Source organism: Cervus canadensis, chromosome 4 (assembly GCF_019320065.1).
Source record: "Cervus canadensis isolate Bull #8, Minnesota chromosome 4, ASM1932006v1, whole genome shotgun sequence".
NCBI lineage: Eukaryota > Metazoa > Chordata > Mammalia > Artiodactyla > Cervidae > Cervus > Cervus canadensis.
This window is the reverse complement of record NC_057389.1, coordinates 43,689,056-43,833,234: the sequence shown is the minus strand read 5'-3', so window position 1 is coordinate 43,833,234 and position 144,179 is coordinate 43,689,056. Positions and strand designations below refer to the sequence as shown.

Sequence of the window (144,179 nt, the reverse complement as noted above, 5' to 3'; positions counted from 1 at the left end):
CCTGCTGGAAAGCAGTGGGTGGGTGCAGAGACACTGATCAAGTTATCTTCATCTTTCAACAAGGCTGGGGGATGACAGTTTTTCCCATCACCCTCTTGGTTCCCAAACCATATTAGACATCTTCCTGGCTGTCTGTAATTTCTCCCCCGCACCAGATTTCTGAGTTGCTTTAGAGACAAAATGAAGCAGGCCTAGCATACTTTCACATTCTAGGATGATTATGGCCAGAAATCTATTAGATTTCTTGTGGCAAAAAAATCTTTCAGGGTCAGAGGTAGAACGCAATACAGGATAGTGTATTGGTTATCCAAATGGGTCCACCCTCCCAATATTTCCTGGTCTTTGGAGGTGTTCCAAAGGAGATGAAAGGAAAATCAAAATGGTAGAATTGACCATTATCCCTACTTTAATCAGAGTCACTCCACCCTTATCTGTATGTATGTCCACACATGTATATATGTATGTATATGCATGTGTGTATATGTATCCCTCATATGATTGATTTTAAAAAAAGACTCTTGCAATAAAAATAAAGTTTATAAATCATTTACAGAAACAATGAAGTACACTGTATATGTGTATGTATATGCATGTGTGTATATGTATCCCTCATATGACTGATTTTAAAAAAAGACTTTTGCAATAAAAATAAAGTTTATAAATCGTTTACGGAAACAATGAAGTACCGGACTAGGAATCAAAAGTGTAATTTCCTAAGCGGCCTCCAGCAAGTAACTTCAACTCTCTAAACCCTTTTACCCTGATCAGCTAAATAAAAGGGGTAACCTTTCTGATGTCCAAAGTTCCCTCTGGCTCTGGAAGTTTATGATGCTTTGATGGAGAAGGGAACAGTCAGAGGGAAGGAGTCAAACTGTCATGAATGTAGAGAACTCTCCCCAGAAATCAGAGCAGTCATCAACACCTTCAGAAAAAGTGAATTACCTTTTCCTATAGTATATCAAATGTAATACTTGGCAAAATGCCTCTCCAAGCCATGTCTGAGCCGCCAGACAATTTCTGAGACACCTGCTGGGCTAGAGGAAATAATAATCCAAGCCTTGTATTAAATGAAATAGCTTTTCTTCCCTAAAGACTCTTCTCTTCACTTCCATGCCCCTCCCCACACTGTTGTGCCCAGCACTAGTCCACTTGTGGAGCAAGAGAATTCCACATCACCACGGAACATTCAGAGGGATTATGGGCTGAGATTCGAGACTGATTGGCAGCCAACTCTCTAGAAAGGGACAGCCTATCAGCAGACCATGAATGGAGCCAATGTATCTTCAGCTCATTTGGCCACTTTCTGGAACTTTCCCTCCTTGAACTCTTCAAGCACCAGGCATTAATCTGACAACCGTGTGATTCTATGGTAGAAGCCCAATTTACAGAGATGGGTAAATCACGGTCCCCATTCCAAGGAGCCCCAGGCCTACAGATACCCACGTACAGTGCTGAGAATGCTGATAGGCAAGGGCAAGGATGTTTTGGCATCCCTCTCCACCCAGTGTCTAACAAAATACCTGATACTCAATAAATAGTAGGTACTCAACAAAGGTTTGTAGAATGAATAAATGAACCTAACAGAATGCAGAAGGGGGAGTAATTAATTTTGACTGGTTGTAGATGGAAGAGCAAGCACCTGGAACTATATGACTTATTCATTGAAAGGCTCTGATAAGGTATAAAATGCCTGATGAGATTTGTTGCCGTTCTAAGTAGCTATTCACCTTTTCAGAATACAGGCAGGATATTTAAGCCAAAGGAATAAATCTCTAATGGCAAAGGTACAAACACAGCTGAGTGGGGTTTCTGAGGGTTGATTTGTTTAGTTTTTAGGGTAGAAAAGAGAACGCTGAAATGTTTAACTCAAAATCTAATATTTACCCCATGGATCACCCCTTTTTTTGCATTGCCCTCAACTCTGCCTTCCAGGAATATGTACCTATGGTTTAAAATAAATGGTTTAAAATTTGATGCCAAACACATTCATTTATTGAGATGTGCCAAAACACCAGAACATCAAAAATATGATTAATCAATTCCAATTTACTCAAACCTTCCTCTCCAAGTATAATTAAGGGTATTGGATAAAATACTGGATTGCAGATAAAATACTGGCTATCCAGTTAAATAATAATTTCAAACAATGAATATTCTTTTGTTCAAGTATATCCTAAATACTGCATATAACATACATAACCTCACAGAAGAGCTAAGTCCATCAATCCCAAGTAATCAATCCTAAGTAATCAAACACAATGGAGAGCTGTGTCCTTAATGAAAGTTACCATTAATCCCCATGCTCATGTGTTAATTTTTCCACACTTTCCCATATATTCCCATATCCTTGGAATTTCATTAGTCCTACAAACATTTCCCTCTCTGGGATAGTCTTGTGAAATCCTTGACCAAAATGGAGTGAATCCAAATAGACAGTCGTAAGGAGAAAGGTTTAGTAGAGTTTGACTGATAAAGACAGCCTGTTACAAGCAGCCCACAGCCTGGCTCATGATAGTAACTATGGACCCCTTCGTGGTGACTGTAAACACTTCAAGGTCCCCTTAACTACTCCACAGGCCACAGGTCCCCACAAACTGTGCTTCTCCAGCATGGACCTGCCCCCAAGTCACAATTGCTTGGAACGTCAGAAAATTTGGAAATAAGACTGAGAGATTCTGTTACAGTCTAGGCTAGGCACTTGAATAGAGGAGATGCAAATTCAGGAACTGTCCCATGGCTACTATCTTGCATTCCTATGGTCCAAGAAGAAGAGCAAACTGGTCTTTAGGTTTAATACAAAATAATAGACAAAAGCAGACATTCAGAAAGGAAGAAAAACCCCAAAAACCTTTCATTCCCCTTCCTAAAGTCCAGCTACATCTCTGTGATTTCCACAGAAACAACCCACAGCCTTACAATACATTCCACCCTTGTATGTGATCTAGTTCAAGTCAGTTTCTATCAATATTATGGACAGAGTTCTAGCTAATAACTGCAATTAATTCCTTTTTTTTTTAACCTGTCTCTTTTCACAAGGGATTTCAGGCACCCATGAATAAAGAATGGATGATCAGATGGATAGAGGGTAGACAGACTGATATCCTCCTAAAAGGGCAGTCTCCAATGGGCAAAGCAGCTAAAGCACCCATTCTCCTTCCCCAAACCATCTCTTCATTTCAAAACACATCACTTGAGCACCTACTTGGTTTTGAGGTCTGTTTTAAGTGCAGGGACACGGCAGTCAGTAGACTACCAAAGATCTGCCCTCTTAGAATTGTTTGTATACACACATACTCACACCCATGCATGCACAGACACATACATACACGTGTGTGCACATACACAGACATGCACAAAGTGGCAGTAATTCAGACCCAGATGATGATGGAAAAAGAAAGTCAAGTTCTAATCCAAACTATGACTCAAAGGAAGAAACTGAAGAAGTTGACCCACTGAATGTATGGAATGAGGAAATACAGATGAAATTATTTTCATGGCCTTTATCCAGGAGAATGGAGGTGCCATTTAAAAAAAAACAAAAACTAGAAATCAGAAAATGTTGAGACTAATCTCCTGTTAAGCTCCATGTACAGCACAACTGTTTCTATTGTTATCTTCAAATTATCAGCCGTCCTCCATCTTTCAACAAAGTCATGTTTTCCCTAAATTTCAGAAAGGTAATTCAAAAACTAATTCAGATAACCCAGATCTAATCAGAAAATCAGAAAAAAAAAAGAAAATATTCATAGGGATGAAAACTGATAGAATCAACTATTTAAAGAGGAAAATAAATGGAGTTCATAGGAAATGATAACTATCTCACTGTAAGCATACCAAGGGCTTCCCTGGTGGCACAGTAGAGAATCCACCTGCAATGCAGGAAACTCAGGTTCATTCCCTGGGTCAGGAAGATCCCCTAGAAGAGGAAATGGTAACCCACTCTAGTATTCTTGCTTGGGAAATCCCATGGACAGAGGAGCCTGATGGGCCCCAGTTAATGGGGTTGCAAGAGTCAGACATGACTTAGAGACTAAACCACTACCAACCATAAGCATACCAAAAGAAAATTGGACCACATACAGACAAGGAAGTATAAAATAGCTAACTAGTGGCATATAGTTGCAACTACAATAGATATGCTTACAGTAGAAGAAAAGAAGCCTCTTCAACAGTAGATTAATTTGGAGATTGATCAAATAAACTAGGTATCTATCTGTACAATGAAATCCTACCCAAAGAGTTAATATGATAATGTAAGTCTTCATATAACTACTGGAGCGGAAGAGATGTCTACAATCTGCTACATGAAACAAAGCAGTTACAAAATAGCTTGGAAATTGTTGTCCCACTTTTCTCACTTTTGATATAGGTTCCTATTTGTATGTATATTTATGATCAGGAGAAAAAAAACCTGTAAGGGTATTCACAATTCACAAAAATAACACATATTTGGTTGGTTGGATAATGATTGCTACTTGTTTTCTCTTTTTAAAATGTATCTTCTGATTTTTTTTCAAAGAGAAATCTTATCAGAAAAATAGATATTAAACATCATTACTATATAAAGAACTCTTTCAGTAATAAGAAAATACTATAATTCCAATAGAAATAATTGGACAAGGGTATCAGAGAGCAATTCATAAAAGAAGCTTAAATAGCATGCAAACATATGGAAAAATATTCAGCTCTACAAGTAATCAAAGAGGTGAAAATTAAAATATTTATACCTTTCAATTTAGCAAAGGTGTTTTTTTTGTCTTGTTTAGAATATACAGTGCAGGCAAGAGGTATTTAAGCAAACATGATCAAATACTGTTAATGGACATGTAAAGTGATACCATCCTTTTAGAAAGCAATTTTGCAATATTTTTCAAAAATCATTAATTCTTTACTTTATCCATTAACTTTGATGTAATATTTCTATTTTGAGTAGTACTTTAAGACAAATCTAAGCATAAATACATATATATATATTTGTAAAATGTTTGCCATTCATTCATCCACATGCAAAATGCTTACCAAATCATGTTTATTATAAGTAGAAATTTTAAAACTAAATATCTAGCAACTAGGCTGTGCCTTGGTGTATTTTAGAATGTCATGAGACGTTGTTGTTCAGTCCCTAAGCCATGTCTGACTCCTTGAGACCCCATGGACTGCAGCACGCCAGGCTTCCCTGTCCTTCACTGTCTCCCAGAGTTTGCTCAAGCTCAAGTCCGTTGAGTCAATGATGCCATCCAACCATGTCATCCTCTGTCTTCCCCTTCTCATCTATTGTATTTATGAAGAGTTCAGGATAATGCAAAGCACTTAGATTTTTAAAACATGTTTAAAAAGTTGAATATATACATCTTACTTATAGAAGTTATATATGCATAAAAACTAAATAAAATAAGAAAAACTATAACAAATTAAAAATATCAGTGAGTAGTAGATTACTCACAGAACTGTAGGTAACTATAGGTACTTTTTTACTCTAATATTTAACTGCATTTTCTAAATGTTATACCATGAAGATAAACTATTTTTATAATTAAATTTTCTCCCTAACTTTCTTCTCTAGGTTTGGTAGGTTTTCTACCCAGCACTTAAAAATTCAGTTTACCAAATATCATTGTCATGTCATTAGCTTGTCAAAAAGCCTCCTCTAGTTCCTCACTGCCTATGATACCAAGTTCAAAGACCACATTGGCATGACTTCCAAAGACTCAGTAAGCTGTCCCCAACCACCTGACCTGCTTCATGTCTTACTCATCTCATCATGGCACCCACACAGTCATTCCTATTCATTCCTGGCCTCAAAACTTGGTCCAGGCTCTCTCTCCACTTAAATGGTCTATCACCTCTACCTCTCTGAGAACTATCACTCCTTGTAAGGTTTAGATAAGGTCCCACTCCTTTGGGGAGCTGGCCATGATTACTCTGGCTGTTCTGATCTAGACCTTCTCTAATTCAGTCTATACTGCTTACAACTCACTTTGGCCCTTACCTTATACTGCCCTCTCTAGTTAATTGAGATGGAATCTTTCAGGTGGGCTGAGTATTGGCAGGAAGAGACTCCACATAACGATGCTCACTGAAAATTTCTGGGTATTTGCTAAAACAAATCAAAAATGCAAGTGCAAGTGTTAGTCACTCAGTCGTGTCTGACTCTTTGTGATCCTATGGACTGTAGCCCTCCAGTCTCCGTTCATGGACTCCTCCAGGCAAGAATACTGGAGTAGGTAGCCATTCCCTTCTCCAAGGGATCTTCCCAACCCAGGGATCAAACCCAGGTCTCCTGCACTGCAGCTGATTCTTTACCATCTGAGTCACAAGCATAAACTTAAACCAAAGCAAAGTGGTCATGCAGAGCAAACACCAAAGCAGCACCTCTCAGATGTGTCCCAAATAGGACCCTTAGCTACCTATAATTTCCTCCATCAAAGCTAGGATCTTCCCTGACCTGAAAAACTTAATTTTAGATGTATTCAAGTCTCTTTGAACTACAGCCCCACATCACCATTCAGAAAGAATTTACTCAAATAATCTGTGCATATAATGATTCCAAATGTGAGAAAATGTCTCTAGATACTAGATTCTCCTGGTCCTTAAAATAATCTCAGTATCAGTGAGACCCTATTTTCCTCCAGGAGGGAGAAAAATGTCTTCCATGCCCAGAAATCCTAGTTCTTTCAAGCACCCCAGGTAGCCACTTCCCTTTGCTTGGTTATTGGATAATTTATAAGCATGAGGCTTCATCTCCTGTGACACTGTAAGGGTAAAAGAATGAGAACCAGTGCTCACTGATCACTCATTGTAATCATCAGGACCACCAGCATAGTAAGCATCACTAATTTTGAGCCCCTTACGTGAGCCAAGAATGTGGCATATAGTATCCTCTCCTCCTGACAATGCTGTGAGGTAGATATATCACTTAAGCTTTTCAAGACACAGACACAGGGTTTTAAGGTCACTATCTCACCCAAGTTTGCAAATCTCAAAAGCAGTATGTCTGGTCAGAGCCTTCAGAGCCTGTGATCTTTCCAGTACTCCATGGACCTCTCTGTAAATCCCTCACATCCATTCCGGTGTGTGAAAGACTATTTCAGTAAGAAATCCTCCCTTCTGTCTGACTGAATTCCTTCAAGCTGCTGCTTCAGATCCTCCTTTCCTCTTCTGTTCTTGGAGCAACTGGTCACCAGATTTTAACACTCTCCTGCTAAAACTGTTAAATCACCCCTTGACCATCTTTTAGGCTGAATCATTCTGAAAGTTTCCTAGACCTGATTTGGAGGGGCCATTAATCATTTCCATTCTTTTGACCCAAACACTCTTTTGATTCTCTGCAGCCATCTGACATACTCTCTCCAGTTTTAAAGGTTCTTAAAATTGTCCAGGTGTTTTTAGGGGGAGGTGGGCCGTGGCATTTGGGGCTAGAGAATCTTCCATTTATCCAAATAGAATACCTTGTTCCTGAGAGAAGAGAGATTATAAGAAAGCTCAGAGGGCTGGGGCTAGGGAAATAGCATAGAAAAGGAAAATAGATGAGCTCAAATGAAGATGAATCAGAAACATGGGATTAAATTTCCCTGAGGCCTTCAATCTTACCAGGAAATGTGCTGGATAAAGTAGATTTGGATTTGATTTATCAAATGCAAAATGATTTCTTCCTTAAAAAAAAAAATTAGGTAAGATGCTGAGTACCCTTCCAGGTTACTCACTGTTGGAATTAAGCACCAAAAGCAAGCCCTGCTCCCCGAGCAGGAGTCGGGTCAAGGCCGGACGCCTGCCTGTGTCTCCCTGGAGCCAGCAGCTTCCAGCAACCTGCCTCCCGTGTGTGTCAGCAGAGGAAGCAGCAGGCATGGAGAAATAAGAACACCATGCTGGAACACAAATGGACCTAGAGAGGGTCATACTGAGTGTAGGAAGTCAGACAGAGAAGGAGAAATACTGTATGACATCCCTTATATGTGGAATCTAAAAAGAAGAGATGCAAATGGACTGAAGTACAAAACAGGAACAGACTCACAGACTTTGAGAACGAGCTTATGGTTGCTGGGGGAAAGGATGGAGAGAAGGAATGGTTAGGGAGTTGGGATAGACAAGTACACACTGCTGTATTTAAAATGGATAATCAACAAGGACCTACTGTATAGCACATGAAACTCTGTTCAATGTTATGTAGCAGCCTGGATGGAAGGGGAGTTGGTGGAAAATGGATATGTGTATATGTTTGGCTGAGTTCTTTCACTGTTCACTGGAAACTATCACAACATTGATTGTTAATCGGCTCTATCCCAATACAAAATTAAAAGTTTGTTTTTTTTAAGAAAGAAAGAAAGAAAAGAACACCATGCTGGGAATCAGAAGACCTGGGTTCTAACCCCAGCTCTTTGTAACAAGTGGATAATCCTGGCAAGTCCCTTCAACCTCCCTGAGCCTCAGTTTCCCAAATTTAAATCCAAGGGCTTCAGACTAATGAATCTCAAGCATCCTTTCCAGATCTCATACTTTATAATTCTCCATTGGGTATCAACAGAACTCAAAATGGGGTCCACCAAACACTGAACCTAAGAGATGCTCAGTGAAAAGATAGCTAAGTGGTCCCCTAGGTTTGGGAAACGCTGTCTATGTGAATTTCCCCTTAGAGATTCACAGCGGATATTAGCACATTAAAGTTACTGTGAAAACCTAATGTAAAATAAAAACCAAAATATGCCTAACTCAGCCCAACAGTTCCCTAACCTTACACCACAGAAATCCTTGAGGTGTTACCTCTGGCCTGACAGGATATATTTTGGGAAACACTGCTAAGTAAAATTCTGTACCTCCTCCCTCCTGACCTCCAGGGTTTGAGCTTCATGTGTGTTTGTCCTGCCCAGTCGGGGACAGGGGGAGCTGGAGGCCCCAAGCACTGGTGTCCTGAACGGAACATGGTGAGCAGCACACCGCCCCAGGATTGCCATGTGCTTGCAAACAGAACCAGGGCTGAGTGTCAGGACAGTAAACTGGCTGGGTTGGGTGCTCCCGATGCCCTAGAGGTAAGCTGCAGGTGCTTCTTGCTGTCGTTTGGTCACTAAGTTGTGTCCGACTCTTTGCGACCCCATGAACTACAGGTGCTTACCTGTCTCTGAACATCACCTCACAGGACGGTCCTTTTCCTCGGGGCCTGGGGTGTTTCTGGGCAGACGAGCAGGGTGGCCATCAGAAGAATGACATCTATTTTGGAAAAGCTCAGCTTCACTGAGAAAACCCACCAGGTGGCGCTAGTGATAAAGAACCCGCCTGCCAACGCAGGAGACACAGGTTCGATCCCGGGGTGGGGAAGATCCCCTGGAGGCGGGCATGGCCACCCGCTCCAGTGTTCTTGCCTGGAGAACCCCATGGACAGCGGAGCCTGGCGGGCTACAGTCCAGGGGGTCGCAAAGAGTCAGACACGACTGAGCGACTGAGCACACACACAGCTTCACCTAGGTGGTGCGTTAGTCTGCCAGGCTGACAGAACAAAATGTTACCGACTGGGGGCTGAAACAACAGAAGCTTATTTTCTCACATTTCCGGCAGCTGGCAGTCGGAGATCAGGGTGCCGTCAGGGCTGGTTTCTGATGAGACTTCATTTCCAGGGTCCCCGTGTCCTCACTTGGCCTCTTCTCTGTGCCCACAAATCCCTAGTGTCCCTTTCTCTTCTTTTAAGAATGTCATTAGGGGGTTCCCTGGTGGTCCGGTAGTTAAGAATCTTTTTTGCAATGCAGGGGATATTGATTTGTTCCCTGGTGAGGGAAGATCCCACAGGCTGTGGAGCAGCCCATGCACCACAACTAATGAGCCTGAGCTCTGGAGCCTGTGAACCACAACTATGAAAGCCTTCACGCCCAGAGCCCCGTACTCCACAACAGGAGAAGCCACCCAACGAGAAGCCCTAGCACAGCAACTAGAGAGCAGCCCCCGCTTGTCCCAGCTAGAGAAAGCCTGCTCAGCCACAAAGACCTAGCACAGCCAAAGCTAAATAAATAATAACTTTTTTAAAAAGAACGCCATTAAGCCCCCATGTTAAAAGACGCTTGCTCCTTGGAAGAAAAGCTATGACCAACCTAGACAGCATATTAAAAAGCAGAGACACCACTTTGCCAACAAAGGCCCGTCTAATCAAAGCTATGGTTTTTCCAGTGGTCATGTACGGATGTGAGAGCTGGACCATAAAGAAGGCTGAGTGCCGAAGAATTGATGCTTTTGAACTGTGGTGTTGGAGGAGACTCTTGAGAGTCTTTTGGACTGCAAGGAGATCAAGCCAGTCAATCCTAAAGGAAATCAGTCCTGAATATTCATTGGTAGGACTGATGCTAAAGCTGAAGCTCCAAAACTTTGGCCACCTGATGTGAAAAACTGACTCAATTGGAAAAGACCCTGATACTGGGAAAGATTGAAGGCAGGAGGAGAAGGGGATGATAGAGGATAAGATGGTTGGATGGCATCACCGACTAGATGGACATGAGTTTGAGAGCAAGCTCCAGGAGTTGGTGATGGACAGGGAAGCCTGGCATGCTACAGTCCATGGGGTCACAAAGAGTCGGACACGACTGAGCGACTGAACTGAACTGAAAGCCCCCACCCTAATGACCCATTTCAACCTTAATTACTTCCTTAAAGGACCCATCTCCAAATAGAGTCACTGATGGGGGAGTGGTACGAAGTAGGGATTCAATTTAGGAATTTAAGAGTGGGACACAATTCAACCCATAACAGGGGGATTCCTCTGAATTGTCACAGAGAGGGAGAGAGAAAGGTGAGCTTGGAAGTTTGAGAAACAGGAAGACTCAGAAAAGGAAGGAACAGGAAATGTCTTCCAGGGCTGAGTGGATCAAGTGGTCTGCAGGTATCTCCGGCCCCTCGCAGGCAGGGAAGCACCTGGAAATCAAAGGGGATGCCTTGTGACACAGTCTGGTTTAGCCGCCCTCTTTGACTTGGTGGAGGGAATATTAGTTTCCTGACATAAAAAATTATCACAAACTTGACAACGAAAACAACAGGAATTCTTCCACAGTTCTGGAGGCCAGAACTCCAAAATGAAGGGTCACCTGATTTTGTTGACAAAAAAAGGATGTTTACAGGGCCACCCTTCCTCCAGAGGCTCTGGGGAGAATCTGTTCTTTGCCTCGTCCAGGCTCTGGAGACTTCAAGTGTTCCATGGCTTGAGGCTACATCGCTCCAATCTCAGCCTTCATCATCACACCACCTCCTCCTCCTCAGAGTGTCTCTCAAAACGTCCCCTGCCTCTCTCTTGTAAGGATGTATGTGACTGCATTGAGGGTCCACCGGATAGTCCAGGAAAAATGCCCCCTCTCCAGATCTGTAACTGAATCACAGTGTCTGCAAAATGAGGTCCATTCACAAGTTCCAGAGCTTTGACACAGATATCTGTTGAAAGGTCATTTTCAGCCCACTACAGGAGGGTCAAGACCTTGGGAAGCTTGTGACCCACCCCCCACCACCATAGCTCCCAGAACTAGGCCTGGTACATAGTTTGGTGGGCTCTTGAGATTTGCTGAGTGAACAGTTTGTTGGAAGCAATGTGATGAGAAGTAAAGCCATGGGCTAGGCTCACCCTTGAAAGGACTTATCGGTGGACTGTAATTTTTTTAAATTTTTAACTAGATAAACCTATATACAAACACAAAAGTTGGAAGTGGGGTCATGCACGAAAGGGACCCCACCTAGAACTTCCAGGCTTTTCAATTGCTATGTGAGGAGATGAAAGAAAATGCCATTAACTTTCATAATCATTTCATAAAAGAAAGAACATTTTAACACCAAAAGGAAGGTCATTGCCTCAGAATAAAAGACAGTCCTTGAAATTAAATAAACCCAGCCTCATTAAAAATTCACACACAGTCCTTTTTTTTTTTTTTTCCTTTCTCAGTTTGCCACAGACAAATGAAAATTCCATCATAGATCCATTCCAGTTTGCAGATGGGTGTCTGGAAGCAACCACAGAGGAAAAACGTTAGAAGAGAAAAAGCTGAAACCGAGCAGGCCCCTGTGGGGCTCCTGGACACAAAAGCCTTTCCTTGTCCCTCATTTCTTGCTTGTAGGAAACAGGCTTCATTCAGCCTCCATGACCTTCCCTGAGTTCCGAAGGAAGGACAGGTTCAAACAGTTGCTAATCACAGAAGGAAGAGGATGCAGAGACAAGGCAGGAGCAGTGAAGAAACCCCAGCTTGGGGCAGGGTCCCGGTTCCTCCTCAAGGGACACACATTAGCAATATCTGAGCTGTTCTGCAGACACTGAAGCCCCCACCAGGTGGAAGAAGTTAACTGTATGCTGTCCACAAGCACAGAGACCACAGGCCTGTTGGAACCAGAAGGTTGATGATGCTGACTCCCAGTTACCTCACCGCCAACCAATCAGAAGAATGTCCATGAGCTGATCACGCCCTCCTCTCTGAACCGTTGCTGTAAACCTCACTACCACCCTCCAGGGGCGACGCACAGTTTTGAGGGCATTAGCCCACTGCGGCCCTTTTTCCTGGGGAAACAATCAACCTATTCTTTTGTACTTCACCCCAGACTGTCTCTGAGATTCTATTCCGTACCAGGGTCCAGAGGCCGAATTTTAGCTACAAAGCTACTCAACTCCAAGAATGAAGGGATGAGCACGTGTTGTTCAGAGTGTCTCCTCCTCCCCACAACGCCATCAGAACTCCAGGGCATCCGCCCACCTGCGCCCTTTCCTACCATGAAGCAGATGTGTACGTTCTTCAAGAGCCTCTCCCCTTGCCAGAGTCCACCCCAGAGCTGTGCCAGCAGCGTCCGCTTCCTAAGGACCTGTCTGTTCCCCATCCCTGGGCCCAGGTGAGGTGAGCTCCAGGTGCTATCATCGGGGAAGCCACTAGGGAAGGAGGTACATCCCCCCAGGTGCTATCTAACCAGGGGGATTTCACTGCTGAGCTCCACGAAGCTTTCAGAACACCTCAGAGGAAGAAGCCACTGGATCCCAAGAGTCAAGCCTGTGAAGTCCCTGGGGCGATGCCAAAGGTCGCCTCTGATCCCTGAGAAGAACTTAGGACTCTGACCGGGAATTTGCATAACCATCAGGGCTTCTCAGGTGGCACAATGGTAAATAATCCACCTGCCAAAGCAGAAGATGCAGAAGACGAGGGTTCAATCCCTGGGTCAGGAAGATCCCCTGGAGAAAGGAATGACTAACCACTCCAGTATTTTTGCCTGGAGAATTCCATGGACAGAGGAGCTGGCCAGACAGCTACAGTCCATGTGGTCGCAAAGAGTCAGATGTGACGCATGCGTGCACGCATGCTAGAGGACAAAAAAAAGACCGAGTTCCTTAGAAATGAGCCGGATGAGGGCCTGAAGGAAGGGGACAAGGTAGGTGCTGTCCAGTGAGTATAAACCTTCAGTTATGCTCAGATAGATTGCATATTTCCACAGCACATTAAAAAAAATTCAATTATGCAAGATGAATAAGTTATAGAGATTTGTACCTACAGTTAACTATACTGTATGTACACTTAAACATTTGTTGAGGTAGGCCTCGTTATCTATTCTAACCCCAATTTTTAAAATTAAAGAAAATAATTTTTTAAACTAGACTCTTAAACCCAGTAACCCTACTGCCAGGAATTATGAGAAAACACCAGAGATCCGTCTGCATTTTAGGTATAAGAATGTTCGTTCTAGTTACGTGTAACAGGAAAGCATTGGGGAAGCAGGAAATGCCAACGTGTTGGATTATCTTACAGCTAATAAAGGTTACCCTGTAAAAAAAGAATTCTTAATTACATTTAGAAAACAGTGACAGAATAATAAGTCGAGATATTCTCTGGTGGTGTTGTCACTGTGTAGAAGGATTGGCGAGAACAGGAGCTACTGTGGCTTGCTCCCCCTGCGTTCCTTCTTTGCCCACACAAGCCACGGTTCTGCTTGCTGGCCTCAGGGGAGACTGGTGATGCAAGGCAACCTCCCTTCTGGGTTTTAGTTCTAAATTCTAAAGTCACTGGGGTGATTTGCAGGGGGAAAGGGAGAACCTGTTGACAGGGAGAAAGAAGGGAGAGAGAAGTGAGAGGAGAGAGGGGAGACAAAGTTTTGCAGGAGCTCTTTGCGCCTCCTCACTTCCCGGGTCTCCCATCCTCTGTCTGCATCACAGGTTGTTGGTGGCCCCAGGAGAGAGGTGGCAGCCTGCCCCAGGGGCTTTCCCTGAGTTCCAGCTCCGCAGAGTCAGTCTTGACGAAAGTTCCCTGGGCAAACCCAGCACAGAACCTGCAGCAGGTTCACCGTCCAGGGACACCCGGCAATGGGCCCACGGCCCAGCACATGCAAAGGACCAGGGACAAGACTCATTATTTCCAGGCCAGTCCTAGGGAGGCCCAAGGTGCGGGCATGGGGAGCCCACCAATGGGGCAGGGTGGATATGCAGAAGGAGAAAATATTTGATTTAAAGATCTAATCTGCCTCTGCTTACATGCCCAGGTTTATGGAATAACATCCATACTGACTGCAGTAGTGTGAAAAACACAAGTCATAAAATAGTGTGACCTGTATCATCCCATGAGAAAGATGATGCCATTTTCTCCATTTCACAGATCAGGAAACTGAGGCACAAGGAAATCAAGCAGCTCCCTGGATAGAGGCCATGAAGCTGCCAAGTGTCAGCACCAGGTTTTGAACCCAGGTTGTCCAAGTCGAGTGCCCCTCACCCTCCACAGTCCCTACCTCCATGTCACACCCATGCAAATGAACCCCACAGAAGCATATGGACTAAAGGGGTCATAGTCTAACCTTGGTAGCAATAGTACTTCTCTATGTTATTCTCCATATTTCCTGTAATAAACATGCATTTATTTCACAGTTACAGAAAATTAATCTATATTTAAAATGAGGAGCAGGGGGAGGCCTCTGTGTTCCCCGAGGTCCCAGGAAGCACCCAGAGCTCAGAACAGCCCCAAAGGAGAACAAGTCCTCTGTCAGCACACGCTATCCCCCACTCCTGCAGGCTCAGGACCCTGCTCCTTGCCCAGCAGGATGAGTCCAGCTGCCTCTTTGGGGCCCAGGGGAGAAAGCCACAGGGACACAGAGGTCAGCTGAGCTGCCTTCTCCCCTCAAGAACCTACCTGCCAATGCAGGAGGCATAAGAGACAAGGGTTTGATCCCTGGAGGAAAGCATGGTGATCTACTGCAGCAGTCTTGCCTGGAGAATCCCATGGACAGAGGAACCTGGCAGGCTACAGTTCATGGGGTCACAAAGAGTCAAACATGACTGAAGCAACTTAGCTCGCAAAAGGGACCCCAAAAAGCAGATCCACAGCACTCTTCTTCCCTCTACCCTCCAGACCCCAGGCCCTGGATCTGCTGGCTTACTGGCTGGGTGGGAGCGCTCCTGGGGGCCCTCAGGATGCATAACATTTGGCTATGCGGGAGCTGCCTTCCCAGCCCAGCTCCAGCCCTGACATCAAATCCCAGTCAATGAGACCAGAGCTGGTGAAGGAGGCTCGGATTCCACTGAGTGGGGATGGTCTACTAAATGCCCCCTTGGGAGGGGAGGGCAGAAACTTCCCCGATGGCCAGGAACCAGGTCAGCCCCAGGGCAGAGACACCTCCGGGGCCCATTGACTGCCAGCTCCATCCAGCCTCTGACAGCTCAGTCCTCGTATGGTACCCTCAGCGGGCCCTTCTGGGCTGCCCTATCTCATCACAGCTGGGATGGCTCCCTGACTTGTTCTAACAGGTTTTCTCTCCTCCTCCTGGTGGACAGTCTGTCCTGAGCACCCATTCCAGGAGTTCCCAGAGCACAGGAGCCTTTTCCTGCCTCAGGGTCTTTGCTGGACTGCCTGCCTCGCACACTTGTCGTGGGACAGGCTGGGTCTTCAGGTCTCAGCTTGGAGTCACCACCTCCACAGCCCCCGAACACCCTAACTGGGGATCCAGGTCCTGGGCACAACATTCCCAGGCCAGACATCACCAATTCAGAGGGTGAAACTGGCCCAGGGTTGGTGGATGAATGGCTATGGCACGGGGCTCCTGGTCTAGAGGATGATGGGGAGTAGTGGGGACGGTATTAGACCAGAGTGGGTGCCGAATCCAAAGGGACAGCCAGCGTGCAGCCTCAGTTGGGTGCTGCCTTGCAGAAACATAAGCTATGCAGCTGAATTTCTAGTTCTCAAGAGGAGTCAGAGACCTGGATTTCCCTGGGAACCCCGTAGGTCGTTTCTATCAGCTTCAAGCACTGCCACACGCACCAGCAGGTTCTCCTGAGTCTCTAGGGTTGAGCTCCACCACTGCAGCCAGAGCTTCCCCCCGGGGCTCAGGCTCTTTGCCCATCTCCTTGCCGCTGTCCTTGGCTCCACACCCCATCCCCAGGATGTGCGTGGTGGCCCCCACACTGGCCTCGCTGACCCCACTGTTCAGAGGGTAAAGCTGGTGGCCCCACCTCTGAACCAGCTGAAGGAAAGAGCCTTACAGGGTTTTTCCAAGGCTGCCAACACCATACAAGTGCCTGGGAGTGTCAGTGCCAAATCACCAGGGAACACAGACAAATGCCACCCCCACCCCTCGAGTTGGTGAGCTGTTTCCTACCACATCCTGCCCTCCCACCCACAATCTGCAAACCAGCATGTGTGCCCCCGCTTCGCTAACTTCAGGCTGACGGATGGTGCTGGAACCCTCCTCTGGCTCCTGGGTACCAGCAAGCAGAAGCATCAGGAAGCCACCTCCTGGACTCAAGTGAGCAGGGGCAGGGAGCTGACCCGCTCCGGGCTCCATGCGCCTTGGGGTCCTTTTCCCTCATAGTCTGGAGCAGATCCCAGCATTTTTACCAGTTCTGGAACTCAGTTCCTAAACTCCCTAGGAAGGGACTTCCAGCTGGAATAAGGCTGTCCATCTCCCAATCTCTCCAGGTCCTTCATCCACGACTCCACAGAAAGACAGCCAAGGTTCCAGCTGCAGGGCATGCAGCAGGGGCATGGCCTAACTTTCTCTGGCTGGCCGGTCTAGTGAGGAGATGTCCCATCCCCGACACCAGCTTCCAGGATGAAATCGACGTGCAAAGATGGGCTTCATCCATTAGTTCAAAAATTTCAGCAAACCCACTTGGCAGGGACTGAGCCATGCTCAGCGCCAGGTGGGCTGTACTAGCTCATTCAATCTTCACAGTAGCTGGATGAGGTCAGCCGACACTACCATCTCCTTTCACAAATGAGGAAACTGAGGTATAAGCTTTAAGTAACTTTCCCAAAGTCACACGGCTAGTAAGTGGCAGAAGTGGTATTGAACCCCAGCCCATGGAGGCTCTCATGTTTGAACGCTGCCCAGTACTTGTCACAAAACTACTGGGGCACTTCTATACTTATCCACATAGAAACATGCTCACGATCTATTATAAAGTGAAAGAGAAAGTGGCAGAAGAATACACAGGCATCAATCCCTTTGGGAGAAATACACATATACGAACATGCAGTTGCACAGGCTAGAATGTGAAAAGTCATGTCCCAATGACAAGGCGGTGGAGGACCATGGGCCAGACAGACCTTAGCTGAATCCTTGCTATTCCAGTCTCTCCTCCCACGCCAACTGCCCACAAGTCACTTACCCTTGCAAAGCCTCAGTCTCCTCATCTGTAAATGAGAAGCATCTATCATCATTCATGTTGATAAAGACCACCTAGTACACAGCTTCATTTATATGAAATGTCCAGAGGAAGTAAAGCTATGGAAAGAGCAAATGGATTAGTGGCTGCCTGGGGCTGAAGGTTGGGAACGAGGATTAACTATAACCAGTCCTGAGGGATTTTATTGGGACACTGGAAGTATTCAACGATTGGACTGTGCTGATGGTTGTACAACTCTGTAAATTTACTTAAAGGTCTCTGCATTAAGGTGACTGATTAATTAAAATGTGTGGATTTTATGGCATATAAATCATACCTCGATAAAGTTCTTAAAAAATTATATGGAGTGGTGCACAGCAGACCCTCAGCATGTAGAGGTGGTTACTGCCATTATGATTGTTAATTGAATTGTTGACAGGCTCATGAAGTGGTATTCCGAGTGAATTAAAGTGTTTCTGCTTATCCATATTTTTTTATGTTTGTACAATAAACATGTATTTCTTGCATAATAAAAAGAGAAAGAGAAAAACAGTTACACTAAAATATCCTTGAAGAGAAGGATCCTATTATCATGGGGATGATTTTAATTTTCTTCCTTTGGCTTATTTTCTCTTTGGCAACAGTGAATATGTACTGCTTGGGTGAAACACTGTTGTTTTCATATAGAGCTTATTTTATGTCCAACCCTGGGCTAGACACTGTGACGTATGCACACAGGAAGGGGAGAGGATGTCCGCTAGGATCTTTTCATCTGGAGTGGAGGCAGGACAGGGAAAGGACGGATCTGGAAAGTTGAAGAACAAGAAGACAGTCTGTGCTAAGAAGCCAATATGTGCCTCTGGCAGGGCTAGAGGATCCCGTGGAGGAGAAACTCCTGCAGGCTGAGAGCTGAGAGGCCAGGGAAGAGGGCCTGGGAAGACAGCCACAGAAGAGTAATGTCTATTCCCTCCATAAATATTAACTGAGCACTGATCGTATTCCAGACAATGTTATGAGCTGGGAATACATGGTGACAGGTCTGACAGGGTCACTGCCCCACGGTGCCATGCGCCCGGCCACACCAGCCCGGCTCTGAACACAGCACCCACCAAACATCCTGTGCCCGGAGACGGGGAGGGCAGGGACTCCCCCACCGCCCAGGGCCTCATCCACAGCTGCGGAAGCCCAAGAGCAAGAGGAGGCCCAGAATTATGAGATGGCCTGAATTCACACGCCAGCAATGCTGCTAATTCCCGGATGTAAATCTTTTCCTTCTCCACGCATCAGTTTCCCCATCAGTTTAAATGAGAGCTTGAAGATTAAGTGCGCAGCTCCAGAGCCAGAAACCTGCAGGTCCCAGCCTGGCTCTCCCAGTGAACCAGCACCCTGACCTCCACCAGGCGGCTTAGCTTCTCGGAGCTCCAGTTTCCTCCCCTGAACAAATAGGAGACATGATAGCACCTAACTCGGAGAGGCTTTGGGGGTAGAGGGGATTAAACTAGGTAACGCATAGAAAGCACGTCAGGACACCAGGCGAATACTGGGCGAACGTAGAGTGTAACTGCAGCCGGCTTCTACCAGATGAGGGTTCGAGGAGACCTGGAATTCCTAGGGCAGCCCAGCCACGAAGATCAGATCTGAGGTAACAAACAGCACCAGATCAGCAAATGCAGATTTAATAGCCTAGTTTGGCTAGAATGTGGGAGGGAAACAGGCTGCAAAACCACCTGAGGAGAACAATAGAGGATGGTTCTTCAGTTAGCGGTTCTTCTCCCCGCCTCCCCCGGCCCTCTTACCCACGAACTCAGTCCAGCACTGCCACCTGCTGGAGCTTTGCAGGAACGACACCTTCCCAAGGGCTGTTGAGTCGCCCTGTCCGGCCGGACTCTTTGCGACCCCATGGACTGCAGCACACCAGGCCTCCCTGTCCCTCACCATCTCCCGGAGCTTGCCCAAGTTCATGTCCATTGCATCAGTGATGCCATCCAGCCATCTCATCCTCTGACGTCCTCTTCTCCTTCTGCCCTCAATCTTTCCCAGAATCAGGGACTTTTCCACTGAGTCCGCTGTTCCTCCAATTAGCCGCTCCCACCCTTACCCACATACTCAGTCCAACACTGCCACCTGCTGGATCTCTGCAGGAAAGACACCTTTCCCACTGGCTGGGGATCTTTAATTCCAGCCTGAAAAGATGGAGTCGGAGATGCGGGAGGGGTGTCATGCAGATAATTCCATTAGAAGAGATTTGAGCTCTGGAGCTGTGAGACTCAAGTTCAAAGACAGACTTTTCTAGTTACCAGCCATGAGACTTTGGGTAAACTATTTAACCTCCCTAAGACTCAATTTTCTCAACTATGCAACAGGAATGACAATGTCTCCTTGTAGGAAGATAATGCATGTAAAGTACCTGACTCAGTGAGAACTCAATAACGGGTTTCTTCCCTTTGGATTTCTCCTCCCACTACACCACACCTCTGGGGTTTCGAAAATGAGGTACAGTGCTTGTAAAAAACACAGATGCTCCAATTATTAGAGAAACGCAAACCAAAACTACAATAAGGCACCGCCTCACACCAGTCAGAATGGCCATCATTAACGAGTCTTCAAATAAATGCTGGAGAGGATGTGGATAAAAGGGATCCTTCCTACACTGTTAGTGGGAATGTAAGTTGGTGCAACCACTGTGGAAAACAGTGTGGAGGATCCTCAGAAAACTAAAAACAGAACTAACATATGATCTAGAAATCCCACTCTTGGGCACATATCCAGAGAAAACAGTAATTCGAAAAGATATATGCACCCCAATGTTCACTGCAGCACTATTTACAATAGCCAAGACATAGAAGCAATCTAAATGTCCATCAACAGATGGATAAAGAAGATGTGGTGTATATATGTGTGTGTATATATATATAAAAATATAACTCAGCCATAAAAAATGCCACTTGCAGCAACATGGTTGCAACTAGAGATTATCATACTAAGTGAGTCAGAAAGAGAAAGACAAATACCATATTACACCACTTACGCATGGAGTTTAAAATATGACGCAAACGAACCTATCTATGAAACAGAATCACAGACACAGAGAACAACAGACTGGTAGTTGCCTTGGGGGAGAGGGTTGGAGGAGGGGTGGAGGCAGAGATTGGAGTTGGCAAATGCAGGCTTTTAAAGATGGGATGGATAAGCAGCAAGTTCCTACCATATGACACGGAGAACTATGTTCAATATCTTATGATAAATTATAATGGAAAAAGAATATTTTAAAAACATACATATATGTATTTGAGGCACTTTGCTATACAGCAGTAATTAACACAACACTGTAAGTAAACTATACTTCAGTTAAAAGAAATACAGATGCTCAGGCCCCACTTAAGTTGCTCTGGATCTCCTCTCTGGGGGTGATGGCCTAAGAATCTGCATTTTAGCTAAGACTCATGCAACTCTTATACTCCAAGGTTTAGAGACACCCGCACAGTGCAGAGAACCCCAGGTAGGAGTTGTGGTTCTACCAGAAGGGCTTGTCCTTTGGTGTCTCTCCGTTTCTGTTTCCCTGCCCGTGAAATGTGGCCAAGAGTCCTGGCCAGCAATCCTCACAGTGGGGGGCAGGGAGGATGCCCTTTGGAGACTGTGGTGCCCGTATGAGCAGGAGAAGCAGGGGTGGTCAGGATAGCAGGGGCTGAGAGCTGACGGGGAGAGGAGGAGCAGGCACAGCTCCTGGACCGCTCTTTCCAGGAAGGGCCAGAAAGCCTGGGTGTGCAGGCAGATGAGCCTGACTCTCAGCCCCCACAGAGCTTGTCACCTGCAAGCTATGTAACCCATTCCGCCAGGTAAAATGTAGGAGACGGAATTCCAGCTTTGGCATGCCAGCCCCCTCCAGCAGCCACCACAGTAGACTGGTCCTTTCTGAGAAGCGGGTCAGCAGCGAGGGGAAGAATCTGAGGTGTGCCTGGGTTATGCTGCCAGGGAGAGCAGCAGCCCCTCCCCTCTCCTGCACCCTCCCAGGTCACCTTCCTCTCCCCTCTCTCCTGGCTGGACTCACAGCCTCCCTGAACCCTGGAGACAGATGGAGTCTTCACTTTGCAAATGGTAAAATCAAGGCCCACAAAAGAATGAGAGGCCCTTGCCCGGCATCTCTTAGTAAATCCTCAGCCCACTAAATCCTCCTGACAGTTACAGAGCAGGCAGGGTAAGGATGAATATTTCCATCACAAAGAGGAGAAATACAGATCAGAGATGTAGCTATGCAATTAACCCAGAAGCACACAGCAGAGCTGAATTTCAGACCAGGCTCTCTTCTTACTACCAAGTCATGCGTTTATACTCCCACTGCAGGTGAGACATTGGGCCCGATGACCTCCAGGCCTCCTCCAGGTCTCCCTTTTATGATGCCGGAACCATACTTCTTTCATATTTATCTCCCTTTACTTCCCTCAAGAAACCCACAACTTAGGCCTCCTCTCTGTCCTCTGAGCAAACCTCAAAACTGCCTGCTTGTTTCCCTCTGTTCCAAATCTCCCTCCAACCATCCAATCTCATGCTCATTTTGCATATTTTTGGAAATTCTCCAGTCCTTCAAAACCCAGTTCAAGTCACAACTGCTCCAAGAAGCCTTCTCTAGTCTCCCTGGAGAAGAATAATATCAACTTGGTGTGGAGCAGGGCAATGGGATCAGAAATGCCAGCCATTTAATCCCTGAGCCTGTGACTCAGGCCCTGTGCTCAGAAATGCATGCACTTGTATTATATACATTGTGTCCATGTACATCATACACCTATTTCCACATTCCCTCACTTACTCTCAAAAGCTCCCCATGGGGCAAGAACCAACAATGTGGCCATCCTACAGATGTGGAAACCAAGGCTTAGTGTACTGACATGATGCACTTAAAGTTATTTGAGAAGCTGTCATCCTGCAGAGGAAGGCTCAGGAGGAAACACTATTAATAAAAACCAGTGCAAAGGGGGGAATATTAGCAGGTTTCAGAGCAACATAGAAAGAATGTGGAACAAAAACCCCATGAGGACCTGCAGTCACAGCGCCCAGGGTCCAGAAGGCACAGCTGTGACAGCAGCTGGTTAAACGGCACAGGACTTAGGCAAGCCTGGTCTGTCAGCACAGTCATCTTTTAGAAAGACAGTCTCCTCATTCTTCACAGGAGTAAAAAACCAGGAGTGAGTCCTAAGCAGGTGCACACTGGCCTGGGACAGCAAGCAAGCTAGATTCCAGAATCTATGTGCTTTCTGGTGCGGGGTCCCCGCTTACCCATGGGGGATTCATTCCAAGAGCCCCAGGAGATGCCCGAAACCAAATAGCACCAAATCCTGTATAAATCAGTATGATGATTGTTCCTATGACTACATACCTATGATAAAGTTTGGGCACAGGAAGAGATTAACAACAATAACTAGCAATAAAATAGAACAATTATAACAATATACTGTAGTAAAAGTTACATGAACATGGCCTTACTCTCTCTTGAAATATCTTATTGGACAAGTTTAATGCTTTTTCCATCTTAACTGAGCACCTATCCTGCACTGTGGCAGCAAATTTTGCAATTTGAGGCACAATAGTAAAACTAGCACAAATTGCTTTTTCCTTCTTCACAATTTCACGGATAGAAGATTCATTCTTACCACAGATATTAGCAACCTCAGCAAACAATTTCATCTTTATTAAGTCAAGAAATGTCCCCTTTTCCCTTAAACAGAGCATTTTATCGTTTCACTTTGGTATATCCGAATTGCCAGCATCACTGCTCTGGGGCTTTGGGGTCATTAGTAAGTCAAATAAGGATGACTTGGACACAAGCACCATGAGACCGCAAAGTGGTCTGAAGCGAAGTTGGTTACTGAGTGACTAATGGACAAGTTAGCTGAACACAAGGGTGATTCATGTCCTGGGCAGGACAGAGCATGACAACCCGAGATTTCACCACACTACTCAGGACAGCGTGCAATTCTGGAATTTTCCATTTATCATTTTTAGACCTCAGTTGACCACAGAAAGGAAACTGCTGCAAGTAAAAGCGAGGATAATGGGGGACTGTACACAACTGACGTATAATTTTCAAAGCTACTCAGAAATACTTACTTAGAAGGCTCCTCTACTGCTGGTCTGGCTCATGGCCATTGACTTGCCGCTGTCCTGGGTACCCAGACGCCCTCCTGGAGTTCAGTCAACTCTGACACTCCCAGACCCCTGATTCTGTAGAAACCCACTTCAAGTCTTCCCCATCTTCAAAAGCTCCATGTGAAAATGACAGTGTGTCTGGAGGGGTTTGTTCCTCAGTAGATTCATGGCTCAGTGCCAGAACAAAGCCCTGGACAAATGGAAAGTACAGCATGGAGAAAGGGGCTGGAGAAGAGGTGGGCACCTTTTCACCCAGTGAAGTCTGAAGCTCCCTCTGCAGGTGTTGGGGGTCCAGTGAGAACAAGACAATCCCCAGAGTCCCAGACACAGATGCTGCCTCCCTCCCAAGTTAGCTGTCGGGGAGGAGAGCACAGGAGGGCTCCTCCTACCCGGGGACCCTGCTGGTCCCACTGGCTTGGAGTCCCTCTCAGCCACAAGCTCCATTCATCACCCCTTGTCACCTTTCTAGGTCCGACTCTGAGTGGACCTTCCCTGGCGTGGTCTTCCAGAATCCCAGCTCTCCTCCCACCCCACCCCAGAGCTGGAAGTGAGCTCTCCTTCCATCCTGCATCCCTCCCCCTCTCCTGTGTCCATCACATCCACCCGGAGCCAGGCCAAGGGCAGGCTCTGATCCCCTCAGGGACCTCTCAGGGTCTTGGAGATGCAAAAAAAAAAAAAAAAAACTTTTTCTAAAAGCATGAGTGAGTGAGTGAGGTCAGTCAAGGATAGAAGGAGCCAGCTGTTCCACGGTCCTGACCCTGTAATGGAAGCTGATTGGTGACAGGGTATCCAGGGAGGAGAATATGAGTCACTTGGGTTTATCTTGTCTACCTGAGAAGCCACCTGGCAGGCAGCACCAGCAAATGCAAGAGAAGGGCGGCCGGGTTTGAGACCACAAAGAGAGAACTGCTAGAGACTGTGGTCAGGGATGACTGGGTTCCCCAGTGGGTTCAGCAGTGCTTGTACACAACGGGTCCATGGAAGCCTAGTGTGAGAGGTGATCTGTGAGAACAGAGGCCGCGGTTAGATCTGTTTAGTGAATGCAGCACCTTCCTCTGTGCTTTTTCAGACCCACAGCACCAAGGCACTGAGCGATTGTTGTGTCAGCAGTTTAACCAAGTGCTTCCCACAATGAATTACTTTTGCTTGTCTGCTTGTTTTAGTAAAATCTATTTAACATCCCAAGGAACTAGTGTGTCCACAGGACACACTCAGAAATCAAGAGAGTGCTAGTTATTTAGGTGTCTGTCTCTCAAAGAGGCAGTCTATGATGATCTGGAAAGTGTTTCTTCCTCTGTAAAAAAAAAAAAAAGAAAGAAAGAAAGAAGAATCTGTATTTTACAGGAATTACCGCTTTAAAACAAAAGGACAACATCCCAATGGTGGACGGTTAGGTACCAGTCAGCCACGTGGGAAGCGGGAGGAATCTGCCATAAAATCTCTTTTGCCCTCTGTCCTTGACTGAAGATGCGGGCTTTTAACAAGTGACTTTTCTGGGCCCCCTGTTCCTGTTTTGTCAACAGTCACAAGGATCAAATGAGTTACTCGCTAATATATTGTGGATAGCTCTTATTGTCACAAACATACAAATTTAGTGATTTCCTTTTCCACTCACATGATAGCTTGATAGGCTTATAACGTAGCCCTTTGTGTGACATAATTTTGGAGCAATGTGAACTAAAGGGTGAAAGAGAGATAAGAGGAACAGGGAACATTTACAGAGGGAGGATTCATGTGCTGCTGGGTTGCTGCTAGGAGGACTTCCTGGAGGAGTGGAAAGGTAATTAGGGTGTGACCTGGGCAGAGAGGACGATCCCAATAAATAAATACATAAGAAAGGACAGTCCCCGGAAGGGAAGGATGTCAAGTGAACACGGGCATGGAGGTGCTGATGAGAAGAGCCTGGGCCTTGTTCACTCAGCCGTCCTTCTCAGAGAGTCTGCTCCCAGGGAGACTGCTGCTGACCGGAGGCTAGCCGGCCACTGGGAGCTGGCAGCCCTGCTCTGTCTGCTGAAGAATAGAATCATCTCCAGGTCGTGGCGGTAACGAGAACTGACAGGAGGTCCTCGGAGCAGAAGGCGGCGTTTGCTTCCCCAGTGTGCAGCATTTGCTTCCAGGCAGCTCTGTGAGCCTCCCACCGCCACCCCCTCCCTAGAAACCCCTCCAGGGCCAGGCTGGTTGGGAGTCGCATCACTGAGAGAGGCAGAAACCCGGTGGAGCTCACTCAAGTGAAAGGTGGTTGGGGAGAGATTCGGGGCATCTCGGGGAAGGCAAGCAAGGGCAGGGGGCAGCGAGACTTTGGGGAAGAATGGAAAAATACTGGGTGCCAGGGGCTCTGTCTGTCTCTCTGACTTCTCCTCTTTCATCGTCTAAGTCAATCCCCATTCCCTGTCTCTCCCTCCCTCTCCCTCTGTCTCACACACATCCCTATCCCAGTCTCTCCCTCTATGTCTCTCTGTGTTATCTCTGTGTCTCTGTCTCTTTGTGCATACGTCCGTGTGTGTGTCCCTGTCTCCCTCTGATGTCTGTTGCAATCTCCTTCACTCTCTGAGTGCCCCTCTTTCCCTCTCCCTCCCTCTCACTGCACCATCTCCCACCTCTAGCTTCTCTCTGCTGGTGCTCTTTCTCTATTTGCTCCTCAGCATACGTGGTACCCAAATCACCACCACAACCCCCAACCCTGGAGTCTGCTTGACCTCTTAGCCCAGGGCTGAATAGCATCAGTGACCCACTCTCTTTCAAGAGGAAATCTGAATGACCCAACTCAGAGAGCATCAGAAAGGCCAGGGAGAATCCCGGGATGACATCATGACGGCTTCTTTGAAGTAGGGGTCTCAGCAGGGTGTTGTCCTTCAAGGCGGCTTTTCCAGCAGGACAGAACTGCACTGCACAGCGGGAAGGGCACCCACTAGGAGTCACGGGATTGGGTCTCCTGTGAGCTCCCATGGAACAGCGGTGTGAGCTGAGGCAAGACACTGCCCTCTCTGGGTCTCAAACATCCCATCTATAAAAGGAGCAGTTGGATAAGGTTTTAAAAACACTTCTAGCCCCCAAATTCTATGATGTTCTCTTTACAAAACAGGTCTGGAGACCAGGAAAAAGAGAGAAGAACCTGAGAAGGGACAGAAGAGTGTTAAGAAGAGAAAAAACATGTCCTGTCAGAAACGACTGATGGAAGTGTGTCCAGGGCAGGCTTTGGGAATGGCAGGGCAGGGGGCGGGGGCGGGGGGTCGGGGTCGCTGGTGATGGCTGTCACTCCCAGTGTGGAGAGGTGGGCCAATGGCTCCTCTTCACCTGCCGAGGCTGCTGTAGGTGCAGATTCCAGGCCTCTCCCCACTGGTCTGATGCCCTGACTCACCCTACGTAACTGTGATACAGGAGGTCTCAGAACCACCCTTTCGAATCACTGAGTGGGACTTTTTGAAAGGTTAGAGCTGCTCTAGGAGAAACTGGGCTTCCTAGAAAAGGTAGCAATCCCCCCACCTTTGGGAGTATGCGAGCAAGGCTGCGCTGCTGCTAAGTCACTTCAGTCGTGTCCGACTCTGTACGACCCCATAGACGGCAGCCCACCAGGCTCCCCCACCCCGGGATTCTCCAGGCAAGAACACAGGAGTGGGTTGCCATTTCCTTCTCCAATGCATGAAAGTGAAAAGTGAAAGTGAATTCGCTCAGTCATGTCCGACTCTTAGTGACCCCATGGACTGCAGCCTACCAGGCTCCTCCATCCATGGGATTTTCCAGGCAAGAGTACTGGAGTGGGGTGCCATTGTCTTCTCCAAAGGCTGCTCTACATGACCTCAACTCTAGATGCTAGACCTCTAGATCTAGACCTCAACTCCAGATGCTCTAGATGACCTCAACAAGGCTGCTCTAGATGACCTTCTTGCTGCCTGTTCCCCAACACCCTGAAGTTCAAACAGAATCAAGACTGTACTGGGAACTCAAGACTCAGGTGGGAAAAAACTTTCCTTTCTTTCTGAGGCTGCTTATCTAGGTCTCACTCATCCAAGCACGAACCCATAGATCTTTAAAAAAAAAAAATTATTAATTTAGCTGCACCAGGTCTTAGTTGCAGCACGTGGGATCTTAGCTTTTCATTGCAGCATGAAGGATTTTTAGTTGCAGCCTGTGGAATCTTTAGCTGTGGCATGTGGGATCTAGTTCCCTGACCAAGGATTAAACCTGAGCCCCCCTGCATTGAGAGCATGGAGTCTTAGCCACAGGACCACAAGGGAAGTCCCAAGGCCATGGATCTTATGTACAGACAAGGGACAGGAAGAGAGTTGGCTAAACTGATCCTCCTCTGCCTCTCCCATTATAGCTCCTGAGTTTTCAAAGCCTAGAATCTGGGTCATTGGGAGTAACTCTAAAATACTCTCTTAGAGTAGGACTCGCTCATCTTTCAGAAATAAGCAGAATCTGGGTGGAAGGAGGGAGTTCAACTATAGACTCTGTCAAAAAGCCTGAGAGCCTGAAGCCAGAACATTAGAAGAATGGCTCATCTCCCATCTCTAATGAGGGTCCCATAGCCTGTGAGCTAATTGGATTCCAGTTAGCACCTGACATCCTATGTGGCTTATGGAGGGCCTAAACAGATGTGGTAACTTAAAGCTCTTTATTAAAGGGCTCACAAAGCACCTTCACACCAACTAATCTGTTTAATCTTCTCAGGAATCTGGGGTAGGGGTTGGTTGTGTGTCGGAAGGGGAAACTGAGGTTCAGAGAGGCTGAGAGTGGTGCAGACCTGAAGAAGACACAGGTCTCCACCTCCCTCTTTCTTCCGTGCCCCCTACTCCCCCAGGAAAGCCCTGGCATGGAGTGGTAGATGGACACCCCACCCAGTCAGGGCAGAAGCTGGGACCAGGAGGGGTGGATGCCATGGAAGCAAGTGGAGGGAGCAGCGAGCTTACTAAATAGATAGCCCTGTCTCAGGAGGACAAGGTGAAGTGACCAGGTGGGATGGAATCCTTGGAGAAAGGGGTAGGAGTCAGCAAGGCAGGCAGGAGGCCTGAGGGTTTGGGTGTCAAGGGACCTGACCTAACCCCCAAAGCGACCAGAAGTTTCCTAGAAGACTCAGCATTACCTGATAACCATAGTGGATGGACACACTGCAAAAGGCTGCAGTGATCCAGATTGGCCAGAAGATGGAGCCAAATGCCCTGAGAACCTAAGTTTGACCCTGTGAGTTTTTATTTCTAGCAGTACAGGTGCAGAAACTAAACCATTAACACTGTAAGAGATGTACTCAAGGCATCCTACCTGCTCACTGGCAGGACTGGAAACCAGGCCCCTCTCTCCTACCCCTGGATCTCTCTACCCTCCCTTCCTCTCTGTTTATGCCACAGGATTCTGATTCAGTTGCGTTCATTCCAAAGTGCCCTGATCTAGTTGTAGCTCATTTGTGTTAGGTTTATGGGACTGGGGAAGCCCTGAGGGAGAGACAGTGAACCTTTAAGTGGATGGGGTTTGGCTTTCATATTATGTTGTGGATAGGCAATATGGTCATACACACTCATATGTGAAGCCCACCCACTCCACCACTGTTAACTTTGGGCAAGTCTCTGACGCTCCTTAAACCTGTTTTTCTCACCTATAACTTAGAATGATGATACTACAGACCTATCGTGTTGTGATGTTAAGTAATTCAGAACCACTCTAAGCACCCTGCCTGTGGTATAGTTGGGGCAGTAAGGACCAGGAAAGTGGACACTGCAGCAAGGAGACATAGATTTTAGTCCAAATTCTGACACTAGCTTCTTGAAGTCTCTGACCTGAAACTATAAATGGCTGCTGTCAGATTCCTTCTAGAGAGCCTGGTAAAGGTGTAAGGAAGAACTCCCACCCTCAGCATCAAAGGCTACAAGGGGAGGATGGAGGAGGAAGAAGTAAGCAGAGAAAAAGGATGGGGCGGCATCACAATTTTCCTACTGTAAAACTTCTCCAAGAGCTGCCCAAGGCAGAAGGCAGCTGCATCCATTAATCTGTTTCTTCACAAGCTTCAAAGAGAAGTTGTTTAGGAAGGTAAATTTCTAGAGGAAAGGGAGAATGTTATTTGGGGAAGCTGCTGCATAGGACTCAGGCCAATGACTCTTAGAAGAAGCTTGGACTGTGCTCCTGCCCGGCTGAGGTGAGGCTGGAGAGGAATCAGGAGCAGGTTCCTTGGTCTGATACAAGGAATCACAAGGACTGAATCAGACCAGTCCTTGGTCTGGGAACAAGGACAGCATCCTGTAAATCCACATGCGCTATGAAGCCCACAGTCCTGCTTCCCCAGCCTCTCAACCCTACTCAGTAATTTGTATGTGGTTACAGCCATGTGACATTAATGGGTCCATTCACAAAGTGCTGAAGTCACTTCACAGTTGGCTAACAACTTCCTTTTTGGGTCATCTTATCCCTGAGCAGAGCTAGCCTCCCCCACCCCAGGACATCTGTCAGCCAGGAGAAGCTTAAAGCTGGACAGCACAGTCACCCCAGAGAGAGTGTCCACATGAGCTGTGGGCCTGGCAAGTCTCATTTCCTGAGTTCTGACACAGAGAGGGTACAGGGGCCTCTCCATCTTCTCAACCTTCTGCTGCTGCTTCTCACAGGACATACTCTTCAGCTTCCCCTTCTCTTTCTCAAGCTCCTTCTCTTTCATCATCTTTGCCAAACTCCAGAAGGGGTGGTAGAGAGAAAGCATGCACAGATGAGAGACTGGCTTGACAGTGTGACCTGAGCTCATCAGGGTCTGCTCCTCCCATGCCCACCTCTCCTCTGCCCCTTCCTCCACTTATGTGCACAGTTTTTGCAACTTTCTCAGAGCACTTTCATATCGAGTATTCCATCTGAGCCCTACTGCCATTTTCAGAAGTGGGTAGGAAAGGGATTATGGACCCATTTCACAGAGATGTAAACTGAGATCCAGAGAAGAAAAGTGGCATCTGCAAAAGCAAGAAAAGAAATTGATGCCATGGGGGAACTAGAATCTAGGATTTCTCCCACACAGTCCAGGGTCTTTCCCCAACCAAGTAGACCATAACGTTTGTTAAGGGAAACAGCCAGCTCCCCCATCAACCTTGACTGGTGGCCCTAGTTAAGCACCTACCCAGGAAGGACCTGGAGTCTCTGCCTGTGAGGGAAACTTTGAGGTCAGCCTTTGGGCTCCTGTGGGCTGTGGGAAGGGATGCTGGGTGCCTGGTATATGTAATGACAAGTGAGTGTCCATAGGTGATGTGTGTGCACATAGCATGCCCGAGCTCGGCCATTCACACTTCAACAATCCATGTGTGTATGTTCCCCAGTGGCCATTTCTGCTCATGGCTGGCCTGGCCTCTCACTCCAGTATTGTTCGTCTTGGGCTCCAGACTTTCTGATAAACATTTGTTGTCATAGTTTAGCCGCTCAGTCATGTCTGATTCTTTTGTGACCCCATGGACTATATCCCACCAGGCTCCTCCATCCATGGGATTCTCCCAGCAAGAATATTGGAGTGGGTTGCCATTTCCTTCTCCAGGGGATCTTCCTGACCCAGGGATTGAAACTGTGTCTCCTGCACTGGCAGGCTAATTCTTCACCACTGAGCCACCAGTGAAGACCCTGATAAACATTATTTTTTTCTAAATCCTAATCAGACCTCGGAAACCCTGGGAAGAGCCTGCTGAGCTGGCTGCTTCTCCCACCAGCCCTGCAGAAGGTCATGCCCAGAATTCAGAGAAAAAAATCCCAGGTAAGGAGTAACTCGCACTTTAGGACAAAATCTATCTTGAGTGAAATTTCTTGCTTCTCTGCACACCAACCTGAGAACAAATAGATGGACAGCAACTGGCATCTTCCTGGCACATTCCAGCTTACAGAGGGTGTTTGTGGATATTGTCTATGATGGGCAGCTGTATGAGGTCAGCACTCCTAGCCTCACTTGACAAATGAAGAAATAGAGGCCCAGGGAGGTGACAGGAATTTCCCAAGAACCCATGGAATCAGTGCTCACATACAGTTCTCTTTGCCTAAAACCTCCGATCTCTCTCAACAAAGGAAGGAGCTGGGTCAGGCGGAGAGCCAGGCTGGGGTGCAGAAAAAGGACCATTTGCTCCTCTTTGTTTTCCTGTTCTCTGCCTCCCTCAGCCAGGCCTCCAACAGCCCAGAAGCCTGGAGGACTCCCCTTTTCATATGAAGCCCCATGGGGAGGTTGCCTCCAGCCCCAAGAGCACATTCTCCAGGGACGACTGCCAGGAAAGTCTACCCCTCCATTCCTCATGACTCATCCCTGCCAGGCGCCCATGAGACCTCTCTACTTCTCAGCCTTGGTCTCGGGATTCTCTCCTGAAAACATTGACACCTCCCTTCCTTCCACCTCCACCAGACAACTTGCTAGAGCAGCAAAGACAAGGCCAGATCAGAGAGCACTGGGCTTTAAATATGGGATTTCAGACTGCAGAGGGCTGGAAATGATGGTTGTGAATGTGAAAACTGAGGTCCGAGTGGGCAGGGACTTGCTGAGAATCTGTTGGGAGCTTAGAGGCAGAGCTGGGCTGGAACCCAGGTCCAGGAATCCACCACCAGCACACCTGGCCAGGCATGCCCCGCCTCCCACCATCCTGTGATCACAGGAACTGATTTTCACAGCCTCTCGTGAGCTGCCCAAGGACTTCTCTTCCTCCCCAGGGAGTCTGTCCTCTGGTTTGGGGACACCTCCGCCTGGGTTTGGAAGGAGGCATCTACCCTGGTGAGAAGAGGAAATGAGTTTCTCAAAGCCCCAGCCAGTTCAGAGGCCTAGGGGCTCCTTTCCAATGCACCTTTGACTCACAGACTCTCATGGGTACATACTTCTCAAGTCCCCCTGCCCATAGAAGCCTGGAGGAACTGGACTTTCTCTGCATGGCCCTAGTGGAGAGAATTAGGGCCAGTAGGTGGAGTTTATACAGAGGCAGATTCCAGCTCCACATAAAACAGAACTTTGTATAATCAGAACTGTTGCCAAATGGAACAGGTTGTCTCCTGAAGTGGTGAGCTCCCCAACACTAGAGGCAACCAACCTGCTAGGGAATCATACTAATAGGATAGAGTTCCTCGAGTGTAATCCACCTGTACCAGAATGAATTATCTGGGGTTATTCTTAAAGGGGCAAAATCCTGGGACTCACTCAACACTCACTGAATCAGACTGAGTGTGGGCTAGGATCTACCCTTCTAACAAACTCCCAGGTACTTCTGATGTAGGATCCTGGCTCACAGATGAATGTTTGAGAATTCCTGCTCCAGAAGAATACCAGATGGAATCTACTCCCTTTCATCTCTGAAATTCTATGATTCTATCCTCTGAAATGCGTATCTTCCCTGCTTATTTGTGTTGTACAAGGACCATCCTAAAGACAGACTATTAAGTTACAAAGTCACAGCTCCATGATGGTAGACAGCTAGTAAGGGAAGTATGTGGGGGCAGACCGACCACAAAGGCAGTTGTTAATTCTCTGCCCCCTGACCCAGTGCTGACCTGAAGTGACAGCCTAGCATTGCAGATCCTTGGCTATCTAAGACTCCATGGTTCCACTCAATTTTATCTCAACACCACAGTATCCAAGGCCCAAATTCACTAGTCATAGCAGGAGCCAAGAGAACAGAGGAAATATCCACTTACCAATCTGGAGCTTGAGGGCAAACTGGTCTCTTTGCTGCACTGGCAGATACTTTCCTGGGCTTCTCTATTTTGCATGTTTTCTGCGCTTCCTTTTTTCAGCCCTGAGGTGAGCAAACTCATTGTTCATACCTCGTAAGGCATCACCGTCAGATCATGACATGTTTCCAGCCAAAGCCTGGGGCTCAGTTCCACCACTTTGGTCTCCCTGTCAGTGGCAAGCACACCCTCCATAAATAGGGGATGCATTTTATGCCTGCCTTCACACTGCTCTCCCCTCTGACCCAGGAAATAATCACTTACGTGTTCAAAGATGCGTATAAAATGGTAACAACTATAGCACTATCAAAATAATAGACCTAAAAGAATAACCTTAGCTAACACACATACAGTACTTAGTTGTTTCATTTCCTAAACACTTTTTCTATAATAATTTATTTAATTGGCACAATGACCCATGAGCCAAGTACTGTGATGATCCCCAGGTTAGAATTTGTACATTCCCTTCCAGAAACTGAAAAATAATTTGAAACAACCTGAGTGTCTGACAGTAAGGGATTTGCCAAATAAACTATGGAACTTCTCTAAAATAGAATATTATGAAGCTATTATAAATGAGGTTAAAAATGTATAATAAGCCACAAATATGCTCATATATTTGATAATATAAAAAGCACAGGAAATAAAACTACATATAACTGAATTTGGGGTGAATGTGCATAAGAAATAAAAGCATACTGTGGTTAGGTCCTTGGCAGGGCAGGCTTCCTGGAGGAGGCCGGCATGGAGCTGGGGTTTATTCAGAAAGCTGGTAGGGGGCTGGGGCAGGGGCTATACTCCTGAGGGGAGAAGTCCTGATGGGAGAAACATGAGCTGCTGCCACTCAATCTCAGGTGACAATGTCAGAGGACAGGCAGGACTTGAGATGCTTAACACTGCCTGAGAGTTTGGAGATCACTGTTCACTTCTGACTGTTACCAGCTGCACAGTGAACATGGCCAAGTACTCGCCCTTCTCTGGGCCTCAGTTTCCCCAACAGTACAAAGGTAGAAATAACACTTTTCCCTGACTCTCCTATGAACCAGGTTGGAAATGCAAAGTCAAGTGAGGGCTTAAGCTTGAGAATTCCTAATGAGCCATAGCTGGACTAATAGCAAAGCTGGACTCTCTCTCCTAACCACTTACTGAGGGCTTACTGTGGACCAGAAACCAGGCTAAAGGCTTGCAAGCACATACAGGGCCAGCTTCATGGGTGTGTGATCAGTTCAATCACACAAGGCCCACGCTCAGAAGGGCCTGTGCTTGGAGGTTTAATGCTCTGTGGCCATCATTGTGAAATGCTTAATAATTTTATCTTTGGACTGGACTTTTAGAAGCAATGTCAGATGGACAATGAAACATGTGCTGGGGTCTTGGAGCATCCACTAACACATGGCCCAGCTCACTTTGTCTCAGGGCTTCCCTTGTGGCTCAGTTGGTAAAGAATCCGCCTGCAATGTGGGAGACCTCGGTTTGATCCCTGGGTGGGAAGATCCCCTGGAGAAGGGAAAGGCTACTCACTCCAGTATTCTCTCCTGGAGAATTCCGTGGACTGTAGAGTCCATGGGGTCACAAAGAGTCGGACATGACTGAGCAACTTTCACTTACTTGCACTTGGGGCCCCAGGCACCTGTGAGGGTCTGGGCTAGCCTGCCAAGTATCCCTGTGCCTGAGAGAGCACAAGATTCAACAGCAAATAAAAACACCATGGCATGCTGAGAGAGGAACCATGGGAGCCTGCATGCTCAGTTGTGTCTGACTCTGTGACCCCATGGACTGTAGCCCACCAGGCTCCTTCATCCATGGAATTTTCCAGGCAGGAATAGTGGAGTAGGTTGCCATTTCCTCTTCCATGGGGATCCTCCCGACCTAGGAATCTCAGCCACATCTCCTGCATTGGCAAGTGGATTCTTTATCACTGAGCTACCCAGGAAGCCCTGAGGAACCATGGAAGAAGGTAAAAAGCTCTATTCTTGTTTTTTGAACGGGGAACCCCACGTTTCCATTTTGCACTGGAGCCCACAAATTAAATTGCCTGGGAAAATCCAAACATTCCTATAAGGAGTATGCTTGTTTTCTTCCATTTCACAGGCAAGGAAGTTGCTCTTAAGAGTTTATGGTGCCTAAGGTAACATAGCTGGAAGTATTAATAGCTTAGACAGAATTTGAACCCAAGTCAGTTGGAGTCCAGAGCCTGTGGTCTAAGCACTACAGGCAGTCAGCCCTGGTGGGGAGCCCCTCCAGAGCAGTAGCCCCTGATGCCCTCCAACCACAATCAAGGCCATCACGATTCACACCAGGGTCAGCATCTCACCTAGATAGAGAAGGCAGAGACCCCCTGGAGGCAGTGAGAAGCTTAGGAAAGCCCTCACACCTTGAAATACTCTTCATCAGCTGAGATAGTCTGACCTGATCTCTGGCTGTATGAGATTCCTCTGCTTCCTGGGGAAGCTGAGCAGAACCCAGAAAAACCCACGGGGCGTACATTTCAGCAGAGCCACCTACAACCGAGTGAACAGACACTCCTCTCGACCTCTCCAGACCTCAGATACCCCACCTTAAAATGGGTGTAGGGCTTCCCTGGTGGCGCAGTGGATAAGAATCTGCCTGCCAATAAAGGAGACATGGGTCCAGTGCCTGGTCGGGGAAGATCCCACATGCCGTGGAGCAACTGGGCCCACACGCCACAACTACTGAGCCTGTGCTTTGGAGCCCAGGGGCCACAGCGGTTGAACCCACGTGCTGCAACTACTGAAGCCTGTGCCCTACAGCCCATGCTCTGCAACAAGGTAAGCCACCGCAGTGAGAAGTCCACCCACGGCAACTAGAGAGCAACCCCCACTTGCTACAACTAGAGTAAAGCCCGGGGATCAACGAAGAACCAGCACAGCCAAGAGACAGTCTCAGAATGCAAATCATTTACTCAAGAATATCTTTTAACATTCTAGTCCTCCTGGTGCCAATTCTTCTTTAAGTGCTCTCATATACAGTATCTTAAGAGATGCACAAAGGTGTTATGAGGTGAACAGAGGCAGATCCTAGTATTCCTATATTATAGGTGAGGAAGCTGAGACTCACAAAGAAAAACGAAAGGACTAGGGCAAGAAGTCCTGTTTCTCCATTCTCTGCCCCCAGGAAGTTCTAGAGACTAATGAAGACAGAAACTACTCTGGCTTGCAAAATATCAGGAAGCTTTGGGGACCTTATAATATCCTCAGATATCTTAGAGTCATAATCATTGGAGCTAACATTTATGGAGGGATTACTGTGGCCAGGCACTGTGCCAAGCTCCTGTGTAACACCTCACCCAACTCTGCAGGGCGGATGCCAACCCGATGCTACAGGGCATGAAACAGCAGAGAAGTCCAACAACTTGCCAGGTCACACAGCCTGGGGCTGGTAAGTGAACTGAGGCTCTGTGGCTCCAGGGCTCACTCTCACTCTTAAACATCTTGCCATTCTGCCTCCTCAGGGAAAGAGATCAGGGTAAGGATTGCATGCAGAAGTGGATTTTAAGCAGCCGCTGACAGCTGATGGGCCCGCCCACTCTAGGGAGAAGTGTTCTCTCACCCTAATTTCATTTGAGTGACCCCCTTTTTAAGACATGCTAACCCTGAAGTATAGAACCAAAAACCACCCAAAGATAGTCTCTTTAAGCCCGGAGGAACTTTGAGATGCAGAAGAAAACCCCTCAGCGGTCATTTTGTTTGTTTGTGGTGGTGTGTGTTATCTGTCCTCTCCTGTTGGATCTTGGTATTTATCTTGGCCAACAGGGGTCCTATCCTGGTTTCCTTCCTATGGTGTATTAACAGCACCAGCTGCTTTTCCAGGAGGGCTTAATGTGAAATTGAATGAACCAGAATACCAATATTTTATCATCCTATTGCTTGTCTTTCAAGTAATCAAAAGAGACAGGCTATGATACACATTCAACCATCAGGACTCTTTAGAGATCCTAAGTCTACTGGAGAGAGAGGGCTTATTATTCACATTTAATTAAGGCATAACAGGAAGTCTTAAGTCAGTTACATCCCTTTGAAGGGTAAAAAACCATTTCATTACCCTCTCTGTCCCTCAGCCTGCCCAGACTTATCTTCTTCCCTGTAGGGCAAGATTGGCAGTTCTTACATTATTTCCTTACTGCCCCCTGATAGGTTCAGGTGAGACCTAGCTAATTGGCTCAGCATCCATTACAGCCATGGAGAATCCAGACCCAACAGCCCAATCTCCTCTTTTCACGGCTGAGAACCAAGCTCCCGTCAGTGCAGTGGCTATAAAGGCAGGCAGAGCTGGTGGTGAGTCTGCTTGCCACCCCCCAACCCCCACTGCACACCATATAACCTCAGGCTAATGTCTTCACCTCTGCAGGCCATCATTAACAGTTCTGGCTTTGTTAGACTGTTGTGAAAATAAATAACCTAATGTACTTAAAACCTTCAGCACACCAGCCTGACACATAGTAATCACTCAGTTAACATTATCTATTATCATTATCAAAATTAATACACTGAAAGTGTCTCCATATAAATCTTGAGAGTTAGAGACTAAACCAGCATTACAATCCCGCTATCCTGGGTAGCTTCTGTTCAAACCTTTTGTTTATAAATGACTTTTATTTAATTCATAATGCTTATTTCACCTGTTTGATGCAGAATCTGTCTTTGATAATGCTGGAAACAGAATTCCACAAATATCTTTTCGACTAAATGGGTGGATTTCAATAAACAGTTCAGTTGCTCAGTTGCGTCTGACTCTGTGACCCCATGGACTGCAGCAGGCCAGGCTTCCCTGTCCATCACCAACTCCCAGAGATTGCTCAAACTCATGTTCATCGAGTCAGTGATGCCATCCAGCCATCTCATCCTCTGTCGTCCCCTTCTCCTCCTGCCTTCAATCTTTCCCTGCATCAGGGTCTTTTCCAATGAGTCAGTTCTTCACATCAGGTGACCAAAGTATTGGAGCTTCAGTATCAGCCCTTCCAATGAATATTCAGGACTGATTTCCCTTAGGATTGACAGGTTTGATCTCCTTGCAGTCTAAGGGACTCGCAAGAGTCTTCTCCAGCACCATAGTTCGAAAGCATAGATTCTTTGGCGCTCAGCTTTCTTCATGGTCCAACCTTCACATCCATACATGACTACTGGAAAAATCACAGCATTGACTAGACAGACCTTTGTTGGTAAAGTGATGTCTCTGCTTTTTCATATGCTGTCTAGGTTTGTCATAGCTTTTCTTCCAAGAAGCACATGTCTTTTAATTTCATGGCTGCAGTCAACATCTGCAGTGACAACAATGAATTAAAATCATCCAAAAAAACTTCTCAAACACTTTCCACTTTGGAACCTGCTCCCCAAGGACCTGCTTATGAAGAGGAACCAGATGGTGCTACACTTACCACCGTTCCTGCTTCTAAGCCCCTGTGACAGGGACAGTCACCTGAGAGGCCCCTAGGCCTTTGTTAAACCCAAGAACTGAGCAGTGTTTCCTGACTCTTTGGCTCTGTTGGCCCAAAGTCCTCCTTTTAAAAAAAAAAAAAATTGAAAGAGGCAATGAGATAACTATAGATTCATATTTGATTATAAGAAACAGATTCTGTGTATGTTTTACCCAATTCCTCCCAATGGTAACATCTTACAACACTAAAATTTCACAACCAGGATACACATTGATGCAATCTATCTGTCTCATTCAGATTCCTCAGGTTTCCCATACTCAGTATGTGTGTATGTGTGTGTATGTGTGCATTCAGTCTATACAACTTACTACATGACTAGATCCCTGTGGCCACCATCACAGCCAAGTTAGTCCATCACCACAAGGATGATGTTTTTCTTTTAAAAACATACCTAGCTACCTCTTCCCCCATCCCCATTCCTAACCCCCTACAGCCATTCATCTGTTCTTCATTTCTGTAACTTTGTCATTTCTGTTACAGAAATGGAATTATATACCTTAAGCAGTTTTGAGGGGATTGGATTTTTTTCACTCAGTATAATTCCCTTGAGATTCATCCAAGATCTTACATGTAGTTTGCTTGTTCCTTTTGATTGCTGAGTAGCAACCCATGGTGTGGACACTCCACCGTTTGTTTAATTATTCACTCACTAAAGGATATCTCCAAACCAAGCTTCCAGTTTGGAGCTATTACAGATAAAGCTGTTATGAACATTCATGTACTCCTCTATCCACTTTCATCACTAATTGATACAGATGCTCTTCCTTCACTGAGATCTTTGTTCCTGCGGCTGCAAACATGACTTGTCACCACACCATCCTTTCTGTGCCAGCTCCTAGTGGCTTTGGATAATCTGCCCAGATGCTCCCCTACAGACACTTATCACTACATGTGTACCTTCAAGCCTTTCTCCTAAAAGAAATAAAATGGAATAAACATGAGTTTGGGAGCCAGACAATGTGGGCTTACACGGCAGGGGCTCTGCCATTTACCGTGGTGAAGTCTCACGAGATTCACTTAATGCTCAATCTGTTTCATAATCATAATAAAGTAGCTGATAGCTGGAAAGGTTTCTTTATCAACAGCTTTTGGTGGCAGTGTAATGTAATGGCTAAAAACAGGAACTCTGGTACCAAGCTGCCTGGGTTCGAATCCTGACTCTATCCCCTGTTGGGTATGAGATCTCAGGCAAGTTATTTAACCTCCTTGTGCCTCAGCTTTTCCATCTGTAAACAGTTCCTATCTCATGAGAATTAAATTAATACACACAAAACAAATGTTCAGAACAGTGCTTGGCACATAGCATTTACTAAACATTAGTTCCCACTGCTCTGTGGCAGACACTATTCTAAGCACTTGATGCAGATTATTTTATTTAATCCTATCAATGACTTTATTTATTAGTGCTATTATGAGATCAATTTTACAGATGACAAAGCTGCAATTTTAAGGGATTAAGTCACTTACTCATGATCACATGGTTGGAAGATTAGGTAACTGAGAATTCATTTTGAGCCTGTCTTTACGTCTCACTTCTATGCCACCCTGAAGGCCCATGACCTGGGAATGGCAGTGCCCTGCCTCTAGCAGCTATGAGGATTTACAAAGAAGTGTCTTTCATGGTGCCTGGGAGTCAACCTGCTCCATGTGTGTTAGTGTCCCCTTGTAACTACTGGTGGCTGATGAACAATACATCATTCTATACTTCTATATACAGCAGCAACAGGCCTCTTAAGACACAAACCACCAAAACAGAAACTTGAGGGTTTTGAGGATGCATCTTCAAACATTTACAATGTGACCTGCCCAACAATCACCACCAGATTTGGGATGAGTCCATCCAACTCAGCCTCAATCCATTACAACAGAGCAGCCGCCTCACTTCTTCCTCAGGTTTTACAGCTACCATGCAGAGATCACTCAGACAATGGCACCCACGGGGTTCCTACAGGACAGAAGCCACACGTTCTGCAGTCTGCTCCCTGCAGCCCTTATCCCAGTAAACATGTACAGAACCCCAGGGAGGCTCTGGTGTAATGGAGCGACAAGGCCAGCATCCAAAGACACAGGTTCAAGTCTCCACTGAGCCTTTTATCAAGCCATGTGACTTTGGGGGTCACTTCCTTCTATGAGGCCTCAATGTCCCCCGCTGTGAAATGAGCATTTTCCACCTTGTTGTTGTTCAGTAGCTCAGTCATGTCCAACTCTTTGTAACACCATGGAATGCAGCACGCCAGGCTTCCCTGTCCTTCACCATGCCTGGAGTTTGCTCAAACTCATGTCCATTGAGTCAGTGATGCCATCCAACCATTGCTTTCTCTGTCACCCCCTTCTCCTGCCCTCAGTCTTTCCCAGTATCAAGGTCTTTTCCAATGAGCCAGCTCTTCGCATCAGGTGGCTGAAGTACTGGAGATTCAGCTTCAGCATCAGTACTTCCAATGAATATTCACGACTGATTTCCTTTAGGATTGACTGGTTTCACCTCCTTGTTGTTCAAGGGACTCTCATCTTCTCCAGCACCACAGTTCAAAAGCATCTATTCTTTGGCACTCAGTCTTCTTTGTGGTCCCACTCTCACATCCATACATGACTACCGAAAAAAACATAGTTTTGACCATGTAGACCTTTGTCAGCAAAGCAATGTCTCTCCTTTTGGGCTGGTGCACTGGGAAGACCCAGAGGGATGGGATGGAGAGGGAGGCAGGAGGGGGGATCAGGATGGGGAACACATGTAAACCCATGGCTGATTCATGTCAGTGTATGGCAAAAACCATTACAATATTGTAAAGTAATTCGCCTCCAACTAATAAAAATAAATGAAAAATAAAATAAAATAAACCTAAAAATATATATATGCAGTCCAGGTTTCCATTGATTTTCTTCCAAGGAGCAAGCATCTTTTAATTTCATGGCTTCAGTCACCATCCACAGTGGTTTTGGAGCCCAAGAAAATAAAGTTTGTCACTGTTTCCATTGTTTCCCCATCTATTTGCCATGAAGTGATGTGACCAGATGACATGATCTTAATTTCCTGAATGTTGAGTTTTAAGCCAGCCACACTCTTCTTTCACCTTCATCAAGAGGCTCTTTAGTTTCTCTGCTTTCTGCCATTAGGGTGGTATCACCTGCATATCTGAGGTTATCGGTATTTCTCCCAGCAATCTTGATTCCAGCTTGTGCTTCATCCAGCCCATCATTTCACATGATGGACTCTGCATATAAATTAAATAAACAAGGGCAATATACAGCCTTGATGTACTCCTTCCCCAATTTTGAAGTAGTCTGTTGTTCCATGTCTGCTTCTAATTGTTGCTTCTTGACCTGCATAGATTTCTCAAAAGGCAGGTAAGGTGGTATTGTTTTTCCAGGTAAGGTGGAAAATTCTGGTAAGAATTTCCCAGTTTGTTGTGATCCACAGTGAAAGGTTTTAGCATAATCAATGAAGCAGATGTTTTTCTGGAATTCCCGTGCTTTGTCTATGATCCAACGAACATTGGCAATTTGATCTCTCATTCCTCTGCCTTTTCTAAATCCAGCTTGTACATCTGGAAGTTCTCAGTTCCGTACTACTGAAGCCTAGCTTGAAGGATTTTGAGCATAACCTTGCTACCACATGAAATGAGTGCAATTGTTTGGTAGTTTGAACATTCTTTGGGATTGGAATGAAAACTGATCTTTTCCAGTCCTGTGGCCACTGCTGTTTTCCAAATTTGCTGGCATATTGAGTGCAGCACTTTCACAGCATCATCTTTTAGGTTTGAAATAGCTCAGCTGGAATTCTACCACCTCCACTAGCTTTGTCCGTAGTGATGCTTCCTAAGACCCACTTGACTTCACACTCCAGGATGTCTGGCTCTAGGTGAGTGATCACACCATCATGGTTATCTGGATTATTAAGACCTTTTTTGTACAGTTCTTCTGTGTATTCTTGCCACCTCTCCTTAATATCTTCTGCTTCTGTTAAGTCCATACCATTTCTACTGGATAGGATTTGGCGCTCTTACCGCTATGGCCCAGGTTCAATTCCTGGTCAGGGAAGCCTTTCTTCTTGAGTTCCAAAGAATAGCAAGGAGAGATGAGAAAGTCTTCTTAAGTGAACAATGCAAAGAAATAGAGGAAAACAACAGAATGGGAAAGACTAAAGATCTCTCCAAGAAAATTAGATACCAAGGGAACATTTAATGCAAAGATGGGCACAATTAAGGACAGAAATGGTATGAACCTAACAGAAGCAGAAGTTTCCACCTTATACGTTTGATATTCTGGCTCCATATTCTCTAGTAGCAGGAAAGCACTAAGTATCCTTTTCTTTTTCCTTCCCTTGCTCCTTTTTCTTCATTCTTTCTTACAGTCAGACAATATTTCCTACCATGTGCCAGACCCAATACCAAGAGCTAGGAACGCAATGGTGAGCAAAACACACACAGAAAAACAGGTACTTAAGTGTTTGTTGATTTACTGAATGCTCTAAATGCCTTTATTGTTGTTTAGTCACTCAGTAATGGTCAACCTTTTTGCAACTTCATGGACTGTTGCCCACCAGGCTCCTCTATCCATGGGATTTCCCAGGCAAGAATACTAGAGTGGGCTGCTATTTCCTTCACCAAGGGATCTTCCCGACCCAGGGATCGAACCCGCATCTCCTGCATTGGCAGGTGATTCTTTACCACTGATTCTTACCACCTGGGAAGCCACTCTAAACGCCTAAAAATACTCAATTCTTACTTTGAAATTTTGCTTCAACATACATGCGAACCATGCAGTTTTCATTATGCTCAGTAATGCACCTGGAAGCAACAGAGGAAGAGCAGGCTGTATTAAAGAGAAGTTCTTCAGTTATGACATAAACAGCCACAATTATGATATAAACAACTCAGGCTTAAACAAGTTTGGCTGAAATTGGCTGAATTGTCTGGCAGAAACTGTGACAGATTACTCCAACTTTAAAAATGTGCTCTAAAAAATTAAGGATACCGGTACATGTACAGAAGATTTGGGAAAATGACTTCCCTTTAGAACTACCTTAAGAGCATAGCGCTGGCCAGTGTGTACACTGGATATAAATGTGGGACTGACATTAGTTTATGAACATTTCTATTTCCTTTAGATCAAATTAATGAAGTCTCTTTCAATCACAGCCTTTAAAAAATTCAATAGTAGGAAGAGGAACATTTACTCTAGTAATAACATTTAATCTATCAAGGTGCTAAGTGAATTGGGAAGAGGTGGGTGGCACATACTAAGACAGAGCAGTAAATCTTTGATAGCAGAAAATTTAAAGGAAGTAGCACCAAAAAGGGAGAAGGCAATGGCACCCCACTCCAGTACTCTTGCCTGGAAAATCCCATGGACGGAGGAGCCTGGTAGGCTGCAATCCATGGGGTCGCTAAGAGTCGGACAGGACTGAGCAGCTTCACTTTCATTTTTCACTTTCATGCACTAGAGAAGGAAATGGCAACCCACTCCAGTGTCCTTGCCTGGAGAGTCCCAGAGACGGGGAGCCTGGTGGGCTGCCATCTATGGGGTCGCATACAGTCGGACACGACTGAAGCAACTTAGCAGCAGCGGCACCAAAAAGAGTAGGTATCATCAAGAAACTATATCATGTACTCAATCCAAATGGGATAATCAAGCATGTGTCATCCAAAGCCATCAACATAATTCAACAGGTTCCAATATGCCCCCTCAACCTACCCACTTCACCCATCAATGAATGTTTATGTTCTTATTTCCTCAACTCTACTACATCAAGGAACTTTCATTCATTATACTCTAGGTGAAGGGTAGCCAACTGTTATGAAGAATCAACTGGCCCTTTCATCACTTCATTGGTGGTCTCCATAATCCACTGGAACACATGTGGGTGGGCGGGTGAAGCTGATGAGAGGGATGAGAGAAAAAGAAGAGGCAGTAAGTCACACTGGCCTTTTGTAAGGTCCAATCTCAAATAGGTGAAATTGGGGGCTGCAATCTGGACAGATGCATAAACAGCCACTGTTCTATCCCCCACTCTATACCCCTTTCTTAAAGAAAAGCCTTAGATATGTTTCCAGATCGAAGAGTAAAAGCTGAAAACTGCCCTTATATGAGAGTCCAAACAGGTAGTAGTCAGCGTGACCAGTTTCCAAACCTTGCTCAAAAGAATACCATGTTCAGTTCAGACAGAGCAACTGAGCTTGAGGCACACATTAGGGCTGGGAACACCAGCTTTATTTACCATAACACAACTGCTTTTCTGAAATTATAGAATTGCTCACTTTGGAAACACTGAAATGTGTCTGTAAAAAAGAATACTCAAAAACTTTTCTCATCATATTAGAACATAGCATAAGCAGAGTTAACATTTTAGTGATGTTGGTGAGCCTTTTTTTTTTTTTGTTGGCGAGCCTTTTGATTCCAAATCTGCCTTGCTTAACAAACTGCCCCCTACCCCAAATAAGGTGACACATAGAAATAGTCTTGACACCAACCTATGTTATAGCTTCACTTTGCTATTTCTTTGGTCTGGGAAAATACTGGGGCTTACATTTGGAAAACTAAATAAAAGGATAAACTGACAGAATTATAACATTTTATTTAAAGGTTTAAAAGATATGGGGCAGAACTCATAAAAGTTACCTGAATCATTAAAAACCACCTAGTTGGAGAACTTTTTTTTTTAAAGAGTGGATACCAAAATAGCTGTTAGGACCTATAAATCTTTTAAATTGCTGAAGAAAGCAAAAGAAGGCTTAGAATCTAAAGGATAAAAGTTATATTTATAAACATGCTAAAGAATACATTAAAAGAAACAAAAAAGAATGAAGAAAAATATACTGTGTAATCCTATCATACATGAACATCATTTTCATGGGATTCTACAATCCACTTCAACAATATTCAAGTAACAAAATCTCCATCGCTGAAAGAGCTTCAACCCTCCTTTGGAGCTGGCTATTACAGAATTCATCCTGCATATAGGGTATGCATGAAAAACATCCTACAAACTCAGAATATCTACAAACATGAAACTGTTTCTCCAAATTGCATTTCTTTGTCTTGAATCCGGTAGAGTGGGAGTCAACAACAACTTGAAGCTTACCATCGTGGGATATGAGAGCAACTTGAAGTCAAAGGACACTTGGCTATAGTTAATTAATGTGGCTATAGGTAGGTATATTCTATAAGCTTCTCCTCAATGGCACATATCTACTGAGAATTAAAGAGTAGAGGTAATTTTCTAACCAATTCCAAAAATCCATGTAATAAAGGGCAATCACTATGGAGTTTATACATACTCAGTTTTCTTAAAAGCCACAGATTTTATTATAGAAAGGAGAAAGAAAATGGCATTAACAGATCAAGCACATGAATTCCAAAATACTGAATTCCTTTTCCTCTTTTTTTTTTTTTAATTTCTTTTCCTCTTGCTTAACAACCAATTATATCCATGGATTATAAAACGACATCCATGACAAAAATTTTAGTGTTTCACATATTGTCAAAGAAAGATCAATATCTTTGCCTGAGTATCCCATTAACTTTCACCTAGAGCTATTATTTTTGAACTGTCTATAAAAGTTTCTTTTCAAATAATTTATTAATTATAACAACTGGGAAGAGCAGTGTGAGGACCTGAATACTTCAGTCAAGCAGTGAAGACAACAAACTTCCTTCATATCTGCTCTCCTGCCAGGATTTTTATATACTAAAATAACCTTTCTCCCTCACTTCTGCAGGGCTATCCAGAAGTGAGTGGCATTTCTCAACCATCACAAGTCTCAGGTATAATCTTCTCTGTTCCTCAATGTTCGGACAAAGGCCTCTGGACATGAAGCTCATGCCTCTGGTAATTCAGTCTTGTTCTCAATAAATGAGATCTCCAATACAGGTAAAAGTAGCTGAAAGGCATCCTGAATGTAGGAAGCACTGTTTGATGCCTATAGGGATAAGAAATGAAAAATAAGAAAATGAAAATACTGCAATCTCTTAAAAGAGAAAATATAAGACAACAAAAATCAAACTAATTTTTATAATCTAACTGAATCTGTAGCCTGGCAAATAAGAATACAGACTTAATCATTTCACTGAAGTTAAAAGGAAAAGAATGACCCAGATCTTAAGATGATATGATAGCACAAAAAAAGAATGTCACCATTTTTGTCCAACTGGTCCATCAAAAATAATAGCCATTCTTTGGCATCTTGCTCAATTTCAGCATTCAAAGCTTATTGATTCCTTGAATGAGTGGGTAGATCCTGTCACAAGCATTTTAGTCAATTACTCAAAGAGGATTCAGAAGGCTATGAATTCTAAATCAACGGAATTTATAGTCCGTTGTGACTGCTCCTCTTCCATGGACTCAGCACAGTTGTGAACATGAGACAGGTGTTCACAAGTATAAACAAAGAATACTACTTTTAAAGATGATAAAGTATAGATATATTTCTGTCTAGTACAAGAGACATATTAATGAAAAGCTAAGATTCATTATGCCCAGAGTTTACCAGACTTCATTAATATCTGACAAGTTCTGACTTTTCAGAAGAACAGAGTTAATTACAATAAAAAAAAAAAGTATAATTTCAAGGACAAGAGTGTTCAAATCTATAAGCAAGAACAACCAACTCAAAAATAGCAAAGGGTACCCATATCAAGTGAGTTTACCTTTTTTTGATTTATCAATAGCATAAGTTTAAATGGTTATTAAAACTTCAGTGTGATATTTGATGCCAAATTTTCCAGCCAAAAGAGACCTCACAGCACATCTAGTTAAATCTCTTATTCTGTATATAAACATAACAAGATTGCCAAGAAGGTAAATGCCTAGTCCATGATCATAATGCAAATCAGGGGAGATCCAGAACAGGACTGGCTCCAGGTTTGCAAGCTTCTTTCATCTATACTACTCTGTCATCTATTAAATCATAAATGTATTTAATTGTTTACGTGATCAGAATGATTTCCTTGACTATTAAAGGAAAATGATTCAGTTAAGGAATGAAAGGCATTCCCTCATTGGTAATATTAAAAGAATCTAAAACTAAAGAAGTAACAGTCTGGTGGCAAAAATATTTAATTCATATTTAAAACCTAACTGATAATCAAATATATTTTTCCCCTTAGCCTTAGATAATATGTTTTAAATAGGTAATCAAACATCTGGATTTTTGCACAATTAATTTACAAGATAGAGTTCTTAAAACACAGAATCCAGAAAGCATCCCACATGGAGAGACTGTAATCCATCCATGGATTTAAACCACCCACCTCCTTAAATCTAATGAACTGAAGAGGGTTATGTAAACACAGGTACCCTTTTGACAAAATAAAGAAAATTCCTAGGCAAGGAAAAAGACAAAATGTTTTATTTTTGTTTTGTAACTAATCTCCTCTGCATAAATCTTAGTCCTTCAAGTAGCAGTACAGGCCTATTTGTAATTTTCAGCCCTTCATGTTTACCAGCTGGTCTCCAGAAGATGCTTCATTACTGAGAATTGTCCATTAATTACCAAGGGGTAGTACTAAGTAATGACAGCCTACTGCTTCTTCCTCTGCACTTTACCTGGCATCTTCATCTTTATGCTTTGTAATTAAAGGACAGGAAATATGCATTAAGTATACATCATTTTGGTCATATCTGCATCAACACAGCTAAAGTAGTTTTAAAAAGCCAAAAAAATAAAAACTTAGAAGTGAAGTGAAAGTCGCTCAGTCGTGTCCAACTCTTCGCGACCCCATGGACTATACAGTCCATGGAATTCTCCAGGCCAGAATACTGGAGTGGGTAGCCTTTCCCTTCTCCAGGGGATCTTCCCAACCCAGGGATTGAACCCAGGTCTCCCACATTGCAGGTGGATTCTTTACCAGCTGAGCTACAAGGGAGCCCACCCTCAAAAAAAAAAAAAAAAACACTTAATAAGAGTTATTAATACACAATGCCCTAGAAGTTAGAGACTTTAAAAATAATAATAATAATTAGTACTACTAACCTCTAGAAATACTGCAGTGATTAATGGATTAAGGACGTCAGCCTTTTCCTTAACCTAGAACCAAGGATAATGTGTTAAGGGAGAATAGCATATTTAAAAAAAAAAAAAGTAAAGTATGACCCCACTTTGAAACACATCCATACACACCCATACATAAATATAAGCACAGAAAAAGCCTGAATCATATCAGGAAGAACTTTAAATTTCCTTCTTTCTATCCTTCTGTGATATCCAAATTGAGAGTGTACTCCTTTGTAGTTTTTACTGACTTTAAAAAGTATCTTCATTTCAGAAGGGGATAGAAATGGTCTATTTGACCATGAAAACTAGAAAAAATTTTAAAACAAAATATGCAGATATAAAACATGTGCTCAAAAGACTCAATTGGTTTTTTAAAATACACCATTTAGAAAACATGAAAACAAATAATGCAAATTTAATACTTGCATATATTAGCTAGCACCTCAGAACCAACTTGCTAGGATATCTTTACGAAATACACGGAAAAATTTAGCCTCAGAAGATTAACTTTAGGAAATCCAGGAATTCTTTTTTTTTTTTTTTTTTTGGTTTACAACAAAGCAGTTTATTTGTGATCAGTGTTTGAGACTCTATACATCCTTCACAAATTTAATTTTACATAATCTGATATTCCTCTTAAAACTTTGAACTGCTAGACTTATTTCCCTAGAACAGAAGGGCTGGTATAAGTTATTTTCCAGAAATGAGATACCGTTTCACAGAACTAGTTTCTTTTTTGTTTGTTTTCAAGTTTTAGAGAACTAAATTTGCATTTGTTAAAATCAAAAAGTAGGAAAAGATGTTCTTTACAAATAATTTTTATCAAGTATGTGTTCAAAGAAAGCAGGATAAAAAGGCTTTTTCGCTAACATTCTGTATGTACTGGGTTGTTGTTGGAATAGGAATTAGCTTCTGTCATTTGCTAAAAGAATGAGTAGTGGGGGACAGCATATGTTGGGAATTTCATAACGGGTAACAGAACCATTCTCTTGGGTAAACCATGGGCAGGGGCAGCTGTGCTGTAACCATAGGGTGTTCCATAGCCTGAGGAAATCCAGGAATTCTTTTAAAGAAAATACTAAGAGGAAAAAAGAAGCTATATCACAGAATTGTCCCCTACAGGAAAAATCTAAACTCAAAGTGAGAAAAATTAGTTTGGGCCATGCTCTTAACTAAAATAAACGTAAGGGCCCAGAATAACTTTGTTGCCATACTGAGACTTACCACAAGCTGATTTTTTTTAAACTGAGGTATAATTGACATATAACACGATATAAACTGCAGGTATTTTTGCAGATGTACAACATAATGATTGTTATCTGCATACATGGCAAAATGAGGACAGTAAGACCAGTCAACATCTACCACTATACATAATTTTTTTCTTGTGATGAGAACTTTTAAAATCTACTCTCTTAGCAACCTTCAAATATGTAATATGGTACTATTAACTATAGACATCATGCTGCACGTTACATCCCCAATGCTGTACATTATTTATCTTATAACTGAAAGTTTGGACCTTTTGACTCACTTTACCCATGTGGCCCAGCCCTACCACTTGCCTCTGGCAACCACCTATCTGTTCTCTGTATGGATGAGCTTGATTTACTACAAAGTGATTTTTATTTGCCCATTTAAAACACCCTTGATTTTATCCCAATTCATGATTATTGATGTCTGAATCATCTTCCTTAGTTCACACACCTTCAGTAAATTTTCACAATTCCTTAAACCAGAACAAAACAAAACAAAAAAAACTTTAGCTTTAACTACAACTCTTCTACTGGCTGGCAACTGCAAAATATGAGAGTTACCACAGTCTAAGTAAGGCACTGTCCTTACGACTAGAGTCAAACTTCGGAATTCTTATCTCATCAAAGTCTACATTCTCATCACAGGTCTCAGGAGAGCAGCACAAAATATACTGAAGATTGTATATAAAAGAACAAAAATGAGATGCAAAATTGAGTTAGATGTAGATAAACCGATCCTAAAATTCAGATGTAACTGCACAGGGCCCAAGACAGACAAAAAAAAGTCTTGAAAAAGAATAACAATGTTGGAAAACTTACACTGCTTGATTTCAAAAACTACTACAAAGCTACAGTAATCTATGGCATTGGCATAAAGATACACACAGATCAATGCAATAGAAATAAGAGTCCAGAAAGAAATCCACATGTCTACAGTCAGTTGATATTAGATAAAAAGGGGCTAAGACAATTCAAAAGAGGAAAATTTTCCAACAAACGGTGCTGGGAATACTGGGTATCCACACACAAAAAAATGAAGTTGGGCCCCTACCTCACTTCCTACACAAAAAATGGATAACAGACATAAACATAAGAGCCACATCATAAAAGTTTTAGGAAAAAAACATGAATAAATCCTCATGATCTTGGGTGAGGCAATGATTCTTTAGATACGATACCAAAAGAACAAGTGATAAAAGAGAATATTGACAATTTGGGTTCTATCACTATTCACTATCAAGAAAGTGAAAGGATAGCTCATGGACTGGGAGAAAACATGTGCATATCATATATTTGGCAAGGAACTTGTATCTACAAAAACTAAAGAACTTCTATAACTCAACGTTGTTGTTCAGTTGCTCAGTTACGTCTGACTCTTTGCAACCCATGGACGGCAGCACATCAGACTTCCCTGTCCTTCACCATCTCCTTCAGTCATGTCCAACTCTTTACAACCCCATGAACTGTAGCCCACCAGGCTCCTCTGTCTGTGGGATTCTCCATGCAAGAATACTGGAGTGGGTTGCCATTCCTTTCTCCAGGGGATCTTCCCAACCCAGGGATCAAACCCAGGTCTCCTGCATTGCAGGTGAATTCTTCACTGTCTGAGCTACATGGAAGCCCCCTATAACTCAATAATAAATCGTAAATAATAAAAGACAAATAATTCAAATCAGAATAAATAATAAATAATAAACATCCCAATTTAGAAACTAACAATAAAAAGATAACCTTAAAAACAGGCAAAGGACTCAAGATGACATTTCTTTAACAAAGACATACAAATTGCTAACAAGCACATGAAAAGATGCTCAACATAATTAGCCAACAGGAAATGCAAAAAGAAAAAAAACCATAGTGAGATAATACTTCATGCCTACTAGCTCAGATAAAATTTTAAAAAATAAAACAGACAATAGCAAGTGTCAACAAGGACGTGGAGAAACTGGAACCCTCATACATTGCTGGCAGGGGTGTAAAATGGTGCAACTACTTTGGAAAACAGTCTGATAGTTCCTTAATGGTCTATATTTCCCATATGACTCAGAAATTCCACTCCTAACTATCCACCCAAGAGAAATAAAAACATATATGCATGTTTATAGTAACAACATTCATTACAACCAAAAAGCATAGACAATCCGAATGTCTATCAACTGATAAACAGAGAAAGAAGGTATATCCATAAAATAGAGTATTATTTTGTAATAAAAAGGAAATACTGATACAATGTGGATGAACCTCAAAAACATTACACTAAGTGAAAGAAGGGCTTCCCAGGTGATTCAGTGGTAAAGAATCTGCCTGTCAGGCAGGAGACGCAGGTTTGATCCCTGGGTCAGGAAGATCCCCTGGAAAAGGAAATGGCAACCCACGCCAGTATTCTTGCCTGAGAAATTCCATGGACAAAGGAGCCTGGTGGGCTATAGTCCATGAGGTCGCAGAGTCAGATACAACTTAGCAACTAAAGCATCACAAACAAGTGAAAGAAACCAGACACAAAATACCACAATACTGAATGATCCCATTTACAGTAAATGTCCAGAATAGGCCAATCTATAGACAGAAAATATATTAGTGTTGCTTAAGGTTAGAAGTATACAGAGGGGAAGGGAATAGTAAGTGACTGCTAATGGTGTGAGGTTTTCTGAGAGGTGATGAAAAAGATATAAAATTAGATTATGGTGATGGCTACACAGCCCTGTAAATATATTAAAAAAACACTAAAATGTACACTTAAATAGACAAGTTTTTAAGATATGTAAACTATATCTTAATAAAGCTATTCTAAAAACAAAACAAAATAGACATTAGCAAAACAAAATAGACATTAGCCCAATATAAAAGTCATGAATTCTTACCCCAGCAGTTGTTAGGCAGGTGGTGAACTCTTTAGACAGACAGGACAATTCTTTACACAACAAAACTGTTAGCCTAGAAAAGAAGGGAAAAGAGGAGAGTTCTTTTCTGTTTTATTATTTTCTCTCTTTTTTTAAAAATAAAGCTACTATCAGAAAAAAAAAAAAAAAAACACCTGATACTAAAATGTGAAAGAAGGCAGCTTTTAAAGCAAGTATTTGGAGGCCCATGCTACAGGAAGAGAAGGTTTAGTCCTTAGAGAAATATTTTTCTACAAAATTCTCTAGAAAATACTATGCTTTCAAATTAAATCAAAAGAAATAACTAAGATACATTTTAAGGATACAAGGTAGTACCTGAAAGATCCTACTTTTCATTTAGAAAAATAGTTAAATATTTATTCATTCATTCAACACATACTGAAAGGCTTCTATGTGCCAGGTACTTCTGAGCACTGGGGATATATTAGTAAACAAGCAAAGTACTAGTTTTCATGAATACTAACTTACTTGCTGATTAAGAGGGAGACTATAAAAATAGAAAAAGATGGGTATTTGTATATGTTTATAGTCATGTATGTATACATTTATACACAGACATATAAACATAGATATATTTATATATACATAATATGCACTAAATGGTGATATGAGTTAATAAAATAAAGAATTCAAAAATGTATCAGGAAAAAGCAAATCAAAACCACAATAAGACAGTAACATTATACTGAGTGAAACAAGTGAGATACAGGAAGACAAATATGGTATCACTTATATGGGGAATCTTAAAAAAAGGGGGTACAAATGAACTTATTTACAAAACAGAAGTAGAGTCATGGATGGAGGAAACAAACTTATGGTTACCAGGGTGGGGAGGGAGAAACTGGAAGACTGGGACTGAGGTATACACACCACTATATATAAAATACATAACTACTAATAACCTGCTATATACAGCACAAGGAACTCTCTCAGTACTCTAATGGCCTATGTGGGAAAAGAATCTTAAAACAAAAAGTGGATATATGTACAACTGATTCAGTTTGCTGTACACCGGAAACTAGTACAACACTGTAAACCAACTACATTCCAATCAAAGTTTTTTTGATTTTTAAAAAATTTAAAAATTTTTTAGAAAACTACAATGAGATATCACCTCATACCTGTCAGAATGGCTGTCATCAAAAAGAACACAAATAACAAACGTTAGCAACAATGTGGAAAAGGGGGTACCCTTGTAATTGATGGTGGGAATGTAAATTGGTGCAGCCACTGTGGGAATAGTATAGTTTTCTCAAAAAACTAAAAACAGGACTACCATATGACCCAACAATTCCACTCCTGGGTATATATCCAAAAAAAAAAAAAAAACCCCACTAACTCAAAAAGATACATGCACTCCAATGTTCATAACAGTATTATTCACAATTGCCAAGATATGGAAGTAACCTAAGTGTCTATCAACAGATGAATGGATAAACATGCTGTATATATACACAATGGACTACTACTTGGCCATAAAAAAGAATTAAATTCTGCCATTCACAGCAACATGGATGGACTAGGAGGGCATAAGTCAGATAGAGAAAGACAAATACTGTATGATATCACTTATATATGGAATTAAAAAAAACACAACAAACTAATGAATAAAATAAACAAAAGGCAAACTCACATACAAGGAGAACATAGTGGTTACCAGTAGGGAGAGGGAGGGAGGGGCAATATGTAGGTGAGGGAGTGGGAAGTACAAACTATTGGGTGTTAAGACAGGCTATACAACATGGGTAATAAAGCCAATATTCTGTAATAACTGTGAATCTTTATTCTTTTTAAAGATAATCTTTAAAAACTGTATAAAACTTTTAACTAAAAAAAAAAAAAGAAACAAAATGGGCTTTCTTGGTGGTCAAGTGGTTAAGAATCCACCTGCCAAAAGATGGGTCACAGGTTCAGTCCCTGGTCCGGGAAGATCCCACATGCAGTAGAGTCACTAAGCCTGTGAGCCACAACTACTGAAGCCCAGGCGCCTAGAGCCTGTGATCTGCAATGAGAAGCCACTGTAATGAGAAGACTGCATACCGCATTGAAGGGTAGCCCCCACTTGCCACAACTACAGAAAGCCTGTGTGCAGCAATGAAGACCCAATGCAGCCAAAAATAAAATAAATAAATAAATAAAATATAAATCCAAACCTTGAGGAAGTTAAACTGATCTATGTGATACTGAAAGAGTTAGAGGGGAAAAAAGAATAAGAAAATGGTTGAAGATAGCATTTTAGATTGGAGGTGAAAAAAGGAACCTCTTAGAAGTGAAACTGAAACCAGTGAGGGGAAGAGCCATGACTGGAAAAGCATTTCAAGCAGTGGAAATAGCTACTTTCCCAAAGAACAGGATGCTGTACATTTGTGAATCCCTCATCCTAAGGATGGGGCTTCCTTGGTGGCTCAGACGGTAAAGTGTCTGCCTGTAATGCAGGAGACCCGGGTTCGACCCCCAGGTCGGGAAGATCCACTGGAGAAGGAAATGGCAACCCACTCCAGAACTCCTGCCTGGACAATTCCATGGACGGAGGAGCCTGGTGGGCTACAGTACATGGGATTGCAAAGAGTCGCACATGACTGAGCAACTTCCCTTCTCATCCTAAGAATGTTTAAAGCAAGACTAGGCCCCCTCCTTATGGGATGTTGTAGAGAGGCAGCAAAACTGTAGTGAAGAAGAGGCCCAGAGACCATCAAGGGTCTCTTCTAATCATAACACAGTAGACACTCTCACTCATGTTTTTTTCCCAATGAAAATTCTCATCATTTAATTAGGAGATTTAGTTAGAAAACAGTAAGGTTTTTGTTTTTTCCCTCTTGTGACTATAGAAAACAGCAGGGTTTTTTTTTTCCTGTGACTATCTACATTCTGTTATTTTTAAAACTTTTGTTCAAAATCAGCAATATAGTAAAAAACAAACCAAAAAAAAAAGGTTTGAAACTTAGACCTGGGTTTAAATCCCAGTCTGCAAAACTTGGCAATTTACTTATCTTAAGTATTCCTCATTTTTAAAGCTGGACTGATCACTTATCTTAAAGTTTGTTTTAAAGATTACAAATGACACATTTACATGTGTCCCTTAGCATGGAGAAGACAATGGCACCCCACTCCAGTACTCTTACCTGGAAAATCCCATGGATGGAGGGGCCTGGTAGGCTGCCATCCATGGGGTCACTAAGAGTCAGACACGACTGAGCAACTTCAATTCACTTCACTTAGCATGGTACCTGGCACATAGTTAGCACTCAAAAACTAGCAACTGTTATTAAGAATTCAGGTGGACTTCCCTGGTGGCTCAGTGGATAAGAATCCACCTGCCAATGCAGAGAACATGGGCTTGATCTCTGTTCTGGGAGGATTCCACATGCCACAGAGTAACTAAAGCCTGTGTGCCATAACTACTGAGCCCGAATGCCCTAGAGCCCATTCTCTGTAACAGAAGAAGCCACCCAGTGAGAAGCCCGTGCACAATGAAAAGAAGCCCCTGCTGACTGAAACTAGAGAGAGCCTATGCACAGCAACATAGACTCAGCACAACCAAAAATAAATAAATAATTTTTTTAAAAAAAAGAAAAAGAACTGAGGTTCTTAGAACTATTTTCTGTTTTCACTTATGCAGAATTCTATTCCAATTAAGGCCAATAATCTGAAAAAAAAAAAAAAGTAGTTTTTCAGAGTATGAGTTGGTTAAAAAGGGTAAATTTCTAATGCAGATTTAAGGCTCAATGAAAATAAACAAAATCCAAAATAAACCTCAAAGATGTGAATGGTGCAACGTGAACAACATCTTATTGAGAGGAAAGTTTCTAAAATGTTGGAAAGAAAACTGAGAAAACTCTTACAGCAATATGCATCATTTTAGAGGGACACTTATTACACTTACTGGCAAAGGGCTCTGCTCCTTTCTATGGTTGTTACTTCCTGTTTCCGGCCATGTAGAACCAGAGCAGCTGTTTTGTGAAAAAGTTCAATTGAGCAGGCAGTCAGTTCTGCTAGGCTCCGGATTGCAAATGCATGGATATCCTGGATGGAAAAACAAAACAAAGCATAACAAGTCCAAGCATTTGGCTTTTTTTGTACAAGAGGAAATGATACCACCTTGCTTCTCCCATATTGAAGTATTTAGTACCTTGAAAGCAACAAAGACTAATACTTGCCCTTTAATAAACCTCCTCTTCTTCTAGAGTTGTTACATAATTTTATAACTGGGCTCACAGATGTAAAAAAGAGGCTCCCCTGAAGTGTGACTATGTGACCAAGTTTTAACCAAACAATTAGAATAAAATGTGTCAGATGTTAGCTTCTGGGAACCTTCTCATGATGCCACACATATGCACCCTTTTGTTTTCACTCTTTGCATCCTGTAGTTTGGAACTAAGATTCTGGGATCTTGGATCACAAAGTAGAAATTATGGATAGTTGTACAACAAAACAGAAAGTGCTTAGAGCCCTCTCTTGCGATACTCACATCTCAAAAGGAAAAAAAGCCCTAGTTGTTTTCGTTTTACCTCTATTGAATTGTTATTGATCTGCTCAGTGCTTTCTGCTTCCAACTGTTTTTCTCCTTCTTCCTTCTCTTCCAACGGTTTGGCCAGAGATGTCCTGATCCACTCATAGGCTGTATTTCTTGCCTAAATAAGAAAAAGATTACAGTCAGCCCTCTATATCCACAGGCTCCACATCTTCAGAGTCAATCAACCATGGACTGAAAATATTCAGAGGAAAAAAAAATCCAGAAAGTTCCAAAAAGCAAAACCTGAGTTTGCCAAATGCTGGCAACTTCAACAGCATTTATATTGCATTTACAACTATATACACACCATTTATACTGTAGTATGTATTATAAGTAATGAAGAGATGCTTTAACATGTACTAGAGGATGTACAGAGAAGGCAATAGCACCCCACTCCAGTACTCTTGCCTGGAAAATCCCATGGACAGAGGAGCCTGGTAGGCTACAGACCATGGGGTCACTAAGAGTCAGAAACAACTGAGCGACTTCACTTTCACTTTTCACTTTCATGCATTGGAGAAGGAAATGGCAACCCACTCTGGTATTCTTGCCTGGAGAATCCCAGGGACAGAGGAGCCTGGTGGGGTCTATGGGGTCGCACAGAGTCGGACATGACTGAAGGGACTTAGCAGCAGCAGCAGAGGAGGTACATGGGTTATAAGCAAATATTACACCGTTTTGTATCGGGAAATTGATCATCCCTGAATTTTGCTATCAATAGGAGTCGCTGGAAGCAGGATGCTTCTGAGGCTGTCGAGGGATGGCTGTATAGTCCATCAGCAATTTAATTCAGCTCACCAAGATTACTGTGCCTCCACCAGCAACATTTTAGCACAGTGGAGGTCAGCGCTCTTGTTCTCACCCGAACATATCATTGAACTTCTCAGTGCTGAACTTATCAGATCTCTATAAAACACTTAACATTTATGACCACTCATTCCCTCTTGAATTCTCTAATCTTTGGCTTTTTTTAAACTAGGTTGTAACTTACATAAAGTGCACAAATATTCAGAGTATGACAGGTTACATGTCTACACATTTATTTATGTTTATGTGACCCAGATCAATTACGCAACATTCCCATCCCTCTAGAAAGTCCCCCATACCCCTTCCTAGTCAGTACTGCTCAAATCAACTAGCAGTCATGGCTCTCTGCTTCTCTCACCCTACTCCCTTCTCTCTCCATCAGTCCTAACTCAGTAATTTTAATATTCCCTATCTGCTGCTGACTCCTGAATCCTTATCTCCAGCACTAACTTCTCCTGAAAACAACATATTCCAACTCCTTGCTTGACATACATATCAGGATATCCTATAGGCATCTGTATCATGTATAACATGGAAAAAATTTAATTAAGTTTGTCATCTTTCTCTCCCTACCCCTAATTTTTTCATCTTCTCTTACTCCCTTGAGTTTTAGAAGAACCACCAGTCATCCAAGCCAAAATACCTGAGCCATTCTAGATTCTTCCTTTCCACACAGCAACATGGTCTGATTTTAGCCTATGTATTTTCCAGTTTGCCCCTCCTCTTCTTCTGTTACCACCACAGGAGTTCAAATATACTTTATGGCAATAGCACTCTGGTCTCCCTGCTTCCAATTTGGCTCATCTTAAAATCCATCTTCCATAATGGTACCAGTGATCTATCTAAGTCCATAGCTGATTCCTCCGCTTCTCTTCAATGGCTCCCCATCAACTAGATCATGCTCTTTGACATAATCTAAAGAGTGCCCATGATCTAGTCTACCTACCTCTCCAGCTTCTCTCACCACTTTCCACTTTATGAACTGATAATAATGACCGATAATGTGCCTGTTCTTTCATGTTATTCCCTTAGTCCAGACTGTCTTTCCCATTTTTTTCCCTTAAATCAAAGCAACTCAATTTTCTTTCAATTCTCCATCCAAACACTGTTTGCCCCAAGTAACTTTCAAAGACATCCCAGGAGACTGGGCACCTCAACAACCCTTTTACGTATGCCTACAGTCCCCTAAACACCCTTTCAGCTTGTTGTTTGGTTGCTAGGTTGTGTCTGACTCTTTGTGACCCCATGGACTGTAGCCCACCAGGCTCCTAAGTCCATGGCATTTCCCAGGCAAGAATACTGGAGTGGGTTGCCATTTCCTTCCCCAAGGAATCTTCCCAACCCAATGACTGAACCCAGGTCTCCTCGCATTGGCAGGCAGACCCTTTACCACTGAGCCACCAGGAAAGCCCCAGCTTTCTAGTTTCTTGAGCTAATAAATATGCCTTTCTCTTAATCCAGTCTGACTTAAGTTTCTGTCATTTTCAACTGAGACAGTCCAGGTTTTTAAGGAAATGTTTACTGCCATTAAATGAGTTGACCCACTTGAGTGACTTTGTATAGACAGAATGTGTTCAGAGTTGTAACCAAGCAACAGGAATCCAAAGAAGACCTTGAGAGCTATTCCAACTGAAAACTGAGAGAATTACAGGGTTTATTACAGACATAGTATTAGGCTGAGCCTTTAAGAATCAATAAGTGGTGCTATACCCAAGGGTACACACGAATGAGCTAGAGTAGAATCTATGTACTCGACATTCACTTCAAGGTTCTTCCCCCTGTAATACAGGGCCTCCCAAAAGTTCCTCAGGTATAATCTGGCTCTGATCTATAACCTTCCCACTACTAAAGCATTAACCTTCAAAATTAAAAAATAAATAATTAACTATATAAAGACTTGGAAGCAAGAAAACACAAGGTGTACTGAGAAAACTGTGAGATAACTGGTAAGACCAGATAATAGGGTACATTCATTCATTTGTTACAAATATGTAGCACATACTGTCCTAGATGCTGGGAATATAGTGACTAATACAAACTATGGCCCTGATCTTTATTCTACTACGAAAGGACAATTAACAAGCAAACACGTAAAAGCATGAAGAAAATAAAATGAAGTGCTAAAGAGTGTAGAGTGGGTGAGTAGAAAGCAGATTCCATTTGGGTGGGCAGGAAATCTCTGAGGAGCAATATTTGAGCTGAATTCTGAAATTTAAGAGGTGTTAGCCATATAAAATATTTAGACAATGAGAGACATAAGCAGAGGGAAACCAGATTGGTATATTCAAGGAACAGAGCCAAGGCCAATATGGGAGAAGTATGGTAAAAGATGAGGTTGGGGAGGTGAAATTTATATAGAAGAGAATAGTGAGAGACGAGGCTGTTAAGAATTCTAATGGTTGAAGAATAGTCTAAATATATGTGAAAGTCTCTACAATTTCTTTGAGGAGATAAAATGAGAGAAAAAACAGACACTGATTTATGTGAGATGGAAAAAAGAAAAATAGAGATAAGGCCATATAAAACAGAAAACTGATACTATAAATTTAACATACTTGAGTCATTTTAGTAGGCTTATATACTTAAAATAACCTCTCTAGTAATAAATACATTAAGTGATGTTATTACAGTCCATTCTACTGACTCAATGTAATTTATCATCCTTTTCAAAAAAATACCAAGGTAGCCACCCTCCACACCCAGATCAGTATGGAACCTTCCACTGATGAGATCCAGACTCATCAGTGCTTGTTGCTGTTGTCAGTAGCTCAGCTGTGTCCGACTCTTTGCAACCCCATGGACTGTAGCCCATGGTCTGTCAGGCTCTACTGTCCATGGAATTCTCTAGGCAAGGGTACTGGAGTTTGTAGCCATTCCCTTCTTCAGGGGATCTTCCTGACCCAGGGATCAAACCCGGGTCTCCTGTATTGCAGGCAGCTTCCTTACATCTGAGCCTCTAGGCTCATGCTTAGTCATGTCCAACTCTTTGCAACCCCATGGACTGTAGCCCGCCAGGCTCCTCTGTCTGTGGGATTTTTCAGGCAAGAATACTGAAGTGGGTTGCCATTTCCTCCTCCAGAGGATCTTCCCAACCCAGTGATATACCCTGCATCTCCTGTACTGCAGGCAGATTATTTACCCACTGAGCCACGGGGGAAGACCTACAAATTAAAAGGCACCTTTGAGCTTATTTATTTATTTTGCTGAAAAATAAGTGAGGCCTGAAGAAGGAATGGGATTTGACTACATCACATGTGAGGGTCAGAATAAGAATCAGAATTGTGCTCTCAGATTTTTATTTCATTGCTTTTCCTCTGCATCATACAGACTCTCATATAAATTCCTGGAAGTAATCAAGCCCTTATCCTTAATCATTGTTTATCTTAAATCTCAAAACCCAAAATATAAGCAATATGAAAACTGCTTTCAGAGAATGACTAGGACTAAATAACGTATTATTATAATCTCTTTGAGCAGAGAAACTATGTCTCTTCCATTACTTTTTCCTTAGCACCTAGCAAAATAAAGGTTTATTATAAACATATTTATTGAACATCTAAACGTATAACACACTGAGATACCTTCTTCAGGACTATAAACAATGTATATTTACTATGGGCCAGGTACTTTTCAGAGCTCTGTGTGTATTAACACATTAAATCTTCACAGGAACCCTACATTATCCCTGCCTCCCAGACAGAGAAGCTGAGGCACAGAGAGGTTGAGCAATTTGTTTAAGACTGCACAGAAAGTAAGATGGTAAAGGTGGGATTTTAAGAACAATAAAGCATATCACAGATCCAGTCTTGAAGAAATTTAACTGTTAGAATGGGAGGTGAGATACACACATTTAAAAACAAGTAAGAACCAATGATTTTATGAAGTACATCTGCACAGTTAAGTGAATAAAGTGCTACATGGAGTATACATATAGTATGAATACTTTTATATAAGAAGGAGATAAGAAAATATATCTGTTATCTAAAAAAGAAACATAGGAAGGATACACTGGAAAACAAGAAAGTTCAAAATATAAAAGGAGAGAAGAGAATGGAGTAGATAGGAATTGGGAGGGAGTGACACTTCTGTGTATATTTTTTTGAAGTTTTGACTTGAACACACGTTAATACTCTACATATTCAAAGATTAAATTAACAAGAGAAGACAGTAAATAAATCATAAATTTTTTTGTAGATTGGTTTTATAGTAGTATGGGCAAGCATACATTTCAAATGCATTAGAGGATAGAGGAAAGTAGAAAATGTGGCAATGTTACTGGGAGACAGAGTTCTTACTGTGAAAGAGACAAATGTAAAATGGGGAGAGGTAAAGAAGAACCCATAAAAATGGACTGAAACTGGGGTTATTGGTATGAACTCATGATCTCTGAAATAAGTATATGAGTATACACATTTACACACATACATACACTTATGCATATACACAGGGTGGTGCACATGTGTGTTCAGTTCAGTCACTCAGTCATGTCCGACTCTTTGCGACCCCATGAACTGCAGCGCACCAGGCCTCCCTGTCCATCACCAGCTCCCGGAGTTTACCCAAACTCATGTCCGTTGAGTCGGTGATGCCATCCAACCATCTTATTCTCTGTCGTCCCCTTCTCCTCCTGCCCTCAATCTTTCCCAGAATCAGGGTCTTTTCAAATAAGTCAACTATTCACATCAGGTAGCCAAAGTATTGGAATTTGAGCTTCAACATCAGTCCTTCCAATGAACACCCAGGACTGATCTCCTTTAGGATGGACTGATTGGATCTCCTTGCAGTCCAAGGGACTCTCAAGGGTCTTCTCCAACACCACAGTTCAAAAGCATCAATTCTTCAGTGCTCAGCTTTCTTTATAGCCCAACTCTCACATCCATACATGACCACTGGACAAACCACTGCCTTGACTAGATGGACCTTTGTTGACAAAGTGACGTCTGCTTTTTAATATGCTGTTTAGATTGGTCATAACTTTCCTTCCGAGGAGTAAGCATCTTTTAATTTCATGGCTGCAATCACCATCTGCAGTGATTTTGGAGCCCAGAAAAATAAAGCTAAATACACTTCCTGGCTCTGCAGCTTCCCAGGTGGCACTACTGGTAAAGAACTTGCCTGCCAACGCAAGAGACATAAGAGTCACGGGTTCGATCCCTCAGCTGGGAAGATACCCTAGAGGAGAGCATGGCAATCCCCTCCAGTATTCTTGCCCGGAAAATCCCACAGTTGAGGAGCCTGGTGGGCTACAGTCCACAGGGTCATAAAAAGCTGGATGAGACTGAAGCAAGTTAACACACACACACAGCTCTGCCAACAAACACACACACACACAGGTTTGCCAACAAGCCTAGAAACAAAGACACCCCAAGCAATGAGCACATCTAGCATCTAGGTTTTGGCCTGAAATATCAAAAAGGAACCATGGCTCCTTGAATTTCAGGTTGATTCTAGGGAGAAATATGGAAGGCACAAGATCTTGTTATGCCCAAAAATAAGGAAATACTCAAAGACTAATAGGGACATGTCACACAGGAGTCAGCTTGAAGGACAATTTGAACACCAAAATAATTAAGGACAGTAATGAATTACAAACCAATGGGGAAAAAAATAGAAACCCATGAGACCATACCAATAACAGATAATAAATAAAGAGACAAGGGGAGAAGGTAAAGTTCTTAACTCTTCAGCAGAATGCTGACAGCCAACTGCTAAATGTGAAGCATGTACTGAGATTGAAACAAATCATCATTTGGCAATCATCACAGTAAAGACTGGTGCATCAAGAATCATGAATAGCTGCTAAAGCTAGGATGCTGAATGATGAGCAGCAGGGTATTTGTAAGGTCTTAAAAATGTCTCCCCACAGAAAACTCATTAGTAGCACAGGAACAAAATCATAACCATACAGTAAGAAATCAGACAACACCCCACCAATAAGGGACAGATGGACATTATGTGCCTCTATATATTTTGTACCCTGTGCAAGATACAACATTATTTACAAGCTCTTTCAGCTGAGAATGCATAACTTGACTTTAATCATGAGAAAACATCAGATAACCCTCAAGTAAGGAATACTCTACTTCTATAAAGGGAGAAGAAGGGACTTGTATTTCTCAAAAATGTCAAAATAATAAAAGATAAAGAAAGGCTAAGGACTATTCCATATTAAAAGGGACTAAACAAACAAAAACGAAGTAAATACAGATTATGAGAGACAAAGTATGTGACAAAGAAATACAATTTATGATCATGTACTTGCTCCAACATTAAAGGAAAAAAATGAAGGACATTATCAGGTCAACTGACAAAACTGGAATGTGGACAACAGATTAAATAAAGTATGGTATCAATGTTAAATTTATTGCAGTTGATAATTAGTGTGGTTATAGAAGGGAATACCCATATTCTTAAGAGACACATATTGAAATATTTAGGAGTACAGGGCTATCATACTTATAATTTACTCTCAAGAAATAGTCCCAGGGAATTCCCTGTCAGTCCAGTGGTTAAGATTCCATGCTTCCACTGTGGAGGGCATGGGTTTGATCCCTGGTTGCAGAACTAAAGATCCTGCATGCCACATAACAGGGCCAGAAATAATCCCAATAATAGTTATAACATGTGTGTGCATGTATGTATAAGGGAGGTAGAGAGAAAGGGATAGAAAGAGAACACATTTGCAAGCACAAATGATTAAGTAAATGAAGTAAAATGTTATCAGGTACATCTGCATAAAAGGTATATGAATGGCTATTTGTTCTATTCTTGTAACTTTTTTCTAAGTTGGATATTATTTCCAAAACAAAAACATTACGATCCAAGCTAGAAAATGCTGTAGTTAAAAGTGCTACAGACAAGCTGAGGGAGAGGAGCTGCTGAGACGAGGTGCCGAAAGCTTTCCTAGAGAATGCAGCATTTTCACTGGTCATGAGAGAGCAATGCATAACTTCCCTCAAGCATCATATTTCTTACCCTGGGGTATGCAAGAGGTGACTCTGATGTCTATTTAATGGCTGTCAGTCTTCCCTGGCCAGGAAGCAATGTGTGCCTGCTGCTAACTGATTCTAAGATGTTTCTTGAGATGAGGAGAAGAGGGTGAAGAGGCAGCAGGCAGCCCAAGACCCATAGAATAGTTCCTAAGAGCTGGCACACCGGTGTAAAGGCTAGGCGGGTCCTGCTCTGGAAACAGTCTCTCCCGACCCACCCTGAGCTCTGACCAAAGTCCTGTGCTCCAGCTCAGGCATCACCACCAAAGAGCAAGGTCCAGGTCAAGAACTCTCTCATTTCCACAAGCTAAATGGTCATTATCTGAGTTACTGGGTTCTGGGAAATGGCAGCCTCTAGCTACCTAATGGCAGGGGCCACAAGCCATCATCTGTGAATCACTCAGAGCCCTGAGAACGTCAACAGAGAGTGAGACCTCAATAGAGAACTAGCCCATTGGTATCACAATGGCTGGTGAGCACGACCAGCGGCTGGGACCTAATTTAAGCTTTCAGACAAGCAAAGCAATCCATATGAAAACAGGTGAGGATGGCAGACGTGTTGGGGGGCTGGGGGTGGGAGGCGCAGTGTGAGTTTAGCACACTAACCTGTGAAACCAAGAAGCAGACACAAGGTATGGAACTCAGAATGTATCCTTGGTGTTGGTGACATCCTTGCCAGGAATTTACAACCTTACATTCTTTATCCACTAAATATATGTATGTAAAAAACTGAAAATCACCAAGAGGAAAAACTTACCCTGGCAAGTTTCTCTGGTTTGGAGGAGACATGCAGCTGGGAAAATAGCTCTGTTATCTCTTTGGTAAAGTCTTCATCCCCTAGAAAAACAAGTCCCATGTAAAACACTGTACAAAGACAGGAATGGATCATTGCAGGGGAGAGAAGAGAAATGATAGTAGCAGCAGCAGTAGTACTAACAGCAGAAGCGAATTACATGAGCAAGGTGCTTCAGTGCTTACAAAATCCTTTTTAATGTATATTTTATTATGAATTCTTTCAATGGACTTGTTTGAAAAAAAAAAAAAAAGCATCACTATCCCATTTTAGAGATGAAGAAAATAGGGCCTGAAGAGGTTAATTTACATTCCCCAAATCTCATAATAAATTAGGAGTCAAACCTTGGCCTTCCCACCCCCAATCCACAGCCTGTGCTCTTTGTATTATATCCTATAAGCATAAATGGAGAACTGATGAAGGCAGAGCACTAACTGAGTACTATGCATGTGCTTCCAAAGAAACTAAATTTAAGTTGGGACATAAAAGACAAGTACAAGTTAGCCAGGAGAATGGCTTCAGGCAGAGAAAACAAGTACAAAGATCCAGAAAGCATGGCAAGAAGTTCTATACATTGGGCTTGTCCTGATGGAAGAAGGAGAAGAGGGATAGAATGAAGCTAGGAAAGTAAGCAGGATTCAGGTATTAAAGGATGTTATAAACCATGGTGAAGAATTCAGAACTTTTCACAAAGAGAATGAGGAGTTGCTGAATGATTTTAAACAGACAGGCAAATCCAATTAAAATTTTAGAAAGATCACTTTAGCTTCCTGGTGGGAATGGAATGAAAGAGAAACATGAAGGAAGGCAGGAAGGTTGAAGCAATAATCCAGAAACCAGGTAAGAATAATAGTAGATAATAAGAAAGGAAGAGGAAAAAGGATTCTAGGATGTTGGAAGGATGGTGAGGAAGCTACTGGAATAAGCTTGATGAGCAATGATGTGGAACATGGAATTCTTAATACCTGAGAAACATGCAAGCAAATAGGTGAGTCAAGATCAAAGACAATCAACACATCCCAACAAATGACAGGAAATGCTGTTTCTCTCTATTCATCTAAATCCTAGCCAATTTCCTCTTTGAATCACAGTCCAAGTGTTTTCTGCACCAAAGACTACAGAGAGAACTCTTGTATACAGAAATCTCCCAGCACTTACAATCTATGGATCTCTCAGTCACTAGTTCATGGTTACCAAAGCAAATTATTACTGCTTCATACCTGCTTTTATCCCCAAAATCCTTAAGGGGAAGAAAATCTGCCTTGATTCTTGTCTATCTGCTATTCTTTTGTCCTCCCTTGGGATTCCAGGCAGAACATTCAAATGGTTTAGTGATCCCAGGTATAACACAGTTTGGGAAAAATTGATCTCACTCAACGATACAACTGTGACCTTTGTACCTTGTCTAAACAACTTCTAATCATATCCTACTAAAAATCTGACTCTTAGCAGGACATTTTATTTTCCCAGCAAAGCTCTAAATTATTTGGGATCAAGGGATGAATGTTCATTCAAGTGGGATGCAAGCATCTCAAAGAGTTTATAAAATAATCTGATAAAGTGTAGGAGGGGAAAAAAATGACTTCTATTTATAGCCATTTATCTTTTTTTTCATTTATTTTTATTAGTCGGAGGCTAATTACTTTACAGTATTGTAGTGGTTTTTGTCATACATTGACATGAATCAGCCATGGATTTACATGTATTCCCCATCCGGATCCCCCCTCCCACCTCCCTCTCCACCCGATTCCTCTGGGTCTTCCCAGTGCACCAGGCCCGAGCACTTGTATCATGCATCCAGCCTGGGCTGGTCATCTGTTTCATCCTAGATAATATACATGTTTCGATGCTGTTCTCTCGAAACATCCCACCCTCGCCTTCTCCCACAGAGTCCAAAATTCTGTTCTGTACATCTGTGTCTCTTTTTCTGTTTTGCATATAGGGTTATCGTTACCATCTTTCTAAATTCCATATATATTTCTCACTCTTTAAGAAGTTCTTTTCTAGGATACACTTTAGAATGTAAATAATGTATTATTATGGTAGTACACGTTTATAATTTATACACATTCAAATATATATATATATATAGGGTCTAAGTGCTCAAAAAACTTTTACTGCTGAAGATTAATCAAAAAATGTTGGTATTAGGCTTAGTGAAATAAGTGAAACAGAGAAAGATAAAAACTATGTTATCACTTATATGTGGAATCTAAAAAATAAAACAAATGAGTATTTTTTATAAAGATAAAATACGGGGGGGGGGGGGTAATGGAGATCTTTGTCATGTACTCCCCATCAATTTGAGCTTAAAAAGCAGTTGTTACATTAGAACAAAAGTATGCAAAGACAAAAGGAAGACAGGGTTGGTGCTTTGGGGAGACTCAGAAGAGAGGCTGGCACCACAAGCAGAAGTCTCCTACAAAAATGAAGGGATCGGGTACGTAAGATAGAAGGGCAAAGGCTAAGGATGCTGACAGAAACTGAAGACGATCAACATCACCAGATGCTGATCTGTGGTTTTCTCTCCCCTATCCTACCATCACTTTTTTTTTTTAAACTTCACTGAGAAATAATTAAATACCAAGGTCAGTGTTGCATTCTCAACCAGAATCACTAGGGAGGCCTGTTGGAAAAGGTGGCATGCAGCACTCCAATGCTGTCTTTGCAGAATCCTGATATCTGGCCAACAGGTAAGGAATAAAAATATCATAGACACAAATCCATCTGTTTAGAAATTCCCTAGAGTCTTCTGAATGGTACTTAAAATCAGGATTTCTGATTGCTATACAAAGTGAGATGTTGACTAAATTAAACAAATACTGTTAATGGTATTATGTACAAATAGCCTAAATTAAGTTCATAAAATAATCAGGGATTATCACACCAGGGCATGTAGGAATAATGGAGCAACTTAAGCAAATCAAAAATCAATTTATAGGTTTCCTGCTAAGTGAGACTTTGAAAATGAAGATCTTTATTTATTTACTTATGCCATTCTAATAATGAAAACAATAGCTACCATTTGTTGAGTGTTTACTATGAGCCACACATTAAACATAACATTTCATTTAGTCCTTATAACAAACTGAGAGATTAGCCACCTCTACTTACAGTTGAGGAAACAGAAGCTCAGGGTTAAGTAACTTCCCAAAGTCACAAGGCTTAATAAATGGCAGATCTTGATTTAGAAACCACGTCTAACTCCAAAATCCATCCTTTTATCTACCATGCTTACTGTCTTCTCAATGTGTCAAGACAGCTTTAAAAATTCATATTTAAGGACCATTTTGTATCAGGACTCTTTACACAGAGTAAGATATTATATAAATATTATCTATTTAGCAAGATATTATATAACCAGATGATTGGTTTAAGAAGATGTGGTATACACAGGGCTCTGGGATAACCTAGAGTGGGATGGGTGGGAGACAGGAGGGGACATGTGTATACCTATGGCTGATTCATGTTGATGTATGGCAGAAACCAACACAACATTGTAAAGCAATTATCCTCCAATTAAAAATAAATAAAATATATTCTACATCACCCATTAAAATTACCACAAACCAGAATAAATCCCTGCCCAATATTCATTAATTAATACCCCATCAGGCAGAAGGCCATAGAAGAAAAAAAATCTATGCTATCAGCTTACATTGAGACAGGGCATATTGTGCCTTGCCCCAAACCTTGTAACACTCCCAATCTGCAGGTTAAAAAAAACCTAATGGCAAAAGTTAGAGATTTGTAAAAGACTTGAGATCTATCAATGCTATTATTCTTTGCCATTCTGTAGTGCCAAACCCCCATACCTTACTGTCCTATATTTCTAAAATAGTGACTTGTTTTCTGTGATAGATCTCTGCAGTGCATTCTTCAGTATCTCTGTACATCCTGATGACCAATATCTTCTTGCCTTCACTTGGAATGAACAGTAATACATATGGACTCTAATGCCACAGGGCTATGCAGAAAGTCCCACTTATTTTCCCAGATATTAAAAGCTGACCTTGATGATATAGAGTTTCCTCATAAGTCAGTTCTAATACAATACGTAGACCATTTGCTGCCATGCTCAAGTTCTTTGATAAATAGCCAACAAGGTACCCTGTACTTACTTCAGAAGCTAGTTTCAAAGGTACATAAAGTTCCAAGGAAAAATTATACTTTTGCAAGACTAGTATAAAATATTTAGGACATATGATGATTATATATGTACTGATATCTACATATGTACTGCACATAAACACACTACATCCTTTCCACTCAAATGCTGGATTTCCATATTACCTTTCTTCTCTTCCTCCTCTTCTTCACAGAACTCTGCTAGGGAAAATGCTTCTTTGAGTTGCTCCAATTCAAGTTTTAGAGTCTCTAATTCTTCTCCACTTAGAGAATTAAGAATAGATTTCACCTGAATTGATACAAGATAATAAGCATGAAAAAGAAAAACATTCTCAAATGCAGAAGAGGTTACAGATCATAGTAAAATTAAAATTATCAATTCACAAGCTCTTAAGAACCTTAACACAAGATGAAAGATAGGGAGAATTTGTGCTTCCAAAAACAATATAAACCACTGCAGCCATACCAGCCTGAATGCACTTCATCTCGTCAAAAACAATATAAACAAGAAATTTATAGAAATTAGTGCTTAACTCAGCTTAAAAATTAGGAGAAAATGAAACAGTCTTGAATCAATTAAAAGCTAACAGATAACTAAATCCAAATCGGCATTTTAAGCCAAAGAAACTTATAAAAAGAAAAAAAGAATAAGATGAAGGACAAATGATAGATGTACTATTAAGACATCTTTATTAATCTGTCCATTTGTCTTTAACAAATTTAGAGAAACAACACTTGACTCATTCTATTTCTAGCAATTAATTCAAATATTAATTTTGTTTGTTTGTTTTGGCACAGTATTTTCAGAGTGCCTCAAGCCTCTACCTGACATACATTTCATTTTCCAACTGCACAAAGAAAGGAAAAGAGACTATGCAGTGTGCTTTTACTGAAAGACTATCCCAGATGAAATTTTTGGTCTGGAATTACCTTTATTTCACTTTCTCGAGAGAGCATCTCCAGAGCTTCTAGATGTGAAAGGCCTTGAAATTCATCAAAGAGTAGCCCATAATGAGTTTTCTTGTCTGTTTCCATGGTAACCTCATTGGCAGTCCATAGTTCTTCTTTCTCCTTTGCCTCTCGTAAAACCTGAAAGAGAGGTGGAGGCGTTTTACTGCAACAAGTAACAAAAGCTTAAGGATGAGTTTTGAAAGTCGAGGGAAGCAAAACTGAGATGAATAACACTGCTCTTTCATTCTGGAGCTGTGATTCAAATCAGAAAGGCTCAGAAGCTGCAGGGAAAATATGATCACATAATTTGCTCCTACACAGGGTAAATAACACCCTAGGAACCAAGTGTTTTTCTGAACATGCTTTTTACTGTTAATCTAATAAACAACCCTAAAAGGGCTTGGCATCTTATACTGCATTGACAAGACATTCTGAGGGAAGGAAAGAGGAGGCAAAAAAAAAAGAAGTGCACATTTTTTCTAAGCATTAGAGCTGTGTATCCCCTCACCAACAAAAAAAAAAAAAAAACCTTAACTTAAAAAAAATTCACTAAAAAGTCCTCAAAAGGAAATACTAACAAGGTCCCAAGTTAACACAGGCAAAAATACAGATCAAAATAGAAACAGAAAGTAAACAGATAAATGCAAATAGTACCTGAGACAGTGTGGAAGTCCGGTTCATCAGACCCTTGGTTCTTTTAAATCCAGGATCCCCTTCTGCTATTACATCCATTGTCTTTTTTCCAATGAATTCTAAGGCATCCAAACCCCCACTGATAACACTCTTTCCCTAGGAAACACATGCAACCTTGTCACAATAACGTTGAAGAAAGACACCTGCATGTTTTGATCATGTTAAATAGTGGATAACAATACCAACTGGCAAGAAAGTGGGGCAACTAAAACAATCATACTGCACTTATGGGAATGTAAAGCAGTATACTCACTTTGGAAAACAATGAGTATGTCTGAATATATGAATATCCTATGACCTAGCAACTCTACCCATGGTTAAAGACTCAAAAAAATGTGTAGAGGTTCATCAAAAGACATACAAGAATGCTCACAGGAGTACTATTATAAAAGCTAAAAGCTGAAAACTACCTCAACACTTACCAACTCTGGAATGAGTGTTACACAGTCACTCAATGAAACACAACAAAGAAAATGGAATACACCACACAGCCATACCATGAATAAATTATACAAACATAATAATGAATGAAAGAAACCAGATACAATAGAGTACATTTTTTATGATTCTTTATATAACAAGCAAAATTACTGTATGTTGGTAGAAGACAGAATTGTAGCTACCTTAGACAGCAAGAGAGGGAGGTAGAGAAGACAGGGAGACAGCACAGGGGAGACATCTGATATACCACCATGTTGTTTCTTAGTCTGAATATGTTCACATTGTGCAAATTAAAACTGAACACTTATGATTTCATTTTTCTGAATATAGGTTATACTAAATAAAAAGTTAAAATAAAAAGTACTAGCTATTGTCATGCAGGAGATATTAAGCTTCTTATATAATCCTTTCAAAAATGTTTCTAATCATCCATGGCTTTATAAGTATTCATCATAAACATTTCATTTTCCCTTCATTTAAAAGATGTAATTATGAGAAAAATATTTTTGTAAAGCAGAGAGGTTTTTCTAGGACCAACAAACTAAGAATTCTTAGTCCATAAAATACTATGTACATTCCCATCTCCTCCTCCCTCTTTTACTTCTAAGTTTTTCAAGTAGCTCTCACTCTACACTTAAGATCAAAGTGAATGATCTTCAGCAATTTGAACTCCCATAAGAGTAATGAGTCCCCAAGACTTTTAAGGAAAAAGAAAGAAAGAGAGACAAAACCCATTATAATCATGGAAGGAAGCAGGCCACCTTGGCAATTTTTACTCACTGTGCTCTGAACAGCAGTAGAGATGGTCGAGAACACCCCAAACGGCCCACTCATTGGAGAGGAGTTTCCATTCTCTTTGGCATTTGTCTCTCCTATAGTAGGGAAGGGATGTGTAAATATGGACAGTCCATAAACAAGTTTGCTTTATTAGCATCTATATGAATTTTTAAAAATCGGATCTTACTTCCAACATACAAGGCCTTAGCATTTTTCAAGCATTTTAAACCATTTGCCTATTTAAAATAAAAGCTAAGGCAACTTTTTTTCATTTTTATTTCAAAACAAAATCCAGTCTTTCGAACAACCTACTGACTATACATAAGAGACAACATGATTTTCTGCACAAGGTAAAACCACAGGGTCAGAAAAAAGATCAGTGTCACTGAGATTGAAGACCTGGTGGAGGGGAGTGACTACAAAGGGGTATGGGGGGTGGTAAAAATATTCTTGTGTCCTGTATATACAGATATAGGAAATATTCTATATCTGAATAATCACAATGGACTATGATTACACAGTGTAAAGAGGACTGTATGTTTGTCAAAATACATAAAACTATAAAAAGCTGGCCCTCTGTTCTGTAGATGTCAAACCTGTGGATACTCATTTTATATAAAGGACTTGAGCATCTGAAGATTTTGGTATCCACTGGAGGGCTCCTGGAACCAATCCCCATGGATATTAGGGGATGACTATACCTAAAGAGAGTGAACTTTATGTAAATTATTAACTCAATAAATCTGATTTTTTTTAAAAAATCCAGGCTGTTTTAAACTTTATCCTAGAAAATTACGCTTCTTCATAAGATTCAGACATGCATTACGGAGACTTTTTTTTTAATCTGTACTATTAACACTAAAATCTCTTATAGGAGATCAACAAATAATCTACTGTAGGGAAGACTTTTGCTTCCAACTATGATGGGCTCCCTGGTGGCTCAGACAGTAAAGCATCTGCCCACAATGCGGGAGACCCGGGTTCGATCCCTGGGTTGGGAAGATCCCCTGGAGAAGGAAATAGCAACCCACTCCAGTACTCTTGCCTAGAGCACTCCATGGATGGAGGAGCCTGGTGGGCTACAGTCTATGCGGTCGCAAAGAGTCGGACACGACTGAGCGACTTCACTTTATGATGGATTATCTGACGTCAGACTTGCCCTCCTACCACAGCATCTAGAAAAGTGGACAAAATATAAAGAACAATTATCTCCAGATACTAGACAACAGACTATACTGGACTATGGTTCAGGAGAGAAAAGAAAAAAATGAAGAGAATTCTGATTGGTTTGCTTTCCAGATCGCAGCACAAGGAAGGGAAACCCAAGCAGAACATAGTAATCTTACTAAGTGGAAGAAACAGGCGGGAGGCCAGGAAAGCTGAAGCACCTGGGAATTTGCAGGTCAGAGTACAAGTATACCTCATTTTATTGCACTTTACTGCACTCTTCAGATAATGCTTTTTTTTTTTTTTAACAAACAAGGTTTGTGCAACCCTCCATTGTCAGATTAACGGTTAGTATTTTTCATTAATGAAGTATTTTTTAATTAAGGTATGTACACTTTTTTAAAGATATGCTACTGTACACTTAATAGGTTATAACAGTATAAATTTTTACATATGCTTGAAAAATTAAAAAAAAATTTGTGAGACTCGCTTTATTGCAATATTCACTTTATTGAAGTGGTCTGAGACTGAACCCACAATATCTTCAGACTTTACTGTACTGGAGAGGAGGGAGCTACAGAAGTAAAGATTTACAGCTATCTACACAGGTGTGCCCTTGAGTCTTTGGCTGAATACTAAGCTATTCTTATATTGGAAGACTCTATGATACTGGGCAAAGAATGACCATGAAGCTGTAAACTAAACAATGCCCAAAGCTCATGCTAGGCTGAGAGATATTTGACTTCCAACCAATCAAGTAGACAGACCTAGTTAAACACCTAGAAATTAGATAGAAACCTCAGAAGGGTCAGAGGCTTAGTAGCTAAGCTAAATTAGCACTTAAGGCCACCCTAGATTCACCCTATTAGCTTAAAATGAAGTCTCAAAAAGAACAACCTAATCTACAAATGGGTTTCCCTGGTAGATCAGCTGGTAATGAATCTGCCTGCAATGCAGAAAGCCCCGGTTCGATTCCTGGGTCGGGAAGATCCCCTGAAGAAGGGACAGGCTACCCACTCCAGTATTCTTGGGCTTCTCTAGTGGCTCAGACGGTAAATAATCCACCTGCAATGTGCGAGACCTGGGTTCAATCCCTGGGCTGGGAAGATCCTCTGGAAGAAGACATGGCAACCCACTCCAGTATTCTTGCCTGGAGAATCCCCATGGACAGAGAAACCTGGCAGACTGCAGTCCATGAAGTCATAAAGAGTCAGACATGACTGAGTGACTAAGCATGCACACGAGCTACAAATATCTTCACTGCCCTCCAAACAAAACTCACTCCCTTTAAAAGACAACAAAATCCACTCAACTATGTAACATTTTTAATTTCCAGCGTAAAAGAAATGAAAAATGTATCCATAACCAAGAAAAAATACTAGTCAATAGAAAAAGATTCAAATGTCAGAGATGACGGTATTAGCAGACAGGGACACTAAAATAAATACATCAGAAGGTAAGAAATGGAAAATTCAAAGGAAAAAGAAACAAATGGAATTTCTAGAGTTGAAAATATAATAAAAATGAAACTGAACATCATTCAGTCGTGTCCAACTCTTTGTGACCCCACGGACTGTAACCTGCCAGACTCCTCTATCCATGAAATTCTCCAGGCCAGAATACTGGAGTGGGTAGCCATTCCCTTCCTCCAGGGGAGCTTCCCAACCCAGGGATGGAACCCAGGTCCTTTTAAAAGTCATTGTGTGGACTTAATAGCATTAGACACAGCAAAAGAAAAGATTAGCAAAGACACAACAAAAACTATGCAAACTGAAGGACAGAAAAAAAAAGGCTTAAAAAAATGAACCAAACTTTAGTGACAGTGCAACAACACCAAAACTAACACATTAAAACATTTTGTCAAGCCACAACAGATTCACATTCAGCTAACTCTTAGACTCTTACTCAATTGTGCCAAGCAAAAAGCTAGGCAATTTTTACATTCTACATTCTTGGTTTTATTTAATGTTTTTAACAGTCCTCTGCAATATAAAATATCATCCCCTTGCATAAATAATGAAAAATAGACACCTAAGTGGTTAAAGGACATACATCTCTGTCAGTCAAAGATTTCAAGTCTCCTTTCTCATCAGTCCCATGATGCCCTGAACATCACAGTCCATAAACATCTACTGAAGAAATGAGCTGAACTATTCCATTTCAATCTATAATTCTAGGCTGTAACATTTCCATACACTGACCTGTTGCATACTGGCCTTCTGTTGAAATTTCACTAGGACTAGGGATTCCAAGGGAAGTCTCTGCCTTCTCAATAACATTTGAAATACCTTGTCCTGATGAGAAAAATGATAACAATTTCATATTTGAATATTATTTGCAATTAGCCACCAAAACTTAAGAAACAAACCAAAATTTAAACCCACAGATTTTAAAATTCATTACAACTACAAGACTTTACTTTGACCTTATATAACTGATCTTTGGGAGTTTATCCTTATCTCTTCCCCAAAAAAATTGATTATCACTAAATAACAGCTTTATATTTATAATTCCTAAATGTCAACCTTCTAACGAAAATTACAAATTCTAGTGGCAGTATAAATCAGCCCATCATTCTAATGCATACTCAAACTATAAAGTCTCTGCATAATCATGGAAGAAGAATGATTAACAAAGTCATTTTTAACACAGATCTGTAGCAAAATAAACACAAAAATTAACAAAATGATGACCTTACCTACTGTGGCTACTGTAGCTGAGGCTGAGGAGAGCAAGGACTTGCCCCAACTGCCCCAATAGCCCCATCCGGACTGGGGTACATCTTTGGAAACAGTCTCCTATTTTTTCCAGTAGCCAGAAAAATCAAAGGCAAAGAAAAATGGAAAAATTAGAGGAAAGTCAGAGTGCATACACAAGATATCTAATTACTGGCCAAAAGTATGGCTGAACAAACACATACTGTGTGGCTCAAGAAATGTACTGACTGGCAGACGTATGTTACCTGCATGTAAGTATCAAATAGCAAAGGCAACTACTCATAAGCATTTATAGAACTGAGAAAATTTAATGTTTTATGGTTATAAAAGGAAATAAATAATTATAATCCCAATTTGGTATTGATTCCATATTCCTTTTAGCCCCAACATTTTTTAATCTCAGTGTTTTAATAGATACTCTACTTTGCCTGCAGCCTGTGATGCCTGAACAGGGAGAACTTCTGTCGCAAGGTCACTGGAAGGTTTGGACTCTGGTCTTTTCCGAGTAGAAGCTACAGGTTCTGATTTACTCTCTGACTTGGCACTTTGGTCAACTGACTCAAAATTCTTGGCTGGCTCACAGTTCTCATCTTCACGGATGGGAGTTGCTTCAGTTATCACTGCATTCTCAAGATCATCTTTATTCGACATGATTATATCATTGCCTGGTAAAAGAAAAGCCCCCCACCCCAAAAAATTAATTATAGGCTTTTTTTTCCTTGTTACTTGTTTAAACTTTTTGAGATTATCACTAAGTCACGTGCAGGTGTAAGAAATAATAGAGCTCTAATATACTCCACCCAATTTTCCCCAAGGTAACAGTTTGTGTAACTATAGCATTTCATAACCAGGATACCGATATATACCACCCCCTGCTCTAACTCAAAATTTCACCAACTTTACACTCATTCACACAAGTATAATTATTTCTATGAAATTTTATCATATGCAGATTCATGTAATCATTACCACAGTCAGGACACAGAATAATTCAATTCCAACGATCCTTGTGTTTTAGCTATCTTTAGCCACTCCCATCCACCTCCTAACACACAGTAATCACTGACACTCTCCATCTCTATACTTTTGTCATTTCAAGATGTTAGATAAATGCAATCGTACAGCATGTAACCTTTTGAGTTTTTTCCACTCAGCAAAAGTCCCTCAAGATCCACCCAAGTTGTTGCATCAGTAGTTTCTCCCTTCTTATTGCTGAGTAGTGTTCCTTAGTATGGATGCATCTCATTTGTTTCACCATTCACCTGTTGAAGGATGCCTGGGCTGTTTCCAGTTTAGGCCTATTACAACTAAAATGCCTATAAACATTTATATACAGGTTTTTATGGGAATATAAGCTTTTATTTCCCTGGAATAAATGACCAGTGCATGATTAATTTTATAAGAAGCTGCCATAGTCTTTACCAAAGCAGCTGAACTATTTTACATTTCTACCAGCAATATACAAGAAATCGTTTCTTTTTATTCTCATCAGCATTTGGCAGTGTTATTTTTTATTTGAACCATTCTGATATAGGTGTGCTAATATGGGTTTAAGCTTTATGTTGCATTTCTCTAATGGCTAATGATACTAAACATCTTTTCATGTGCTTGCCATCTGTATATCCTCTTCAGCAAAACAGCTATTTTTATCTTTTGCTCAATAATTGGATTTTTCTTTTTGCTGTTAAGTTTTGAGAGCTCAATTCAAGTCCTTTGTCAGACATGTGGTTTGTAAATATTTTATTCCAGTTTGTAGCTTATCTTTTCAACCTCTTCATAGTTTTCCACAGAGCAAAACTTTTTAGTTTCAATGAAGTCCAATTTACTAACTTTTTCTTTTACTGACATTTTTTTAAAAACCTTATTAGTTATTAATCATCCCTATCTCAATTTTTCAGAGAGAAGATTATGAAATTTCAGCTATCAGGATAAGATTTACATCACACCAGCTTTTGAATAGCAAAGTTAACCAATTCAATTCCTTCCAGAAGTACAGATCTTTAGTGATTAAGGCAAAGATATTATTGGTCTATTTACAAACAGGAGATGCTGATTTCTGAGATAACAAAGTATCACCGGGGAGGGAAAAAAATGCATTTCACACATACATACACACACCCAGGCCTTAAATATGTATAAGCACATATCTTGTACCTATATATACTAACTACGGGCTTCCCTGGTGGCTCAGATGGTAAAGAGTCCGCCTGCAATGCAAGAGACCCAGGTTCAATCCCTGCGTTGGGAAGATCCCCTGGAGAAGGGAATGGCAACCCACCCCAGTATTCTTGCTGGAGAATTCCATGGACACAGGGGCAGTTCATGAGGTTGCAGAGAGTCAGAGGAGACTAACTCACACACACACAATCTAACCACATAATTAGACCCAATCCATCAATGCCATCAAAACATTTCTAACATACTAAAAAAGAGAGACATAATAACAACTGAGGCAGGCTGTAAATAGCACTATAATTGAGGTACACAGAAAATTTTTAAAGGACAGGAAGCAAGGAAAAGTATGCGAGGATCAGGAAAAAACATTCAACTTTAAATACCTGAAAAAAGCACAGAACAGTGATCATAAACTGGGATTCTGAGTTTCAAATCAAGCCTACAGAGGTTTTTGTTTGGCCTGCGGAGTGTTTGACACTTTTTTATACTAATTGGTGTTATTAACACTTAAAAATCAGACTTCATATACTTCATATCAGACTTCAACAGAAATCTCCAACTTCCTTTGTAAAACCGAAAGATTTGACAACACTGGGCCCACATTCAACTTGGTAAAAACTAGTTCATGCCAAATATTTGCTGGGATCTTTTAGACAGGGTAGTGCTCTCTAGATCCCCATAATCTCCACCCAACTCCATAATTCATTTATGTTACCTGAGTAGCCTCTGTGGCATCTGAACTTGCAACATCTGCCTTAAAGGGCACTTAGGACTTTGGTTTTTTTAAATTTTTTTTTTTTTAATTACGAAAGCATGATAACAGTTACAGGAGACTTGGAAAAACTGAACAAGGTTACATATGGATCCACTATATATTACAATTATTTTTTTAAGTGATAAACTAAGATTTTTAGTTGGAGTTTCAATATAAAACACTCAAAAATTAATAGAATGAATATACAGAGAAATAGAAGGATATTAATAGAATGAATATCCACGAATACAATGAATTAGAGAAATGAATATCCATTAATAGAATGAATATAGAGAGAAACAGAAGGTCTACTACCTGAAAAGCACTGTGAACCAAACCAACATAATTAAGATTTATACAATTTTCACATAACAGTTGAATGCAAATTCAAGTTCCCATGACCTATAAACTACAAGACACTGGAGCATATCCAAAAAATATGGAAGGCTTCATAAATTTGGGAGTCATTCTTGAGCAGGGCCCCTGAACCATCTCTGGATGGTTCCAATTTTAGTATATGTGCTGCCAGAGCGAGCACAAGGGCACTTAGGATTTTGACAGATCAAGACGCCAATGAGAGAATTCCAGGGAGTGGAAACAACACAAAGGAAAGTTCAAAGGTCTGAGGTATGACAGTGTGGAATGCGGACAGATACCGGAAGTAGTTTTTATGAGGAGAATGATGGGGAGGCATAAAGCTAGAAAGATAGATTTATATACATCATACATCCTAGACCATAGAGTATATGATACATCATACATTATATGATACATTATGCATTTCTAAAACATAAAGGAAATCAGTCCTGAATATTCATTGGAAGGACTGATGTTGAAGCTGAAACTCCAATACTTTGGATACCTGATAGGAAGAGCTGACTCATTTGAAAAGACCCTGATGCTGGGAAAGATTGAAGGCAGGAGAAGGGGACGACAGAGGATGAGACGGTTGGATGGCATCACCGACTCAATGGATATGAGTTTCAGTAAACTCCGGGAGTTGGTGATGGACAGGGAGGCCTGGAGTGCTGCACTCCACAGGGTCGCAAAGAGTCAGACACCACTGAGGGACTGAACTGAACTGTATGACAAGTTTTGGAGACTGGGAGTTAATTTAAGACAATTTATGCCTACTTAAAGGGGGCTAACAGGAAAGGCTACAGAGCTGGTATTTTTTTGTTGTTTTAATTAAATTATTTATTTAGGCCACACATCGTGGTTTGTAGGATCTTAGTTGCCCTGGTCCCCAGTCCAAGGCAGTGAGGGTGCAGAGTCTTAACCACTGGACCACCAGAGAACTCCCAGAGCTACACAGTTCTTGCACAAAGTTCCATCAATGTTTCCTGTAGCTGAATACACATATTTACTTTTTCTTTTACCATCGTTTTGCTATCCACGTGCTCTCACCAAACTACAACACACAGTAATATGTACTTCACACACACATTAGATGCTATACATAGTATATAGTAATATAATGGGCTCTGGAGTTAGGTTGACACACTTCCATCTCTATACCGAGGTGACTGTGGGATCAGTCACCTATCTGCGTCTCCGCTTCCACATCTGTAAAACCTACATGCCAGAGTTCCTAGAAAGACAAAACGACCCGGTGGACGTGAGGGGTTCGGAACAGAGCCTGGCACGAAATCGCTCACGGTAACAGCAGCTGTTAGTACGAAGTGGTTCCCTGGAGCATTACTATCTTTACTAAAATAACCACTTGTCTCGAGACGGACAAAATCCGCTCTCCCTTCTTCCCAATTTCAAGAACAGGTGCCCAACGGGAGATCTGGCGTAAACCTGCGCTCCTAAATTCTCCGACGCTGACAACGATGAGAATTCCTCACACGGGCTTAGCGTTTCAATAACCAAAGGACTTCCGCAGCCTCGCGTCCACCGCGAGGGGCCAGCCGCCCAGCCCCAGGCCGCTCCCTCCCGTTCCGCGGCGACCCCGGGACCCCACACCCGGCCCGCCTCCTCGGGGAAAGCCCCTCACCCAGGCCGCCTCCTCCCTCACAGCCGCCACTACCTTCTCCAAGAAGCTGCTCCTACTGCCCCGGAAGTCCTCTTTCAGGGTGGAGACGGCCTCGCTTAACCGAGAGAACTTCCGGGTCAAGCAGCAGATCCAGCAGATCACCACCGGCAGGCGTCTGGTGAGTGAGGGCCAGATCGGGGTCGTTGTAGGGGGTGGGGGAGTTACTGGGGCTGCCGAGATGTGGGTTGAGCCGGTGGGTTAGGGTACGAAGTAAAATAAGTATCTGTGGAGTTTTGCAAGCCTGGCCCAGCGGAGGGGGCACAGGACGGCTTGGCCAGGGCAGCAGGTGGGGCGTGAAGGGGAGCGAGGCAGGGCCTGGGAGGGGTCAGTGCGGCTTCTCCAGCCTGGTAGGCGGCGCAGGGACGGTGGGGGCCAGCCTGAGAGAGGTGCATGGAGACACCGGTGCGACCCGACGGCCCCGGAGGAGGAGGAAGAGCAGGAGTCCGCGTGGACAGGGTGGCGAGGCTGTGTGCAGTCGCGCAGTGCCCGCAGCCGGACAAGGCGCGGGGCACGCCTGCCCCAGAGGGGCGGGGAAGATGCCGGCCAGCGTCCTCCCGGGTCCAGGGCGGAAAGCTGGCGGGAAAGGCGACCGGCGCGGCTGTTGGCCTGAGACTGGCTCCTCATAACCTCGGCACCCAGCGGGGGCTCCTGCCCGCTGCCGACTCCCTCAGCGTCTCCTGGTTCTGCGGGCCCTGCTGTGCTGACTCCTGGGTCCTGCTGATCCACAGGTTGAGCCGCGACGTCACCACCCTTGAGAGGTGCAAGTTCTCCTTGCGGCTGGAGGCTGGGCCCTCTCGGCTCTGGCCCACCAGCTCTTTCTCGAAGAGGTGGCGCTTGCTGGCGACATCCACGGGAGCCACGAGGAACTCAGGGCGGGACGGGCTTGCACACTTGACGGACTCTGATCTCTGTATGGCCGAGTGGTATCGCTCCAGCTTCAGGCCTAATTTGACCGAGCTGGCCGGGAGCCTCACGCTGGCGCTGCGGGTTAAGGCCGCCTCTGAGCTGTCTCTCTGGGGGCTCATCCGGAAGGAGGTGGTGCGGGGGCTGGAGCGCTGCAGGGCGCTGCTGAAGGTGGGCGAGGCCCGTGTCGGCGAGGGGACCTCGGCCTCAGCATCCGTGCAGAGTGACAGGCGGGAGACCGCCAGCCTGGGGCAGAGGCCCCGCCGAGGACTCCGGCTCCTCAGGCCCAGCACCCTGCTGCCCCCCCGGGGCTGGACGAGCGCTCCGCTGAGGCTGAGTGCACCCGGGCCTGGGACTGCGCTGGGGCCATGGCCCTGCCTGGGGCCGGCTGCATCTCGGCGCCGGGGTCTTCTCGAAGACGGTGGCTTTCTCAGACACCATTCTCTTCTCCGAGACGCTGGCTTTGTCTGGAACCGCCCTCTTTCCTGAGACGGCTCTCTCCGCTAGCACAGCCATCTTCCGGGACACGGAACATTTACTGGGGCTGGGGGTCTCAGAGTCCAGGCTCGTTTCCGGCTCAAGTGTCTTCGCAGCAGAAGGCTTCTCGGAGCCCGCAGGCGCCCTGCTCCTCGGGCGCCGGGGGCGGCTGCCTGACCTGCGGCTCCGGGACGGGGGCCTCCCGGCGCCTCTGCCTCCTCTCCTGCCGCATCCTTAGGACGGCCCAGACATCCTCCTCATCTCTGGGGTCTGGGGCCGGTGGCCGGGGCCCCTCTGCTTCCTCCACGCTCAGCAGTCTCTCAGGGGCTGACGGGTCCTCGTCGTCCATGGCGAAGCTCAGGTTCCGGTGTCAGCGCCGGCGTTCTCGCTCCTGTTCCAACTCATCCTCCAGGGTCCACTGCCGGGCCAGGCTGGACAGAGCGGCCCAGATCTTTCTGCTGACCGACATGCCGCCGGACCGTATCCGTGGCCGTTTTGCAAGCCTGGCCTGGGCTGCTGCAGGCATTCGGCCATCCTGTTTTTACTGAGCTCCACCTACCTGCCAGACACTTTGGGACACTGGTTTACGAGAGACTGTGGCTTTGTGCTCAAGTAGTTGACAGCTTAGTGGAGGAAACCGACCATAAATAAGTTTACAAGCAAACACGGTTATCTAAGATGGTAGTGAGTGCTTAAAGAAAATTATGCAGAACAAAGTGATGGAACAAAGCGAGGGGTAAATTGTATGAAGAGCTGCTGAAGAGTATTAGGAGCAGAAGGAATAGCAACTGCAAAGGCCTTATCATGGGAACTGAGCTGGGTTAAGGAAAAGGCAAAGGGCCACTGTGAGTGGAGCGAAAAGAGGAAGATGAGACCAGGAACTTAAACTGGCCAAATTTTGTAGGGTCTGTGAGCCAAGATAAGAATTTTGACTTTTATTTGAAAAGCAATGGAAAGGCATTTGAAGGCTTCTGTGCTAAAGAGGAACATGCTGTGCTTTATGACTTTAGATTACCCCTGACCCCTCATCAGAAAGATGTACCTCTTCAGTTGCTCTTGGGCAATGATAATGCCTGAAACCCAGACTGATAGCCAGGAAAACGTTAGAGACACCCTCATTTTACAGATGTACAGGTGTGAAAAATTAAGTCCCAGAGAGGTGAAGGCTCCTGGCCTTTTAAGAACCCTAACTGTCCCTTCCTAAAACCCTTCAGATAGTTTATTTGCTTTAATGGTGGTCCTCTAAATTTAGGGGCATCAGTATCACCTGGGAACATGTTAAAAATGTGTATTCCCCCAAAACTAAAAACACTAAGTATAAAATAGGTGTTTTCTTCTGATCTTCTATTGTAATGGAAAGTGCATAGAATTTGGAGTTTAAGAATAGAAATTTGGTAGACCGCTTAACTGTGTTTTATCTTTAATATACTGTTGATAATAATTGTAGTGAAAAGTGTTCCAATTTTTTGGGCTTAGAATCTCTTGAGACTTTTAAAACTTTTTGAGACTGTTGAAGAGGTTTTGTTTGTGTGGCTTATATCTATCATTATGCCATTTTAGATGTTAAAACAATTTTCCAAAAAGTTATTCATTTAAAATAATTAAATTGATTACATGTTAACATAAAAAGCATGTCTATGAAGAATAGTTTGCCCGCAAAAAAAAAATTTTGAGAGAAATGACATTGTTTTGCATTTTTACAAGTTTCTTTAATATCTGACTTAATAGAAGACAGCTAGATTCTCATACCTCCTTTGCATTCATTCTCTTGTGATGTCATTCATTATGTAGCCTCTGGAAAACAGCACCTATTGTGTGAGAATGAGAGTGAAAGGGCAAATAATGTTCTAGTATTGTTATGAAAATCATTTTGAAGACGTGTCTCGGGGCCCCGCAACACATTTTGCAAATTGCTGAATAACAATATGGTTATGACAAATTAAAAGATATATGGGCTAAGTCTGAGTGGGACCAAGAAATCGGCATCTTTAATAAGCCCCCAGATTAATTTTATTTAAGTGATCTAAGAATTGCATTTTGAGAAAACGAGTTATAGATCAAATTCACTCTAGAGTGTTCTGCCCACCAAAAAAAAAAGAGAGAAAAATTATGTTTCCATATTTCATATCTCTTCATTAGCAATTTGCAGAGCCTGAGACTAAAAAGTCAGTAAGACGCTTATAGCAGGTCCCTTTCTGACTGCCACATTAATGAATGTTTGAATTCAGAATGTTGATTCCAATGCCCTGCCAAGGGGATTTTAGACTCTGGTTGGTAAGCTTACAGTCTTTTGGACATACAGATAACTGATAAAAGAAGGAAACTGAGAAGTCTTACAGTTGAGTGCTGTGAATGTGCTAGGGGACTGACAGGAAAAGAATTCATCTGAAATCCAAAAGGATGAGTGAGAGCTTAGGTAGGAACACTTCTTGAATAAGGTCAAAAACACATTGGATATTGTAGAGAAGGTCCAATTTCCACAGGAAGATGGGGAGGGCAGGAAGTTTCAAGCAAAGGGGACAATTAGGACCAAAAATTTTAAGTGAAAAGTAATTTGGAGAGAATAGAGAGTGAAATAAATATAGTTAAAGCTTTGAGCCATGACAGGGAAGCTGGGGAAATTATAGGATTTAAGGGAAAATAGGAACGATAATCAGTTTGTAAGAAAACTTAAGACCACTAGAGATCATAACTGATTAGTGACAGGTGTAACTAAAGACCAAACTTGACTTCTAAATCCATTCATTCCTTTAACAAGGAATTAGTGTACATGTAGGCACAGCTGGGCTCCATCTAGGTGCTTCTCTTCTGCCACCTGAATCTATTCTTGAAGAATTATGGATACCATAAAATTTGAAGCTTATCTCATGGGTAGAGGAAAATAACCAATAGATTTTAAAATTGCCTTGACTTTTTTGGATTTGTGTTTAGGACCAGTTCTGAGGGGAGCAATATTTGGGACAACAGAGGGATATGGTGGGAATTAGGGAGACCCATTTAAGAATTAGGAGGATAGTGTGGTACCCAGGTAAGCTAAAAGGACTGTGACCTAGGGCAGGAACAGTAAGACTTAATTGAAAAACATCTAGAAGGAAGGAGGAGGAGAAGGTGAATGATAATGGCATGAATTTAAAATGTACATTAGTTCATCTAATATTCACAACTACCCTATGAGGTGGTTACTGTTAATAACCTTATTCAATAGATGTGTATACTAAGGCCTCTGGATCCCACAGCTTCACACAAGGATAGGATCAAGCACTCTTAATCCACACTCCTGACCACACAGCCATGATGATACTGTAACTTTGATCTTGCAAAACTGGGAAAATTGTATTGTACATTTAAACTATGTATATGCTAGACAGGTAGATCTGAGGGTGAGAGTAAAGAGCTCTTTTTTAGTTATCCTGGAGTTTGAGATACTGGGTGGTAGGGTCAGACCACAGTGGGGAAAAAATGAGCAAGGAAATCATAAATCTAAGTTTATTATATCAGTGTCTTTGTATAGATTCAGCAGATGCTTATGGCAAAAATGATCATAGTCAAGGGCATAACAAATAAGTCTGGGTTTGAAGCACAGCTTCAGCAAATACAGAAGAGGGCACTCCTCAGTGTGCCAGAAAATATGCTGACGTTTGAGTGCCCAAATGCCAATGATGAAGCATACGAAGGATCCAAGATTCTATTGGGAGCATAAGGGCTATGTTAAGTTAGAAACTTTTTGGAAAATGGCCCTCAAAATGGTGATTTCTGTTTGTGTATTACTAACCTTTGTATGTTACAGATTGCTATAGTAAGGCTTTCGTGTAAACAGAACAGCTGCTTGTTTGTTCTCTGAAAGGATAGAGGAGTGCTAACAGTCTGCTCTTCATTTCCTTTTTCTCCCCTTTGCCAATTCAGAATGTCACTTTGACCATTTGTGTGCCTTGTGTAAGGGAACTTCTCCATTTTTCAAGTGTAACAGTGCAGGCAGAGAAGAGTGGATGAGGAGTAAATACAGCTCGAATGCATTTAATTATGGAGAATGAACCATTAATATCCCAGTATTCTTGGAGCAAAAACCAGTACCATCTGGGCATCAGTGTTTTTCCTGCCTTTGAGTTATCCCAGAACTATTTCTGCAAACAGCCATTTCCTCAGCCAACTTAATATTGAGCCACGAGAATGGAAATCAGCCACGTTGCTTCCTTACTCACTTCTGTTGAGAATTGGAGCAGAATGGAAATATTTCCTCTCAGAAGTTGGCAGGAACAGCAACAAGGCAGTCTGTTAGAGATGATAACTTAGGCACTTTTCTTTTTCCTTTTTAATGATACAGCCAATATCCAGAATGCTTCTGTAGGGTAAAATCATCTATATTTCTGATTATTCATGATCCTAGAGAAGCTAACACTTTACTGTACCTGAAAGATGAAAAAGGAGTTAGATTAAATTTAAATATCACACTCTTCTAATATTCCTATTCATGCAGAAGACAGATAATAAAACATTCTACTAAGTAGCCTCATCCACAAGCATAGCATAGCTCTTTTTAACTGTTCACAGGAAGTGGCGCTTTGATTTTCCTTTTTGAACTCTTCTTACCCTCCATATGCCAGCTGCCCCATTGAGAATAGCAGGCATGATATACAAAGTCCCAAACTTAAAACTGGATTGCATTCCTAAAATTTATGAAGTCTCCCTTTCTCTTTTGTGCTCAGAGCACAATTACACTTCTGTTCAGTACTTCTCCCTGTCTTATATATAGTTACCCCTTTCTTTTCCTATCTTCCAGGTTTTGCTGAACTTAATCTTCTTTCTCCCACCTGGCCAATTCTCCATTTCTTTGATTGTTTGCACATTCAGTTTTCATTTTTGTGGCTTTAATTTTGAATGAAATTAGATAAAGATGTTTATTTATTTAAAAAAAAAAGTCTTATTGGAGCCAGGCAGTAGAACTCTGTCAAGAGCCAGAGCAGCATGTATGAGCCTCTCTTTCTCTTCCCCTCTGTAACTCCACCACCACCACCCGCCTCCCTAGCCCCCATCTCCTGGCTGCTCTTTTTCCCTTCTCCATCCCTGTTGTCCTTTGACCTGGTTGCCTCAGCTCCTTGTAATCCTTCTCTTCCTCAAATGTCCCTAAGCCACAGTGTCTCAGTCCACATTCCAAGGGAAGATTCTTCTTAGTCAGTCAGTGAGTTGACTTCCTCCTGGATCCAAGAAGGCAGAGCTCCAAAAAAGGAACAACAAAGGCTCTCTAGCACAAACTCTGGACACGGTGAAAACAATGTAACATGGTTGGTCTCCAAGGTCCATTTACAATGCCTATTTGATCCATATTTTTGTGAAATATTTGCACTGAGAAAGAGAGGAGTGTGAAATTTAAAATTAAAGACTGAAATTACCTTATGATGTTATCCCTTCCCCCTCCAAAATTTTTAAATGGTTGCATGGTATTCCAAGTAAAAGTGTTTTATATATTTTAAAGAATGGTTTTGCTGTAAAGTGTTGATTTTAGCACTCAAAGCTGTATCAACAATAATAATAACTAGAGTTATCAGTGATTACTGTTACCAGACTCCGTTTTTAACATACTGTCTTTTTCAGACCTTGCAATAGTCTTGTCAAAATAGATGCTATTATTTTCCCTCATTTAAAGATGGGGAACTGAGGCACAGAGAGATTAAGTCATTAACAAAAGTTGCAAGGCTGATTAGAGTCAGAGCCAGGATTTGAGCCTAGGAAACCTGGTTAGGGAGTCTGTTCACGGAACTTCTCTGCCACCCTGCCTATCAGAGGCCTGCAAGTATGAGGTTCCAGGGTGAACTTAATCCAGAGTGGAATCTGAGTGATAGTTCTTTTGTGCTGAAAGTGTTCAGACAGTCAAGCACCATTAAGTAGGGCTGTTACAGAGGAAATGAGGAAGTATATTAATGGTTGCTAGTCCATGAGCCCTCTGCCTCAGAATCACCCAGAGAGCTAATTAAAAACCATGAATTCCAAGGTCCAAACCCAGAGATTTTTATTCACTGGTCTGGGGTGGGACCCAGTAATCTTTATTTTTAACAAGTTCTCTAGGAGATTGAGATGTTCAGCCTGGTTTGGAAACTGGACTTGGTTATCTTTTATTCCCACCATTATTTCCTAGGACACGATGGTAAATGAAGACATTGAGGGTTAGTGGTCAGTTCAAGGAATGCATTTAGGCATTATGCCTTTAAGATCTTTTGAGGTTACTAAAGTAGCTCTTTGTGTCTCAGAGAATAATAATAAGTGCTAGTAAATGCACCTGAGTCTGAATAATTATAATCCCTGTTTATAACATTTGTCAGTTTACAAAGATCCATCACATACTTGATCAAATTTAAACCATTCTTCATCATTAAGTATTTATTGAGTGTGTGCTACTTATGACACGTAGCGTTAAAAAATACAGTCCTTGTGCTTAAGAGGCTCATAGGTGAGATGGAGTAGACTGCCTGGCAGTAGAGAGCCAGGTGAGCAGTGGAATGGTGAGGGCCACAGGGATCAGGGAACAGCCATCTTGCCTCCAGGTGAACTCCTGATCTATATGGGAAGAAGAAGCAGGCCTTGAGAGGAGGCTCGGGGAAGCTGCATAAAGAAGGAATTCCACACTGCAGTAACACTGCCAGGACCCTGTTGCCCCACAGCCCTCTCACGTGGAGGCTGTTCATTCCCCTGAAATTCTTACATCTCAGAGCAGGATGAGTGAGTCCATTTCTTCCATGCCTAGTGTCTTCTTGATCCTGGGGTGACAGCACCCCCACAGGTGATCTGCCTCACTTTTGAGCCTCTTAATTCTTTTGACTGCTTCACCTTGGACAATCATTAATTGTAGTGAGTCTCCTTCACTCACTTCAGCCTCCCACTCCAGTTCCCAGAGTCTTATCTCCAGTTTTGCTGTTGGGCCAAACTGCTCCTCTTCAGGATCAGGAATGAGACCCATGACTCTCCGGCCACCGTCTGTCATGACTGCCTGTAGCTCTTTTTCTTGAATACCTCCCTAACCAGTGACGGATCTGCTTTTTCTCTGCCCCGTGTCCCTTTACTTTGATGGCTCCCCCCAGCATTCTCCATTCCCGTTTATCCCCCAGGTCCGGTCACACACTTTACTTCTCAGAGAGGCTTTCTGCGACATGGTTAGCTCTCTATAGCATCCTGTACTTTCCTTTGGGTAGCATTGAGTGTATTTTGTATGTATTTAATGACCATGTCCTCCACCTGACTGAGTTCCATGAAGGCAGAGACAGTGTCTGTGGTACAGTAGGTTGGCACATAGTAGGTACTCAGTAGACACTGCTGAATAGATGATGTATACCCCTAGTCTAAGGTAGTGGGTTGTAGACTCAGTGGTAGGAAGCAGTGGGGAGGAAAGGAAAGGCAGGATAAGAATGAGGTGCTGTTAGAATCAACTGGAGTTGTGGGAGGTTTGTTTTGTTTTCTCTACAAAGAGAGCAGGCCTGCAGCTCAGAGCCGTCAACACAGAGCAGTATCTCTGCAAGTTAAAAACGGCTTTGTCTGCCTTGTGCGGGGGGTACAGTTACTTTTATCCAGACTTTTATCCAGACTTTCCTTTTAACATACATGTGTGAAAGACAATGAGTTTAAGAAAAGCATAAATAATAATTTATGAAAAGCATAAAATATAATTTTAAGAAAAGCATAAAAAATAATAAAAGGTACAGTTTTTAAACAAATCATGACAGTAGAAGAAATGAATGAAATTTGAGAAATGCCAACTTGGATGAAGCCACAGAATCTCCTTATGGAAGTCCTGGGTGAGACTTGGAGTACTTTTCAGCACATTCATTTCCTATCACCAGTGAGAACCAGTAGTCTAGAATAAAGGACAAAAATCATATCTGCCAGTTGTAGTGGAAAAGAAGTTGAGAGCTTATATATATCAAGCCCGAGCACAGTGCCTGGCTTACTTCAGTCATTTTGTAAACTTTTATTTCCATTGTTTCCACCCAGATAGAGGCCAGGAATCTCCTGCTTACTATATAATAAGAAGAGCAAGTGAAGAAGGTGAAGAGGTTAGATCAGATCACTTCTGTAATCCCCTCCAGTGCCCAAGAGCTTTGTGTCATTTTAATGGGATTTGGGGAAGAAATGAAAACATACAGTGTTCATCTACTATATATAGCAAACTCTGAAGTTCTTTGTTTTACTTCAAATGGTCCCTCCTTAAATTTGCAAGATAGAAAAAATTATTGTCATCATCTAACCATCCTTTCAAGGACTAATGAAATTTAAATAATATTTTACAACTTAACTGTCATTTAGACTCGGAGCAGTTTAATGGCAAAATACAGTGATCTGTTGCTTTTTGTGTTACGTGATCAAGCAGCTTTTGTATGAGTATACAGGGAAGTAAGTGTCATTTCCAAAACTGTTTAGTTTGGCCCTTATAAGAAATGAAGCTAGGTGTTTCATCCCATATTTTGTAGAAATTCAAATGGAATTTTTCTTTAAGAGTCAGTGATTTTAAAAGAGGAATCAGATTACCAGAAGTTGATCGTAATCACATAGATTCTTGAACTGGAATATTATTTTGCTTTTATTTGTGATATTCTACTCTTCTTTTAAATGTGTCTCAACAATCTTTCTCTGTAGTTTGTATTTCTGCTAACTAGACATTTAAGGTGTCAATTCCTCCCATAGCTAGTTTATAGACTTTGAGTTAGAAATTTGGTATTCTTACAAGCTTATTAAATATACTGTATTTTATCTCTTGATATTGAAGAAATTATTAAAGGAAAATTCTTTTGTTTGATGTTCTTGCCCAAGAGGGAAGTTCTATAGCCTCAAAAGTCAGTAACTATTTATTTATGCATAGTGGTGCAGTTTTCTAATATTACAACAAAAAAACTACTTCAGGTAGCCCTGCATTATTTATATCTAATGTCTGTATACTTGAATTACTCAAATTTTGAACTCCATGGTTATAATTATTATGTAGCAGCTGATTTACATTATTGATATAACAGCAGATGGTAATGGTGCAGGTTGGAATAAAAGATCATTGAGTTAAATATTTTAGCCTTCATTGGCTCCCGCTTGCATGGAATTTGTCAGAGTGAAATAGAATCACAACATTTCAGAACTAGAAGAGCCCTTAGAGATTGTCTCATCTAGTCCCCATTTGACACATGAGAAAACAAGCATAGCTATTTGCCAAGGGCTTACATCTAGTTATTAGCAAAGCTAATACCAGAATCTTGATCTGCCATTTCCCAGTTCAGTGTTCTTTCTACTGACTGTTGAAATTTTTAGGTGATATTTTCACTGTTTCACTTCATAATATTGATGTCAGTTATTCTAATCAGTTTCACGTCTATTTATTTCTTGAACATAGAGTTTCACTCCGTTATGAGTCTTTGTTGGTTAAATTTTATATCTGGCTCTCTTTCAGGTTGGTCTCCACTCATATCTTTCAATCTTGAAGACTCCAGAATATACCTGGATCTACCTTTTTTTGGAAAATTCCAGTACCAAGCAAGCAGTGACCCACTGTGCTCTTGTTATAATATAGAAGCTATTGAGTTCTCCAAATATAAACAAGATTTTCTCCCATTTTCCCATGAAGCCACTTCGTTGTTTATCCACTTTAGTGGTGAGTGTTATTGTGCCAGCTGCTTTTGCTTTGGAAGATGTAGACTTCAACCAAATGATCCCACTGGGAACAAATCACAGCTTTTCCAATGCATCATTTCTTCCAAGTTTTGAACTCTCAGCGGATTCCCACTCTGGTGATGACGTCATCATAGCCAGAGAGGGAACTAGTGTTTCAATCAAGTGTCTTCTCACTGTCGACCGCTATGAACAGGTCTCTTGGTACAACTCAAAAGGACAGCAGCTGGATGACAGAGACAGAGGTAATTATCCCAGAATATAATTAGTCAAGCTTACTCATTTCCTGTTACTTCAATCTTGGTTTTATGGCATTTTCAACAAGAAATCTCCAAGATGAGGTACTACAATAAATAGTTAAAACTTTTGAAAGGCCTGGGGTCTTATACCTATCAGGAAAAGTGAAATAATGGTAATTACTGAACCAGAAGAAGAAGAAAAATAAAGTATAGTAACAAATTTAAGAAGTGTTCACATATTGATGGTGAGCTCTTTTCTCCCCTCTTGGCGAACTGGTTTCCTTCGTTCAAGGCTGGCTCCATCAGGGTTGCCGCCCACAGCCGTGTGGGCTCTGAGCTGCACGGCTCCAGGGGCACCGTTACCTAGACTGTAATGTGAGTGGTGCAGTGTGCTGGCCCTGGATGAGCAGAGCAAGAAGGATTTGGTTAAGTAAACTTGTCATAAATAGTTTTTTGTTTTTACTCAAAATGAGTTACTAAAAATGTTGGAGGAAATCCCAGATATTTTTTAAAATGGTTATAAAGATCAAGTCCCTCTGAGAATCAGAAGGGCACTGAGGAGGAACTTTATAAGCCCTTCCAACTCATTTCTCTTTTTAATTCTGTACCTTAATTTGCGTGAAAATAGGAAAGTCTTGTTTATATATTTTTGTCTCTCAGTCTTAAAAAATCATACAGACATCATAGAAAGGTGACCAAGGTCTACCTTTTGACAGGTTTTTATTTGATTTTGCTATTTAAGAACCTGTGAACACATCTTAATCAGAATATTGTTTCCTTTAACTAGTGTTCTGTTAGATTTTTTTTTGAAGACTACCTGTGTTAAAACACCTTAGAAATCGCCATGAACTATCAATGGGATAAAGACTAAATTATGGTATCCTCACAAGCTACACTTTGGAAAAGGCCTGCTTGTATTTTCTGTTAGAAAGATAGTCTAATCTCTTGGAACAGAAGGATATTTGGCTACTTATATTAGACTGGAAAACAGAAAAGGAGACAGATGGTGCTTCCTTCTAAAGTATATGCTAAATATTTTAACCTTCTACAGACTGAGTAACTGGCCACCAAGGAATTGAAGAGTTAGAATGTTAGAAAGAACAGAGCTTCTTGAGAATATAGACCTGTTAAGCCAGAATGTCTAGAGTGGTGCCCTGAACATGTATTTTGAACATGATTTCGGGTTCCTTATTTGGATCCACTGAACTAGACTCATCTTTTTTGGCCCTAGGGTCCTGACAAACACATCTAAGATGTGAGTTACTCAGTCAGTGTGATTATTATAGACTGGTCATGTAAACAGATTTTAGGAGACCCGCCGAATGGAATGGCAGTTTTATTTTTCTATTTTGCCTTTACTTTGAAAACCGCTAACATCTATCACTGATGCTTTCAGCAGCAGCTCTGGACAATTGTATTAAATTTTATGAATCTCAAGTGAGAGGAGTTTAAAGAGCATATCAGTCTAGTATAAGGTTCATAAATCTTGAGCTATTATCAGCAAGTGAGCTAGAGAGTTTAGATTGTGGTTATAGTGGTTGATGAATGGAGTCTATGTATATAGTTCATCATACTGTGGAGTCACAGTATATCTTTTTCATAGCTCCAGGTTTATAGACAGAAGCTTGTAAAATAATGACTATATTCATAGCTACATGTTTTCCTCTTCTTTTTACATTAGTAAAAATATAACTACAGAATTTAGATAAATTTTGATGTAGATAAGAATGGGCACGGTTCACAGTATTTACTAGTTGAAGTGCCCCTAAATCCTGAACCGTAGAATCTCAGGGATGAAAGGGAGCTGGAAGATGAGGCACTGAAGCGGTGCTTAACAAGCAGTCACACAGCCTTCCTGGGACACCACCTGTAGGCCTGGGGACCCATACCCTACACCCCATGTTAGCCCATCTGTCCTGTCTTTGAATGGCTTGTATAGTTAAAGCGCAGAGTACACTGAGAGCTTAGGTGAGAACTGTGCAGGCAGAGCCAAGTTATTAAAGGATGTTGGTCCTTGTGCTTTGGTTTTCATACTCGCGTATGTTTGTATACACATTCCTGAATGAAGATGCCTTCACGTATGGAAGAAAGGCAGCATGTTTTCAATTTAAAATAGAAGCCTAGGCATCTCAGGGCAACTTTTATTCTGTCTGCCAAGCTGTTCATTTACCCTCACTTGTGAGACATCGCTTTTGGCTTATGCTTTATTTACTCTGGCCAGAAAATCAAGATGTTATCATCAACCAACCTTTTCTAACAAGACAAATTAACATGTGCAAGGCATGCCAGATTAGCCAGTTAGTAATTGAACAAATACATTAAATTGGTAGGGTTTGTTAAAAATAATTTTGTCTTTTCTTAGTAAATAAGTAAACAGTAAATTATTGAAAGTTAAAAGGAAGTAAAAATTACTCATTACCCTATAAATAGCCATTGTTTTGTATTTCTGAGACATAGCCTTCTACTTTATGAGAAGGTGTAGGTAGAGACTGTAATACAGACACTTACACACACATATATATAAACATTTATTTTTAAGGTTAGTCACTTAGCATTATGTTGACACGCCTGTCTCCCTGAATGGTGTCTTACATCTCGCACTGAAAAGGCAGCCACGATAATCATTAGTTTCAGGAAGATCTTGATTCCCTTTTTTAAGTTCCGGGCTGTTTAAAATTCAGACTCTGAACATAAAAGTCTGCCCTTTCTTACATCATTTAACGAAATAGCAGAACCTAATAGATGAGTTGATGTAACGTGCTCTCATGAAGAGGTGGAATATTGATAAGGCAGTTTGCATATTTAGTAATAGTATTCTTTATGCTGTAATTTTTTATTTCTGTTGGGTTATCAGGTGGAAAATGGTTGGTTTCTGATAACTTCCTGAATATCACCAACGTAGCCTTTGCTGACCGTGGGCTCTATACGTGTTATATCACCTCTCCAACCCGTGCCTCCTACTCAGTCACCCTGCGTGTCATCTTCACCTCGGGAGACATGAGTGTCTACTATATGGTGGTTTGCCTGATTGCCTTTACAATCACTCTCATCTTGAATGTTACACGGTTGTGCATGATGAGCAGCCATCTTCGTAAAACTGAGAAAGCCATCAATGAATTCTTCCGAACTGAAGGGGCAGAGAAACTTCAGAAGGCCTTTGAGATTGCAAAACGCATCCCCATCATCACCTCAGCCAAGACTCTGGAACTCGCCAAAGTCACGCAATTTAAAACCATGGAGTTTGCTCGTTATATCGAAGAACTGGCAAGAAGCGTCCCTCTGCCACCCCTTATTCTAAACTGCCGGGCCTTTGTAGAGGAGATGTTTGAGGCTGTGCGAGTGGATGACCCTGATGAGATGGGAGAGAGAATTAAAGAGAGACCTGCCTTGAATGCTCAAGATGGCATCTTTGTAATTAACCCAGACATGGGCCGGAGTAATTCACCAGGAGGAGATTCAGATGATGGTTCCCTGAGTGAACAAGGCCAGGAGATAGCAGTTCAAGTTTCTGTCCACCCTCAGTCAGAGACGAAAAGTATTGATACTGATTCTCAAGACAGCAGTCATTTCAGCCCGCCTGATGATGCAGGATCTACCGAATCAAACTCTAACTACAAAGATGGGTCATGTGAAAGCTGCCAGCTGTGAGCTACCCTCATACCTACAAAAACAGCTTGCAGAAAAAGAACATGTTTCATGCAGAAAATAACATTTTTACCAAAAAATAAGTAGGATTTCCCCCCCCCATTAATATCAAGCCTATCAGAACATGAATTATTACCAAAATCTTTCTAAAAATTCAGCATTTTTCCTATCTGATCTTTCTCAGTCATTTTCCCCAAGCTTTATTAAATGATACACGTTCAGATTTAAAGGGGTCTGAGAGATCAATGTAACGGGGAAAGTACCACACCCAAAATTACATGACTTCTCTTCTAGTCACGGTTCTTTCATTGTTTAAAGCTAACACTTCTCTTGAAGCCTCAGTTTTCCCACCAGTAAGATGAGGGATTTGCACTAGATGATATCTGAAGTCCTTTCTAGCCCTCTGACTTCTTACCTGCCACCTTTAAACTATAAGAATCTTCAGCTCATTTCTAAATCCTTCCCTAGACTTTGAGTCCCTTTTTACAGAAAGGACCAAGCTGAGATTGTATTCTGTGATTTGGATTCCCGCACCAATGCTGTGCATAGAGGTGTGGGTGTTTTTCGGATGTCTTGCTGGTGGAGCATACAATTGTATATGGTCGATTGAATCTTTCCAGTATCGCCCATGAATATATTGCTATACAGATATCAGGGACCTAACTGCTCATGAGTAAGCTACTTTTCATGAGTAAATTGGTCCTTGTGAGGGTATAGCAGTCTTTTTAACTTACTGAGTCATCATTTAGCTCACTGAGCTGACAGTGATTTCTCGGCTGATCTCCAAAGTGAAAAATTTGTTCCTAAAGAATAATGTCTTCATTGTTTTTAGAATAAGAAGCAGTGTCAAATCATCTGTCTCTGGTAAATTATGGATTTTGACATTTCTGTTAATAGAATTTCTCAGGCTTTCCCTTTTTAAAAGTACTGGACTCTACAAGACAGTTCTGTGTTTGGGATCTCATTCCAGAGGAAAACCCACAGCTGAATTCCTCTTTGGATCTCTGTCAACACTCTTTACTCTATCGTCTTAAATACGGTGCTAAAGGTTGCATGCCTTCTTACCTTGTTTGTCTTGTTTATATTTTATTGTTGCTGAGGTTTTTATTTTTGTGTACATCAGATGTAGAATTTTAAGCTAGGGCTGCTTTTGTGGCCTTTCTGAGAAGCACTAACCTGAAATAAGATTAGATAATGGTATGTGGTGTATGTTACTATATTAAATATATAAATACAGATATATAGGTATATATACACACACACATACAAATGATCTAGACATAAAGAGGGAGAAAAATGATGAATGATGCCACCTGATTCGACTGTGTATAATAAACACTTTGGACAGTGTGTGTTGCCCGGCTGAGATCTGACGTAATGGAATTGTAAATACTCTTCAGAGTCATTTCTTCAACTACAGTGAGCTTGGCATCGTACAATTTTAAGAACTCAGCGGTGGAGCTCTGTGTGCTTCACATTTCTTCATTTGGCTTCTGACTACTGAAGCGTTACTTGAACTAGAGGCTCCTGAGGGAAATGTTCAGGGGAGGTTTTATCAGGATTTTAATTTAAGGTTTCAAATGGAGGAAGACAGGAAATTTGAAGTGTGACTAGATAGAACTCCTGCCTCCCTTTGTGAAGGCTTATCAGAAGTAATACATCTGTTCTGGATAGTATGAATGAATCAATATGCAGTTTTATCAGATGGCATTTCAGATAAAGACGATAATGCTGCCTTTTCTGTCTCTCAGGCTGTTTCCACAGAAACCTCCAGAGCCAAACAAAAGCTACCAATCATTTAGCCAAATCTTGTCTTGGCTCATAGACCTGTATTCCTTTAAAGAAAACTGTTTTCATACATTTGGCTATGAGAACAAGGGCTCTGGAACATGCCCTAGATTATAGAACTCTTCTTCCCTTCCCAGAATGTTTCTCTTGAGAATTTAAAATTCTTTAAAATCCCTTTCTAAGGTCTGAGTCTGTCCCCTGAACCTCCCTCAGATCTTTAGATAGCACTTCATAACTTATAACAATATAGCAGGTTTGGGGTCCTTTTTAGAATGTAGCTTGTCACATTAAAGAGAATGAATTTACCCCCACCTGTTTTCATAATAGACATAGGTATTTGGAACCTTAAGGTAGACATATTTAATGATCAAAGTCCTGGGAAACAGGGCTTGGGAAAAATAACAAGAAATATTCAGGAAAAAACTATAAGTTGCATAATACTGTATAACAAGTATAGGCTACTCTAGTGTATCCTGGATAAATTACTTTAGAAGTGTAATGGTGACAATTTAGTGGCCAAAGTAATTGGATTACTCTGAGTATTCCAGGTTATGGTGCCACTGATAAAGTAGGTCAAAATTTAAGTGGAGCCGGTGTTACTTTCTAAATCTGAAATAGTTGTTCACAGGAAGAAAATCACACTCGCTAACATTTTCTCTAGCTGATTAATCAACTACTCTTCATATATAATTAGTGCTCATGTTATCTTTTTGTAAAATCCTTAACCTTTTGAACTTCAACTACAGTCTAACAGTCTTTTGACAATAGTGGTGGTGTAATTATCCTTCTGTCTTGCTAGATTTTATAATTGGTGAACATGCCTTTACTCAGCAAATTGGATTTGCAATAGTTCTGTCATGTCATTTATAAATTCTGTCTTGTATTGGGATTTAATGACCCTTATCATCCTTGTGAAATGAAATGGTGGCTTTGTAAAATAAATTGACCAAGACAAGGCATATAAACATTTTTAGAGATTCCTTGCCAGCTGAAATTCCTTACCAGTCAGGCATCTTTTGAATTGGTATGCCACTTGTTTATAAGCTGTTTGATAAACCTATCCTCAAAGTTGTATCTGTTCCAACACTTTAGTTCTTGAGTCTGGCCCAGTGAACATGTTTATCTCCTCCCAGCCACCTTGATATAAGTATCTTGGGAGTTGCTGACACGGAATGGTTGTAAGGCTCCTAGCTTCTTCACCTCATTTAACACATTTTAAAGTGAAAATTCACAGCTTTCCCTTTTGTCCTGAGTGAACCCCCGCCATAGTCCTCTCCACGCCCTGCACGTTGTTTCACCCTAGGTCAGATTTTGTATTCTGTATCCCCGAGCAGCATGGGAGCATGGCATGCTTGTTTCCAGGGCCCAGCCAGTCATGGGTGCTAGTCTTGCCTCCACACACCAGCTATTGTGACACAAGTATTGAATATATCAGATTTCCTGAATCGCCATTTAAAGAATACGATCTTTTCTTTCCTAGGCCAGCAATGTTAAAAAATGCTAAGCCTCATGTATAAACTCCTAGGTTCTCAACACATTTCATAAAAGTAAATGAGCTACTTAATATGGTTCAGATGATGTTTAAATAGTTACCATTTTAATGAATACTTAACAATTTTGTCATTTTTTTAAAAAAAAGTTGTACTTGAACGTAATGCATTAAATGTTCAGTGGAGTATATTTTGTTTGTCTGAAGTCTTCTGTAGAGATGTATTCATTTTTATGTGTGGTGGAACTTGATGTTAATGATTTTGAGCAGGAGTAAATTTGAAGTTAACTTGGTTGCTACTGTGTCTACCGATTTAAATTTTACAGATGTTTACTAAGCATCTATATGTTTTTGGTGCTATAAGCCATACTGAGATGGGTGTCCTACCTACAGTTAGCATGAGAATGCAGTTACTGGAGCATCCTCACCTGGCCTAAGTACAGCAGTTTCCCACTGCTAAAATAAAGCATTCTTAGGAAAGGCAGAGCTGGAGCAAAGGCCTAGAGATAAGAGGATTCAGCACATGTTTTAGAGCAGTGGTCCCCAGCCTTTTTGGCACCAGGGGCAGGCGGAACAGGGGAAGAGGGTGAGGGTGGGCGGGATGATTTCAGGATGATTCTCATAAGAACTGCATAACCTGAATCCCTCGCATGCACAGTTCACAGTAGGATTCTCACTCCTGTGAGAATCTAATGCCACCACTGACCTGACAGGAGGTGGAGCTCAGGCAGTAATGTGATGAATGGGGAGTGGCTATAAATACAGAGGGAGCTTGACTCGCTCCCCCACTGCTCACCTCCTGCTGTACAGCCCAGGCCGCTGACAGAGGGGTACCAGTCAGAGGCTGGGGCTGTTGGGGACCCCTGTCTTACAGAGCTTATGATCAGTGTGTAGAGTTTGTGATGAGGTGTGGCAGTGAGGAGAGCAAATGTCTGCAGTCCCATGGCAGTGAAGCAGGCATGGAAAAGCACAGGATCTCAGGACACAGGCAGAGAACAAGTAGAGGTGAACTCATTTCTTAAATGCCACCAACTCCTTAGAATGAACACCTAGCCCCTATCTTGGGACTTGGCCTCTGGACTGCAATAAAATGGAGTTGATAACACCTACCTCACAAAATTAACATGAGGATTAAATACAGCAACATGTAAGCACACACTGCAAGTTATGACATGCAGTATAGCGTTAGGGTCTGGTAATCACGTAGCCATAGTGTCAGCTTTATTAGCAGGCGTGTCCAGCTGATGACTGGTTGCATTTGGACTCAACTGAGAATTCCTCCAGATGTCTCTCAGTTACTGATGCATTTGGCTGCGTGCCACGGAAACCCAGTTGTGGTGGCCTACCCAAGTAAGAGGTTTATTTTTCTCAAATAACACAAAGTCCAGAGAAACTCAGCCCAAGGCTAGAACAGGAGCCCAAGTTTGGCATCAAGGGCTCCATCCAAGTCTTTTTTATCGAAGGACTTCTGGATTTCTTTCCATCCTTAGCATGTAGCCTTCATCTGCACAGTCACCAGATGTCTGAGATTGGGTTCCCCAGAGAAAGGATTCCTGTGTAAGTAGTTTATCTGGAAGGTGAACCCAGGAGTGAGATGAAAAAGAGAGCCAATACAGGATGAGTGCTATTTCTGTGAGCAACTGGTCTCAGCCCCTCTGGGGGAGTCAGGACACTCTATCTGTCCCTTGTGTTTGTAGCTTACACCTCAAAGTTGTCCCATCTGAAGGCCAAGGAGCTTGGATGTTTATATACCAATTTCTGTCAACGAGGGCTGCTTCTAGCATCACTAACTCTCTGGTACTTCCGACCAGGCTAAGCATGATCCTGTAGCCAGCAGAAGTCCTCTGCAAGAGGTACAGGAGCTTTCAGTAGAAAAATCTGTAATTAATGTAACAATTTCATGTGAGTTTCAAAAGGTTATGAACAGAGTTCTGATGGTACCTGCTACACAGGACAGTTGCTTCCCTTCCGCATCACATCTACATTCCAGGCAGGGAGAAAGGTAGATGGTCAGAAGGCAACAGACATACCAGCTGAGTCTGTACCTTTGTATCAGGAAGGCAGTAGCTTTCCAGAAGCCTCACCTGACTTCACTGCCAGAACTGGGTTACATGCTACCTGCTGTAGCTGTAAGGAAGCCTGGGAAGATGAAATTGTATGTTTTTTAACTGGACACACTTCCCCAAAGTGTTCTATTAAGAAAGGAGGGAGGAACGGAAGTTGTAGGCAACTGGTAATTGCAACAAGTTCATCTTCATGTGAATTACAGGAGTAAAATGCAATTCTGCGGTGGGTAAAATTGCAAGCCATGTTCCTTGATATTCACATGTGTGGACGACAAACATCACATGCTATATCTGTAAAGAAAGGATGGTACAGCCATCAAGCCATCAGCCACTGCAGCCTTCCCCAGTTGTGCACCATAAGGGGATTCAGGATGGAGAATAGCAGGATACTGGCCTTAGATAGTTAAGGTGCCTATCAAAGGGATTATTTCAATGACCCAGACTTGCATCTTCCCAAATATAGAGAAGTATTAAGTTCACTAAATTGAGGTATCTGGGTTTTCTTTGATTAACAGTAAGCTTCTGCTGTTCTGACTATCTGTTTTTTGTTGCAAAAACTCATGTACCTGGCTCCTCTGTTACTTCTTCAAAACAATCCCTCAGAGCTCTCTGGGAGCCTGGATCCTGGACTTAAGTCCTTGGTATAAAGTCCTCAGAGTCCACTGAATAAAACATAATTCTCAACTTTTAGGTTGTGGTGGTGGCTTTTTTTGTTTGTTTGTTTGTTTTTTCAGTCGACACATGCAAGAACAAAGCAAGAATCAGAAGCATTAAATCTTAGGTTAAATCTTCAAATCATCACTTACATTATCTCCAGTTGGCTCAAACAGCAAACAGACAAGTTATGGGTTTCTGTTGGGGCATAATTGGCTTATCTTAACCTATTTATTCATGAACAGATATGTACCGGCCACCTGCTATGAGCAAGCAATAACAAAAATCCTAGGGGACAAGCTTGGCCTGTTGTTAAAAGTAAGCTTGTGTAGCTGTGAGGAAAGACTGTCAGAGAAGCATACAGGGGCTGGGAATAAAGTTAAAAGATTTCAAAATTCATTTCTTAGAGGAAATGCTAGCAGTACCTAATTTGGAAGAGGCGATTTGGCAATTTAGGGAGGAAAGTCTGATCATTCAATAGTACTATTCATTTTTGTCCTGGAGTTATCTGCAGCTGAAAAAAATCCCAATTGTGCTCATTTTCTTAAAGGAATTAAACTCCTTAAGAGCTCCTTAAATTCCAATCATGTTCTTGAGTTTTCATGTTTTCACTGGAACCTATTGATTAGGAAATATATATGTAAATATACATATGTCGCTCCATCTGCCTGGATGATCATAGCTGCTGCCAGTGGGCCGCTTCTTCCTGACAGTTGGGAACACTGCTTTGCCTCCTGCTCAGCTGTGTGAAGGGGGAGGACTCAAGTGTCCTAAGTGACAATAAATCAGCCTTCGAGGGGGCCTCCTTACCAGAGAAGAACCACTCTCTGGGAAAGTTTGTCCCTAAGCAGAAGGGAAGTTTATCAGGAAGAACTCCGTCTGAGGGGTAGTTTTGCCATGTGAAGTTCATTGCTCTTTCAGAAACTACAAGCAATTGGATCATGCCTGAGGCTGCTCTGCTCAAGCCCCTTGACCCTTTGAACACCTAAGGCCATGCCTATTCAATTTTTCGACAAATGTTTGTTGCACACAAACGAGGAACATCATCATGAGCAAAATCAGAAGTGGTTCCTGCTCTTTGGGAACTAACAGCCTATGGGAAGACAGAATCTATTCAAATAGTCACATGTAGGGTTGTTTTAGTTGTTCAGTCGTGTCTGACTCTTTGTGACCCCATGGACTGTGGCCCACCAGGGTCTTCTGTTCATGGGATTTCCCAGGCAAAAAGCACTGGAGTGGATTGCCATTTCCTTCTCCAGGGGATCTTCCCAACCCAGGGATCTAACCTATGTCTACTGCTTGATGGGCAGATTCTTTACCACTGAGTCACCTGGGAAGCCCCTGCATGTAGGGTAGATAGTTAAAAACTGAGAGGTGTGCTAGAAAATGAGCCTGTGAGATCCTGGAACAAAGGACTCTGATCTAATCAGAGGTCAGAGAAGAACCCACTGAAGTGACACTAGAAGCAGCAGGCATTGCTTGAGGGCTTATTATGTTTCCATCCTGAGCCAGAGACTATGAATTTAAGACCTGGATCCTACTTAGAAGGAATTTATAGACACCTTGAAAAGGGAAGATGTTTCTACAAATAAACCATCTGAAAGAGACAGTGTGGCATCAAGCACTGAATGGATTAGCACTAGATAGTAAAAGCTGAAGGAGTTAAAGATGAAAAGTGAGTGATAACAGAGGGTGGGCAATAATATGAAAGGGATGAGATTTGAGGAGGACCAGGGAAGATGAACAAGCCTTGGACAGGGAAGGAAAGGTGTTGATCTGGTCATGGAACTCAGAAATCTTCAGTATTGTCCTACTTTCTTCACAGTAAAAAAAAAAAATCTTGACCTCCCCGTAATCTTCTGGGCTTCCCCAGTGGCTCAGCAGTAGAGAATCCACCTGCAATGCAGGAGACAAGAGTTTGATCCCTGGGTGGAGAAGATCCCCAGGAGGAGGGCAGCCCACCCCAGTGTTCTTGACTATAGAATCCCATGGACAGAGTAGCCTGCTGGGCTACAGTCTATAGGGTCACAAAGAGTCAAACACACTGAAATGACTTAGCACACATGCACATGATCTGCTCCTAGCATGTCTTCCCAAGTCTACCTTTTAAAGACCCCTCCACTCTCTTGGAAATAAAATAACATTCTATCTTTTATCAGTTTAGTTCAGTTGCTCAGTTGTGTCTGACTCTTTGCGACCCCATGAATCGCAGCACTCCAGGCCTCCTTGTCCATCACCAATTCCCGGAGTCTACTCAAACTCATGCCCATCGAGTCGGTGATGCCATCCAGCCATCTCATCCTCTGTTGTCCCCTTCTCCTCCTGCCCAAAATCCCGCCCAGCATCAGGGTCTTTTCCAATGAGTCAACTCTTCACATGAGGTGGTCAAAGTATTGGAGTTTCAGCTTTAGCATCAGTCCTTCCAATGAACACCCAGGACTGATCTCCTATAGGATGGACTGGTTGGATCTCCTTGCAGTCCAAGGGGCTCTCAAGAGTCTTCTCCAACACCACAGTTCAAAAGCATTAATTTTTTGGCACTCAGCTTTCTTCACAGTCCAACTCTCACATCCATACATGACCACTGGAAAAACCATAGCCTTGACCAGACGGACCTTTGTTGGCAAAGTAATGTCTCTGCTTTTTAATATGCTATCTAGGTTGGTCATAACTTTCTTTCCAAGGAGTAAGTGTCTTTTAACTTCATGCTCTTTAAACTTGAGAGATGATATCATGTATTAGTCACCTAGCTTTATAGCCCTTTATTCCTTAGTGTAACACCTTTCTTACAGAAGAGACAGTAAATATTTTGTCTAATGTAATTGGATGGGAGGGAGCAAAACTGTTTTGGTATGGTGTATGACCATATTGGTTAATGTGGGACTTAGGGGTGAGGGCTGGGGAGGTGTGGCTGACCCTTCTCCAACAGCATGCTCTTCCTTGGAGACATCAGTGATGTTCAAGTTCTAAATACCATCATCACACTGGTGACTCCAATTTGATATTTCCACCTCTGAGTGCTCTCTTCCAGACTTGTGAATCTAACACTTCCCTACTTGGCATCTCCAATTGGCCAGGCACCTCTAAAAGGCATCTCAAAATTAATATGTCCAAAACAGAATTTTCTAATTCCCTGCCCTAATAACAAAAGAATACATTCATTTCTATCCCCACCATCTTCTCTCAGTAAATAGCACCATCATCTAGTCATTTGCTCAAGCCCAAAATTGGCTTCATTGTTGACTCAAGTTCCCTTACTCTCAATATTCAATAGATCAGCAAGTTCTCCTGTTCAACTTCAGAAACCGTATATCTAATCCATCCACTACCCTTTGACATTGATGGTATCTGATCCAGAACACCATCCTCTCTTGCCTGTACTATTTGATGTCCCCCACTGTTGTTCCCAGGTGATCCATCCATTCTCAACAGTTCAACCAGACTGAACTTTAAAAGCATAAACCATATGTTATCCTCTGCTTATATTCTATAGTGTCTCACATCACTAGAAGAAAATTCTGGAAGACAGTCCATACTCCTCACTGTGGCCTTTAAGACCCTATAAGCTGGCTCCTCCCTGTGTCCACACTCATCACCCACCACACACCTCATTCTGCATCGCAGCCACCCTGACTTCCTTGCTGTTCCTTGAACATACCAAGCTTGCTCCCACTGCAGAACCTTTGGTCTTGTTGTTCCCTCTGCCTAGAATGCCTTCCTCCAGATGTTCCCTTCACTGGTTTCTTCTTGACATTCGGATCCCAACAATGCCATCACCATTTCAGAGAGGTTTCCTGGACCACACAATAGTAGGTGTCCCCAGGGTGGGGATTAGAGTCAGGGCTAAATAACTCTCTAATAATAACTTTTTAGTTTTACCATAGTGTTTTGTCACTATTTGTCTTAGTCCATTTGGGCTACTGTGACAGAATACCATAGACTGAGTAGATCAAAATTATCTCTCACAGTTCTAGTGACTGGGAAATCCAAGATCAAGGTGCCAGCAGATTAAGTGTATGGTGAGAACCTGCTTCCTGGCTTGCAAATGGCTGTCTTCTTCTTGTGTCCTCATGTGGTGAAAACAGGTGAGAGAGCTCAGCATGGTCTCTTTTATAAGGACACTAATCTCATTCATGAGGGTCTATCCCCATGACCTAATTACTTGCCAAAGACCCCCCCCCCACTATCCCCTAATACTGTCACACTGGGGATTAGATTTCAACATACAAATTTGGGGGAACACAAATATTCCATCTATCACTCCATTGTATATTATTTATTTACTTTCTCATTGTCTATTCCCCCATCTACAGTATCAACTACATGAAAACAAGGACATTACCTTATTTCCTATTATCAGCAACTAAAACAGCTGGGCACCAAATTGACAATCACTAAAAATTTGTTGCATCACTGATGCAGGCGGATGGATGAATTCTGATTATGTAAACTTAAATCATTTAGCATCTTTGCCTTAGTTTACCTCCTTCCCTGATGCAGATATAAGGTACTACACTACTTATCAGGAACACAAAGGACACAGTTAAGATAAACAAGAAGGCTGAAGTCTTTACCACTTATTATGAGAAAAATATTGGAGTATATGGGCAAGAAGCCATTTGAAAGTGGCAATGACAGGCTAATGGAGAAAGAAATTCATTTGTTCTATTACCCGTGAACCTCCTGGGGAGTAAATAAGATGAGGGAAAATGAAATGTACCCATTTGTAATATAAAAATTCATAAATACAGCTTATGTTAATTCAGAGTAGAGTAACACTTTGTTTTGCTGGCATCAATAGGTATTTTGCTAAGTGTTTTGTTTTTCCAGATAGTTAATGTTCCCATTGTAAGAAGATTTTTTTCAGTTTGACCGCTTTAATGGAAATAGTTTTCAATTGAATTTCATTGCCACTTTCTCTGGCAGCACACTGAGTAGTCTTTTGTCGATAACTTGGGGATATCATCATAAGCTTACATTACATCCTTGGGTATAAAATAGTGATAAACTATGAAATCACAGATGTGTACACCTTTTATATACATCCTGAGATCTTTTATGTATATTGCATAGGGTTTCTTTTTTTTTTTTCTTATTTACTTAATCAACAAGTAAGATGCTAGTCCCTGCAGGCTGACCACTAAGAACACTGCCCAGAGTCATAAACAAGAGAAATGTGGTTTCTGCCCTCTTGGAGCCCACAGGCTGCTGGGAAAGATGACAGTGACCCAGGGAGTACAAGGGTGACGAATCTCAAAAGCCTGCCCTGAGGCTTGGGAAACACCCCCCAAAGAAATGGCCTTTAAGCTAATTCCTACAGACAAATTACTCAGGGGAAGAATTGTGCAGGCAAATGGAAAAGCGTGTTCAGAAGGTATGAATGACCAAGTTGCATTTGAGCAGAAAAAATAGGATGAGCAAGTCTCCTGATAATGCTGTAGTGTCAGGGAACCAGATGGAGGACCATTCCTTCCATAAACCCAGGCTAGGAACCTGAGACTTTATTCTAAAAATTAATGGTTTTAAAACTGGGAGTAACAAAATCAGCATTACCCTTCAAAAACATGTTAGGAGGAAATAACCTCTAAGCTCTATGCTTTCACACATATTTTTGGTTTAGAGGAAGTTAAGTGGTGCCATATATATCAACCATTCACAAAGTATGGAATTGACAAGGGCCATAGGGACAGTGCAAAAATTGAGAAGAGGGTGTTCAGATATGAGAAGTGCAAGTTTCAGAAAGGAGCCTCGTTATTGGAGGCCTCTTACAATACAGTACATGTAAGAGCCCAATTTAATTCAGTTCAACATTGTTTGAAACAGTTTCCATATACCCAAGAATTAAAGGAAAGTTAAGGTGGATGAACGTGTACCACAAGCAGATGCCCAAGTTCAAGGCCCACCTCAGCCATTACAAGGATGGACCCTGGTGTAGGGAACCTTCGGCATGTCTCTTCCCCCATGGATCTCAGCTTCCTCTCCTGCAGGATAAGAGGATGCCTAAGCCAGCCCCTTTCCTGGAATGCTGAGATGCACATAACTTAGCAGACAGGAGGCTCTATGCGGAGCTCCATCGCCTACTCACCAAGTGACCTTGGACAGGTTACTTGACTTCTTTGAAAGCCAGTTTACCTATTTGTGAATCCCCTACTTCACAGATGGCTGTGAAGTGTAAAATGCCTGGCACAGACAATGCAATCAGGAGATCACTCTGTAATTTTACAGCTGAATGTCTATTGACTCACATTAGCCCACTACAGCAGGAAAAAGAATTTGGAAATGAATGTTTCCTTCAGGAAAAAAGTGGCCCCTTATGAATTAAGAACTCATGCTACATATTACATTTTTCTGTATCCTTTGGAGATTTAGTAACATTTTGGGAGCCATCTTGCACCATCCATCTGTCCAACATTTGTGCTCCGGAGTATCTTTCCTCTATCAGCTTGGCCACTCTGTTTTGAATGTGTTGTGACACTAGCCCTAGTCTGTCTATTCTGAGCGTGTTATTAAGCTGATGTTGCATGAATCAGTATAAATTCTGCTAAGAGCCAACATTTTCTTAGTTTCTGAGCATCAGTGCAGAAATGAGCTTGCATGGTTTCTTTGTGGTCTCTTTGTAGACCCCAAGGGTGTTAATAACAAGTCATATACTCTATTTTTCTTATTATTTTTAAATAACTGGGTTTTAAATTAGTTTAATGCATGCACATTGTTTAAAAATATGAAGAGTGAAGAAGGTTTTGAGGTTAAAATCTTTTTTGCTTCCTACTTTCTGGTCCCTAGTTATACTCCCCATATAAGAACAGTATTTTATACATTCTTCCAGAAATGTTTCCCCTCCCTCCCTTTCTAAATATACCCTATGTAATTATCTTTATTTTACACAAATAAGACTATATCAATCCTTCTTTCCCACCTTCCTTCCTTTGTTTATTTTTTATCATTGTATTTACTTTACACAAATGGGACTGTACTATTCAGACTTTACATCTTGGACATTTTTCCATGGGAATAGTTGTAGATCTGCCTCATCCTTTTGAGTGGCTTTCTGGAATCCTATCAACTGAATGTACCCTTTAACCAACCCCTGTTGTTGGGCATTTTAGGTGTTTCCAATCTTCTGCTCTTGCAAACATTTCTGTAACAACTATCTCTGGACATATATCTTTGCACAATTGAGAAACTTTATTTGTAACGTAAGTTCTTGTAAGTTTTAAAACCCAGAGGGGCATCCTCCTGCATGTTCACCAAACCATCAGCCTGTTGCTGCTAATGTCAGACCTCCAAAAAGAGCTCATTCTGAGACTGGTGGCAGACTCGGGTACAATCAATATCTTGAAAGGTATTATCCACTCAGGTGGACAATACAGGTACAATCAATATCTTGAAGGGTGTTATCAATCTTTATTGTGAAGATAGGTAATAATGTAGCAAAGTGCCTGACAAATATCCAACACACCATTATTACCTGATGAATGGTAGCTTTTAGTCATGTTTCCTTTATACTTATGAACAACCAGTGAAGAATTTATCTCCAAGACCTGAAGATAAGTATAACTAGAGTTAATGGGTTGGTATAATATTAGCAAATTTTAGGTGGCACTACTTTTATGAAACTCAGCCATTTATTAAAGAAGCATGTCCAATAGAATAAGAAAGTCCTTTTTGGGTAGTAAAGGAAAACCTATGAAGCATTATGCTTCAATTTTAGAAATTTTCTCTGGTTGGATTCTCCAAGAAGCCTTGACATTTTCAACAATAGAAATCGATTCATAGCTGATAGGTATTAGTCATGGCATTTGGGGGAAAAGAATTGCTAATTTAAATAATGTAGTATGGGTTTTGATCTTAGCAAGTCTTGAGAACACAATCAGGCATTTGGGTCCCATTCATTCATTCATTTGACAAATGTTTATTGAGCACCTGCTAGGTACCAGCAGGGTTCCAGGTTACAGGGGTGCAACATAAACTAAATAGCCACGTGACCTTCAACAAGCCTCTTTCCCTTCTTCAACTTTATCTTCCACATCTTTAAAAGAAGCTGGCTGGACTATATTATCTCCAAGGATCCTCCCAGATGTATCATTCTGCCCCTTTCCTTCCTGCATTCCTAATGGTGATCTCGATGCAGTGCTGCCCTACTTGACGGGCATAGCATGTGGGAGTGCCACAGAATCCCTCGCAGGAGCACTGCCAAGTTTTGGCCAATGGGTACTGTATTCATTTCCTCAAACTGCTCTCACAAATGGGGTGACTTAAGACAAAAGGAATTTATTCTCTCCCAGTTCTGGAAGTTCAAGTGTGAGGTCGACATCATCAGGGCCTTGCTCTCTCTGAAGAGTCTACAGAAGAATCCTTCCTTGCTTCTTCCCAGGTTCCGGTGTTACCAGCAATCCTTGGTATTCCTGGGCTTGTAGCTGCATCACTGCAGTCTCTGTCTCAGTCGTCACGTGGCCTTCTCCCTGGGGATCTGTCTGTGTGTCTGTTTTCTCTTATAAAAACAACCATCAGTAGAGTAGGGCCCACCCTAATCCAGAATGACCTCAGCTAGTTACACTGCAAAGACCTTATTTCCAAGTAAAGTCACATCCGAAGGTTCCAAGTGGACATAAAGCTTCAGGGGACACTATTCAACCCAGTCAAGATACTGTTTTCTTTTGCTTCTACCAAGACTATTACAACAGTGTCTGCCAGCAGACCCGGAGCTGGGGAGGTCACTCAGCCTGGGGCAGAGGGGCACTCTGTGAGGAAGAGGTAGGGAGCACACCTGAGCATCAAGGCTGGCAACAAAGGAAGGATTTGTGTTGAGTGGAACCTGTGAGGCTGCCTTGCAGATGGGTATAACAGGGCAGGATAGGCCAGCTTGTGCACCTAGGACGTTCCAGGTCGTAGACAGCAACATCGTGTTAGGAGGGGCAGTGGAAAGAGAAAGAAAACTGTAAGTTTTCCTCCCAGTTGTAACTGGGAGACTTTCTAATGGTGCTTTCGGGATGATTGCTTCTAATTAATTGTTGGTTGCTTTGGTATTGTTTTGAGTCATTTCTTCCCTTCTAGCTGAGCACCCAAAATGCAAGGATTTAAAAGGGCAACCCACATGCAGGAAGGCAGACAGTGGGGCTTGGAGAGAAGGGATCATGGGCTGTAGCTCTGGAGCCAAATCCAGGATGGAACCTCTGCTCTCCCCTTATTGGCAGTGTGTCTTGGGAACATTCATTTATTTCTCAGCGCTCAGACTCCTTAGGTGTAAACTGGGGATAATAATAGAAACTTTGGTGGTGAGGAGAAAATGTGAGGAGAATAATTCATGTGCACCATGAATAAAACAGTGCCAGGAGCATAAAAATGTGCTTAATATATGTTTGTTGCTATTAACATATCTACTAATCTCCCTGCACTGGAAGAGCGTTCCCAGCAAAAGATAGAAACATGTTTCATAAGTCTCATATTAAAAAAAAAAAAAGACCTTTCTTCACTCTATTCTTTTCTAACACCTGCCCTTTGCAGCAAAATTTCATAAAAGATTTGTCTGTCTTCTGTGTCTCTAATTCCTCTCCTCCCATTCCATGAACAGGCCTCTGCCCCCTCCCAGTCCCTCCACTGACACTGTTCTCAGTCAGCGTGGTTCCCCGTGACCTCAATGCTGCTAAATCCGGTGATCAATTCTCAGTCCTCATATTACTTGCCTGGTCATCCACTTGTGACAGTTGGCCACTCCCTTTCTCCCGAAACACTTTTCCACTTGGGTTCCTGGGACACCTCTGGCTCCCGGAGCCTCTCTTGCACCTCTGTTTTTCATCTACACGCCCTTCCTAAGTGACTTCAGTCAGTCTTAAGGCTTTAAGTACCACCTACACCGACATCTCACACACTTAGAATGTCCAGCATGAACATTTCCCCTGAACCTAATTCAGCATCTCCATTTGGGTCTCAAATAGACATCTCAAAGTCAACATGTTCAAAATCTTGATTCCTGATCCTGTTCCATGGGGGAAACCTCTTCCTCCCCCTGTCTTCCCCACCTTAGCAAAGTGGAAACTGTGTCCTCCCGATTACTCAGGGTAAAAACATGACAGTCATCCTGACTTTTCACTTTCTCTTCCACTCTGCATCGAATCCATCAGAAAATCTTGATAGTTCTACCTTCAGAACAGATCCAGAATCTGACTATTCATTACCTCCACTGCTGCTACTCTGGTCTAAGCCACCGTCACTCCTTGCCTGTATTATAGCAATAGCCTCCTAACTCACCCATGTTACGTCAGTAGCCTCCCAACTGAGCTTCTTGCTTCTTCCCTTGATCCCTTGCAGTCTGTTCTTGACCTGGAAGCCAGAGGGGCTGCACTCTTGGCTGCACATTAGAATCACCTGGAAAGTTTCAGAAATTTCAGTGCCCAGCCCATATCTCGGACTAATTAAATTAGAATCTCTGGGGGTAGGACCAGGGCACAAATGCAGTTTTCTTTTTTCTTTTAAGTCAGATCACGTCACTCCTCTGCCCCCGAACTTCTAATGTCTTCTCACCTCAGAATAAAAGTCAGAATCTCCAAGATGGCCCAGGGGGCCTCACGTCAGCAGTTCTCACACTGCAACAGCATCTGATTCACCTGAGGGGGCTTGTTCAAACACAGGCCGCTGGAACCCACTCCCAGAGTTTCTGACTCAGTGGGTCTGGGGCAAGGCCCGATAATTTACATTTCTAGCAAGTTCCCAGGTGACACTGATGCTGCCCAGCTGGGGACCACACTTGGAGACCCAGCACTTGTGTGATCTGGCCCCACCACCTCTCAGACAGCAGCTCCTGCTGCTCTTCCCCCACTCGGTCTGGTCCATTCGAACTGGCCACCTTGTTGGTAACACGACCAGGTCTCCCTCACTGCAAGGCCTTTAATCCTTGCTGTAGCAACTCCCTGGGTGTCCATCCCTCATCTCTCTCACGTCCATCTTAGATGTCACCTATTAATGAGATTTTGCTCTTATTGCAAAGTGCTTCCCTCCCCCTCCCCCCACAAACCCTCTTCCCTGCTTTACTTTTCTATAATTCTTTTTCTTTATTTCTTCTATAGTTTTTTCATGTATATTTACACACATATGTATGTACATTTTCTGTCCCCTACCCACAACTCACACAAGAAAGTGTAAACCTTATGAGGGGTAAAGACTTTGTTTTGTTCACTGATATGTCCAGAGTGCCTAGAACCACAGTTGACACTCAGTAGGTTTCGATACATACAAACAGGAAAAAATGAAGAAAACCCAGAGACAGACAGGAGTGCCTTAGTTCTGCTGACAGCCACGAGAGGCCGCTGTTGTGTCGCAGAATGGACAGCAAGGCTCACTGCCTCTCTGCCTCCCACCGCCAAGAGCCTATAATGTAGGCCCTGGGTGGAAAACAGCACGTGGTACCTGGGTGGCCATGCAGGCCCAACTGGGACCTGGGGACACGTTTGTTATTGCCTCCTAAAGCCTCATGCCCAACACCAAGCCCAGCTCCTCCTGGAGATCAGCTGCAGCCCATATCCTCACTGCTTTTGGAAGGCAACACATCAGGATGAAAGCATTTGAACAAGTCCCCAATGGGGTTTGATGGATACCAGCTCCTGGGGAAAGGCTGAGGAGAAGGAGTAAAGCTGGCCTCATCCAGGTAGACACAGCCCAGGGGCAAAAGTAGATAGCGTAGGGCAGTTACTTCAAGATTATATCGAGAAGCCAAATTCTCAAGAATTCCAGAGGGGAGTGGTGAGGAGCCTAGCTCGAATGTATCCCTCCCTGGATCTGGGATATTCCAGGGCCTGCTCTTTTCTTCTTCTTTTTTAACATAGCCATCTATCTATCCAGATGAACTGAAGGCTCTGAAAGAATTCATTTTCATTCTCTATAACATAACATGTAAAAGCTCTGGGCTTAGGAGTTAAAAAAAAGTTTTAGTTTCACTTCCAGCTATGTGTCTCAAGTTTTCCCTTATCTGTTTCCTACCTCATGGATTAGTTGTGCTGATCAAATGATAAAATACTGTGAAAGCTCTTTGTGAACCATCTAAACATCAAGATGGCATTTTGATGAGGGTGGGGCTGCTTTCACATATGGCACTTGAACCCAGCAGGAATTTAACAGAAGACCCCATGCAGCATAGAATCCAAGTGAGCCAGTTCAGTCACTCAGTTCTGTCTGATTCTTTGCAACCCCGTGGACTGCAGCACACCAGGCTTCCCTGTCCATCACCAAAACTCCCATAGCTTACGCAAACTCATATCCATCGCATCAGTGATGCCATCCAACCATCTCATCCTCTGTTGTCCCTTTCTCCTCCCACCTTCAATCTTTCCCAGCATCAGGGTCTTTTCAAATGAGTCAGTTCTTTGCATCAAGTGACCAAAGTGTTGGAGTTTCAGCTTCAGCATCAGTCCTTCCAATGAATATTCAGGATTGATTTCCTTTAGGATCTCCTCGCAGTCCAAGGGACTCTCAAGAGTCTTCTCCAACACCACAGTTCAAAAGCATCAATTCTTCAGTGCTCAGCTTTCTTTATAGTCTAACTCTCACAGAATACATGACTACTGAAAAAACCATAGCTTTGACTAGATGGACTTTTGTTGGCAAAGTAATGTCTCTGCTTTTTAATATGCTGTCTAGGTTGGTCATAGTTTTTCTTCCAAGGGGCAAGCATCTTTTAATTTCATGGCTGCAGTCACCATCTGCAGTGATTTTGGAGCCCAAAAAAGAAAGTCTCTCAGTGTTTCCATTGTTTCCCCATCTATTTGCCATGAAGTGATGAGACCGGATGCCACGATCTTAGTTTTCTGGATGTTGAATTTTAAGCCAACTTTTTCACTCTCCTCTTTCACTTTCATCAAGAGGCTCTTTAGTTCTTCTTTGCTTTCTGCCATAAGGGTGGTGTCATCTGCCTATCTGAGGTAATTGATATTTCTCCGGGCAATCTTGATTCCAGCTTGTGTTTCCTCCAACCCAGCAATTCCCATGAGGTACTCTGCATATAAGTTAAATAAGCAGGGTGACAATATACAGCCTTGACATACTCCTTTCCTTTTGGAGCCAGTCTGTTGTTCCATGTCCAGTTCTAACTGTTGCTTCTTGACCTGCATACAGATTTCTCAGGAGGCAGGTCAGATGGTCTGGTAGTCCCATCTTTTGAAGAATTTTCCGCAGTTTGTTGTGATCCATACAGTCAAAGGCTTTGGCCTAGTCAATAAAGCATAAGTAGATGTTTTTCTGTCACTCTCTTGCTTTTTCGATGATCCGGTAGATGTTGGCAATTTGATCTCTGGTTCCTCTGGCTTTTCTAAATCCAGCTTGAACATCTGTAAGTTCACGGTTCACACATTGCTGAAGCCTGGCTTGGAGAATTTTGAGCATTACTTTACTAGCGTGGGAGATGAGTGCAATTGTGTGGTAGTTTGAGCATTCTCTGAGATTGCCTTTCTTAGGAACTGGAATGAAAACTGACCTTTTCCAGTCCTGTGGCCACTGCTGAGTTTTCCAAATTTGCTGGCATATTGAGTGCAGCACGTTCACAGCATCATCTTTCAGGATTTGAAATAGCTCTACTGGAATTCCATCACCTCCACTAGCTTTGTTTGTAGTGATGCCTCCTAAGGCCCACTTGTCTTTGCATATCAGGATGTCTGGCTCTAGGTGAGTGATCACACCATCATGGTTATCTGGGTCATGAAGATCTTTTTTGTATACTTCTTCTGTGTATTCTTGCCACCTCTTCTTAATATCTTCTGCTTCTGTTAGGTCCATACCATTTCTGTCCTTTATTGTGCCTATCTTTGCATGAAATGTTCCCTTGGTATCTCTAATATTCTTGAAGAGATCTCTAGTCTTTCCCATTCTATTGTTTTCCTGTGTCTCTTTGCAATGATGACTGAAAAAGGCTTTCTTATCTTTCCTTGCTATTCTTTGGAACTTTGCATTCAGATGGGTATATCTTTCCTTTTCTCCTTTGCCTTTCACTTCTCTTCTTTTCTCAGCTATTTGTAAGGCCTTATCAGACAACCATTTTGCCTTTTTGCATTTCTTTTTCTTGGGGATGATCTCAATCACTGCCTCCTCTACAATGTCACAAACTTCGGTCCATAGTTCTTCAGGCACTCTATCAGATCTAATCCCTTGAATCTATTTGTCACTTCCACTGTATAATCGTAAGGGATTTGATTTAGGTCATACCTGAATGGTCTGGTGGTTTTCCCTACTTTCTTCAATTTAAGTCTGAATTTGGCAATAAGGAGTTCTTGATCTGAGCCACAGTCAGCTCCCAGTCTTGTTTTGGCTGACTGTATAGAGCTTCTCCATCTTTGACTGCAAAGAATATAATCAATCTGATTTCAGTATTGACCGTCTGGTGATGTCCATGTGTAGAGTCTTCTCTTGTGTTGTTGGAAGAGGGTGTTTGCTATGACCAGCATGTTCTCTTGACAAAACTCTGTTAGCCTTTGACCGACTTTGTTTTCTCCTCCAAGGCCAAATTTGCCTTTTATTCCAGGTATCTCTTGAGTTCCTACTTTTGCATTCCAGTCACCTATAATGAAGAGGACATCTTTTTTGGGTGTCAGTTCCAGAAGGTCTTGTAAGTCTTCATAGAACCATTCAATTTCAGCTTCTTCAGCATTACGGGTTGGGGCATAGACTTGGATTACTATGGTATTGAATGGTTCGCCTTGGAAACAACAGAGATCATTCTATCATTTTTGAGATTGCATCCAAGTACTGCATTTTGGACTCTTGTTGACTATGATGGCTACTCCATTTCTTCTAAGGGATTCTTGCCCAAGTAGCAGATATTATGGTCATCTGAGTTAAATCCACCCATTCCAGTCCATGTTAGTTTGCTGATTCCTAAATTGTTGATGTTCACTCTTGCCATCTCCTGTCTGACCACTTCCAGTTTTCCTTGATTCATGGACCTAACATTCCAGGTTCCTATGCAATATTGCTCTTTACAGCATCAGACTTTACTTCATCACCCATCATATCTACAACTGGGTGTTGCTTTTTCTTTGGCCCCTCCCCGGCCCAGAGGCAGAGAGGCAGGCTTTCGACAGCCAGAGCCAAAAGGCAAGGGGCTGCTGCAATCTCAGCCCCAGAGACGGCATCTTCCACCAAACTTTGAGCAGGCTCCCAGCTGCTAGCCACGTCTTCCTAAGATCCTGGATGGTTGACATCTGCCAGGAGGGTCTCAGCCTGAGATCAGCTCTCCAGAGGAGGCATACAGCACACCTGAGACGGTGCTCTTGCGGTGCACGGCCCACCTGGAAGAGTGTGCTCGCCGAGCACCCTGTGAGTAGATGTTCATTAAGTATTACTTCACCTCTGACTCCTCACTAAAGATGAAAAAGCAAAGCACTGAGAAGCTAAATGTCTTAGCTGATATTTCCCAGTGAGTTTTCCCAGACTTTGTGGTCAGTCCCTGGACCATCTCCAGATGAGTGTTTCCTCTTTGCTGCAGTTAGTGGTCAAACATCTTGACTCTTGCCAATGTCCTCTTAGCCAAGGTGGCACCCCATCAGAGAGGACCCATCAGAAGCCTTTGTTCAGTCACCCTTCCCTCTTGCTGTCCCTTCTTTTCTGCTCCCCTTCCCGTAGGTTGAAAAGACTACGGCAAGGAGAAGTTAAAAGCTTCCTTAGTCATCAAGAGAATTAAAGTGAGGAGAAGGGATGACGTGGAGGGGAGAGATCTGTGGTTTGGATCATGCCTGCACTCCAGTCAAGAGCCTCTTAGCCCTAAGCCACCCACTTATGCACAGCAAGATTCACTTAGTCACTCAGTCCAGAATCGCATTTAGCATTAGAGCTGAAAGACCTCAGAGATTATTTCATTTTCAGCCAAACTTCGTGCTTGGTAGATGAGGCATCACAGGGCAATTAACTTGTCTAGAGCCTCACATTAGCAGAGTCACCCCAGTCTCCCTCCCAGGGTCCTGGTTCCCTGGCCTCTTTGCCTTTTACCACTTTGACTCCCATGACCTCGCCATTGTCTACAGGGCGGTCGCCCAGGAGCTTTGCATGGTCAAGGCTACAGTGACAGATTTTACCTTGCTAGTGCCATCTTACCCCCACACCCACCCCCAACAGTTTCGCTCTACTGAGAACCACTTATTCAAAACCTTTTGCTGCCTACTGGCTGCCCAGGACCCCACACTGAGGTAAGCTCCTTTGACAAAAATCCATGTCCTGAAGCTTCCCCTCTGACCATTTCCCTAGCACAGTTTACCTTTCTTATATCCCAGCCAACAGTCAAATTCAAAAGGAGATCTGATATGTAAGAAGTTCCACCATGCGTATGACTGAAAATGAACTCAAGTGGTTGTAAGTTTGTTTATTTTAAGCCTGGTCTCCTAGAGGAACAAAATCTCTACACAAAGAGATAAGGCCATTAGGGCAGAGAGAATTCTAGGAATTCTGATGCAGAAAACTCTCCCCAGCATGCCTCCAAGTGTCCAGTGGAGACAGCCACCAGCACTGTCCGCCTGTGATACTAGCCTTGAGTTAGAGGTATGTGTGGTTTCAAGCAATAGCCTGATAGTGGTTTGGTCTCTTTCCTGAATCTAAGAAATTCCTTGGTCTCCTTATCATAGCAAATCTAAAGTCATTTATCTCCATTTCCTTGGAGACTGTTTTAATCTATTTCTCTTTTTCACTTAGTGCATGCAGTCAGAGTGAAAGAAAACCAGGGTCTCTAGGGGGAGGGTGCCAGCTGCTCTTTAACTACTTCTTATGGCAACTCTAGAGGCAATTAAATTCACCGCTTCCAAAAATGTCAAACACCTAACCCCAAATGCCTTATTTCCACAGGACTTTACCTCTTTCCTAAAATGCTTCCTAACATCAATGTAAGTGTTAATTGTAATAATTAAATTGCTGCTTCTGTCAGCTGTAGTAGATTTCCTCTCCATGTCACCCTGATTTGGGGTGGTCCTGAGGGATGCAGAGAACCTAATGGTCAGGAACTGGAATGACCACACACCCCTATTTCTATCTGCTATCCTGGCATAATTGTTGATAGTGCCTTTCTCTCTCAAAAGTGTCCTGGGTTGAATGATAAACTCTATTAAAAGCATGGGCTTGGGAGTGAGTTTGACCTGAATTCAAAGCCAAACTGGCTCTTAGTAGCTGAGTAAACTTGGACAAGTTACATAAAATCTAGGAACCTCGGTTAGCAGATCCGTTATTCCCCACCCGTGTTTATAAAGTTTGGAAGGACTGACTTTGAACAGTGCCAAGCACATGCTAAAAGTGTGACCTGAGTTACCTCTGATTCTAGAATTAGCATCCATGTACATCCCTCTTACCTGTGGAGTCCCCACAGAGAAACTCCATTGAAGGATATTTTGAACTGGAAAAACATAACCGGACAGACTAGCACTCAAATCCCAGCTGCGCTATTTCTAGTTCTGTGACCCTGGGCAACTGAGATGAACTTTTTTAGCCTCACCTTACTCGTCTGAAGTGCAGATAAACATCTCAGGGCAGTTTCAACTTTCAAGGAGAAAATGAGATAAAGGTATTGGAAAGCACTGTGGCCTGTGTACTAATAAAATGCTGCTTCTTATTGTTACATTTAGGGGAAGCGAGGAACAGACAGATAAGAAGAATTGCCCAAGTTCACAACTAGGGCTCCCCAGTGAGAGAGGGAGCTGTCTGGCCCTGTGCACTCTCCACTCTATCTTATAGTCTCTGAGAACTATATTCTCCCTCCTCCCAAGGTCATAATCATACCCTAAGCTATCAGCATCATTCCCAGTGCTGTATCAATCCTCCTCAGGCTCTCTCCTCCCTTACCACGGAGATTCGAAACCAGCAAAGGAATTGTCGTGATGACATGCTGCTGGCCCTGGGGTTTCTGGATTAGAACCAAATTTCATGTTTGTGGAATTGATGTCAATTTGCTGGCTGTGTGACATTGAGCAAATTACTTCACCCTGCTGAGCTACAATTTCCTCCTGTGTAAAAAGAAAATGATACCCCTTGCAGGGTGAGCAGGGAACTAAAGTCATCCTGACTCCCAAACCTATGCTTTTAACTTTGATCCTCTACGTCAAGTTCAGTGGCTGTCCAGCCCCATGGTCATTTGGGAGTCAGTTAAGATGAAAGAACCCACGTTTCAGGTGTGTGAGGTTGGCTTGAAAAACTGGGGATTTGGACGAAGGTATGAGATAGAACGCTTTTGTCTTCCATACCTGTGAGCCTCTAGCAGAAACTGTAACCTGCAGGTCAAGTCCAGCCTACTGCCTGTTTTTGTAAATAGAGTTTTATTGGAGCACAGTCAGGCCCATTTGTTTATGTACTACCTCTGGCTGCTTTCTCACTGCTGTGGTAGAGATGAGTGGTTGCAACAGATACCATACAAACTGCAGAGGCTAAGATATTTACTATGTAAACCTTTACAAATAAATTTGTAATTCTGCTAGAGAGTAAATACCACTGTGGTTTTAATGATATAATTACAGGAATACCTGATGCTATCACGTGCTTTCTCTGTGCCAAGCAGCGTTCTGAGGGCCTTATATGTACTGTCTAATTGAATATTTGCAACAATCCCATGGAACACAGGCACTTTTGTTCCCATTTTATGAGTGAAGAAACTGAAACAGAAAGAAGTTAAGTTAACTTGCTCAAAGTAAGTGACACAATTGGAATTCCAATCTAGGTAAAGTATTAGACTTCCTTAGAAACTTTCACACCCATTTTCTTTCCTGATAAACTTAGTCACTCATGATATGAGAGAATTTTAGATAGTTCCCAGCACATTAAAAAACATCCTCTCCTATGGTTAAAATAAAAACACTTTCCCTTTTAAATTCTCTTTAACATTATGACTCTCCATTTTCAAAGACTGAGTAGTCCCTTCACATATAGCACTACCTTGCTAAAATTGAACTGTGTTGCTTCGTTTCGTAGCATTTATTTTTACAGTCACCTTCTATTTGTGGTAAATGATCCTTGCTTTCCCTTTGTAGCAGTTTCCTTTCAAAATAAATTTATTTAGGAATAAAAAACCAAGTCAACTCAATTATTAAAGAAACCAGGTTAATAAAGGTACAGATGGCATGTAAATATGACAAAAATCATGACAACAGCACAGAAATGAATGGCAGAGCCCAGAGCATTGGCCCAGGACTCAGGCAGTTCAGCTCCCAAGCTCAGTCAGCAGCAATTTGTTATGTGTCTGTGGACACACCAGTGCCCCCTCTACACCCCCAAGCTTCAGGTTCCTTACCTAAGGAGAGAGGGAGTTGAATTAAATTATCTCTAATGTCCTACGGCATCTCAGTTTAGTCTTCCCAGCCTGGAATTCACTGTTCCTTCACTTGAGCCAAGATTAAATTAGACTTGTTAGAGATCCATCCTTTCAAGTGCTGTAAACACAAAGGGCTCAATGGCGTTCCTAGCATCTCTCCTTCTTAGAGTAAGCCTATTAATCCCTCCCCCCCAGCCCCAGATTCCTGCAGAAAAGGGAGAGGAGACAAATGCTTATGGTACAAGATTCAGTTTGTGCTTCCGGCCTAGAAATTAAACAGGTCCAGGTTGGTCAAGGGCCTTTACCAGGAGAAAGAGAAGGCTTTGACATTTCCTTGTTCACAGTTATTCGCCTGGACCCAGCAGATCTGGCTTTCTTTCCCACTGGAAGGCTCTGTGTCTGCTCACCCAGAGACAGCCATAGTCATAAGCTCACAATGGCTGGGGGGAAATTTTCTATCAGAAACCTCAGGATGCAGCACTTCAAACAGGCTTCACATCTATATGAAAAATGCCCTGAGCAGTAGTGGCAATTGCGGAAAGATCCACTCTTCTTTCCTTTAAGGAGACTGAGGGGTAGAGGGGCACCCAGGATAGGCCAGGGGCAATAACCTATTCACAGCACACTGCTATATTTAGTTCTTTAACCGCTCCCCCACCACCCCATCACATCAATTCTGAGAGGTAAGAATGATCAACATTGTCATAATCATCATTTATCACTCATTTTATTACACTATTGTATAGATGAATGAATTATGATTCAGAAAGGGTCCAGTCCCCCTATAACTTTAGAGTCCTAACGGGTGTAGGTGTTGGGCTTCCCTGGTGATTCAGATGGTTAAGAATCCACCTGCAATGTGGGAGACCTGGGTTTGATTCCTAGGTTGGAAAGATTTCCCTGGAAGAGGGCATGGCAACCCACTCCAGTATTCTTGCCTGGAGAATCCCCATGGACAGGCGAGACTGGCAGACTCTAGCCCAGGAGAATCAGACACTACTGAGAGACTGAGCATAGCACAGCACAAAACAGGTTATCACTCCCAATTTTATCTGTAAGGAACTTGAGATTCAGGGGAAGTGACAGAGTCAGGTTTTGACCCAGGGCTGACTCTCTACAAGTGTTTTTCCTGTGCTTCCTCTCATGCAGGCCTCAGGCAACTTTGACTTAAGCCTTCTGGTCCTTAGCAGGAGAGAGGGAGGGAGAGGGAGAAGCAGGCAGGTTGGCTTCCAGTGGAGATGATATTAAATGAGGGCAAGACGATAGTAAGAGGGGTCACATCTTCATAAGGGCACCAGGCCCACCCAACAGTCATTTTTCATCCCTCATGTTTGTAAAAAAATTCCAACACAGTCAACACAGTGCACATTTTCCCCCAGCTATTCATGTAGACTTGAAACCACCTGCCAGTCCTTCCCAACAGTAGCATATCAGGTATCTATGGCCAAAAGCTACATGGGTCGTTCCCACCACTGCCAGCAAGAAACTGGCATGGTTAAGAGCCATGTTGTCTGTCTTGATTAAAATTCTTTCCCACGGGCTCTTACTTAAGCCCCATTCACAGTCTATGAAGCCCAAGTTCTCTGAGTGCTAGGACCTCAGTCTGCAGGGAGTCTCCATCTGTAGTGGGCACTATTCCACTACTCCACCCTTCGTGTCCCACCCAGAGCCCTTGGATCCCCTTCACCATTTCTGCAATCCCTCAGCCAGCTTCTGCGTGCTCCTCTGATGAATCATGCCTGCTACTTTCTGCAGAGGTCTGCCTCAGGTTGTTGGATCTGCTCTGCCCTCGCTTTTGGAGAGCCAGAAGTGCCTGAGAACCAATGACCAACTAGGGTGGGAGTCTGAAAACTCAGCTCTCTTGCCTCAAGTCAGGGCCAGACCTAAGGTGTCACTTAACATTCCAGAGCTCCCCCAGGGACCAGGCTGGGACTGAGCGTGAAATCACAGCTTTGCCTGGCCTCTTTCTGCTGCCCACACTCCCTCACCAGTTTTTCCTTGAAGCATTCCCTTAATAAATGACATGCAAGCACAGTATCATCTCAGGGTCTCCTTCTGGGAAACCTGCCCTAAGATACCACCTCTCAAAAATCATATACCTTCTTTTCCTCTGGGTCTATAGACTATATTCCCTTGAATAAACATCCCTTCCCCATAATCTTCATCAGTCTCCCTTGTGGAAGTTTATCTCATGAATATAAACATGGTATACGGGAGCAACACAGTTCAAAATTATCTACTCTATCAGCAAATTTCTATGCGATAATACACTCAACCTGGTGTTGTTTGTGTTCATTTCCATCTTATATAAAAAGTCTCTCAAATAAGGAAATTTCATTACATGTAATGGCAACCTTATCCATTCCTTTCACAGGAAAAAAAAAGTGAGAAATTTAGAGTTGGGGTTTTTGCCTTTTTAAAAAATGTTTTGGCCCATGCATTTATTAAGTGGTTCATCTATTCATTAACCATCGATAAGTTATGTAACCTTTATTTTTAAAAGTAAATGTTTTCCTGTTGCTTATTAAGGTGATATATATATATCCTTTGTGACAATATTAGAAAATACAAAAACATATTTAATTCAAGGATATATATATATAAGCTAATATCAATCAGCCCTTTTTGGTAAATTTTTGCCCAATTGTTTTTTCTATACAGATATTCATGAATAATTGTGATAGACGTTACTCATGTCTATCACCTGATTCTCTTCTGCTTCTAGGATTATACTTCCTTCCCCTCACCCCCACCCCCACCCTTGATATGCGGCATGGTCATATTGTTACAGAAAGAGGAGTCTAGCTGCTTGCCATTCAAAAACCAATAAAGAGGGATGGTTGGTGGAAAGGGCAGTTTGCTTTGTCTTGGATGCCGAAAGGGAGAGCGATTCCTGTCCAAGGCCAACTGTCTCTGCTCCACTGACAATCAGTGGATAAGATCTTTTTATCAATTTACTTATTTATGTTACATAAATGAATAGCACAGTCAGCTCCAACAGTCATCTTGCAATTAGTCATGCAGTGGCCTGATCAGCGTCATCTTGATTGCTTTAAGTATAGTCAGTCTTTAGCTCCAAGGTTGGTTTGTTCCCATTTCTTTGAGGCCAATTCTTGAAATTGTGGCAGCTTATGTCATAGCTATAGGCTGGTCATCATGTAGTTAACTTCTTCTACCTGGTGGGGGTTTCAATGTCTGTAAGACAGCTCACAGGGTATGACTCAGAATATTATCTACAGCCTTTGAGAAGGAGGTAAAGGTCCTTGGGTTGGCTTACTCACCTAACCATTATTGTTTGGTCTCATCTGACTATTTTCCTGTTTCTGCATTTTCTCACTTCTCTGATTAAACTTATTCTTTTGCTAAAGTTTTTCCACAGACAAAAGGTAGGCTGAGGACATGGAGAGCAAGGACCATAGGGTCCTGCTTGGTTTCAAAATGACTTGGTTTGGTCAATGAAATGTGAGCAGTGTATTTAAGGACTTATTTGTTATTCTCCAGGCTTCCCAGGTGGCGCTAGTGGTAAAGAACCCGCCTGCCAATATTGGAGACATGGGACATATGTTCGATCCCTGGGTCAGGAAGAGCCCCTGGAGGAGGGCATGGCAACCCACTCCAGTATTCTTGCCTGGAGAATCCCCATGGACAGAGGAGCCTGATGGGCTACAGTCCATGGAGTTGCAAAGAATCGGACACGACTGAATCAACTTAGCACACAAGCACCCGCTCATCTCCATGCCCTCTTTCGTCACTAAGGTAAACCCTGAAGCTTCAAGTTGAGATGGTGACTATCCCATCATTTTGGGTACCTGAGAGATTATGATAGCAGAGCTGCCTGCCAACCCCAAATGGGCATGTAGCATATGCGAAGTATAAACTTGTTTTGAGCCATTAGAATTCAGTAGATACAATAGTTTGCTAGTGGTACTGTAACGAAGTACCACAAACTGCATAGCTTAACACCCGAACTTACTGAGGATTCTAAAGGTTAGAGGTTCAAGTTCAAGATGTTAATGTTGCTTGATCCTTTCTGAGGGTTGTTCAGGAGAATCAGTTCCGTGCTCTCTGCTAGATTCTGTCAGTTTACTACCTATCTTTGGCATTTCTTGGCTTGTAAAAACATTACCCTGATTTCTGCCTTCATCTTTGATTTTTTTTTATGTGGACATTTTTAAAGTCTTTATTGAATTTGTTACATATTGCTTCTGTTTTATTTTTTGGCTGTAAGGAATGTGGATCTTAGCTCCCTGACCAGGGATTGAGCCTGTACTTCCTGCTTTGGAAGCAAAGTCTTAACCACTGGACCACCAGGGAAGTTCCCTCTGCCTTCATCTTCACCTGGCATCCTGCAAATATACATATCTGTGTCTAAATTTCTTCTCTTTAATAAGGATACTAGTCATATTTGATTAGGGCCCACCATAATGACCTCATCTTAATTGTATATTTAATGGCACTACTTTCTAATAAGGTTACATTCTGACTCATTTGAAAAGACCCTGATGCTGGGAAAGATTGAGGGCAGCAGGAGAAGGGGACGACAGAGGATGAGATGGCTGGATGGCATCACCGACTCAATGGGCATGTGTTTGAGTAAACTCCAGGGGTTGGTGATGGACAGGGAGGCCTGGCGTGCTGCAGTTCATGGGGTTGCAAAGAGTCGGACACGACTGAGCGACTGAACTGAACTGAGTACTGGGGAGTTAGGACTTTAATATATGATTTTTAGGGAGACACAATACAACCTATAACAGTGGACGTCTGTTACAGCAGTTTATTTTAGCCTAAACTGACCAATATAGTACTCATCCTTATGCTGTTTTTTAACTTCCTATTTACACTTTATGTGGTTAAACAACTTTCCCCGGTCACATAACCAGTAAGAGGCAGAACTGGAATTCTAATCCAGGTTTTTTTGATTCAATAGAGTGTGTTTTCAACTAGTTTCCAGAGATTGATCCCTGACAGTTCAAGTGCGTTGTAGCTCAGCACAGTACCCAACACTCCCCATTATATTCCAGAAATTGAGGGTGAAAAGTGAAAGTCACTCAGTCATATCCAACTCTTTGTGACCCCATGGACTGTATAGTCCATGGAATTCTCCAGGCAAGAAGACTGGAATGCGTAGCCTTTCTCTTCTCCAGGGGATCTTCCCAACCCAGGGATCAAACCCAGGTCTCCCACACTGCAGGCTGATTCTTTACCAGCTGAGCCCAGAAATCCAGAGTAAGTACTGCTTATCTTTGGGCTTGGCCTGTTGTGTCTCCTACATGAATCAATTTACTATTTATGTTACCTGTGGGCACTGCCTTTGCAACCTTGCACTATGCTATAGTCCCTCTGTAATAAAGATTAAAATAGTAACATGTGACCTTCCAGGTCACCAAAAACCCTCGAGTCATTAAGACAGTCTGAGCCACTCTCACTGTAAGCTCCCCTTGTCCCTGACTCTCTCTTCCCTTGAGCACAGATGAAGGAACTAGGTCCCCATTATCCATCTTGTACCTGTTTTCTGCCAAGCAAATTTCCTCTCAAAGGAATGAGCCGGTAATAAAAATATTGGATCGATTAAAGCAAATGGGTTGTCAGGTAATGGCAGCTCCTTCTGTGTACATCCTTTGTAAAAGAATCTCCCCATTACAAGGGACTCAATCAAATGGCAACTTTCATTCCCGATGTTTGCATCTCCTAGGGCAGAGAAAAGAAGAAATCCCACTTTGTAAAGCTTATACCCAGGCAGAGAATCACAGAAGCTCTTCAATCTCTTATTGCTTTTTCCCTCTCGCCATTCCTATTGAGCATGATGTCTTTTTTATCCGACACCAAGGGGCTTTGTGTGTGCGCTACTCCTCATTAATTTGATCACAGAGGGCAGATCTAAGATGTGATTCAAGTAAATGAAAGGTTCTCCAGAAACTATCCAGGTATAGGCATTCTTTTCTAAGCTCTCATCCGCGCCTTTGAATTCATTAGCTCAGAGCGCACAGCACTTCCAAAGAGGCACGTAGACCGCATGCACACACCCTGGAGAGCCCAACTCTGCAGACTGGCATCAAGTCACCTTCTCCCAACCCCAGTCAACAAGACACACATCATGTTTACTCCAATTTTCTCATTAATTTTGCTGGCTGCCTGACAGCCTCTGCCTCTCTGGATTGGATTTCTGGAATTAGACTGATCTTAATGCTGCTGGAGAATGGCAGGCCCAACCCCCTCCTTCCAGGCAAAAAAATCCCCATCCCCATTTTGCAGATGAAGGCAACTGAAGCTCTGCCAAAGAAAGACGTCTCTGAATTGGTGAATACTGGGGAGACTTGCCTTAGTGTCCAGGTCGAGTGATTTGCCTAACCAGAAAGAAACCCTCACCAAAATATTTCTCAGGCTGCCTGCCACTATACTGCAGTGTACAGCATTGGTCCAGGATTTAGATGAGGTGTTTTAAAATGCAGCACTTACCCAGAAGGATTGCTATAATAAGCCATTAATGCTTTAGTGCAAATGAGTTTGATCAAATTGACTTTAGCCACCTGGCAGGGTCAGGAGGGACATGGCAAGATAAATTCTAGTGAGTAAAAAGGATCCAAGAAAGGCAGCAAAGGCAGGAGGAAGAAGGAGCCCAGCACCCCAGGAACATCAAGTGGACATTAGATACCAGGTGGGGGAATGAAATGGAGTGTCCAGAGAACTCAGGGAGCGGGTGCAGACAACTCTTAATCACTTAGTCTTGGGTGGGGGGGACATGAGATGATGTCAAACAATCTGTGACCTTGAACAAGCCCCTTAAAAACCTCTGACCCCATTGCCACTATCAGAAGCAGATAACAGTGGTTTATCCCCCCAAAGGCAAAGGGATGAATTAGAAGATTCCTTTCTCCAGGGGGGTTCTGTAGGTCAGACTGAAGTCTGGTCAGTGAAGATATCCTCCGGTTTAACCCTTCCAAGCCTTACCATCATCTTTAGAGCCAGGTAGACTTGGTCTCAATTCTGAGCTCCGCCACTGCACAATTTACTGGACAACCTTTGTTGTTATTGTTGTTCAGTCGCTCAGCCATGATGGACTGCAGCATGCCAGGCTTCCCTGTCCTTCACCATCTCCCAGAGCTTGCTCAAACTTATGTCCATTGAGTCAGTGATGCCATCCAACCATCTCATCCTCTGTCATACCCTTCTGTCTTTGCCAGCATCAGGGTCTTTTCCAATGAGTCAGCTCTTTGCATCAGGTGGCCAAAGTATTGGAGCTTCAGCATCAGTCCTTCCAACTTGGGTGAGTCTAAATCTCTCTGGACTTCAAGTTTCTCATCTACAAACCATAAAACCTACCTCACTGAGTTGTCAGGAGGTTTCAATAGGGCAATGTAGGCAAATCACTTAGTAATGATGTTAGGCACAAAATACCCTCAGTAATACTAAACTAGCTTCCACGTGTCATCATCATCACCACTACCACCATCACCACCATCATTGCCATCACGCCACACCCATCAGTGATTGTCTGCCTCCTGGTGGGCAGAGTCCAGCAACATCCTGGTGAAGGGAGTGGGCTCTGGAATCAAACCATCTTGGTCTCAAATCTGGGCTCTAATGAGGATCAGATGTCTGATCTTGGGCAAGTTGTTTATTCTCAGCTTCAGTTCCCTCATCTGTAAACGGGAATAATAAAAGGATTAAATGAGATGACCCATGCCACTTGCTGAGGATTTCAATGAATGGGAAGTGGGGAACCCCAAAAGTCCCTTTCTTATCCTCTGCTTTTCTCTATGGTTCTCTTTTTTTGTGACAGATGTGATTGAGTAGGGAGAATGAAATCCAGTTCTGTGGGTGATCAGAGTAGAGGCAAAAAACCTTGCTTTTCGACCGAGAGACAAAGGAGACCCCCGTGAGCCATCTCAAGGAGCCAAATCTGGTTTCATCCAGCTTTCATGGTAGCATTCTGCCTTTTAGGCTGCAGTACAGAAAATTAGTTCCCCTGAAGCTGTCCCCTTCAGAGTGGAACTGCAGAAGATAAAGAGCAGCCAAAGAAGTCTGAACAATGGAGTTCTTTGTCATTAATCTTTTCATTAGCACTTCAGAGAGGAGTGATAATAAGAATTCACTGTCAGCTGAGCCCCTACCTTATAAATGTGTGTCTCCCTCCTGGAACCTTATCGTCTGTCCCTCTCTTTTATTATTCTTTCCTTTTCCTCACTTTCTATCTTCCTGTTTCCTTCTGACTCAGAACTAGGCACACCCCCTTTCATCTTTTTCTCTCGTAACTAACACAATATAGGGTTGTGTTTATTTCTTCATCAGTGAGACATTTGTGTGTACATGTTCAGTCGCCCAGTCATGTCCAACTCTTTGCAACCCCATGGGCTGTTGCCTCCCAGGCTCCTCAGTCCATGGGATCTCCCTACCAAGAATATTTGAGTGGGTCACCATGCCCTCCTCCAGGGGATCTTCCCAACCCAGGGATCGAGCCCATGTCTCCTCCATTGGCAGGTGGATTCTTTACCACTGAGTCACTGGGGAAGCCTGTTCTCAAGAAGATGGACTAACAAACCACGGACAGTGCTTCCAAACAACCGCAATTGTTTAAGCAAGAGCTTTTTCAGAAGAATTCATGAGGCATGAAGTGCCAAATTGTGGCTGAGTGGGGAAGAGAAAGCTATTTTACAGAAGTAGATCCTGGGCCTGAGGCATGAAAATTAAGTCTAGGCTTTCAAACAGTATAATCATTCAGCCAAGTGCAGTTCTTTGTCTTCATTCAAACAGTTGTGACTTAAACGTGCATTCGTCTGTCACACAGGAACCATATTCTTAAACTAACCAACCGAGTTGTTTCGGACATTTGGATAGCCCTCAGTTTTTCCCTCTATATGTCATTGACCAGGATGAAAAGGACCTTCCCCTCCTCTGGGACTCCTTAATCCCAGGGAGTGTATAAGGTGAGGTGAGTGGGGAATTGATTGGGAAAGTCAGTAGTAAGGCTCCTCACTCATAATATCTGTAGGATGAGGGTCCTGTGTTTACAGACTCTAAGGGTTATTCCTTGTGATTAAGGTAAGGTTTTCAAAATAACCCAGTGCCTTCCCCACCTCCCCACGCTCCCCACCCCCGCCCCACCATCCCTCTCCCTGGCCAGAGACAGCAAGTAAGAGAAGCATGGACTTGAAAGGCAGACCTCTCTCTACCCAATCATTGATTCGTCCTCACTCTCCCCAGATCAATGGTTGGAGCAGTTTCTGAGTGACAGCTTACAGAGACAGCATGTTACATTTAAGCCTTTTGGGTTTTGAAGCCTTTCAAGTTTGTCAAAACAATGCCACCCCCTGCTGTGTCTCTGGCATAATAATAGGCCTGCACAGGCCAAATCTTGACTCTACTTCCATGTGACCATTTGAACATATGGGGATAAAAGGAAAAAGAGAGAGGGAGAAGGGAGAGGGAGTTCTTTCTTCTTTCCTTTCTTTCTTTTTTTTTTTTTTTTTTAATTCTTAACAAATACAGGGATCTTTTTGGCCCAATTTTCCCTGTGATTCAATGCCATGCACCAGTAAATCTGGATCTAAGAAGAGCCCAGTTTATCTTGGAGTATTAAGGGCTTAGTGAAGCAAAGGAAATTCACTCCCAGCATTTAGAGGAAGTTGAAGAATATCCAGTTACCTCTTTCAGGGTGGGAACAGAAAATGCTTTATTCTTTGGTGTCCAAATCTTTTGCGACCCTATGGACTATAGCCTGCCAGGCTCCTCTGTCCATGGGATTCTTTAGGCAAGAATACTACAGTGGGTTGCCATTTCTTTCTCCAGAGGTGTGGTAGATGCACAAAAATATTTGTTGAAGGAGTAAATGTTTTTACCAACACCATCTCTACCATCCCCCACCCTCATGCCATATGGACTTTGTTCTCAACAGTCCACTCCTGGTGGTGTTATCATCCATGCCAGCACCTTGGATTTTGAGGGAGCTACTTTGAATGATCCATCTTCATCTCATATTTGAGTAGTTTTTGATCTGCAGCTGAAACCATTTGTTTGTCAGCCCTATATTTGTACAGAGGGACTACTAGAACCAAGCTTCCAATTAGTGACAAGATGCAAAGATGAGAGATATATGGGAGAGACCCTTGAAGAGATGACAGTTTGGTAGAGGAGACAGGGATAGGGACATCTAAAGTCAAGAGAATGAGTCTGAGCAGAGATGAGTAAAGATGGAAACAGGGGGAAAAAAGGACAAATCCTCAAGGCAACATCATCAAAGGGTTTAGAGAAATGAGAGATGTCTAGTTTGTGGTATTGGAGGTTAAGACTGTGAACCAGTGAAAGAACTATAAAAGGAGTGTCTTTGGAGTTGTATATGTGGATTGCCTGGAAACAAACTAGTTAGGACCAGGATCCCTCCCCATTCACACTACCACACTACACCCAAACTCAGCTCCCCACAGGACTGATGGTTTCCTTCATCTGGTAAGGAGAACTCTCACCATCGTCCCTTCAGACACAAGTCAGGTCATGTCAGTAACAGGCTCGGGCTTTCCAGTGGCTCCTGATAACACTGGAATAAAATCCAAAGTCCTCATCACAGCCCATGGGGCCTGCCGTCTGCTGCCCCTTCATCTTGTCTGCCTCCTGTACTCCCCCATCCTGGGCTTATCTCCAGTGCTTGGGCTTCAAAAGCTCTCTCCCCAGGGTCTTTGCCCTTGCTGTTTGCTCTGCTGAGAAAGCTGTTCCTTCTCCTCTTCTCATTTCTGACTTGTGCTGAGTTTTCAGCTTAAATATTCTTTCCTCAAGGAGGCTTTCTTGACTCTGTGGTAGGCAGAATAACATTTGCTCCCCGACCCCCCCCCCACAAAATGTCCACATTCTGATCCCTGGAACCTGTCAATCTGTCACCTCACGTGGCAAAAGGGACTTTGCAGGTGTGATTAAGAATTTTTTTTTTTTTTTGGCCATGCTACGAAGCTCATGGGATCTTAGTTTCCCAAATGATAATAGAACCTATGTCCACAGGAATGAAAGAGTTGAGTCCTAACCACTGGCTTGCCAGGGAATTCCCTGATTAGGAATCTTGAGATGGGGAGATTATTCTGGATTATTTTCTTGGGCCCAGTGTCATCACAGGGGTCTTTTTATGAGAGGGAAGTGGGAAGACCAGAGTCAGAAAGGCTATGTGACAACAGACACAAAGGTTGGCATGATTCCAGGAAAGGGTCATGAACCAAAGAATATGGGTAACCTCTGAAAGCTGGTAGAGGCAAGGAAACATTCTCCCTAACACCTCCAGAAGGAAAGCAGTCCCCAGACACCTTGACCCTTAATTCAGTGAGACTGATTCTGAACTTCATTCACATCTATAACTGAAAGAGAATACATGTGTGTTGTTTTCAGCCACTAAGATTGTGTTGATTTATTATACCTGCAATAGGAAACCTGTACAACCATTTATTCTAAAATATTCCCTTCTCTCTCAATAGTTTGCAACTTAGGCCTTTGTTAGTGTCCTTCCATGCATTTATCACAACTTGAAATTACTTTGATTGTTTGCTTAGTTTTGGTCCCTTTGGTTGCTAGACTGGCCTCAAGATGATAGTGCTCAGCACACTCTAGGAGCTCGGCAGATATTTATTGAAAGACTAAGTTGGTTATTGAATAATTGGCCTCATTATCCATCCCAGGTGCCTTCATCTGAGCACATTGAGGTTGAAAATGTCCCTATTTAATGGTGGAACTTAGGACTGAACTCAGCCAGGTGCAAGTATTTCTCTGAAGCATAAGAAATAATCAGAGCTTTTAAGGAAATTAGGCAGCAAGCCCAATGACAAAACAGGCAGTGAGCCCAATGTAAATTCATCTTCTGTTTCCTACATCCCTGCTGCTCTCAGCATCACCTGGGAACTTGTTAGAAATGCAGACTATCAGGCCTCTCCTCAGACCTACTGAATTAGAATCTGCATTTTAACAAGATGCCCAGGAAATCCACATGCACATGAAAGATTCAGAAAAGCAGCACTGCACAACTGGTCGGAGGTGCGCTCTTCTGAAGGACGAGCCGTGGGTATGTGTGCCACGGGCAGATGCAATAGCATTAGCCACCTCGTCGCCGTGGCCGGAACGAGCCCCTGACCCAACAGCTCTTTGCTGCCTCATTCCATCACCTGCTCCATATACTGAATTCTCTGACTCTGCTGATGATACTCTTAGTCCCATCTTTCCACCCCCAGCCACCTGTCAAGTCTGTGGAGATAGGCAAACAGATAGATGTTTTAACCTACAAGTCCATTAAGAACCAGGGCTAATCAGTCTAAGAAGTCCCTTCCCACCATTGGTGATGATGATGGGTTCTCACTTTGTTGAATCCCACCCTGCCTTATTCTTCCAGAGACTGGATGAAGCTAGAAACTATGAAGGGCCTCTAGGCAGCTGGGTCTGTAGTTGGAGACAATAAAATTATCAGTAATTGCGAAGAGTTGGGGGAAGGAATCAATAGATGGAGTGCAGGGGATTCTTAGGGCAGTGAAACTATCCTGTTTAATATCGTAATGGTGGATGCATGTCATTATACATTTGTCAAAACCCATAGAATATGCAATACCAAGAGTGAACCCTAATGTAAACTATGAACTACTATATAGTCAATAGCCATGTGTCAATATTAGCTCATCAAATGTACCACACCAATGCAAAGTGCTAATAATAGAGGACACTCTATTATTGGGGAGGGACAAAGATAATGGGATATATGGGAACTCTCTATACTTTTCACTTCGTTTTTCTATAAGCCTAAAACTACTTTAAAAAATGAAGTCTATTAAAAGTAATAATAAAAAAGAGGGGAAATGCAGACTGTTCAGGTTTAAATCTGGATTAAGTTAGTTAAGTCGCTCAGTCGTGTCCGACTCTTTGCGACCCGGGGGCTGTAGCCCACCAGGCTCCTCCATCCATGGGATTCTCCAGGCAAGAGTACTGGAGTGGGTTGCCACTTCCTTCTCCAGGGGATCTCCACAACCCAGGTTTCCTGCATTGCAGGCAGACGCTATAACCTCTGAGCCACCAGGGAAGCTGGATTAGGCACTTACAAACTGGAAGATCTTAGGCAGGCTGTTTAATCTCTCAGCCTCAGTTTACTCAGCTGTATTATGAGAAGGAAACGGCAACCCACTCCAGTATTCTTGCCTGGGAAATCCCATGGACAGGAGAGCCTGGTGGGCTACAGTTCATGGAGTCTCGAAGAGTTGGACATGATTTAGCAGCTAAATGACAATTACCTACTTCATAGCGCTGTTGTGAAAGACAAGTTAATGCATGAAGTGGCTAGTGTTGTTCCTGGCATCATAGAGTAAGCACACAATAAGTGTTAGGCTTGGAGACTGGGCAGTAGAAATGTTGTTTTCTGTAAATACTCAAGAAGCCTTGGAAATTTTCTATGCTAGAAAGCTGCTGTTCAGAATCCCCCTTCAACAGTCTTCAAATGGCAACTTTCTACAGAATGGATTGTCATACAGAGATGTTAGAGGCAGGAAGATAACTTAGGACATTATTCCAAGAGTACATGGCAGTAGAAATAGAAAAGAGGTAATGATGTAGGAGGTGTTGGTCTATGGCAGACATGGAGAGGGATCTTGGGAGAGGCCTTGTACAAAGACTGGACTTGTGAGGGTAGAGGCAGTCAGTACTGAAATCTTCAGCTGGTGAAAGAATTGGCTGGATCCCTGAGATTGTTTATCCCTCTTCCTCTCTGGATGAAGGCAGTTCTCATGTCTGACTGCCATCAGAGAATCTTACATGATCTCCTTGCTCCAAAGCTGAAAGTGGATTTTTTACACAGAAATCTACCTGCCAGTCGCACTGCAGCCTTGACATCTTAAGTGGTACCTGCCCTTCTGTGTCAGACTTCCCCCAGAAATATGAAAGGGATGAGCTTCCCTAATGGACATTCAGCATTCAACCAAGTGATAGCTGGGGTAGGGAAATGTGGTGTCTTCAGAGACAATGGCAGCGTCAGCAGCAAGCATATTTCGAGCAACTGTCTCAGGGCCCGCCCACCCAGTGTCCCGTGCTCAGCCAAGCAAGGTCTTCAGGAGGAAGGCTGAGTGATGGATGGGTGCTTCCTCCCTGCCTCACGAATAACTTGAGCAAATTGTGGCTGGCAAATAGAACTACCTTGCAATCAGTATGACCAAGCTTTAGGGAGCACAAATGTTGGCCTTGTAGATTTGAAAATAGGTGAAAAAAAAATTGGCATCAGACTCTCACAGGAGGAAGAACTGTAAAGGTCACGGGTACATATCTCACTGTCCCATGATTGAACCCCCTCTGTGACTTAGTGGCCATGGACCTCCCTGGATATGACTAAAGTGTACTTCCAATGATAGATGTCTGGCCACTGAATCAGGGCTACCTGGCTCAGTGGAGGATTTAGAGCTGATCCACTCATTTAGCTGAGGAATTCAAAGCCCATATGAGAAATTTTGCTTGCTCTAAAGTCACCCAGTGAGCTGGAGGCTGATCTTCTGGGTCTTGTAGAATGCAGTCCCAAGCAAGTTCACTAGGCCTGACATGGTGTCTACAAGGTGGGTTATGAGATCAAAACTCAGCCTCTGCCCTGAGTCAAGCTGTTTTTCAAGTTCCAGTTTTATTGACTAAAAAAGTGAAGCAATAATAGTACTTAACTTACTGGGTTGTTCTAAGGATTAAATGAGAAAATGGATACTAGTACTTGGCACTGTGCCTGGCATATAGCAAGTAAACAATACTATAAAAAAAATACTATAGTAGCTGCTAAATATAATTAATACTGATTCTTCTTATGTTTATCTACAACCCAAGATGAATGTTAAAAAGTCATATTTACCATCCTCACTCTCTACTGCTCATCATATGGTTCTATTTGAATCCTAAGTTCTCAGAGTCAAGATGGCGGTGAACTTCCAAGAAGACACGCTTACAGGAAACAACCCAGGATAGTCAGCCCCCACCCCACCCCCACTCCCCATACCACTCTTTTCAGCTTTGCAAACACACACAACACACAGAGGCTTCCCTGGCAGCTCAGATGGTAAAGAATCTGCCTGCAAGGCAGGAGACCTGGGTTTGACCTCTGGATTGGGAAGATCCCCTAGAGAAGGGAATGACAACCCATTCCAGTATTCTTGCCTGGGAAATCCCATGGACAGAGGACCCTGGCGGACTATAGTCCACAGGGCCTCAGTCAGACATGACTGAGTGACTAATATTTTAAGTTTCACACACACACACACACACACACACACATACACACACCCTAACCACTGGTCTCTGTGACTGTGCACAATGCAGTCTTTGAGATCCCCTCTGAGATTTCCATAATAATAGCAGCTATCAGCACCTTGGACAGCAACTAAGTGATTCCACGTCTCCAGACATCAGGGAGGTGTCAGTCCCTTGACACAATACTAGGGTGGCTAGGATATTTGAGAAGAAAGAGTGCTGAGGGTTTTTCCCCTTGAGATAAAATTCTTAGGGAAATTGTATAGATAAGGGAATAAAACAAACAAAGAATAAAACCTCCCAGTTGTGTAGCTTTCATTCTTCTCTCACAGAAAGCCCACTGCTTATTAAAAGTTTGAGATGGAAAAATAAAGTTGGTAACCATTCCAAAGAAAGTGATTGGAACAAAGTAGGCACATTTCACGGGACTGGTTGATTTGCCAGCTCCCTCTCTGCAGCACTGTTACAATTACAGCTATTCTTGTGGACGCAATTCATTATGGATCCATTATTCCCAGGAAGCAGAGAAGAGCAAAAATCAAAGATTTATCATCTGGCTGTGGTTCGTAAAACACAGCAGGCTGCCTGCTGGGCACATCCTGGATGGCAATTAGAAACCAGAGATCAGGGACAAATATACATTCCACTGAGCCCAACGGTCCACTCAAATGAGACGATGCTATTTGCAACAAGGAAAGAAGGCTGTTGGCCTTCTGGGCAATTTACAGTCAGCTGGCCAACAGAGGAAGAGCTGCTTCCTGGAGAGAGATGGAGACACCAGAGGACAGAGGCCCATGACTGGTGTGGAGCTCCCACTCTGTGCCAGTGCTGTGCTAGACATCTCACATGTGTGGGGGGGGTCCTGTCAAACCTTATTTAACAGAGGACAACCCTGAGGCAGAGAGAGGTTTCTTCAGGACTCTTTTAAAAACCCAATTGTGACCAGCTTAAACAAAACAGAGAAGATATTGACTTGAGTCACTAAAACGTCTAGGGGTATGTTGGTCTTCAAGTTCAGCTGGATAGAGGGGCTTAAGGCTGTCACTGTCCATCTCCTGCCTTGACTTTTCCTTTCCCTCTGTGTTGCCACCACTCCCAGACAGGCTTTTCCTTTTGATTGTAAGATGGAGGTTATGAACTCCTGGCTTCATCCTTCTAGCCTAGCAATGTCAACAGAGAAAGAACTTCTCTTCTTTAACAGTTCCAGTAGAAGTCCCAGAACTGATGGCCACTGGCCTGTCCATGGGTCACGTGCCCATCTCCAAAAAAAGCCCTGTGGTCACTGTAGGTCAAGTCTCTGACTTGAAGTTAGTGTTCTTGACTATGTGCAAAAATCTATAGGCACCTCCAGTCTTGATGGGAGGTGAAGAAAAGATTTTTTGGAGAAGGTGGCATTTGAGGAGTGTATCAGTCAGAAACTTGGAGTTGTAAATGACAGAGATTCCACTCAAGCTGGCTTAAACAGAAATATAGGAATTTATTTTTTGTCTTGTAAAATAAAAAAGAAAGAAAGAAACTGGGAGAGGCGAAACTATAGACACAGGCCAACCCAGGAAACTGTGTCTCAGTCCTTCTCTCTTCGGTGGGAGCTATGTGACCACTCGAGGCTGACCTTCTCCTAGCTTAGCCACTCTGCTGGAAAAAGAGCATTATTGTTTCAGGAATTCCAACAAAAATCCCAGATCTGAATCTTATCATGTGCCCATCCTAGTGGCCAGAGATACACTGACTGATTGTCTTGGAGTCAGAGGAGCAGGTGGATTAACTTCGCCAAAAGCATATAGCATAGAATGGCATTAGGTGTGTGTGCTCAGTCGTGTCCAATTCTTTGTGACCCCATGGACTGTATGTAGCCTGCCAGGCTCCAATGTCCGTGGGATTTTCCAGGCAAGAATACTGGAGTAAGTTGCCATTTCCTTCTCAAGGAGATCTTCCTGACCCAGGGATCAAACCCATGTCCCTTGCATCTCCTGCACTGGGCGGTGGATTCTTTACCACTGGCACCACCTGGGACGCCCAGCAGACTGGAGGAGGGTGTTAATCACTATAAAAGCAGGTTGCTAGTACCAATAGAAGGGCTAGAAGATTCGACTGATAAGACAAATCAATGGCTGCACTAGGTATCTATTGTGTTCAAGAAACCACCCAAAAAGTGTAACTTAAAATGACTCTTTGTTTAGCACAGGACTCTGTGGTTGACAGTTTGGACTCATTCAGGCATCTGTGAACAGACATGGGGTCCGCTTGGGGCTGACTGGTCTAGGGCCCTTGGCTGAGCCATCATCTCTGTTTCACAAGATTTCTCAGGCTCCCCCAGGCTATCGCAGGCTCATTCACACAGAGGCAGAAGATTTCCGAGAGAAACTGAGAGTACAAGCACTTTTCAGGCCTTTGCTTGCATCACATTCACTAATATCCCATTAGCCAAAACCAGTCACATGGCTGAACCCAGAGTCAGAACAGGAGGGCAGGTACAGTCAAAGAAGGGAAAGATTTATCGTCTTTCTTGCAATCTACCACCATGGCCATTTCAAGCAGCACCAGAATAGTCTCTGCCACATAATAGATACACTCTCATCTAATGAATGACAAGGTTAGGATGAGAGAAGAGCATAGACCTTCAGGCAGAGGAAACAGCATCAGCAGGGGCCCAGAGGTAGTAAATAGGGGTTCATTTGTGGTGAGCATGTATTGTGGAGTTGAAACATGGAACAGAGGAAGCAGTGGGACTTCAGGGCCATAGCAGAGTAAGCTGCCTTAGGAGCTGAGTTTATGGGTTAGACTTAATTCTGTATTCTAGGGACAGTTGTTGAAGGTGTTCAAGCAGTGACTTGAGTCATTCAGCAAGTCCCAAGCAGGGACTGTAGATGGGGGACTCCTCTGGAGGACAAACTCCCGGGGAAGGGGGAAGGACAGTGCATCCCTGAAGGCACAGACAGAGCAGCTGCAGAATCTCCTGTGCTCCAGTGGGACCACCGCCGAGCTTTGAGCTCATTTCGCCTTGGCATATCCCAGGTCCCGCGCTTCCTCCAGCCTCCCTCAGGCTGTGAGGACTTGGAGATGCTCAGGATCCTGAGTGCCAGACAAATACTGCTGGTTTCCCATATCGGCTTGTGTGCGGCCACCCCTAGCACCTGGGACCAGCTGGCTGTTTGTCCTCCCACCCCAGATGTTTCTTAGTGGATCTCACTCCTAGGGAGTAAGATTTTGGCTGTAAGCTTCTGACTACTGCCCTGTTCTAAAGTCCAAACTTTGCCTCACAGATAACCTGTCCTGGGCTTTTCCAGCCCCTCCCACGTGATGCCAGCAAATGCCAAAGACCCAAGACCCAATGAGGCCTGTCATTTCTGTGCAGAACCTCCCCAAGCCTCGTCGCAAGCACAGTTTCTGTGCAGATCCTCCCTAAGCCTCGTCGCAAGCACAGCAGACTTTGAAAATGGCTGTGGTGGATTTTTACTCTCTCCTGATTTGCCTAAACATGCCTCTCAATAGCAGTGTTTTGCAGTGGGGACATTTTTGTTTGTGTATTTTAGCAAATGAGACACATGCTGGCCTATGGCAAACAAAAACAAACCCACAGGCCACATGGTTGTCTTTTGAGAAATAATAAGCTTCATGTCTATATACCCAATGATCTCCCACCACAATCCTCAGAGCAGCACTGCATGTTAACCGCGCCATGGGCTGCATCAACAGATCCCAGCTCATGGAGGCTGGACATGGCTCCTGCAGCCTCCAGGGGCACAATTTGAAAACTGCAGGGGTCTGAACTGCTGCTGTGACTTATTCAGACCCACTTTCCACCTGAGGGTCTCCTCTGGGATGGAAGGCAAGAATCATAGCATACAGTGCAGGGCCTCATTCTAAGCACTGTGTATATTTTAACTCATCCAAGCACCCCTGGAAGAGAGGCTTGTGGATCTGCTAAAATTCACACAGCTTTGATGACAATGCTTTGTTCATAATTAAATGCTCAAACGCATACAAAACTGAAGCTAAAATAAATAAGTGAAATTTTAAACTTCTAATAAGAGTTTAAGCAAATGGAAAATTCAAGTAACTTCATTGGAAAGAGCAGGAGACAGCTCAAGCATGACCTTTGCCCTAGACCTTCAAGACCCCACCCACCTGCTTCCCCTCTCTACCACAGTATATATTCCCTACTCTGGGGTCCCCCTTGCAGGTGACCCACTTTTATTCCTGTACCATCACTTCTAAGGTAACGCTCATAACTTCATGTTTCTCTCTCAGTAGACATGCGCTTATCTGCACGTAACACACTGCCTGGCACACAGCAGATACTCAACACCTGGTTGAAGACCAAGACTTAGAAGGGTCCCTGGCTTCTAGCCAGAACTCATAAATGCAAATAACTGTAAGTAACTCATTGCCTGGTTGGTGCATCTATTTTCTCATAAAGAAAGTCTGAGACAGCAGGGACTACTGATTAATTTCGAGTGGTAGTAAACTCAGAGGAGTTATATTTATGGACTCCTGAGCTCAGATGCCAAAGACTGGTAGAGCACGTGTGCTAGGCTGCACGTGGGAACCAGCCTGCCTGGCACTCCCGCCCATCACTGGCACTGTGTCTGGAAGCGAAGATGCTCCCTCAGTGCTCTTGCTGTGGGTCTGTAGCTGCCACATGGGGCGGGGAGGTGTGACTGACTTAGCCATGGCACTTCCCTGAATCTCTGCATCATGCAAAGGCTGCCAGGTGGCAGCTGGCATCTTTGGCTGCCACAGTGGACCAGGCAGCGTGTGTTGCTCCAGGCACCCAGCTGACTTTGTTGGGGAAAGACTGGTGAGATTTGCCTTCCTTCTGCTGGGTGTATTGGCTGGCAACACTCAGCAGGTGGGTAGGGGGTCATCAATGACACTGGGCTTAAAGATGATTGTTTTCTGCACATGGAAGCTGGGAATTGGCATGAGCGAGGCAATCATCTGGATTCCTGACATCCCCATCCGAGGTCTTCTTCTGCCTGGTGCCTTCTGGGTCACCTACAAACAACCGGTTTCAAGTCCCAGTTCCTTCTCGTGCTGCATGGGGCAAAGTATCTGATTTCTCTGAGCCATAGCTTCCACACAGGAAAAAAGGAGAGGAAGGGGTGAGAGAAGTAAGAATAGGCACCTGGCAAGGTTGTTATAAGATTCCAAGATGAAATATGTCACCTCTACACCCTAGCTAAACACCTGAACTCCTGGGTACTGATTCACTTTGCAGTCACTAGTCCTGATAATCCATCTAAAAAGTGCCCTCAATCCTTCCCCATCAGTCAATCCTGTTCTATTTTCTACGTATTAGTAGCACTTACCACAGTCTGTTTAATAAAGTTCTTATTTAATGATTTGCTTATAAAATGTGTATTTTAAATGCTTGTTTAGAACATTAATCAAGTTAATTCAGTGTTAAGCTGTGTGGTCTTCCTGCCTAGAACCTAAGTCCCACGAGGACACAAGCTTTGGGCACAGTCTTGGTAACTGCTATTTTCCCAGCACTTTAGGCAATGCGTGGCATATAGTAGCATTTTAAAAACAAAAGCCCAATAAATGAATGTTGAATGAATGACTCGCAACTCATTTTATAAGCTCTAAAATTCTCCTTAGACGTTATGGATTATTATTACTATTAAGGTCAGACCAAGGGCTGCAAATGAAACAGATATCCATGAATTCAGGTATTCAAGAAACAAGCAAGAAGAGTCTACCAAGAAGATTCCTGGGGTACAATGCCAAATGAACTCTAGCTGGAGTGCACAGAGATTGCTCTTGCCAGACTTATCATCACCATCATCATGGTTACCATTTATTGCATGCTCACTGTCTACTTGGCACTGCATTAAGTGGAGGAAAAGCTATTATGGCAAGAAAAAATTATTTACCTGTTCTTTATATCATCTATGTATTTGTACACACTTACACATGTATTTGAAATTGAGTTCCTCCAAAAGTAGACCCTGAGACAAAGATCAGGATGCATGTAGTTTATTTGGAGATAATCTCAGAAAGTGATAATGAGGGAGTGGATTAAGAAAGATAGGGAAGGGAAAGAAGTTAATACCAGTTTTAATTCTGGAAGGATGATGCTGTGGACAATTGGGGCTCAAATCTTTGGAGTCCTCGGGAAGACAGTGCAGAACATGCCTCAGAGTTGCCCCATCTAAGGGATGAAGAATCTGAAGGCTCTATCCACCAACTCCTGTCCATAACGCAACAGAGCCAATTCCCTGGCCTTTCTGTCCTGCCCATGGGCAAACCAAACCGAACAAGGTCTTTAGACAAAAAAAATCTCAAGTGTATTTGTGAAGAAGCAGAAGATGTGGCAGTTTAGGGACAGTGAGTGCCAAGGGGCTCTAGGTGGCTCAGTGACAGTCTGTGACACCATCTAAGAAGGTGGTCTTTGAGAACTTAAGTCTCTCTTGCTGTTGTTCTTAGATGGACCTGAAGATAATGTTAAGTGATGGCATAGGATACAAGACTAAAGGGGACAGGCTAAAGCTAACTTCCTCTGAGGATGAAAGGAACAATGAAGAAGGTTTCAGAGGGAGCATGGGGTTTAGGGGCAGATAGAGAGTCATGACCAGATGTTAGTAAAATTTATGTTGCTTCTTGAGGCCATGGACTCTATTTGGGCAGGGGTGAGTTGATAACATCAGAGTCCTACCTTGAGGGTAGTGCAGACTGAACAAAGCAGTGGTGCATGGAGATGACAACATCCAGGTAACATATGCATATTCTCATTTAATCCTCACTGTTGTAGCTTCCCTGTATTAGTCAGCTATGGCTGCAACAATGGTACATAACAAACTATCCCCTCAAAACACAATAGCTTTTAATAAAAAGCATTTCATTTTCTAGTTCACAGGTCTGCAGGCCAGCTTGGGAGGGGCTC

At 42.7% G+C, this 144,179-nt stretch overlaps 2 protein-coding genes, 1 non-coding gene and 1 pseudogene across 5 annotated transcripts; 1 reads left to right on the top strand and 3 right to left on the bottom strand.

Annotated features, from left to right (window-relative positions):
* Positions 1-45,376: 45,376 nt before the first annotated feature.
* On the bottom strand, positions 45,377-82,039 carry FAM114A2 (family with sequence similarity 114 member A2). 2 transcript variants are annotated; one of them, XM_043464895.1, is made up of 14 exons: positions 81,908-82,039; positions 77,370-77,611; positions 76,928-77,027; positions 76,431-76,523; positions 73,066-73,157; positions 71,806-71,940; positions 71,131-71,289; positions 70,366-70,489; positions 66,037-66,116; positions 57,479-57,601; positions 56,854-56,993; positions 52,932-53,004; positions 48,794-48,847; positions 45,377-46,741 (listed from the first exon to the last, which is right to left on the bottom strand). In XM_043464895.1, exons 2-14 carry the CDS (start codon positions 77,595-77,597, stop codon positions 46,640-46,642), a joined length of 1,503 nt encoding a protein of 500 aa, XP_043320830.1. In that variant the 5' UTR covers positions 77,598-77,611; positions 81,908-82,039; the 3' UTR covers positions 45,377-46,639. The 2 variants fall into 2 exon arrangements, with proteins under 2 accessions (XP_043320830.1, XP_043320829.1); XM_043464894.1 differs by having other exon boundaries at positions 81,875-81,953.
* On the bottom strand, positions 80,309-80,413 carry LOC122441102. The gene has a single exon (XR_006269245.1). It is a non-coding gene; the product is annotated as a U6 spliceosomal RNA (small nuclear RNA).
* On the top strand, positions 81,904-102,846 carry MFAP3 (microfibril associated protein 3). The gene is made up of 3 exons (XM_043464896.1): positions 81,904-82,031; positions 92,712-93,174; positions 96,023-102,846. Exons 2-3 carry the CDS (start codon positions 92,880-92,882, stop codon positions 96,814-96,816), a joined length of 1,089 nt encoding a protein of 362 aa, XP_043320831.1. The 5' UTR covers positions 81,904-82,031; positions 92,712-92,879; the 3' UTR covers positions 96,817-102,846.
* Positions 82,401-83,762, bottom strand: LOC122439664 (annotated as a pseudogene). The gene has a single exon (XR_006268957.1). The product of XR_006268957.1 is annotated as a ladinin-1-like (transcript).
* Positions 102,847-144,179: the final 41,333 nt, after the last annotated feature.

What these genes read in the sequence shown, in the direction of transcription:
- FAM114A2 (XM_043464895.1), bottom strand. Translation starts at nt 77,597, where the DNA reads ATGTCGAATAAAGATGATCTTGAGAATGCAGTGATAACTGAAGCAACT. An exon ending in AGCTACAGTAGCCACAGTAG is followed by an intron (nt 76,524 to 76,927) that starts GTAAGGTCATCA and finishes TTTTCTCATCAG; the next exon opens with GACAAGGTATTTCAAATGTT. An exon ending in AGAAGGCCAGTATGCAACAG is followed by an intron (nt 73,158 to 76,430) that starts GTCAGTGTATGG and finishes TCCCTACTATAG; the next exon opens with GAGAGACAAATGCCAAAGAG.
- MFAP3 (XM_043464896.1), top strand. Translation starts at nt 92,880, where the DNA reads ATGAAGCCACTTCGTTGTTTATCCACTTTAGTGGTGAGTGTTATTGTG. An exon ending in GCTGGATGACAGAGACAGAG is followed by an intron (nt 93,175 to 96,022) that starts GTAATTATCCCA and finishes TTGGGTTATCAG; the next exon opens with GTGGAAAATGGTTGGTTTCT.